Below are 105,553 nucleotides of genomic sequence, written 5' to 3' on the forward strand. Positions count from 1 at the left end.
TCTTCAGCAACTGTGTGACACTGTCAATACGGATCAAAATATCTGAGGAATGTTTCCAGCTCCTTGTTGAATCTTTGCCCCCCCCCAAATTAAAGCACTTCTGAAGGCAAAAAGGGGGTAAACTCAGTGGTAGAAAGGTGTACGTAAAAAAACTGCATATACCTATTAGTATGATTATATTTACACTAATACTTATAAAACACACAAGCTCGTTAGACAGGAACAAAGTGCCCACAGCAGATTAAAAATTCGTACCTTTTATGACAAATTTTGCTCAATAAATTGAACGTGGTAACATATTATGAATCATTGACAGATGAGTTTAATCTTTCTGTCACATGGGCTTATGTGCCTTTTTGAAATTAACTTCATAGAATCACTTCTATTTATCTGTGTCAAACACACGGTGGGAAAATAAAAACCAAGCACATTACACGGTCTGATGCCTGCAGGAGAAAAAAACGCAAACAAGGAACAAAGATGTAAGAAAAATTTATTGCAGTATTTATTCCATCAGAAGAGCAGGCGCTCACTCTTTTTTGTTCCTCTGTGCTCTATAACATCAAAAATCTATATTAAAAACAATAATGGCACAGATACTGCACTTGTCTGAACATAAATAAATTATATCAAAGATAGTCCATTATAGAATGAAGGTAATAAACAAAAATGTCTAAACAGGAGAAAAACGAAAGTTAGAAGTTGTGGAAGTTCAGGTCAAGTGAATAAATCCATCTGGTGCTAGTTTAAATTCAAAAACCACTTTATTAAGAACATCATCAATACACTAATTTCCAACATTCACTTTGTTTTTTTTTTTTTACAGAATTATGTTCAGATATAAACACGTTTTTTTAGTTCATCTATAATACAGTGGGAGTAAAAATCAAACAACCAAGTTGCTGCACAACAGCGAAGGAACTCCCACACAATGTTTTCCTAAACATTTCCTTCTTGTCTTTTTCTTGCCTTTGAACACGTGTGTATTTAGACAGACGTGTTTACAACACTCTTCCACCACCAGGACGTTAATCTAACTTCTGTGTATGTAACATATTGGATCCATAGTGTTGAGCTGTGCAAGATGTTTCACTAATCTCTTTGATTAACTCTTAGTCCCCTCCTTGGCAGCATACAGCGCCCGTAACGTCTGTGCCACTTTGTTCGTGAGCTTCTGTCCGCTTGTCAAAGAGATTTTCTTGCAAATAATGTCCGACTCCTTGATATTGTCAACCCAAGGCACCTTTTTGCGGCCGTCCCGTTTCTTTGCGACAGCCCAGGATCCAGAGTAAGATCCAGTCATCCAGTGTATACTGTAGCCATTTCTGGTCTTCTGGACGACCCTGGCAATCTGCGGTCTGTCTTTGTATTTGCGACAGTAGATGGCTACGATGTCCATTACCTCTACTGTCTCGTTCATGTTACCTGAATCCTCTGCACAGTCTCCACCTTTCCTTGGCTTTCGCTGTGAATGACAGGCAGTGTCAGAAACTCTTATTTATGTGGGGATAATACGTTAATGGATATGCTGTAGATACAATGCACTGTTAAACACTGAAAATCATTCTTCACGTCTGTTGTTTGTAAACATTAATATAAATGTACAGTACAACTTTGTAATATTGGCGGTGTTGAAGTAATCTACTGTAATTTATTTGGTTATGCTTTGCAGGGTTTAAGTACAGTGATCTGCCCTGTGGCTAAGTTCCTGCTGTATAAGTATGCTGCTAATCGAATGCACTTTAAAGCTGATCGTCAGCAAATTTGAGCACCTTTGTAAAAGCAGAGGTTTTAGCTGTTTTCTGCTCTAGAGCATTCAGATGTGTGTTAACATAGCGTCACATAGTGCCATGGACATTCCAGCAAAATCACCCCAAGGTCAGATTGTGCAATCCTTAAGAGAAACTGCAAAAAAATCCAAAAGCTACATCTCAGACTCTACAGGCCAGTAGAAAGTTAAATGTTAAAGTTCATTAGCCAAAAGACTAAACAAGTACTGCTTGTTTAGAAGGGTTCCCAGAAGAAAGCCTCATCTCTCTAAAAAGAACACGGCCGCAGGGCTTAGATTTGCAAAACTGCATCTGAACAAACCACAAGACTCCTGGAACAATGTCCTTTGGACAGATGATGCCAAAGTGGAGATATTTGTTCATAATGCACAGCACCATGTTTGATGAAAACTAAGTGAGGATTTAGGTTTTGCAGCTACAGGATCTGGACACCTTGCCGTCGACAATGAACTCTTCTTTATAACAAAGTATTCTAGAGTCAAATGTGAGGTTGTCTGTCTGGCAGCTGACAGCAGCTTGGCTCAAACTGGGTCATACAACAGGGCGATGATCCTGAGCACGTTAGTAGAAAAAGAATGAAAAAGAAAAGAATCGCGGTGCTGTAACGGTCCAGTCAAATTGCAGACCTCAGCCTGACTGAAATGCTGTGCCGGGACCTTAAAAGAGCTGCGTCTAAATGAATGCCTGCAAACCTCAATGAACTGAAGTAATGTTTGGGCCAAAACTCTTCCATAAAAATGTAAGAGGCTGATAAAATCACACAGAGTTATTGCTGTGTTATTGCTAAGTTATTGCTGCTAAAGGTGGTTCTACAAGGTGTTGAATCATGGGGTGTTTTTCACAGGACTCCAGTCTGCTGAAAGCCCTCTTTTACACATGATTTTTATATCTATAATATTTGTCTGACCTCTGTAGAAGTGCTCAAATCATAACACTGTACATACTAACATTACCATAAGCCCCTCTCTACAGAGGAAAATCCAATAAATGTTCAATGGTGTGGGCGTCTTTATGTGTATGCATGCAATAAAAGTCAGTTTGCTTCAATCTGTCATTTTCTGGCACTTTTAACCCAGCATAACAAACACCACCACATATTTCCAGCATTGTAGCAGATACCATGAGGAAAACAAATAAAGTTCTTACAGCAGGGGGATCTTCATCCTCGCTCTCCTCATCATCTGTCTCCACTGGAGCTGCATGATTACTGTGGTTGTGGTTTCGGGGTTTTGGACCCCTCAGCAGTGAAGTAATGGCTTTGTTTCTGGCATTGGCATTTGCTTCACCGTCCTCGTCCTCTTCATCCCGATCCAAATGATCCATTAGAACCTTGAACTAAGAAATTGAAGGCAGAAAAAATGTAATAATGATCATTTCTACCCTGCACGTGTTTTACAAACAAGGACAAACAGTTTCTCGGACAGAAAACCAATAAGACTTCCCGTCATTATTACATGCAGACTAACGGACACAGCTACTGCTTATGTTTCCAAACGGAGACACGAGTATATTGAAAGCTTACATCCAAATACTGTTTTGCAATGTTCTTCTTGGCCTCGTAGCTGAGATCTGTGTTGGCCAGATCACTCCTTAGGTAATCCAGTGTCTGACTAGGGTTGAAGTGCACCTTAGATTTCCTGTTCACTGTCTTGTCATATACTTTGGCAGACTCTGTCGGTGAATACTTCTGGATTTTGCTGTAACACAAACAAAATTGCTCAGTAAAGTGATTTGCATTGCTCACAAAGAGATAATAAAAGATTAACATTTTCTCCGAGGCCCACCTGTCCGAGAAGCCGTACAGATTCTTCAAATGCTGTTTGAGCACCAGCACCAGCAAAATGCCCTGTGACGCACTAGCAAACTCCAGCAGAGGTTTGGTGTTTTCAGGCAGACGGTCCATCACTGCGTCCTCATCGTCCAGGTCAGAGTCGGAATCGGAACCCTTTTTCCTCTGCACTACATCTTCCTCCTCGTCACTGCTGCTGGATGTGCTGCTGCTTTCATCATCCTTTTCATCATCGTCGTCGTCATCAGAGCTGTAGCTCTTCCTGCGAGAATGCTTCTTCTTTTTCTTTTTCTTATTCATCTTCATCTTCTTTTCATGCCTTATAGGCTCTTTCTGTAAACACTGCACAAATGACAAAAGAAAGGTCAGATATGCATCTTCTCTTGAGCACAGCGACCAAGTATAACAACTGATAAACAAAACTAGACAAAGCTTTGCACCTCTTTAAATGACTGGAGCAAGTTGCTACCAGAGACAGACAGGGTAATGTCTATATGATGCATGATGAAAAGAGGTTCCTCCTGGGTCTGATAAGGGAAGCAGGCCAAGTTATCTGCTATGAACAGCAGCATGTTCACCTCTGTTTTCTGCAGGAGACAAAGTCAAAAACGCACATTTTTAAATAACAAACAGGTGTAATTGCTCTTCTGAGGGCAAATACAGCAACCTAAATATCTCCTGACAAAGGCCAATCGTGCCAAAGTAAAGAGATGAACTTACAGAGCTGTCGTCAAACAGGTTGAGCAGGGAAATTAGAAAAGCCCGTCTATGTTGGCGGTTCCCACGGACCATGGTGTAGAGATGAGAGCAGAGAGCCGAGTCGGAGTCGTCGTGACGGAAACCACGAATGACAGCGTGTTTGGATCCATTTATGGCCTGTTGCACCTGATAAGACATCTTCAGCCCTGCGACAGCCTTCATCTGCAAACCCCCCCCCCAAAAAACAGTGAGATAACTCATTAGGTGGGCACGTTAAATGATGACATTTGAAATACAATTTATTTTTAAAGCCTGAGTTTTTTAAGTAAGGTGTGAGTTAAAAAAACAAAAACAAATTGCAGAATGTAATAATAATATAAAAGTATTAGATGTAAATACATTTATTACACAGAAAGTTCTATTTTCCCACCTTTTTTTACACTTTCACATTTTTCCAGTTGTCAAAAACCACAAGCCAACTCACATGAATAAAGCCTGAGTATTTTTTGTCGATCTCCACCAGCTGCTGATCGGCCTTGTTCTTCATTGTTGGCTCCGGGTCTGTTCCCATAGCGATCAAGTAGGGCACACACTGAAACAACAATTTACAATTTACGAGTATGCAAACTGCAAAACATAAAAAATAAATTTCAAAAACCCACCTAAAAAAATATTCAGAAAATGTAAATAAACCTTATCAGGCTATACTGATGTAAGACTGTGAACACACCTGTACAGGGTGAATGAGGCCCTGACTAAGAGTCAGGGTGATGACACTCAAGGCAAAGTGCCGAACTGTGGACTGCGAGTGGAAGAAGGACTCCAGAACCTGCTTTAAATAAATCTGCATTATGGAGCTGCTCATGCCCGATGAGATGTCCCCCATTTCCTTGAGATCCTCTTGCTTGGCTTTATTCTTCCCTGAAGAAGCAAAAACATCAGCCTGGTGAGTGCGCAGGTGTCACGTTAAGTGGCTGCCATGTTTCACTGCATGTGCATGGATAACAATGGACGTGAGCTGGAACTGTTAAACTCACATTCACGGTCAGCCTCCTGCATTCGAGAGTCCTCCTCCTGCAGGTATGTCTGCAGGTTTTTGAGGACCTGGATCTTCAAATTGACTGAACTGTTCTCGTCCGACAGGATGCTGTTATAAAGAACCTTCAACTCCTGCACAAACATGAGCTCTGGGTGCATGATGAACTGAAACCCTTGGAAGAGAGGAATTGATTTAAAATACAGATTTACAAAGAAAACAAAAGTCAAAGTTAAAAGAAAGCTGTAAACATTAAGTGACACTATAAACACATCTATACGAGCCTTTTCTGAGGTGTAGGATATATACCTAAACCTATGATTGCCTTGATCTGGACCTCCTCCTCTTCGTGAGTAGTAAAATACAGCAGAAGCTCCAACACTTTGTCCTTGATGACAATCTAAGAAACAAAGAGACCCAGCAATCAAAATAGCTCTTGCAGTCTTCATTCACATTCATTCATGCTGGGTACCCTTCATGCTGAAACTCTGCCTCCCAGTCTCAAAACAGGTCGATCTTTCATGAGTTAAGAGAATTTCTTAACAACAACTCCATGGAGCCACTACAACATTCAAGCGAAGGGCCAGGGTTTACCTTGTTAGCACCTTTGAACTCTTCTTGATCGAAATCAAAGTGTCGACACAGAGCCCCCACAGTGAAGAGCGAGCGCAGAAGAGTGGGTTTGTTAGCAGCCAGGGTGGAGCTGGTGGGATCCTCTTGGTGCTGTGTCTTGAGTTTTGCTAACGCTCCTATAAGATAACACAAACAGTCAAGTGAGCTTTAATGTGAAGTAATAAGTCGAACGACTGCATTTCCTTATATAGTTTAGGTTTTCACAGAGCTTTTCATTTCAGGAGAATTTTTATTATCCACCAATTTGTACCTTTTCTGCTTTATTTCACAGTAGAAATGCCTTTGAAACAAAAAACTCAAGCATTAAGTGACAGTTCAGCATAAAGTGGAACACATCACGGTGAGGTTCTCAGAGACAAAAACAAAGACATGAAACAAGTAGGCAACGATTCCTTAGTAACAGTTCACAGACTAGCAACAACCCTTTTAAACCTGTAAAAAGGAGCTCACAACTAACTAGCTTTTGAGAGGAGAAAAAAAATCATAATATCAGCCATCATCCTTTTTCTTTCTGGCTGCTTATGGATCCACAGCGACAGAGGAAAGGCTGTGATCTACTGACTGAAATCATAACATTGTGTTTTGTGCATCAGCTTGGCACAAACTCATAACTGGCTTAAAGTACTGGCTCTATTAATACCTGATATTGATAATTTGTCGATATTTTGTTACTAACATTTATAACAGCCGATGACTGACAATTTAAAAGCAAGCAGGAGAGAGAACAAACACATTTTAACCATGTTGATGTTGGATAGTTTGCCCACCAGAGGGCACTCTGCAACTTCCCTATTGGCAAAGGTTTTCTGAGTCACAAAGAAAACAACCAGCTCGTCTGAGAGTGTGTGTTTGTTTTTAAACTCCACTGTCATATTAGATTAGTAAGGACTCTTAAATAACTAAACACAACAAATGTTTGGGAAATGTGGTTGTGTTTTGTCTTAAAAAAAGAAAAAATCCTTACCATAGTACCGATTAAAACAAGCCCAAACAAACTTGTAGTTGTGTGTGACCTTGTTCACGATAGCACCAAGACAGCTCACACAGTGTTGCACAACCTGGGGAGCACAAAAGGATGTATCAGAACAACTGTCTCACACGCTGTTTGTGGTTTTTAAAGCTACCTCTGAAAGCAGCGAGCTGCAAACGAGACCTACCGTCATGCCGTATTTGATGATAAGCTTCATTAGGTCTTCTTCGATGGTAGTGAGGAAAGTCGCACTCGGGTGTTCCATCAGAGGCACGACCAGCTCCAGGATCTTAGCCACGTTGCATATCACCATGAAGTCGTTCTGACTCTGACAGATGACAGCACAAAAACACATGGCAGCTTCACTGTCCAGGTCCATGTTTAGCTTGCCTGTGAGTATCTCAAACATTCGAAAAATAAAAAAAAACTATCACAGTACTTACATTGCACTTGGTGGTCAGGTAGGGCTGCATAGTCATGGCATGCTTAACCATTAACTCTGCCCTGATTTTACTAAACAGGTAGAGAGTGGTGATGCACGCTACCAGACGACCTGAGCTGACCCCTTTGTCCTCACAATCTGAGACACAAACACAACAGGGTTATTATCTGTAATAAGACTTTTAGAAGCAAATACACACCTATGTTTGTTCTTTTTTTAGCAAAATACATTTACCCGCAAGAGACTCCTCATATTTTAGTATATGTTCCACTAGATTGTCCACTAGCTGAACACAAGCCTTCCCTGCAGGTTTGTACGAAGCATCCTCCTCTGATTTCAGCAGCTAAAAAGAAAAAAAGAAAAGAAAAATGACCCAACACAGTAATTAAAAAGAGTGCCAAATGAAAAAATGCAGACAAGCAGCTTCTGAGACAGCAACAAAGTCAACTAACATTTTGGAGAAGCTGCTCAAACCAGTCGTAGCCTGAGTCTTTACATGCCAACACCTGGAATAAAAAAAAACAAACAAAAAAAAACAAACACACAAGTTAGTTCATTTTACTTATTTAAATAAGATCACTTTTTGTTTTTTTGTTTCTCCCTTTTGTCCTGATAATACACACCACGTCTGTGATGTTCAGGATCTTTCTGGTCATGGCTTCTTTGTCGTGGCTCGGCGTCGGGGAGAACCAGAGTTTCTGGAATGTCTCATTCACCAGTTTCTGCAGAGGAAAAGATGTTTAGTTAGACACACTGTATATGAACGCTACTTCCAACAGTCGACTGTAAAAATGTACATTAAACAAAAACAACAACAAAAACACCAGCCTTGATCCCTTCCTCATCGTTGACCCTCCGGATCATCTTCACGCACATCTCGGTGATCTTGTGGAAGTCTGGCTGCTCTAGACAAATATCCCTCATGATCTTAATGACTCTTTTTCTCACACTGATGCCTGTGTCCTGACAAAGACGAAGGAACAACTGAACATTAGTTTCCTTTTGTTGTGACTTATGGAGTAAATCCAAAAGTATTACTTATCCTGTGTGTGTGTGTGTGTGTGTGTGTGTGTGTGTGTGTGTGTGTGTGTGTGTGTGTGTGTGTGTGTGTGTGTGTGTATGTATGTATGTATGTATGTATGTATGTATGTATGTGTATATATATATATATATATATATATATATATATATATATATATATATATATATATATATATATATATATAAAACACTGAAAATGATAGATAAATATAATGGCAAACAGGAAGAATAAGAGAAAATAATAACAGAAATATATTCCTGCAGTTCTTCACTTGATCTTTAGGTGGCACTGTAGGAAAAAAATGTTTTAAACTCTTATGAACTTTTGTATTTTGAATTAAACTTTCCAGGACAAATTTCTCTTTACAAACCCATAAAAGAACACATGTTGTGATTAAAGTAAATCTAGACTTTAGCACATCAATAGGTTAACACTCATGTAGTTAAAGGACTGGAGGAAAGAAGAAGAAGTTACCAGTATCCTTTCAATGAGCATGTCATAGTACTGCTCAATGAGCTCAGGTCGACTTAGCACAAAACGGCCGAGGAGCTCCACAGCAGCCTCTCGCACACTGGTGGAGTTGTCCATGAGGCGACAATGAACCCCACGTTGCATGTCCAGCTTAAAAAAATAAAGAAGGAAAATTAGTTTAGGACAGTGACAGGACAGAACTATAGCTATCAATCTCTGTGGCATCGAGCCATGAGCAGCACGTTAGCAAGGCAGCATTTACAGCTCTGGTGCTCAGTTGCGGACAAATCTGCACAGTCACAACAGCTGAAACACGTTCTGTGTCAGACAAGCTGCAAGAGCCAAGTAGCAGTCGATACTGAATGACCTACCCGTGCCAGGATACTTGGATCTACAGCCACTACTTCAGAGAGACACTTCATAGCTTTAGTTCTGACTGCAATAGCACTCTCTCCCAGCACTCTCAGGATCTAGTTTGAAGCCATAGAGAGAAAAAAATTAATGGCAGCTGACACAATATAAACAGTCACTGGTGTTTAAGCTAATTCAAGCTAATGATCATCTTACCTGTGATAAATAAATATCAAAGCTTTGTGCAAACGGCCTCATGGAGGCCAGATATCTAACAATCAGACAGGAGTCGTTGTAGTTTATTGTGTCAGAGTTCATCCTGAAAGAAAAGTCGAGAGGATCGTTTACTATAAGGATGAGAGGACAAACGAGCAATGTGGCGAAGTAGTGTCGTGAGTGAAGCACTATTTACCTCAGGGAACTGAAATGCGATGTTGACGTCTTGACGGCCTTGCGGAGGAATTTCTTCCTTGCCTCCGCCTTCTGCATGATCTCGGCGGTCGAGTCAACATCCCTGGAATGATGGTGACCTTTCAAGTCCTCGTCGTCCTCACTTTGAGACTTCATTGCCTTTTCTGCCTCACTTGTAATGTCCCTGAACCACTGGGCAATATAAAACTTCCTAGCAAACTGGATGAAACAAACACATAAATATATAAGGGCAGAGTATAATACATCTTTTTAAAACACGAAAGCAGTTCCGTAGATTTTAGTTCATGAAAAATCAAGTTAAAAACACACCACCAATGATGGATCCGTCTCAATGTTCTCATCTAGGTAGCCGAGCAAAGCCTTCTGTAGTTTTGGTATCTCGTTGCTGCCTTCAGTCTGTGAAAAAATGCCAAAAGCATTTTAAAAGCAGATCGACATCTTGGTTGGTTTTTTATCTGTTAAACAAATTCTGTTAGTCTACCTCTCTGAGGATGCGGTCAATAGCCTTTTGGTCCATCTTGCTAGTGACAGCATCTTTACGCAGACGGGAAGCGACAGTGCCAAGGTAGTCCAGCGATGCCACCCTAAGTGCCATTTCTGTCTGCTTGTTACTGAACTGGTGCACCTGGAACACAAGACAAGGAGGAGAAATGTCATAAGAAAACCAAACATCTGCAACTTTTTCCTAGTGGGCAGATGACGAGTGGTGACACTCACCAGCAACCGGCCCAGTAAACTCAGGAGCAGCTCAGCAGCAGGCCACTCAGGCTTGTTAACTGTAGACAGCAGGTCATGAACAAAGTTCTCAAACAGCGGCCTGTAATCCTCCTCTCCCTGTTTACTGCCACACCTGAAACATGCAGAGTACTTACAGAATAGCAACACATGCAGTGCAGCTTATTCCACAGAAAAAGATACAACATATAAGGAGTCACAGTCACACAGACATGACAGGTTATAGCAAGAGTAGGAACAATGACTTACTTCTTGAGGAACACAGATAAGAAGTTCTGAGCTGTCCTCATGGCAGTTTCATAAGAGTTTGTAATAAGAACATCTTTATCCACCTAGACAATAAATACCCAATAAAAAACAGTTTTAGCATTTCTTAAAATACATGTTTTGGGTATTTATTGAAGGCAAATATGGTTTTAAAAAATCTATTAAAACCTTAATGTCACCTTCTTATTGTGCTCATCCTCTGTCTCTTTCTCAGAGGGAAGGTGGACCACACACTGGATGAGCTGAAGAACAAGGGCTGTGACCATCTGGATATACAAAGGTTCTCCATCTGAGTCACTGCTGTTCAGCCTGGGGAGTATGAGACATCAGTGTCCTTATGTTACACTGGGGGCCTCAATAAACATCTGATATTGAGCAAATATTTACTCTGGTTGTAGTTACCTGAAATTCCTCAGGCTGCGTTTACTAGTCGGCAGTCTGGCCAGGGAGGTGAAAATCTCTTCAAGAATGAGCTGCCTGTGCTTCTTGTAATGAGAAAACACCTACACGAGAGTCAAACAAGAAACAACCGCATCAAAATACACCAGTCCAGACGTCACACTGAAGCATCCCATCAAAAACTTAATCCAAATCAATTTCAGAAGCACCTATAGTAATACTCACCGCAGTCACTAGTGTGATGGCACATAACTGCAGTTCACTAACATTCTCCACAAAAAATGGTGTAATGCCAAGGGTGGACACCTAAAAGATGGGCACAAAAGCAGTGAGATATGAGTTAACTCAACAGCCAAGGTGACATGGGGACACAAATCTGAGTGATGTGAAGGCAGATTCAAAACTGCACCTGCAGAATTGTGGTGTCAGTAAGCAGCTGGATTTCAAGGAGCTCAGAGATGCTGCTGATGATATCGCACACTTTGTTGTAGAGCAGGACTACCACCTTCTGTTTGTGGGTAGAACATTTGGCTCTCTTGGACTTTGAAGTATGCATGCCACCTGGGTGAGGAAGATCCGATAAATAAACAAGAATAAATTATTTAAACAAAAAACCCCAGAAGTAATATGTTAGAATTTCTCAGATATTCTGACACAATCTTTAGATTCAAATCCAGGGTCTTAACATCAGCTGATAAGAAATACTTGATGTTACAGCCCACAATGTACCATATGTTACATGGGAGGAACTTTGGTAAAGGTAAATGCATTAGTTTTAGATTTAAAATGATTTGTGGCCAAAAGGAGGACAAGAGAATTTGAAATGTATAAAAAAACTTCTATTAGTCACACCAAAAGTCACTGGCTTTATTATCAAGCACTACCAAAATACCGTAAGAAATTCAAGTAAGTAAAGTTTTAAAAACTCCTAAATGCTAAAATACACACATTTTTTTAATCTCTTGGAAATCATGATTATTGCTGTACGTGTTAAAACAGCTAAAAAGAACGGAATAAAACTGTGGCTGACCTCCGTGGGGATCCACTCTGTAGACTGGGTCATACTGAGGGTACAAAGAGTTTTGCAGATGGAACTTGGTGTACTGCAGCACCCTCTCAATCACATCTTCTATATAAACAGCCTTTGGCATGTGCGGAGACGTCATTATGTTGAGTGCAGTCAAACAAGCATCGGCCGACTTGGTCACTCGCTCCATGATGAGGTTGCGCCACAACCGCTCCTCATCCATGGAGTCATTACCCTATGATTCAGTTTTTTAAAAAAGGAAATAAATTTCACATTTTGTGCCTGAACAGCATAACTAAGATCAGGCTGAGAACTTACATGGTTCATTAGTGTAGAAAGTTTGACGCTGTCCTGAATGTTCCTCTCCAAAATATTCAAAAACTTCACCAGTTTACTAGAAGAAAACTGCAGAAAAAAATAATTGGTTACTTTAACCGTACAGTAGGTGTCATTTAAGGTTGTTTACAATGACAAAATGCTGTCACCATGAGTGTAACAATTTAACACTGCAAGAACATGTCCTTCTCACCTTGTTAGAGATGCCCATAGCTTTAATCTTAGCAGAATCGCTGCCCAGCTCACTCAGCTGCTGCTTTCCAAGTAAGAGCTCTTGAGGTATTTCATCATCATCTGGCACAGAGTTACAATGTCACTATTTTTTAATGTGACACTCGATAAATGTCAAAGAGTCTGAAAACAGCAGAGTAAATCATAACTACCTGCGGCAGTGAGGTCCACGTCTTCGAGATTCTCAAGAACGCTGTCAATATTCGATGCAAATCTCTTAAATGTGGAGGAGTCCATCATCTCTGTTAGATTAACGTCATTGAGAACTGATTAATACAAATACATTATGTTTTAATAAAATTAATTATGAATTAACTTTAAAAGAATTCAAAGTGCCAGGTCAATACCCTCTGATGTCAACTTGGAATCATAAATCTTCCTGTTTTTCAGTTTATCCTTTTTCTTCTGCTTTCTGGCAACTAAACACACACACACACAATAGTACCCAAATCAGCAGCAGCAACAACCAACCCTCAAGCCATCAACAGAGAAACAAATTGATGTTGTATTCTACACACCCCAGGAACTGGAATGACCAATTATTTTAAATAACGATAATCTGAATGACAGGACAGCTGTAATCTAATCAAAAAGTGAAAGCACGGGCTTCACTGGCCACCACATTATTTGATTATCCACTTATCCACTGGTAAGCGTATGCAAAAAAAATAAAAATAAAAATCTGACCATCACTCAGGCTCGGTGGGAGAGAGCCTTCATCTGAATCTTCATCTCTCCAGTCGCGCTGACGGCTACCAGACCCTCGGCGAGCGTTATGAAAACCTCCACTTCGACGGTGTTCTCCAGAACCTCTTCTCTCTTCATGCTTCCACGTCTTATCGTGGTCTTTCTTTTTCTTTTTCCTTGCATCTAAAAAAACAACAACAGAGAAGAGTACACGTTGAGACAGCATCTGCATTGTAAAGTTACTGCTTTACATGCAATTAGGGCTATAATTTATAATTAGGTCTAATTTTTAGGAAAAAGTTACATTTTTGTAATTTTGCTTTTGCACACCAACACTGGTGACTTTAACTCAAACAGTCAAGGTGTGACTGAAGTGCACACTTTGAGCTGTAATCCAAGAGGTTTTGTAAAAGTACTGCATTAACTCCATTGTTAGAGGGTCAAAAGTTATTGGACAAACTAATACAAATGTAAAAATAAGGATTGTTTTTAATACTTGAAAAGACTCTGCAGTCTAAAGGTTTTATTGTCATTCTGACAGGTTTTGTTTTGTTTTTCCCGCCTAATGATGGCGTCTTTCTCTCGTTACTCTTTGGACCTCATGCTAAGTTCCAATTAAAAGCTACCAAATTCAAGTTAAGTACTTGGGAGTTAGACATTTTATCTGATTCATCTGTCATTAAATAACAAGGGAACTGGCTTCTTCTGGCCACGAACCTGCTTTTATTTCAACTGTCCACTTGCTTTTGAGCCTCTGAAAATAGAGGACTATGTATAAAAATGGCCATAATTCCTAAAAAATTCATGTAATACTTTTGTTAAATACTGGTTTGACTTAAAATGCACAATAGTGGTGCACAAAGAAAACAAAAAAAATGCATCACTGTCAAAATACTGTAAATAAATAAAAGGAAATTCCATCAGAAGTAGAGACAGTAAAGCACTTTGGTAGATTTTACAGAATTCCCATGTGCTCTTCTAAAAACTTGCAATTTTTAAGGCCTAACATTATCACTAATTTAACTGTAATTGAGATTAAACATGCTTCAATAGTGGCCTGGACAAGTGGGCAGCAGACACTTTAACAATATTAAACAAAAACAGATAGAAAAGCAAGTGTAACACACTACAAAAGGATGAACACAATTGCCAGAACACATGCAATGCTCAAGGTCAAAACAGGAACAATTTCAATTAAATTTCTGTGCAACTTTAAGAGGAAGCACATCCACCAGGAGTAATATTTTCTCTTGAACTGAACCATAGCAACAGGTACTGACTATTTCAGGTCCTTATGCAGATCGTGGAAAAAATGAGCAGCATTTTTAGAAGCTACTGTGGGAGCAGAGGCGATACATGATTTCAGTTTTTACACGACTGAGAACATGAGATTATAAAAGGCAGCGATACTCACGCTCATTGTCAGAGTCTTCATCGTCATCCTTGTCTTGGTCATCATCCGAGGCCAACTCAGCATATTTGGATCTCTTGCTAATCATACTGTGGCTTCGCTTGTTTGTCCTCTCACAAAATGACCAGTTCCTGGATCTGGAGCCGTGCGCGTTCCTGCTTTCCTTAATGATCTTTTTCACCTCATCAACGCTGAGTTTTTTAACCACGACAACGGGTTTAGCTCCTTTGTTTAAGTTATCTACCAATGAGACTCTCTCCAGCCTTACTCGCGGTTCGCTCCAGCCTTCTACTAGTTTATTTGGGGGATCTTTATCTTTTCCATCTCGTTTCAATTTAGGAATCACAAAGTTCTTCAGGGTCCCTGACTTGCCACCCAGCAGGTACGAGGGGAATTCGCTCGGTTTGGCCTCAAAGGACTGACGTTTGTCTCCAGCTTGGCACTTAATGTTGCCGTCCTCGCTTGTCTTTTGGTCCTTATTTTGGGGATTTTTAAGGCTGGAATTGCCTGTCCTCTGTCGACTATTGGGGTCAGCTGATTTTTTGCTTCCATCGTGCTTTAGTCTGGTGCTGTCAGGTTTAGTATGCGGGTCAGCTAAGTTTCGACTGCAGTTTTCTCTTAACATCTTCTGTTTCCTGTCCCTGTCCTTGGCTTTGTCTCTCTCTTTCTCTTTTTCTATGTGTCTGTCTTTGTCCCTGTCTCGCTCTTTTTCTATGTTTTTTTCTTTGTCCCTGTCTCTCTCTTTTTCTATGTTTTTTTCTTTGTCCCTGTCTCTCTCTTTCTCTTTGTGTCTGTCTTTGTCCCTGTCTCTCTCCTTCTCTTTTTCTATGTTTCTCTCTTTGTCCCTGTCTCTTGCTCTATCTCTATCCTTGTGTCTTTCTCTGTCCTTATCCCTGTCTCTATCCCTGCCTTTGTCTTCTCCATGTCTCGAGCGCTCTGTCTTGCTCGTGTTTTTTGGGGTGTCGGGTCGGTTTTCAAGCATTCGGTGGCTGTTGTGATTCTTTTCCTCTTTGTGGCGTGACTTTGAATGCTTGTCAAGTTTCTGCCGTGAGGGGTCTGGCCTTCTGTCATCTGACGGTCCCTTGCTGCTGTCACTTTTGTCGTCATGTCTGTGTTTTGATTCACGCTGGCTTTCCTGCTTCTGTTTATACATTTCCGGTTGTCCATCTGAGCCAGACTTCTGGAGAGTGTCAGCATGCTGCTTGATGATCCCAGGTCTGTCATCACCAACCCTTTTGACCTTTCCATCGGGGTTTGACTTCAGACGACGTAGGTGATCCTCACACAGCGGCTGTGATTCCAAGACCACTACAGGCTGTCCTATTACTCTGCCAGCTTGCTGTAGATCGATACTGACCATCAAAGCAGGCCGACTGGCACCATTACTTGCAGCATTCGTCTTCTTGGGTGTCATCTTGCTGACACTGTTGCCCCCATGAATGGCAGCCCCATCATTTGACTCTGTCCCGGGTTCCTGGGGATAGGAGTCTTGTTTCCGTTTCTTCAGCGGCTTGTCTGAAAGAAAGAACACTACAACTTAGCACCTCTACACAAACAACCTAACAGATGAGAAAAACATGCTATGAAGCACAGGGGAAAAACAAACACAGATTTTCACCTTTGTCCTGAACTTCTTTAGACCATCGTTCTCGGTCACTGGCTGACTCGCGTTCTATCCTCTCAATCTCTGCAAGTGTGTCTATCTCTGTATCATCAAAGGAAACTCTGCCAGTGACACCAGTTTCAATGGTATTTGACCGCACAGCAGCCTGTTGACAGTTTGCTTGATCGTCAGCTCCTAACTTGTTTGGAACTTCCTGGGCAGGTTTTGATAACTGGTTATTATTATTATTATTGATCATAACTGTTTCATGGTCCAATTCCATATGTGCCTCAGGGGGAAGCTCCTCAGATTGATCCACGTCTTGAACCTTTACTCTGGACAGTTTTAAGGTCAGCTTGGTCGAGTCTTTTGGTGAACTAACTATATCGTACAAGGCATTTTTTTCCATCGGATCACTTTCTTCTTTACTCCTCTCCTTATGTTTCTTCTTGCGATCAGACGAGGTGAGGATTTGGTCAGGCGGTGCACCTTGTGGCACATCAGCTGGAGGCGACTGCATTATGAGGGAAGGCCTAGACCCTGCAGAAACACAAAGTATTTGATGGAATTGTGAAGACCACAGATTTAAGCCAAACGTGATTTCTGTAGCAGTGTATTAGGTTTTTTTGCGAAGACACAAAAATGAAGAATTAACTTGTTGCTAAGGCAGCATACTTTGTACAGTCTCTTCACTCCCAGCTGGAGAACATGCCGACTGTGGGGATCTCACTGAAAATGCAGCAGCCTTCATTGGAGAATCATGCTCCTATTGAAACACAAGACATTTCTTATTATTTTAACAGTCAGCTAGATGTAAGAGTCACCAGACACGATACAATATTTTTCTGATTTTTTATATTTTGGGATATCCCGAGTATTGCAATAACACATATTGTGATTTATCACCTTTTTCAACTGCAAATTACATCCTCAAAGTTAACCTTTGTCAATATCTGCTTTATCCAATAATTTACCTTACTTTAGTTGTGACAAAATTAGATTGTTAAGCACACACTGCCATAAATGTTGCCATAAGATGGGCTCAGTCTGCTTTCAGTCTGTGACTGAATGGGATCAAGTTAACTGTCCTGTTTTTACTCATTAGTTGACCCATTAGCTTGCTCTGAATTAGTCGGTAGCGTTGTCAAGCTAAATGTGTCTAGTGCTGGGTAGTTTTTTGGTTGAGCTGATTTAATCGAAGTTTGCTCAGCTAGCATCATCTCATCTGCATGAGACGAACCATTTTGTTTATAGTATTTCCAGAGTATTTTAATTTATTAAGTCAAATATCAATATTTGGTCTCCCTGTATTGATGTAATAATGCCATGTAAAATATCCCAACACTGTGCTCTATTTATTTTTTCACCCACGCCTAGTTTGAGCTGAGGTCCAGTTCATGATATCTTGAATTTCCACATTACCTCATTTCCCAGTCTGTGAGCCACGTTCATGTAGTCTTCATCTGAGCCCAGTCTTGCATTGTGATTCGATAAATCAGTTGATAGATGTCCAGAGACTTTGCTGTCATGGATATTTCTCAAGCCACTCGTAACTGAAACGAAAATGAAATTAAAATTCTAGTTAGATATTTGCTCATTTTCTCACCACTTAACGGTGTATATAAGTTAATAATGTTATTAGGGATCAGTTAAGTAATTTGCATACAACCAGCTAGGTCTATCCAAGTCACCATGTGCACTGTTACTGGTTGCTGAAGTACACAAATGCACATAAAACTTCAGTTTGCTATTTTCTGTCGTTACTAAAAGCAATTCGACATGCAGCTTATGTGATACTTTTCTCTTGACCAAACATTACACTCACCTTGCTGAGCGTGTTGGTGTTGGGAATAACTGGGTGGATTGTACTGCATGTAGTCCGCGGGACTCTGGGGTGTGTAGGGACTAGGTATAGGGCTGTTCTGCTGGGGTACAAAGCGTGGCCCTGAACCAGACTGCGGTGATGTAAAGCATCTGCAGATGAGGAAAGCAAAGGAAAAGAAGCCTTAGCTGAGGAATACATGCCTCTGATTTTCATCATCAGACAATACGGTGGCACTGCTTTACCCAGAGGGGCTCTGAGGGACAGTGGTTTGCTGATAGTTTGAGGCTGGACTCCCATGGACCTGATTCTGAGTAATCTTATACTGCTGCACTATTGGCTGCAGCATTACACCTATGAGATAAAGACAACAACAAAAATTAGACACATATCAAACAAGAAGCTCAGCATGTGCATTTCTCCAGCTAAACCAAGCCTGCCTACTGAGTAGGAATACTGGGTTCACTATATTATAATATAAAGCAGGTTATTTTTCTCATTCCAGGATATTAAGTCTATAATAAGTCTTAGCAAATAAGTATTTTATAAATTATCCTGATCCTGTTTAAACATAATAATATATATTTTCTCTACCACTGAGGCATGAGGAAGAAAGTTGCAACATTAAATATGCAGGATGAAAAACTGTGTTAAAGACAACATTTCAGATGCAAAATAAAGTGAACACTTAATACAACAGGTCTGCTACAATCTTGCCCATCCTTTTCCATTAACCATGCAGGAAAGGTGTCCATTCCAGTCTGCGATCATTTTGAGGGCATGTTTAGTGATGGTGGTTGCATTACACAAAACATGGTTTCACAGTCCTAACAGTGGGGTGATCGTCTCATAATGCAAGTTTGTTTGCAATGTCAGAGCGTTTGGTACTAAACTGCAGGAGCAGCATTATATTTTCAAGTAATGAAAATAAAATCTGACAAAGTGAATTTCAGAGTGACGAAGAAAGAGGTTAGTATGGCGAGAATAAACCAAAGCGGGAGGCTATGTACATTATCATCCATTAGCATTAAATGATGCTTGACTCCACATTTTTACGGGCTGTGAGTGTGGTCATTACCACAAACACTTGTTTACTTTTTCTTGTTTTCATTTTGCATTTGCCACTGTCCTCAATAATGATGCCTAAATGTTTGCTTTAATATTATTATAATATTATTAATAATTGCTACAATTACCACCTGTGACTGTGAGATATTGCGGCTGTTCCTATAATAATAAAACTTTCCCAAGCTAAAGCCAAAGCCAAATATGAAAATGTCTATGGCAATGAGCAATCTAGCCGATGACAACAAAACAAACAGAGCTAGGCTGTTTCTCTCGCTGGCTGTAAATTTTTTTGACAGATCCTATTTATTATTAATTCCAGAGACCCGAATTATATTAGGGTGAATAAACATCAACAGGTATTTTTTAACCTAATGAAGACATCAAAAAATAGTGTTCTGTTTTTGTTTGTTTTTTTAATTATCTGAGTTTATAACCAATATGAAGATAGATTTAAAGGGCTTTTTCACACAAGTCCCAACGAAGAGCTTAACCTCTAATGGGAAGCCAGATTTTGAGACATTTGTCTACCAGATTTATACAGCTACTGCAATCCACTAGAAACAAATGAAAAGATAAAAATTCCCTACTTTAAATAATCAACAGACCTGGATAGAAGAAACAGTCTCTGTAAAAAAAAAAAACGAATTAAAGGATGTGCTAAACAATAAAATTGTATAAAAGATATTTCTTTGGTCCTATAGCTTAGACCTTTAATGTAGTTTCACTTGACAAGCTAAAGATTCCTGGTTTGACCCCAGAAGGAGACACAAAACCCTTTGAGGTTTGCATCTGGCAAATAAAAACAATCAAAAAATTCTGCCAAATTAAACATCCGGAGCTACCCACTGTGGTGAGCCCTTGCAAATAAGGGAACATAGCTTCATTTAAAGACTAGGACTTTAAAGACTAAAGACTTTAAAGACTAGGAGATAAAAGAGCCAGGATCTGTCCAAACAACTAGGTGAAGATGCCTTGTGACTGCCGAAACTGATTTAAGACAATTATTTTATGCACGCTGTAGGCAATTGACTAGAAAGCTGGTCACCAAAACAAAGAATAGCCCTGTTTTTGTTGTTAGTTACGAGACAGCGCAAACCTGGCCATCCCACGACAAACACAAAACTTACTGGACCATTACTGTTGTTGATCAAGTGATTAAGATAACTTCCTCAAATTCCATACAGGGGCTGTTTTTCACTTTCTACAGGCTGATCTATCGGTGCAAAGGGCAAATACACAAGTATCTGTAGTTAACATTAGCATTTGTCCTCACCTTTTGTGCTGAAACAATGTAACCGCCAATGCTCACCCATTAAAACTAAACCTGCATTTATACAAAAACTCGGCAACACACTTGCCAGTGGTTTCCATATTTGTCTTGCCACTCCCTAGTATGTCTTACAAGGGGGGAAAAAACAAAACAAAAAACATCAATGACAGCTCAGTTCTTGTAATCAGCGCGATGCAATCCAGCAGTAACAGTGTGAATAGTTGCACTTTCCTGTAACAGGCTAAAATGCTTATTCTGTGTGGTGTGGTGATTCCAGAGTTTCCTCCTGTGGTGACAATGACTGCAGTGTGGGAATCACACAGGATGAAACAAGGCCTAAGTAGCACATCCAGCAAAAGATATGCTCAGGTGAATAATTAAGCTAAACTAAGGTACCCGCAGAGAGAAAGCATGCAGCAAGATCAACTGCAGAGTCAACAGCAATGTCTCAGTGTCTCCTCCTTACCACCCAGAACCTTGTGCTGGGTTTGCATACTTTTGTCCCTGAAGATTTTGGGATTCCTGGACAGCAAAGTTTGTAGGAGCATTGGCATGTCGCCCTCGGGTTCATCGTTGCCCAAGTTGTCCTTCAACTCTCTGGAAAATAAACATAAGAACAATCTATGTTACAGGTAAGAGCCACCTATTCCCAAAAGCCAGCTACTGTAATGTGCTCACTGGCATTAAATTGGCAATACCCGACTATAGTACTGAGCTAAACAGTCATTACTCTGAAATAACACACTGTCAGGGCAATAGTTTATGTGCAATTCAAAAATAATTTAAGAGTTAAAAAAACAAAAAAACAAAACAGTACTGCAGCGAGGTATGAAAGATCAGCGAGTGAAACTTACATGTGTTCGGTGGAAACCTGGTTAAGACTATGCGCCAGCTGAGTCACTAGACTCTCGTCTCGACACACCAGCAGGCTGCTGACCTCTTCTGAGATCCTTCCATTGTAGAGGAGGCTCTTAGCAGTGGTGGCAGGTAGGGGAGAAGGCAAAGGAAGCTGGTTCAACACTGAAAGGACAGTTAAAAGAAAATCATGGCATAAAACTGTACAGGGAAACGCCTGTAAGGACGCCCAACTTACATGCACTATGTAGAAGTAATGTAAAAGTAACACTTTGTTTGGCAATGCACTATTTAAATTTGCAGCAACATTCTAATCTGGATAAACAATCCAAAGGTTTCAGAATGTGTATTAAATGCAATGATGCACACAATATATTTTACATATGTTTCTTTTTTTCATTTCTGAAACTGATATAGGGCACATAAATCTATAACCTCTGAATTGACAATAACTAGTATTCAGGCGTTCTTATAACTACATGCCCAGTTAATTTCGGCCTGCTTGGCATTCAAGTAATCACTAGTCTTGCCTCATTTTAGTCTGAATTCTAGTGTTTAAGCTGTGATGATGTTGCACTTACAGTCTGTTAGGCTAGCAATTCCAGCAAGAGTAGTGATGGGAACATGAGGCATGTCACCATTCATGCTGAAGATGAGGTCAAGAGGTCGTGTCAATGCACAGGTTGGTCAATATCACCAATCGTCCTATATGTCACATCGCCAAAGTGCTGCAAAAGACAGAAAAAAAAGTGGCAACAAGACTGAATTAAGAAATGGCCCATTATTTTTACAGACAGCTATAGTGTACTTGCTCTGGGATGGGGATTAGAAATGGTATGAGTTCACGAGTGGGCATTATTACAGTGCCAGCATAACTGAATCTCTGAGGTACACGAGTCACACAGGCCCCACAACAAGCCTGGGCATGGCTTTATCAGTTATTGATTTAAGGCTCTGTTGGAAATGCTACCTTGCTCCCCGGTACAATTTCCCCTTATATATATACACAACTTGAGGATATGCAATCCAGTTGCGAAATTTCAACCTGCTCTAAATCGAAAATACAGTGAGAGCGGAAACACACCGGCAATCAACTACATTAGATCTCAAACGCACGTCGTGCACTGGCAAGTAGACTCGAGTGGTGACAGCTCTCATTTAATCACTCATTTAAAAAAACACAATAAAGTGACACCGATTGTGTTTCTGTGTGTTGTTTTTGTGTCTCTGGCATCTTGAGCTTGCTTGTCCGTGTTTATACTTTCAGTTTCGCCGACGGAACATACAAAACAAAATCCAAAGGCGATTTAAAAAGAAAAAGCCACTGTTAGCTAATTATGTCTCAAAATTCTTCTTTTGTTTCAGAGCCAGTTAAGATTCCCGGGACTGCCCGGAAACAAAACAGAGACATTAGCTCGTCTTGACAACACTTATAACTACATTAATACTCTGTTGTTATTATTTTTGTTGTTTCATACCCTTGCTATGAGGAAGAGCGGAGCGACGACGTCTGTGAAAGTGACAAAAATGAACTCGCGGTTAGCCGGCTAGCAACAACTGAAGATGTAGCTAATGTATGCTAACTGGCTAGGTGTAGCCTTATCTGTAACTTGCATTAGCTAGCATCACCGGGAGTGCATCAAACCCGGTTAGCCGTGTGCTGCTTATTCGATATAGCTCTTTTTACCGCACGGGTCGCGTATCGCTTTAGATTAGCACTTCGCACTTGCTGTGGCCTTCATCGTCGCATCTCCAGCTATGAAAGTGGACCTCGGACTTGCCTAAGGAAGCGTAACCCCGACCCGACGCCAAGGAGGCAGGGGTACAAAGCACAGACCCCCCATCACAAATCAGAATTACCCCCTCGGCTGATTTCTGTAACGGCTCCCGGTGGCTGTCTGACGGCGGAAAACGCGCAGGGAGGTAAACAATCTGCCCGAAAAGAGGCTGTAACAGTTGAACCTAGCTTATTTACCTCTGGATGTGATGAGAAAGAGAAGTGGTTCTGGTGGAGAGGAGGAGGAGGAGGAGGAGGGGGAGGAGCAGGAGTAGGATGGCAGCTGGAGCAGGAGAAGAGTCTCTAGCTCCCTCTCCGTCCCACTGTTCAAACAGCTCCCTCGGAACTGACACATAATCCCTGGCTGGCTTTTCTTTTTTTTTACCCCTTCTTTCTCACGGCGGACATATCTGCCGTGAGGGGAGAGGAGCTTGGTTAGAGGCGATGCTAACGAGTATCAGGTCATTTTTCAGGACAAAAAATAAAAAAGGCTGATGGAGGGGAAATCAACAATTTACCCCCTACAGAGTGACCCTTAAGAAAAAGCCTTGAACTAACGCACGGTGTAACCTGTGTTTCATTATTGCTATCACAGAGCTTGTTATAATAATAATAATGTCTAGAGTTTTTTTTAAGCTTTCCCCATTATGCTGCACTTGTTTAAATAAAATGATGTGCTTTTCTGATGACTTTTTATTTTATTTTATTTTATATATATATATATATATTAGGGGTGCAACGATATTCGTATCGATATTGAACCGTTCGATACAGTGCTTTCGGTTCGGTACGCATATGTATGAACAATACAACATTTGTAATTTATTTTATCAACTTTCCTTCCGACGATGCTGTCTGTGTTGAGCGCTCAGTGAATCTGCGTTCGACTACTCCGCCTAGGCTGCACTGTCAAGCGCAGATCCACTGAGCGCTCAACACAGACAGCATAGTCAGAAGGAAGAGCGCAGGGCAAGCTAGCAAGACACATGGACCTCCCCCACCCTCATTCAGATCTGGCGTTTGGAATTATTTTGGTTTTCATGTGACGTATGACCCTGAAGGTAAGCGAGTCATGGACTAAAGTAAAACAGTATGTTGGATGTGCCACGCAATGCTCAATTACATGGGTGGGAGCTAGTGTGTTAGCGCAGTTAGCTCGTTAACGTGTTGGCTGTCTAGCCCCACACACGGGGCGATCGGCGGTAGCTCGTTAACGGAGATTTGCCGTGTTGTGGCGTTAAGGTCATTTCAACGAGATTAACCTGAAAGCACTAGTGGGAACACAACGAATATGACTGCACATTTACACCGACATCATCCTAGTGCAAAGACCAAAACAACAAGCATGCTACTAACTTTAGCCGAGTCATTTAGACAGCTGTTAGCACATGATTCTCCTTATGCTGCTGAGAATATAGCCCAGAAGAAGCGGATAGTATAGCTTTTATTTTGGAAAGAGACATTTCTCTAATAAACTCTCTTTTCCAAAGATGAGTGATTCCTCAATCAGATACAGGGCTTGCAATATCGCTAGCCCGACGTCCTGGAGCTAGCGATTTTTTTCAGTCGGGCTACCAAAATCTATCTCTTCCCTGCCTGTCGGGCTATTGTAGGAAAAATATATGTCAATGCTTTTGCATTCTTTCAGAAATGTAGCTGGGTAATTATGTCATTGGCATCGGTGAGCCACTGTCAATATGTGACATATTGAAATCGCGTTTGAATTTGCGCTTGTTTTTTTGCTTTCACTTTGCAAGCACTGATCTGTGAGTGATGATAATTTGCGCACCAATTCCTCTGACATCGTCTTATTAATCGTTAGCTTACTATGCAAACATGACAAGTGAAATCTCCCACAGCAAGCTTAAACATGTGAGAGGTTGATTGCGCAGAGAATCGCTGAGCTTATGTGAGTGCGTGTGTAAAAGCAGCAGGATATATATATTTTAGTTCTGCTGAGCCAAATAAGACAGGTCAGGGTGAAGAAGTGACAGCCAAAGAAAAGCTTACCACAAAACGGAGAAGTTATGACAAATCAGACTATAAGGCAAAAAGAAGGTGCAGCTTTATGGTTTCATGGACAAAATAATTTCTGTGGCTGCAATATGACGAACTATATAACCAGGGCTGCACATAAGTGGTCCGCAGGTGCGCATTCGCTGTCAAAATAAAAAACACGCACAAGGGTTAGGGTTAAATTTAAAAACTGTACTTTTGAGTTAAAATATAAATTTATAATTTTAATAAATGACAAATTAAAAAGGCATGAACATTTTTTTTGTATCGAAAAAATATCGAACCGTGACACCAAAGTATCGAACCGAACCGAACCGTGAATTTTGTGTATCGTTGCACCCCTAATATATATATATATATATATATATATATATATATATATATATATATATATATATATATATATATATATATATATATATATATATATATCAGTCAATCAACTGACTGCCTCCCACTAAAAATTTAACCACAGCTTGCCCAGAGCTACAAAACTCACCGCCCCCTCTTTAAAATGTTCTCACATGACCCAAACTAATTAGGACTGTAGCGGTTTGGGGACACGTGAGTATATTAAAACATTTATTCACACTACATTACAACGCTACATAATAGGCCAGCAGTAAACCATTTAGCTTCGGTTTGAGACACATTAAGATTTCGTTTCATAAACAGGATTTGGTCTCCCTCTTGTGGAGGAAAAGTCAAGTTATCCCAGATTAAAACAAACAGCCTCCCCTGCGTCACTCCCCACAACCTCTCTGTCTCTCTCTAAAACTATCAAAGTTTCTGTTTTCATTTAGTGAGACAAAAAAAAAGATCCCTCCAGCAGCAGTTTGACTTATGAAAACAAACCCAAAACAGTAACAACTACTGTATAATTGAGAATGGGCCAGTGGAATGAGTCCTCTTTTATTTTCCATCTTCTTTTCTGTAAAAACAATAAGAAAAAAAAGAAGTTTTAAAATACATTTTATCATAATTACAAAGCAGGAAGAACATATTTACTATCCATCCATCTATTTATTCCACTCCAGGGACAAGTGTGCCAGTCAGACAACCATTCACACTCACATTTGCACCCATATGAGCAATTTAGGATCACCATTTAGCCTAACCCCACTTTGGACTGTGGGAGGAAGCCAGAATACCCAGAGAGAACTCACACAGACACAGAAAGAACGTAGAAAACACAGAAAGCGTTTAGCTCACATTTTACCTTTAATTATATATCTTTAAAAAAATTACTTTTTAGATTTAAACTGTGAAGGGTTTTTTTTTTAGCCAACCATCATTTCTTTATATTTTGTTAGGAAAATTTGATATATTTTCACCAGTTTATTGAAATATGCTAACATATATTAGGCAAAATTAATTCACCACTGGCCAAAATGCAGACCTAAACCATGACAGAGCATCCACTGTGTTTTACAGATGGCTGCAAACACTCACTATTGTACCTCTCTTCTAACCTTACATATTGATGACTATTTGAAACAAAGGTTTCACATTTGGATTCATCACTCCATGAGACCTGCTGTCACTGATTTTTCAGTCCTGTTCTTGTGTAATTTGGCATACTTCAGCCTTTTCTCCCTAGCTCACTTCTTGAATGCCTTCTTGACAGCCACCCTTCACCTGAGACCATTTCTGATGAGGTTTCAGTGAACAGTAGATGGGTCAACTGAAGGACCAGATGCATCATCAGGTCCTGTCTCAAGTCTTTGCTGGATTTTTCCCATTTCTCAAGGACATACCTTTCAAATACTGCTCATCTGCTGTAGATAGCTTTTCAGGCCGATCAATTCTTCATTTGTCCTGCACACCACACTGAGATGTGCCAAGCTTTTAGCTAAGAGCTCTTTGGGAGTCCCCTTTTTAATGCAAAAATGCTGTTTTGCGGCTGTCACACTGTGTTATCTTTGGTGTTTGTTTGGGGTTTTTTTTTTAGATTCATTTGTTTTTAGAAATGAGAACAAGTTATGTGCTTTTGTGACAGGCTGCAAGTAAAAAAGTGCACAAAAAGGTACAATTTAAAATTGGTTGTCTGTAACATGTCCACACAAAATTGGTTCATTGGCGTAGGTGCCTTTTTTACACTTGATGATTTGTAGGTTAAAGAAAAAAACATTCCTATTTAAATTGTTAGGTACAAAGACTAAACTAAAAATAAGTCAAAACACCTTCAGAAAACTGGAGAACTATTCTTTAAGAGTACTTCTTTGAAAATCGCAAGAAAGTCTGGAAGCAAAACATTAAAAAGAAAAAGAAAAGAGTAATAGCTCAAGACTTTTGCATAATATTGTATCTTTGCACTACAGCAGATGAAGAAATTACTTGAGCAGAAGTTTTGTTTTGTTTAGGAGCTGAGATAATCCAGGCAAATACTCCTCACAAATCTAAAACAGTGATACTGGGATCAGAAATGTTTCCTTTTGTTGTTTGTTTGTTTGTTAGACTTTATGACTGAAATTACTGTTTAGGTTTATAGTATTTATGAAATTCTTATATTACATTGTGGTAATTTGAAGGTATTTTATCTTTTATGATAAAGGCGTGATATCATTGAGATACTTAGCCTGGTATTGTATTGAATTTTTGTATTCCTTTCCTTATATCTATATAATTTCATTAGGATATTTATCAATAATAATGAAGTTGGTATACACACACAAACACACACACAGTCATATGAAAGGCCAGCAGCTGACGCCTGTAGTTTCACGAGTGGATAATAATGTTGCCGTAGGGTTTCACGGTAATTACTCCGCTTCAATGGGTTTAACCATGAGTCTCTAACCCGTGACGGTCATGAGGGGTTTTTGCCCCTCTCTGCTCTCCAGCACACTGAGTTAAGATATTTGAGGAGTGAAGAAACACAGCGCTCTGTGGACCCAATCTTTCTGAGAAGCCAAACCAACCAGAAGAGCTGCTTTCTGAATCCTTTCTCTCAAACTCGGTAAGGTAGCTGGTTTTTCTGTTTGTCTTACTTTTCTATAAAAAGAAGGCTTGTTAAAGGCATGTGGGGCATTGCGCTTTTATGAAAGGCTCAATTTGACATGACATTAATGTGAATTAAGGAAATGCTAATTAGGGTCTTCTTGATAAGGTTCATTTCACTGCACAGATGTAGGATGCTCAAAGACAACCTTAGTAGCAGTCGATTTCCATTGTATCTACATAATATATATGTGATTTGTATTGATGTGCACTTGAAGTCTGTAAGATAGCATCAGTCAACACAAAGACAGAGAGAATAGACAGATAGAAGAGATGCAGCTAAGTCCGGTGTATACACTGGACAGACACAGAGTGGAAAAAGTAAGTGGTCCAAAGCTTGGAACCCCTACACAGTTACACTTTTGTGTTATTTTAAAAGTTTTAATAATTGTATCAAGACATACTGGCTTTACATTACAGGCTATTAAAGAGTGAGGACTATCTGAACTTAATTTTACCTTATCAAGATTAGGTACAATATAATATTTTCACTTAAAAAATTTGCATGCGGGTAGATAATAATGATTTCACAGTGCAGAGCTAAGCTTTATGGCATTTAATTGTGTCCAGACTATTTGTTTGGCAGTTTATGGACCTCCCTCTGGGATAATATTAGACTACTGCAATTCATTGTATTATGGTCTAGATCAGGCCACCATCCATCGTCTTCAGATGGTTCAAACTGCAGCTGCTCGCCTGCTAACTGGTACCAAACGGAGAGAGCATATAACCCCAGTTTTAGCTTCTTTACACTGGCTTCCTGTCTCCTACAGGATCCAATTTAAACTTTTACTTTTTGTTTTTAAGTCACTTCATGCCCGAGCCCCTCCTTACCTGTCTGAGCTCCTCTCTGCCTATGCTCCAGGAAAAACCACGAGGTCTAGCTCAAAACTAATGTTGGCCATCCCACGGACTAATCTCAAATCCCGTGGTAATAGATCCTTCTCTGTGGCAGGTCCCAGACTTTGGAATAGTCTCCCCTTAAATATTAGATCTGCACAAACACTTGAGCAATTTAAATCATTACTAAAGACACATTTCTATGCCCTGGCTTTTAACACACTATGACCCAAGCATTTTGGTCTTATTTGAATTAGTTTAGTTATTGTTTTAATTCTTTTATTGTCCTATTATTGTTTTTTATTGTTATTATTGTATTACATTGTTGCTTTTTAATGCCATTTTTATATTGTTAAGCACTTTGTGCAGCATCGGCTGTTTGAAACGTGCTATATAAATAAATTTGACCTTGACCTTGACCTTAATATCAAAGCAGTACCTCACATCATAGTCCATTTTCAATTATTATATGGCTATATAGGCTACAATGGGTTTAAATAGTTAGTCATGTGAGCGTATTGTCTATTTGTTCCTTATAAAATTATCCCTTGTTGACTTTCAGCTTGATGTTGTGTAATCGTACACACGGCATGCCTCGTGGGGACTTCAACGTTTATTTTGCCAGCAGCAGGCGAGGAAACGTCAGAGCTGAGGAGTATGTGTCTATTGTCATCTTAAAATCATTGCTATTAAGCTACTGCTGTGCCCAAATTTGTATTGTTGTGAACACTTTAAAACCCATGTGCAAAGAAAAGTTTTTCTCAATTTGAATTGTGTTGTGGACCACAGGGCAGTGGGCATAGCTCTGCTGGTTGTCATCCTTGCAGCACTTCTCATCCTGGGCTGCTGGTACTTCAAGAAAAGGAGTGGCTACAAACTTATCAGAGTGAGACCATCACACTTTATAACTGATTTATGTTATTCTGATTTGTTGTTGGTGAACATCTGTAAAATGTCAAAATGAAAATTCAGTTCACCCTATTTCAAAGAGCATCATGTGTTCAGTTTGTACCCATCTTTTCCCAGCCTGTATCACTATGTTCTCATTTTGTTTCATCACAAACCCTCGTACACATTTCTGTAACTTGCAGAGCCCCAGATCAGGATCATCAGGTTATACAGGAAGCCAGTACTCGGAGGCAGGATCTCCAGCAGAAAACAAGATGGCTCTTACTGATTTTGGCAGCTTCCAATCTGTGGTGAGACAATTACTTCAGGAATAATAGCCACATATACAGGATATAGTAATGCCCCGCCCAAAAAAAAATCACAAATCAGTAGGTATTTCATTTAAATTTTGTGCAACCTGATATTCCACACAGAGCCTCAGAGCTTTGAAACATGATGTAGAGCACGTGAAAGCAAAAGCTGTGGATGCCTGAAGCACGGATTATGTCACCAGACTGGAGGGAGGTATAAAAATGTTTAGTTCCCAGAGATGATGTGTGTATGGTGGAAAAGTGAAAGGAGGATCAGAGCAGCAGTCTTTCAAATATCATGTGGAATCCCGTGTGTGAAAAATTGACATTTTGCATTTGTTGTTATGACACGTCCCTAGGGAAATAAACTTTGGCTTCACTTTTCAACGCTGCATAAACATGTTATTCACATATAACTGAACTGTAGCTTTCATTTTTGTTGTTGTTCCACTTCTCTACAGGTTCCTAATGCACCTCCAGCCTATGAGAAGATTTCCTCTGGGCCTTTGCCACCTCCGTATTCCCCCTGAAGCACTGTGGCTGAAGATGGAAGAGGCAAAGAAAGACAATGAAGAAGGAACTCCAAGCTCACCTTGCTGTTTGAAAATATATAATCTTATGTCCCTAGCAATATAGTGCATTGTAGCCAAATATAGGTGAAACTACTGTATCTCCCACTTAATAAAATTAAAAACGACAAAAATGAACACAGCTTTAATACTATAGCTTGTTTCAATAAACAGTAAAACACTATTATTGCACATTTCTGAGGATAAGAAAGCAGACACGCTTGTTTGGGACAGTTGCATTGTTTATTTCCATGCAGTATCGTCCAGAATTGTTCCATGAAAATGTACCTAGTAATTTTTTTTATTTTTTGGGGGGGAAAAAAATCTATATGGTAAAAATAAATAAATGTGACTTTAAAACATTTATATTGGCTCAAATATGTAGTACAAATTTCTCTAGTAGTTTATTTCTAAAAAGTAAAATGCCTCTTTCAAATAGTTACTAGTTGAAAATAAGGACATGACAGACTGGATGCTGATGGATTTTTCCTTTCTTTTCTTTCCAACCTGACAGACAAAAGTAGAGCAAGTTGTAATGATAAATCGTAAACAATACTGGGACTGAAATGCTAAACTGCTAAAGCTCAACTTGAAATCTATTTCATCTACCTTCCTGTTGTATCAATTGGTTATAACACTTGCAATTACTCAAGGAAGGGTCTACACATTTGAAATCAGGGCAACCTTAGTAGTGTCCCCCTCCAGAAACTCTTCACAGTATACATTTTTCACCATGTCTGACTGAGCAGGTTTACATGTAAGACAATTAAATCAGAGGATGAAACCTAATGTAGCATAAGTTTAAGTTAGGAGTCAAACTAAAGCTGAAAATGTAGTTCTTTAACCAGGATTAAAACAAGCAAAAATATGTGAACCCTGCTAAAACTAAGCACCTGAAAAGTGGTGTCTGAGCTTTCACACTCCACTTTAATTGGTTCACTTTGTGTCTGCCGTTGAAGGCTGTAAAGAGGAATCATGTGTTTGTAGTGCTCCAGTGGAACTGTTGGTACAAATCACCAGTGCATCCCGAGGTTCAGTCAGCTCTGCTGAACTGACCGGCCGCTGAACAGTGCTCAAAACAGCCCCATCGGGACTAATGAGCATCTTGGAAGCTACACTTGTATGCAGACCCAGGGCTGAGGTCTCCACAGAGTGTTTTCCAAGTGTCTGATTGGTCAGTACAACAGGTGGATGGATGGTGGTGTTCGTTTTACTCGATGGGATTGTTTGACCTGGAGTGATTATTACAGTTGTGCTGGATGAAGATGTGGTCTCCACAGTTGCTGTTTCAAATGTGTTGACAGTGCTTCCGATGGGTGGAACAGTAGCAACAGGCAGTGCCTGCATTCTAGAGACTCCACTGATGATTGGTGGAACAGCCACAGTTGGCAAAACCTGTGTCCGTGTGCCAGCAGGCACTGTTTGCACGAGTGGGGTCTGTTTTTTGATTGATGTGTTGCTCAGCCCTGAATGCATTAAAACCTGTGGTTGAGCGGTGGTCGGTGCTGCAAATCGGACAGCTGTCTGCTGAGGCTGTATGCCTAGGGTTGTCACTGCAATCACATGCTGGGTAGGAAGAGAACCATGCAAAGCTGGTGTGTCTGCTATTACTGGTGCTACTGGCGAAGAGAGGGGTGCAGGAACTGGTATAACAGGGCTGGGTAGGGTAACAGCTGATGGCCTGGGTACTACAGGCAATGACAGAGGTCCCGACAATCTGGCCAAGGGGGGTGCTACTACAGGTGAAATGGTTGATAAACATTTTGCTTGTGTAGTGGCAGCTAGTCTGACTGTGCCCTGTGCTGATCCAAGACAAGGGGCACTTGTTAACACTGGTACAGTTGGTACACTGTCTAACCTTGCTGTAGGGGAGACCAGAGTGGATGTACCTACTGGAGGTAACGCAAAGTTACCCACGTGTGCAGTTGGCAACCTAGGAAGTGCCGATACTACATTTGTTTTACTGGGTAACAAATTTGAGCCCAGGCCAGGTGTTCCTGTTAGTTTTAGTGACAAGACATTAGGAGTGGTTGCCAGCAACGGTGGAACGACAGCAGGGGTGCTTGCCACAAAGGGAGAACTTACAGCTGTGACACCAGGCAGCCTGGCTGGGGGTTGGGGTAAAACTGGCGCCCTGGGGGCTACCATGGCATGGCTTGCACCTTGAGAAGGTACTGATGGTCCAGTGCTTGTAGGACTGGCAGGAGGCACTTGTTGTGCAGGGCTAGAGATGATAAGGACGTGGCTGCCTGGAGCCAAACCCTGGGGAGGGACTACAAAGCGTGCATTGTTGAGGAGAATTTGTGTGCCAGCAGCAAGTGGCGTAGAGGTGTTAATGACTATTCTCTGCTGGATTGTGCTGGTTGCAGAGGTGGTGAATGGGGTACAGGTGGTTGTTGCAGAGGAGAGAGGGAGTTGGGTTTTATTGCGAGCAAACTGAGATGAAGAGAAGGAGGAGGAGGAAGTGGTTTCTTCACCGATACTCCTCTGACAATCAAGAGTGAGTGTGGAAGTTCGGTCTGGCCTACTCTCCACAGTAGTAGCTGTCTGAACAGGAGTGGTGATGGACACTACGCTTCCTGGGATATTAACATCATTCTTTATCATGTTTCCCTTTGGCTGAGCAGCAGCAGTGTTTATGGATGTATAACAGCCTGTTTGTGACATCAAGGAGGATGCTGGGATTCCCTGGAGGTGAGAGCTGGTGCTGACTGATCCATGAGAGACAAGCTGGGAAGAACTAGTGATGGCATTTAAACTTGTTGCTGGGACCAGTCCAGTGGTAGTGGTGAAGGTTGTTGGACCACATGCATTTGAAACAGACCCTGGTGTGAACTTGGAAGCAGACTGTGACAGGGCATAAGTAGTCTGTCCAGTAGTTGCTTTCCCTGGTAACTGGATTTGAACACCTGGTGAAACATAAAGATGAGAAAAATATTTATTAAATTTGTGGTGGAAAAGGTTTCTTTGATTCCAGCAAATCAAGCACTACAGCGAAGTAGTCAACAATGCGAGTCCAACACATCAGTCTTTTTTCCAAGCCAAACCAACTGTGAAGATGACATCATCATATAGCCATGCTGTCTCTCTCTCTCTCTCTCTCTCTCTCTCTCTCACTCACTCACTCACTCACTCACTCACTCACTCTGAGTAAGAAGGCAGCATGACCAAGACGTGTTGTCCTCAGTTGTTCTGCAAGATAATGCTTTCTACAGAAGACAAGAGCAGCACACATTCCTGTAATCACTATCAAAATCACAGGTAAGTCATTTATCAAACCATCTTCTCTTCTTCTTTTGCCTGCATCCTTTTAAGGCTGCCATAACGAATTATCTTCTTCCCATGCTTTCAAATCAACCCTCTCCGTGCCCTTCTTCACTGCATACATGAACCTTCTCTGTGGTCTTCCTTGTTTTCTCCTGTCCACATGGCAACTCAATCTTGAACATCCTTCGTCCAGTAAATCCACTATCCCTCCTTTGCACATGTCCAAACCATGACCTCAAGTTAATCTGTCTATCACCACTGCAACCAAGAAGGGGTTCAGAGCAGATCCCTGCTCACCAACTTCACTGCTTAAAAAGCTTCACCTGCTCTGCTACATTCGATTTACTTATATGCCAACATTGGATAGTGTGGCATTTCTCCCACTATGAGATACATGTTATACACATAAACTTTACAAAGTTTTCAAAATTGAGCCAACCCAAGACAAACAACAAATAATAATAATAATAAAAAAACAAAAACTCACCTTGGGGCAGGGTGATGTTTTTGCCCTTGGACAATGGCTCCAAGCTGATACTTCTAGCAGGTTTTCCTGGTTTTAATCCCACCTTCAGAGTCTGACTTGATAATGAAGTGGTTGCTCCCTGTCCACTTGCACACGTTGCCATCGCCGGTGCTGAAAGGCTTCCAATGACTGTGGCTGATGATGTCAATGCGGGCTGAGTGACAAACATGAGTCTTGAACTAGGACCTGGCTTCGGGGAGGAGGGTGTCCCTTTGGATGCAGCTACATTTGAGGATGAGGATGAAGATGGAGTAACCAGGATGAATTTGGTAACTTGGGATCCTTCATCTGTAGTGGTGCGTTTCATACCAGTCTTGCTGGTGGCTGCTTGGGAAAACCCTGAGCCACTTTGTAGTGGCACGGCAACACTGCTATTAGCTACTGAAGCTTGAAAATGAGAACCAGCAGCAGGTGTGTGGACTGGCTGAGAAATGTTTGTCACAACTGTAGAACCAGTTGAGCTACTGAGGCCCTGACTTACAGCAACAGCACTGGCTGTAGTTTGACTTTTTGGGCATGTTATACCACTACCAGTGGTTGCAGTGAGCATGGTATTTTTGAGAGAGGAAGGGGTTTTTAACACAGGATGGATCTGCTGCTGGGGTTGGGAAATTGTCATTGCTTGGACAACAGAAGGTGCGGTCTGAGTGGGAGCAGAAGTAGACTGTGTGGCCTTGGACAGAAGGAAGGCTTTAAACTGAGGCGAGATAGTGATGACTGGACTGGTATGTACAGAGCCAAGTGTGTTTTGGTCCGAGGATGTCTGGACCTTGACAATGCCCGTGTTGCCACATCTAGTTGTTACCAGGATTGACTGTGAGTCACGGATGCACACAGTCTTCAGCTCCTGTTTCGGGTCTGTAGGTTTCTCAGGCTCAGTACAAACTGCATTTGAAACTGCTGTGATGGAGGTTGTGTTTGGTGTGGTATCGTGTGAAGCACTAGCTTGGACACTGCATAACTGTGTCTCTTTAGATCCTGCTCTGTTTAGAGCCCCGTGTTGAAGACGAGGTGAAACCGAAGGAGAAGGGGTCTTCACTGTCCTGGCATCTTTTAGGGGCGCCACTTGTTGAACAGGAATTCTGTTTTCAGGAATCCTGAACCCAGGCACATCGGTAGACATACAAAAAGAGCTGGCCACTTTGGAAACTATTGCCTGAAAGCCTTTAGTCTGTTGTTGAGCTAAAGAGCAAGACTTTGCTTCAGTTTTATGAACGAGAAGGTTAGAAGGCAGAATCACTACTTGCTGGACAGTCTTTTCTCCAGTGTCTTGGCCCAGGACGGGCTGAACTGAGATCTTTATTGGGCTATTGTTGTCTTTCCTTACAAGGTGACCCAGTCCCTCAGGCACCTTGTACACCACTTGGACTGGATTTTTAAGTGCAGTCTGTGTTGGTTTGCCTTGTGGAGATTTAGGAAGAACTGCTGCCACAGTGGCCACTTCTGACTGCTCAGGGGCTTTTGTCTGCTGTGGTCCTCGTACCTCAATCTGTTGCTTGTTCTGTTGGGAACTGGATGGAGAACTTTGTGCTTTTGAAAGTTTGGTGTTAGCTACTGCAGTTGTAGGCAGCGAGACCAAAGACCTCTTGCTCGGTTCATCTTCACTGTTAACACCTGGGCAATCAGCAGGTCGATTCATTAAGGTCACTTTGTTTCCCACACTCTTAGCCAGCAGGGTGGGGATGGGCGTGTAGCCCTTAGGTAGTCCAATGGTTGGGTGAAGGATGGGGGATCTGGGAGGCGCTGAAGCATGGGCTGTTACCCTTTCTGCCCATGCTGAATCCCTGGATTTATTTGCTGGGTTCAGGTCAGATCTCGACTGTGACCTGGAGTCGGCATAAGCAATTATGCTGCTTACAGTCTGATCTTTTTGCCACAGACCAATTCCTTTCTCTGTACTGGCTTGAGGGTGTTTTAGGTGGTTTGGAGGTACACATGTCACCGTGTTTTCTCCAGTAGACTCAGCCTTAATGTCTCTAGTGCTTTCTGAGAAGAAAATAGAAAAGTCTATTAGAGATATATTGATTTATAAGCTTTACAATTGCCTATGAAGGTTCAATAGGCAGTGACTTTCATGTAGTACAGTCAAATAAGCTAAGAACAGTGTAAACTGACTGCACTACTGCCTACAGAATGAGGAAAATCTTACATTTCAGTAAACAAAACAACAACGTTAGATTCAAGCGCAATTACCTCCACTCCAGAGACCTCTGGGAACTCTGTTTTCCATGTCTTCCTCTTCTGATCTCCCATAATGATCTGACAGTGAAGGAACCTCCTTCCCTAAATCCCTTTCTTCATCATCATCAGATGATGATGATGATAAATTGCTCTCTTCGCGCTCAAAGTTACTGTACTCTGGGTGCTTCTTGAAATCATCAAATTCCTTCTTCAAACGAAGCCTGACAATAGAAAAACAATGAAAAAAATCAAGACTTCAGTAATGATGCTATATTACAATGAGCTGTTTAAATAAAGTTGTCATCACTATACTTTGTTCTGGACAGACGACCACCAAATGAGCAAACATACCATTAAGACCAGCAATACAAATTAAACAGAAGACAACACCAACAAAACTCAATCATGGTAAACCTTAAATTCAATTTGAATGTATTTGAATAAACACTCACTGGCCAATTTATTAATTGCAGTAGGTTAACTGCTTGTCATCATAAATGGCTAACAAGCCTATCACATGCTTCCAACTCAAAGCATTTAGGCACGTAGACTGAGACAAGATGACCTCTTGAAGTTCAAAAGGAGCATCAGCATAAAGATAAGTCAGGTAAGATTTTTCAGCACAACCCTCTCTAGGGCTTACAAAGAACAGACTAAAAAAGACAAGAGAAAATATCCAGTGAGCAGCAGCTTTCTGATTAATAATGCCTTGTTAATACCAGAAGTCAGAAAACAATTTCCAGATTACTTCAAGATGATAGAAAGGCAACAGTACCTCAAATGGCCATGCCTTACAGCCGAAGTATGAAAAAAAGCATATCTGACTGTAGGGTTTTGCGATATGACGAAATATATTCGACGACGAAATTAAAACATTTATCGTTTCATATTATACCCTACTGTTTGTTTCATGGTGTCGCAAAATACACTGTTTACAGCAATCTGTTTTCATCGTTTGGATGGTCACCGTGTGGATGCAGGCACAGAGAATACCAGCATGGCCAGTCAAGATGGGGCAGAACCAGGCAGCTCCAAACAGAAGGACCTCTGTAGCATGGACATGGTTTGGTTATGAAAAGTCTGACACGGACCAGAAAACTGTACTATTCAAATTATGCCCCACCACAGGCTCAAACACGACAAACCTCTTCTACCACCTACGCAAGAATCATGTGAAAGAGTACGGAGAGAGTTTACGGATGAGAAGCCTACAAATGATACAGGCTCACCAAAATCGACAATAGGTGATTGGAAAAACATTGCCTGATCTGACAATTATTGATTTCTGCTATAAAATATATTATTTCTTATATTATTTTCCTGACACACTTTGAGCCCCTCAGTATCAGTTGAGCATCATTTTAACACCACAGCCCACCTGAATATTATTGCAAACCATCCTTGTATGACCACAGTGATGGTGATGGTTGACAACTGCTTTCAGAAGAATAACACACCAACTACAGAATTCAAATAATCTAACACTGGTTTCCTGAACATGACAGTGAGTTCTCTCTGTACTCAAATGCTTCCACAGTCACCAGATCTCAATCCAACAGAGCACCTGTGGGATGTGGCGGAAAGCGAGATTCACACCATGGACGTGCAACCAACAAGTGTGCAGCAACCGTGTGATGCTATTTCGTCAAAACGCCCAAAATCTCTGAGCAATGTTTATAGCACCTTGTTGCCTTGTTGAAGCTGTGCGATGAAGAATTAAGGAAGCTCTAAAGACAAAAGGGGGTCAAACCTACCTACTGTTGTACCTAATAAAGTGTCCAGTGAGCTTGCATAAATATGAATGAAGAATAAATCCAATTATTGTGTAAGCGTCAAACCTGTTCCTTTGGTGTGCTTTGACAAGCTTGGGTTCCCAGGGTGAGAGCTCATTCAGTAGTCTGATTAGTGTGCTATGGAGGTCTTTCACTGCTTCTCTCCTATAGTACCACCGACCCTGCGAGTTCAAACGTGTAAAGGAAAACTTAAGTGAGTGGGCAACACTGAAATGTGAGGAAACAAACTTTTTTCCCTCTGCTTAATAAAAATGACTGTAACCTACCAATCTCTTTTTAGTGCTCTCCAGGTCATCAAGCTCATCTTCAGTCTTACCGATCAGCTCGCGTAATTCCTCGAGACTGGTGCAGACCAACTATACAAGAGGAAAAAAAGGGCACAGAAAACTGTCAAGGACTAAATCAGGTTTAAAATTAAAATAGGAAAAAACAGACTAACAAAGGAACAAGATCAGAGTGTACAGTGAATCTGACTACCTTGAATGAGGGCTCAGCTGAAAGTTCCTCTTTGATTTTCTTTGAACATTCAGGTTTTTTACCTGTCAGAAATAATTAATACACAAATGATTTTGATGTAATACTGACGGAAGCCACAGGAGCGACATCATTACCAATCTTTTTTCCCCTCACCTGTTTTATGTTTCTTTTTCTTGTCTTTTCTCTTGATTGTTGTGCCAACTTTCCGCAGTGTAGACTTGGCAGCCTCAGCTGGGGACAGCCTCATCCTGTCCACATGCGGTAGCTGCTTGTGCTCTCCTTTTACCCTCAGCAGCTGTTCCCTCCCTCGCTTTTTCTTCCGCTTTTTTTTTTTAGTCCATATTTTGTCATTCGCCCTCTCTTCAGTCGAGTTTTGAGTGCTCTCAGAAGACAGCTGTGTGGCCAGCTCTGATGGACCACAACAGAAGCCACACTCCTCAGATTTAACACTGCTAGTTTTCTTTTTACAACATTCAAAACACGAAGATCTTTGGTGTCCCTGAGTGGGACTTCCTCCCTCCATTTTGACTCCCAACGGTTTAGTTGGAGAGGCCAGATTCACAGATCGAGCTGGAGACCTGCCTGTGTAGCTGTGCTCCCCTACATTCAGACAAGGCTCTTGTGTTTCTGCTTTAATAGTGCGAACCGCACCCAGTGTCAAGCCCGGCTCCTGTTTTATTGTGATTCTCTTTGCTTGTTGCTCCACATCTAAAGTCTCTTGCTTTAAATGAATTCTTACACTACCTCCTTCACTGGGACTGATGTGTGTGTGGCGCAGTGAGTTTGTGTGTATTTTTAAGTCCAGTTTAGAGTCTTCACAAGAGTCTCCATCAGAGGACGCTAATTCAGAAATCTGCTCCAGCGACCACAACTTTAACTTTTTTTGATCTTCTTCTTTCTCGTTTTCCTTTTTGAAAACACTAAATGTCTCTCTTTTCCGTTTTCCCAAATTACCGGTCTCTACAGTGTCCATGGAGACTCCAAAACACCCCCTATCACTTTTATTGCCCTCATCCCGCATGCCATCTGACTCATCCTCCGTACCTGGCTTAAAATCAACTTTTTTCACCCATACCGAAGGAAATGGGAATGCTGGGGGTGTGCTGGGGCTCTGGCGATAGATCCTCAGGTCTGCGCCACAGAAATGTGGGAAATGTATATAGGTATTCTCCTTGCTGTCATAGCCCAAGATAGACTCCCTACATTCGTGGATGGGCTGGGCGAGCACAGCATCCTGTACATCCTTCTGTGTTTCATACACATGATCACATAGCCCCTTCAGAAGCCATACTCGCTGATAGAAGGGCAACAAGTGGAAGGGTTTCTCTTCTAAAGGGCTAACCTCCCCTAGGGTGCTAAAAAACTGGTGGCAAAGTCCCAGCTGTTCAGCGCGACCTGGCTGATCACGGGAGGCACCAATGGTTCGATACCAGCCTAAAACACGCTGCCTTAGCTCCGACTCCCATCGCCTGTAAGGCAACGTAGGCCGGCGGTGCAGTGTGGCCCTCCTCTGTGGAGGCGAGAGCAGGGAAGACATTATTTTGGAGAGGAGCAGGCTGCAACGGGGCATCAGCAAACAACGTTCCAGCTCAAAAAATATGATCTCAGGGAGGTTGAGGGCAGTCTGAGCTAGGCAGAGAAAGTGTCCTATAGCAGGGAGTTCCCAGAGGGTCTGCACAGTGTGGGGAAAAGCCAGTGAAAGCAAGCTCTGCTCCCACTCTTCCACCTCCTTAGCTGACATTTCTTCAGCCTCTTTCTTCTCAAGCTCACGTTGCCTGCAAATGCAAAGGTATAGTTGTGGTTTTAAACTCTGCTTTACTTTTGCACTAAATCATCACAAAACTCAACACGCAACGGAGACTTTTAGTCTTTCCTTTCAGCAATTCACTCACCTCTTCTCCTCCTTGGCCCTCTGTTGCTCCTCTAGCCGCAGGGTCTGCACCATGATCGACTCGTGCCCACCGACAGTGATCGTAGCAAGGCTACGAGGTGTGGATCGCCGCCGCGTGGAGGTGCCCCCCGTGCCCCGTTCCTCCTCTGCCCCAAAACGTCCTTTAGAAGTAACTGCCAAAGTTGTTTTCTCTCGCAGCGTTCTAGTTTGACAAATGGAGAAAGAAAAAAGGAAAACAAAAAGCCGGGTACACCAAAACGAATAAAGTTACTTTGTAAAACCAAATGAACATGGAGTATAATGACACTACTAATGTGATCAAACAGACAAATAATTATTTAAAATGGGATAACTGTAACATGCAAGTACATTTTGTTATTAATAAGCAAATAAATACTAAATAAGATGGTTGAGACATAATTTGCTGTCTCGTTACTTTATAAACATTACTTTTTATTATTATTATTAATTTTAGTTTAGTTTAGTTTAAAATAATATAAACATTACTATTATTATAAATTACTGACTGGAAACTTGTGAAACACCAACTTGTTGAGAATCCAAGTGACAGAAAACACCTTTGGTATGATCGTGATTGCAACTTTACAATACTTTGGACATTTCTCTCCGCAGCAATCTGTTCAAGAGTGTAGTTTCATTATCTTTACCTGGACAGCAGCGTCAGCTTCTGCTCCAGCATAATTTCCAGCTTTTGTGCCTGTTTGGAGATCCAGTGGTCCACACCATGGTAGCGATAACAGTTCTCCAACATCAGTCTGAAGTCCGCAACAAACTCTGTTATGGTCTCGTATTCCTGGCTGACAAACTTCTCCTCCATCCTCCGCAAGCACATCGACTGCCTGAGCTGTGACTGCACCCGACCCTTGACCCCTCCGATACCATGCTGGGCCTCCTGGTGGCCAATGGGATAGAGGAATGGGCTGGTGATCCCTTTGTGCTTATCCAAAAGAAAGCCAGTAAATATCCTATAAGCTTGCTGGACCTCATAGTTCATGTCCTCTTCGAAGGTATTGCTGTTGGTGGAAATGCAGACTTCAGGCAGTGAGAGGTCACTGTTGGAAAACTCTGACATACCATCATTGCTCAGAGCCAGGTGGTCACCTTCTGCAGTGAGATCTCCACTGTCACCAGGGCAGCACAACGCCACCACTGTATCAACGTCACAGGTGCCATTACTGAGCCCCTCTTCTGTTATAACCAAGCCGGTGTTTTCAGCGTTGCTGCGCACCCATTTTTGACTTTGTGAAGACATGACGATGTCAGAGGCGAGCTGCTGAGGTGCGGAGTCTCGGTCAGTCACATCTGCTGTGATTTCCTCGGTCATGTCCTCCTGATCCATAGCACTGACGCCTGAAGAGGGTGACAGGTGTCACCTATGGCGACTTCTTATTTTACAAATAACACTCAGTGATGAAAGAATAGACTTGGTCAAATATACAATGCATTTATACAGCCCCCAAAAACCGCAAAATGGGAAAACTGTAAATTAATTTGATGCCCAACATCGCTGAGCTAAGTTTGCTTTCATTTTAAGCGATGTCATGAACAGTGAACACATTATCAGAGACACATGATAAAACGCGGGGGTGTTTACCTCGTAGAATTAGCGGGGTGACTTATCTTACCCTAAATGCCCCATCTTTCAAAACTTTCCCTGCATCAGTGTCTAGCTAACTCGAAGTTAGCTGTTCACACGCTAGCGCAAAATCAAGTCAGAATAACGGTAAGCAAACAAAAGTTTGCTCTGCCTGTTCTTCAACAAAAACTAAAGGGCACCCCCTTATCGCTCCTCGCATCCTGACCACGTGCAAAATAACAACAAAACGAAGTGACCACAGACAGAATTTGGTTGGTTCAACGACATACCTCGCCGTTTTCAGCTCGGCTCCTCAGACGCACCAGGCAGGGCAAGCTTAGCAGCCACGAAGGCTTGCTAGTTCTGCTAGCTTTGCTATTGTTTCCAGCCTAGGGCCTGCAATTGCTGCGTTTGCTCTCCATGGTGAAAATGTTGCAGCGGTTACATGTCCAGGTAAAAAAAGTTAAGCGGGCGTATCATGTCGCCATCGCACGGAATGATGTCAGTGACAACTGGACGGCTAACGGAGCATTAGCCGATTGTTTCAAAACGCATAACGGTTCATTGTCACTAGCTACCCAGCTAACCAGCTAGGTTTTCAACTTGACAGCTACTTTATGGCGGGTAAAAATGTACACATTCACTTCAGAGTCAAATATACACCGTGTGGCAGGTATACTATGAACGCTGAGCGCTTACAAAAAGCTAGTAACTGACTCCTCTGGGTTGTTTGAAGACAACTGAAGTGTCCAGTTCGCTTCCACCCTGCGTGCCCTCGATGCAAATGTGCGCAGCTTGACGCAGCTAGCATGTTCCGTGTCACGCCGAACCGTTGTTTTGTTTTGTTTATTTCTTACGAGGGGGGGGAAAGGCGGGCACACACATACATTACACACACTCGATGCTGTATCATTGAGCTTTTTAAAAGTATGTCTCTTATCGTCGTGCAAAATGCGAACGCGCTGAGACACTTATCATTACACAAATTAATACACGCGTAAAAATCCACCAACTGATAAAGCCACAATGCACAGAATGACACTGTTTAAAGTTCATTTACACTTAAGGGCTTAAGCGCCTTAAAATAAGTTAGATGAGATATAAAAGAATGTTCGTGTACGACGTAAAGTTCTGCAACGCACACGTCTCACGTTTGGCCGGTAGATGTCGCTAGAGATCAATGTGCGGCAGATGAGCGTCACACGGCTGTGATTAGAGTAAATTTCCCTTCTTTTAATCTCTCAGGTCGTCCCTTAACCTCTTTATTAATTACCCCAAATCACATTGTGGCTATACTTGTAATTAGAGTGTGATTTAGCACAACATGTAATACAACTCATAGGTTTACATTAACAAAGCACGTGACATGGAGCCGCAGTAAAATGAGCAACTCTGACAACGAGGAGGTCTCCTGCTGGGACAACTGTTAATTAAGCAATTATGCCACCAGGGAACCGTGCTGCACAGAGACTTCAGCGCAGCTAAAAGGTGGGTTTTCAGTCCAGTATGGGCCCTCATTTTGGCGCAAAATAATGGATGATTATGAGTTATATGACACTTAAGAAATACATTAAGAAAATCCGACTAATATATAAAGCACAAAATACGAAAATATGTGTACTTTCTCCAGTAAATCGTAAAAGGGATATCCAGAAGGTTGGAAATACTGAAGATGGTCAAGAAATTGCTTCCATATGTCTGCAGCATAGTTGCGATACTATGACTGCATTTTAAGTGCCCCGCATGCTTTTGTAGAACATAATGCATGTATTTGATCCCATGTGTCATTAAGTGAAAATATAAATGAAAAAAGAAGAGCAATTGGTTTCCTTGCTGGAGCAAGAGCAGCATCTTTCTCAAAGTGATGCAGCTGTAGGCCTTCTTGTGAGAAGGTGGAAGGTTTGACTAAAATTCAATACTGTGAAAAACTCTTGAGTCACCCTTATTTCTTTATATTTTTAAGATGAAACTTAGAATAGGTGCCAAAGTTAACTGATACATATGCAAACATTAATGGAAATTCAGTATGCAAGACAAAAACAGTTGATACAATTCTAAAGAGCTTGAAAGTCAGTATTTTCGTATGACCACCTTTGTTCTTCAGCACAGCAAGAAGCTTTCTTGTCATTTCTTTAAATATTCTTCAGGAATAGTTCTCTAGATTTTTTGAAGACATCTAAAACTCCGTTCTGTCAAGATGGTCCCACTGCTTCAATAATGTTAAAGTCTGGCCTCTGGGGAGGCCAATCTATGACTGATATCGTACCACTGTTTGTTTTTCCAAATATGCTTTTACTGCATTGCTAGTCTGTTTGTTATGCTCTTGTCAGTCAGTCTTTCTAGACAATATTGTATTGTGGATCAAAATCTGATGGTACTTTTCTGGCTTAATAAATCCATATTAACAAGATCCCCCAAGACCACTGACTGAACTGTGGGCCCAAACACGATAGAACCTCTGCTGTGTTTTAGGTCTTTCCTAATATTGACAACAATTTAAACCACAAATGTCAAATTTGGATTCATCACTCCATGAAACCTGTTGCCACTGACTTTCAGTGCAGTTATTGTGTAATTTGGCATACCTCATCCTTTTCTCCCTGTTTTCCTTATGTAAGAATCATTTCTTGACAGCCACCCTTCCACTGAAATAATTTCTGATGAAACTTTGGGAAACATGGATCAATTGAAGAGCAAAATGTATACTGCACTGCACAAAGTCTGTGCAGGCCAGTCAAGTTCTTCCAGAACTCGCTCATCTCTGTCTTTATGGACCTTGCTTTGTGTGCAACACGAAGAGGCCATCTTCAAACTGTTCTGTCGGCATTGTTTTGGCACAATGCAGAGAGACAAGTACCGCTCTCCTGGCAACTGCCAAACCCAGACTTTTCCATCGGCATGCCAGATGAAGAACCAGGATTTGTCACCCCAGAACATACTGAACAAAAAGAACACACTGTTCTTGAGCCAATCTGAAGGCCATGTGAAGTTTGGAGCTCTGACTCTGCAGAAAGTTGTTGACCTCTGTGCACTATATGCCTCAACATGCACTGACCCCGCTCTGTGATTTTTCATGGCCTACCACGTCATGACTCAGTTGCTGTAGTTCCCAATTGCTTCCGCTTTGTTACATTACCACTAACAGTTGTCTGTGAAATATTCAGATAGAGGAAATTTCATGACTGGACTTGTTGCACAGGTGGCGTCCTATCACAGTGCCATGCTGGAATTCACTGAGCTCTTGAGAGCGACCCATTCTTTCACAAGAAACAGTAGAAGCAGTCTGCATGCCTACGTGCTTCATTATATACACCCGTGACCGTGGAAGTGATTGGAACACCTGAACTCAATGATTTGGATGAGTGAATACTTTTGGGAATTGAATGTATCTCTCAGGTCCTGTGTCAGGTCTTTGCTGGATTTTTTCCCGTTTTTATGGACATGACTTTCATATACTGCTTACCCGCTTTAGATAGTTTCTCACACCTGCTACATCTTCTTTTGTCCTGCACACCATGCTGAGATATGTCAAATTTTCAGCTAATAGCACTCTGGCAAACCCCTTGTTGGTGCAAAAATATAAATTTATGTCTGTCAAGCTGTGCTGTCTTTAGTATTTGTTAATACTTACTAAAAAAGTACAAACAAATGGTGTGTTTTTGTGATAGTCTCCTAGTAACAAAGTGCCTAAAAATTTAAAAAGGGTTCTTTGGTAAGTTGTCTGTTATGTGTAGACACAACACTGGTTCAGCCCTTAAACTAGGCTCAGTATATATAGGGCCTTGGTGGTCGGCACACTGAACGGCATCCAGAGGACGGTCTGTTTATTCAGCCTCACCTCTGGTGCCGGTGCCCACTTCTCAATTTTAAATCGCACATAGACATTGAGGGTTCCTGGGAGGGGCCGAGCTGTCACCAGCTGAAATCAAGAGAGGGTTGTTGGGACCGTGCCTCTCTTTTAAATGCACTCAAGAACAGCACCCATCAAGACCACACATGAGCGGAGTGAGGCATGGAGTCTTCTCACACCCACTTCTCTGTTTGCCGTCTGGGGCAGGGGGCTGGGAAGAGGAACTGGCCGTCTGGTTGGGGTCTGGGCTTCAGGTCTCTGGGCCTGGGTCTGCTCTGGCTTAGCCAGCTGCTGATGGAACCTGTGGGCTCATCACCGGCTGCTGAGTGACCCCCGTTCCAGGGCTCTCCTCACCTTTTTTCTAGGCGTTTGCCCCTGCAGTGGTCCTGCAGACACACGCAGGTGCACACACAATATTGTATGCTGCTCAATAAAATTTAATATTTCTTATTTACTGTTAGCAATGCATATGTTGGTTGTTGCTGTGGTTTCCAAACTGTGTTTTTGCTTGTTTTTTTCAGCAGGTGGTGAAGCAGATTTTCAGTGTTTTTTCTCTCTCTATCCCTCTTCTTCTCTATTTTCTCTCCCTTTCCTCTGTTAACTTTCTCCCCCCCACTTCTCTTTCTTCTTCTTTTTCTTTTCTGTCCCCCGGTCTTGTCTGGTCTGATTGTAAAAACTCAAAATAAAAACAAACAAACAATATATTTATTAAGCTTTATATTACAGAACAAGCAAACGATAATCGTACAGTTAACATAAGATTTACATTAAACAACATAGTCCCCAAAATAAACAAATATAGATAAAAATAAAATAAAATAAAACCAAATCAAGCATGGGTAAAACAAACAAAACAAGAGCAAATAATAAATACAAAAAAAATACAAAACAACTCAGCACCAAGTATCATTTTCTAAGTTAATTCCCTTCATAATGTCTCAGAAACTCAATTAAAGGTAACCATATTTCTTCAAATATACTCCCTTTGCTCTGACAATATGAGTAAGTCGTTCCAAATCAACACTTGATGCCATCTCCTTCACCCAATCTAATAAAAATCTAATAAAATATGACTATCAAATGGACCAGTATAGCAAAAGCTATAATGGTCCACTTGGAAATATAAATATGTTGGACATCAGTTGTGACTGCTAAAAAAGAAAGAAAAAGAAAACAAAATTAGGCTAAGTTTTTAATTTTTAGATTGGTGTTAAGTGGTTTACTGGGTCATTATAGTTAAATTAAAAAAAATAGAGAGGTAATATGCTAAAATTCTATTACAGCCTGCCCGATGTGGTATTGATGAGCATACTTCTTGAGACTTTGGCTGTCTAAAAATCTTTGAGTAAACTGTTTTCAAAAAGTTCAGTGTTTTTATGGTAATATCTGCACTGATTTGCCCAAATCTTTTCTCTGATATATGCCCTCCATACACCAAAAAAGAAAAAGATGAAAACAAACTATGAAACTAACTAAAACAAAACCTTTTGAATAAAAACTAAACTGAATTAAAAAAAAAAAAAAGTCAAAACAACCTACAAACACATCCCTATGAAAATGGTCAGGTACAAGGAGTGGACTGAAAATGAGTGGAAAAAGCACCGAGTGGCCTCAAGAAAGACCTCTAGACAGCCTGAAGAACTCTTTGCAGTATGGCTCATTGAAGTCTTCAGCGCTGTAGACTTCTTTATAGGACCCTGGTTTAGGCCGAGGAGCATACGTCACACATAGTAACATATAGCCCCCACGTGTTGTTGCTAAACATACCATAAGCTTGTTCGGTGGTCTGTACTTGTGTTATACTGCAAAGGGCCTTTTATGTCACTCCTAAGTCCCTGCTGCGTCATTACGTATTTAAGCCTTTCACGCAAACCCCGTAGTATTATTGTAAGACAGCCAACTTGACCTCGTAAGTACACAATAAGAAGTCAAATTCAAATGGTCCCCCCATTATTTTTAGACTAAAAGGGGGAGCTGTGCCTTTAAAACTGCACACTGTGCTTAACGTTACTTCGCGAGATTTGCTTGGCGCCGCGACCTCATGTGAGGCACCTCCTGCGCGAGCCAGTCAGACGTTACCTCTGCAGAGGAAAACGCAATGAAGCCCTAAAAAACACTGACCATTTAAAAAAAAATCTTTAACCCTGGGGCGGGGGAAAACAATTTGTTGCCCCGAATTACCGTTGTAACTTGTTTATCTGAGGCGTAAGACGGCGGCGCAACGATGTGGATCCAGGTTCGTACTATAGACGGGAAGGAGACACGAACCGTTGATGATCTTTCTAGATTGACAAAAATTGAGTCCTTACGCCTGAAAATACAAGACATCTTCAATGTAAGCCCGCAACAGCAGCGCCTCTTCTACCGAGGGAAACAGGTAAAGCCGTGTTTTTGTTTCACCCCGTCACGCAACAGTCAGTTTTTTGACGCTTGGCGAGAGGGTTACGGGTTGCTCGTTGGAGAGTGAGCGGTCCTCCTCTGAGTGTTGTAGCCGTTTCGGACCCTTGCGAGCTTCCTGTTTTGATAGGAATTCGCCAATAGTTCTTGCGCAAGAGAACCGGGGGTACACCGTGTGCAGCAGTCCTCTGGGACGGCACGGATGCGTGTGCCTCCCCATTTTTGTCCCCCCCTCCCCACATTGTTTAGGTTGGTGCTGTGGAGAGCTGCATGCAACAAATGTCCCACCACAGTAGACATGTTTGTTTACATTGCCGCGCGAGAGAATAGGGAAGCTCGCGCTCTGTATCCACATGTAGAACGAAAGTAGTGCTGTGCAAACAAAACAGCCCACATCCCTCACAGATGTGCACCCCATTAACAGTTTTTTTCTTCTTTCTTTCTTTTTTGTACATTTAAGTATCCTGAAAACACGCTCACGTATATCTGCACTGTATTTCTAACTTGGGTGAGTCGTTTTTTCAAGCTTTTATTGATCCTGTGTTGTGTTTGCGCTCGTGGTGGGTTTTAAGGAAGTACAACACGTGCCCTGACATCTAAAAGCAAGTGTAGTGTTTACAATGTGGCGTCACCACGGTACTCTCACTGTACAGTGAGGACAGTGAGGGCTGTCTACTGTAAACATGCCTGCCTGCCTGCCCTGTCTGCCTTGCCTGACACTGTTGTGCACACACTGCGCTCTGTAACATCCAGATTCACACGGAATACAGGCATGTTTTGCATTAGACACAGAACTGGGGTCCAGACTCTGAGCCTGTCCTCAATGCCATATGATTCTGCTTTGCAAGGCATTGATCCAGTATTTATTTAGCCGCTATAAAAGTCTAATACTTATATTATAAATGCACAGTTAATATGGTATATATAGAAATCTGTGTTGGAGTTCATATTAAACAAAGTCTCTTTTATGTGCCCCTTATTACTTCAGCAGTCCAGGCTCTAGAACAAGAGTTTATACCTAAGCTACTAAAATGTTATCTTTTATTATAATTGCACCATTACTTATTTATTACATTAAGACTTTGCTAAATGAATGATAGTAACTGTTTTCTGTAGCGCATGATATGTCAAATGTTAAAGAAAAGCATTAATGTGTATTCTTAAATATTCTCAGGTAAATAAATATGACTTTAACCTTTTAGTGTGTGCTTTTAAATACTATTACAAGTATTATGTAAACAATCTAACATTTACATTGTATGTAATTTAATCTGCCCGCATAGACCACTTTGGCCTTTTATATTGCTTTCATAAAAAAAGGCAAAATGTAACATTTTTTGAGATATAAGTGGAAGCATGGTAATGTAGTATGTCACACCTGATAGCAGCAGTGTTCAAGGGGAAGTGTTACAAAAATAAAGAGCTCAAGACTAATTTGAGATTAAGACAATATCTGATTGGTTTTCAGGCTAGAATATGGCAAGAATATGTGGTAATTGGCTTCGGCTTGCAAGATTTTAGTGCACAATTTATCTATCTTTCATATTAATGAAAAAAAAAGCTCATCATCATCATCACTAGCTTTCCATGAAGACGATCGTGAAAGCTGTAATCAGCTTCCATGAGACAGGCGTGCACATTTGTGTGTGTCATGGCGGACGGTCGCATGCAGCTAGCAGCCTCACAGCCTCACAGCCTGTGCTTATTTCTTTATTTTAATGCATGCTGGCGCATTTTACGATCTACCACACACGCATGCATGCAGACTTTTTGTAGCTGTTGAAGGAGTCTATGCAAAAAGCATTAGGAAAATCTATGACTATCACCTGCGTTTCAAGTCCTGCACGTTTGAGTTCAGGGTCTTAATTATTCTGTCTTGCTTCAAATATATGTGCATAAGACATGAAAGAATCCAAATATAACAGCGTGACCTGCGATATCTGAAGGTGTGTAATGCGTGAAAGATCACTGGCTGTAACTATCAGTAATAAGCAGAGGATGCTTGCTGCTGGCAGGACACTGGTGCCTTGATTTATACTGAGTTTTAGCATAACATTACAAAGCTGATATTAACACAGTGTGAGTCAGCCAGCCGAAAAAGCCCCGAGGAAGCAGGCAGCCTACATGATATGTTGATCTCACTTTGTTTACATTCGTTTTTGCTTCCTTCTTCACATGTGTCAGGCTGTATTATAGGCCGAGGCATTCCTCTGCAAAATGGTCCTCTGTAGTTTCAAGCGGGCCTAACTTTCTTCTTCTTTGTCTAATTAAATGATAACAGGCGCTCGATTCTGACTCATGCGTGTCACAATGGGTTGATTTTATTGTGTCTTTTTTTTGTTGCCGCATATACTGCACGACAGAGTGAAAGGAAACTTCGAGAACTGTAGGCAGATTTTTACAGCCTAGCTCGCCGTTGCGCACTCATTACGGCAGATCAAAGAAGAACAAACTGTTGTGATGGAAAGCGATGGTTGAGTAGTTGCTTTTACACCTCTGCGCCTCTCTGGCTAGTAAACTAATTTCAGTGCTCTTAGCACCTTTTTTCTTTATAAAATCCATAATAGCTACCAAGCACAAAGCAAACTGCTCCTCTTTAAACTGTTTGTGATTTAATCAGGGGTAGTAGATAAAGTATAGTAGTGCTATTTGCTCGATGAACAATTAATGAGCTGTTACATTGCAGTTGTTATGTACTGTCGTAGCTGTGGCTGCAAAAGCTAGGCCTGTGTATTAAATCTGATGCTATGCTTCCTTTATTTCACTGGAAAATAAGTGGAGAGCGTTGATTGGGGGATTTCCATGTGTTAAGTAATGCATGGAATGAGCCAGTGACACGCAACATGCACTGGCTAGTGCCCTTACACGCACAGTGGTGCCTGCGCTCTGTGTTAGGATTTAGACTTGTAGCAGAGCAACTCGGTCTAATTCTCTTTTCAAAATGGCGTCTTGTTTTTCCCTCCAGCTCAGTGCTCACGCTGCCTCACCAGTTCAGACTCAAGCTTGCCCTTGAGTCGGAAGGGTCTCAAGCCAGAAGCTGTGCAACTTTGCCACGGTGTTTTGATGTTTCTTTGTTTGTTTGCATTTTCGCCGAGCGGTCCTAGTGTCTCTGTTTCACTTTGAACGTCTCTAGTCAGTCACATTCGCGAGCAGGCTCACACACACCTTCCACTGGCCGTGCGGCCTTTCTGCTCAGCGCCTACACTCATTTTGCAGCAGGCTTCACATTTACTTAGAGGTTTGACTTTTTCCTCAAGTGGTTTCAAGCTCAGCTTGCATTGCACTTATTTGATTTAAGTATGAAGCTTGTTTTATTTTTTTTTTAAATTTAATACCAAAGCAGCAACATGTTTTATGCGCAAAGAGTCGGGATGTCTTCCACTGTTGCTCTTGCCCTGTTGTCGGGCTATGGTTATTGGCTTGCTCCCATTCACACAGGCGCTCGCCGTGACCTAGATATGGTTACTCTTTGATTACACATGGATTGATGTTTTGCCTGCTCACTTGATGGGTTTTCTTTTGTTATTATTAAGTTGTAGATTTCATAGAAAATTTCAAGGGAAGCTGAGTTTTCTGCAGCCTTGAGTGCACACAGTCACACCCTTCTCCAACTGATAGACTGGACAAAGGGCAAATACAAAGGGAGCCATTAAACTACAACCATAGGCTTTCATGTTTTCACAGCTCTACATCTCCACCTCATGGCACTAAAAAAAGCCTACCTGTTTAACGCTGCAATGCAAGCTCTGTTACTTTCAAATAGAGTAATACGTTATTTGAATATGTAGACTAATTTAAAGGCCATTAAACTCTTAACTATGCACAGATGCTTTCTGATAACCACAAAAGATTGTTTTAAAAATGTTTGAAAACACAGAAAAGGCAAAAAACCCCAACAACTTTTGAATTGTAATCAAAGGAGCAACAAGCAAAGAGATTTTCATGTTTATGCAAACTTGTTTAATTTGAATGAATGTGGCCAAAGAGGACTGGTCCTCTTTATAATTTAATGATTAAGTAATTGACCTGCTTTATATAAACGATGCAAAACAGCACAGTGTGACATCTGTTACCTTGCCGGCACACTTCTCGTTAAAACCCGCCGTGCGAGCAGTCACCAGGTTATGAAAAGAGCTGCAAGTGGAAGTAACCTTTGTCACCTTTCTAGGTAATTTGTGCTGGCGAGCAGGGGATTTTTGGTAAATAGATTGGATGACTGTGGGCGGGTTGAAGAATATAAAAGAGCCAAGATGGAAGCCTTTATGTTGCAGGGAAGCAGACACACCCCGTGTCATTGTTTTTGGTAATTTGACCTATTTTGCTCAACTCCTTGCCATCATGGGGCGTGGGTGAAGAAAAAGAAGAAATTGTGCCGGAGCAGGGTGGTCTGCCCGAGCAAGGAGGCTATTTTCTGCCTCATTCTCACCGTCACTTCAGACCTTCTGGTGCTGGTATTAAATGCGCTGCGTTGCTTTCTTGGTCTGTTTATTTGATTCCACCTTTTCATCGTTACACTAAGCAGGTTGCCTAGTTACTTTAATGGCAGAGTGATTCGTGTATTAAAAGCCTTTAAAGTCATACATTGTGATACTGTGTGACAGTACGCTGGTAGAAAAGCGAACGATGGAGTTACCAAATCACTCTCCACCACCACCCCCACACACACCCCGGTTTTTGCTCTTTTATAGGTATTATTGGGTGTATATTCAAAACAATATAAACAGATTAGTTTCACAATGGGAGGTCTGAAACAGAAAAGGGATTGTGGTTTAATATCTCAAGAGTAATGTGAAGAGTGTAGATGTTCAGCATGTTTTTACAGCAGCTACAGGTCTTTGTCTTATCTCGGTTTGATTTTTTCTTTCTTTCTGACATTATACTTTGTGTTTTCTTTGGTATGATAAGCCATTAGTCTTTTAAAGGGCTGTCGAAATTCAGCAGAGAATTTAGCCTTGTTCGTTCGTAGCTGTTAATTTTATTCCATTCGACATTGTGATACACTCACAGGCGAGGGCGCGCGCACGTACACACACACTCTCGTGCAACATCGCCATGCCAAGGATATTTATTATTTTCGACTCTTCGAGCCTTTTGAGAAATCTTCAAGTCAAATGTTTCGGGTTAATCTAAAGCTTTGCCGTGATGTGCGGTCGTGACTAAAGTCAGTCTCCCCCTGGAACAGTAAATGACATTTCAGTGAGTCACACAATGAAGATATCAGAAGCAAGTGTTTTTAAATACTGCCGCGGTTATTGTGGGGAATAAAATGTCATGTCCTTAGTCAACGTTAACGGCATGCTGTCAAATACATCTCGTCCTCCTTGAATGTATAAAGCCCTTTTTCTTTCACCCCCAACATTTGCTGGGTTAGTTGCTTGTTCTTTGTTTTGGGGATTATTCATGTGAGTATGACTGAAGTCAGGACTGTAACATCTCGCAGCGAGAGGCTGATCACACTAATAGTAATGAAGCCGCTGTGGAAAGCAGGTAGAAGCAGCCCAGATATCATTTGTGCGTTTGGTGCAGTGCAATTCTGCTGTATGTTGTTCTCCTTCTCTGTCTGTCTGTCTGTCTGGGTGATTTTCCATCTCTCTGCCCCGCACTTCTCAGCAGTGAGGCTGCCTCTTTGCAGGTTCTGCCTGCAGTCCTAATGCATATTTTTTGGGGGGAGGTTTTTCTGTTTGTTTTGTGTACTTTTCTTGGTTTAATGCAGTATCAAGTCGCAAAAGATGGACAGACAGACAGACAAGGCAGCGGACGATAGGCAATTACTGAGGCTAAATCGAAGACCGAGCTTAGGCAGGGAGACAGAGAAAATGCTGATATAGACTACCACAGAAAGATAGACAGGTAAGCATAACAACCACTGTATGGCTGTATTTGCACCACTGCTTCTCTGATCTAAATTTCATGAGACTATTAAAAAAAAAACCACACAAAAAAAAAAAAGCATGCACGGATGGGGAAATTGTGATTGCTCCCTCTACTGCTCGGCTGCTACACGTCCAAGCGTTCTCCACCTCATTGTCAAATAACGAAAACGAGAGAGCAAAGGAGAGAGAGAGTGGCGGCCATGCTTGTCTCCCCGGCACAATGGGCTTGTGGGGTTGAGCGCTGAAATGAATAGCTGATGTCTGCAATGAGTTGGCGTGTCCACCATAAGCTTCACTCCTAAGGCAGTGGCTGCACTGTATGCTTAACAGTAGATCGTATGTGGTAGAAGAGTGTATTTGGATTTGTAATGGGCCCTCATGTGTTTTTTTTTGTTACTTGTGTTTTTTTGTTACTTGTCCCCCCTCCCAGAGGGGAGGGAAAAACATTTGCTGAAGCTCATATGCCACATTGCCTGTTAGGGCCATGCTGGTGATGATGATGATGATGGTGGTGGCGCTAGTTGTAGGTTGGTTGACAGTGATTTTATATATGATTCAGAGTCATCGGGGTGGGGTGGGGTAGGGGGTGCTCTCTTTCGGTTGTCATGGCAACCCAGTCATTTCTTTCCCCCCAGCTACATCTGCTATCACTTTAATTCATGCACCCAGATCTCTTATTTATTTTTTCCTGAGAAAAACCGCTGCGGATGCTAGAGAGCGGCGCCCGCATTTCAGCACATATCCCATTGTCATCGTCAGCAGCGATAGGTGCTAATTGTTACAAATGTTTGTTTTTTTTCCTTTTCCTCTACGCTCAGAACAATCAGTGAAACACTTAACTTGTACGTGTAGCTAATTGCATTCAATCAGTAGCAGAAAATTTCCCAATTTAAGAACAGAGAGTAAATGTTGTTGCTGCGTCTTTGAGCACCGCGTGCTTTTTGAATTTAAAAGCACGTGAACGTATCGGAAGTGCCGCGTGTGTTTTAATTTCCTCTCTCGAGTGCCGTAACAGTGTGTGTTCTACTCACTGTGCTCAGTGTTGTATTCTGGTGTTGTTTGTCCTTGACAAGCAGCCTCTTGTATTTGTCTGAGGGCACTCTGCAGTGCAGCGGTGGTTATTTCATTTTACACAGATGTCCATTTAGAAAGAAATGTAGAACAAAAGTAAAAAAGTGATGGTTTGTTATGGATTTAAAATGAGCTACAGTATTGCTAATGCACAGTTTAGTAGTGGTTGGAATAATCCTATTTATAAAAGTTAAAATATGTTGGTAAACTATTATTATTTCAAATGTATTATTGTCTTAGCAACATTTTAATAGCTTGTGTTTATTTATAGGCAGTGAAAATGATTGATTGCAGTGTTGTATACAGCAGTGGTTTTCTGCGTCTGTACATCTTTGCCTGTTAATGTTAAAGAGTGAGATTTTCATTTGTATTCATTTAGATGGAGGATGGCCAGACACTGTTTGACTACAACGTGGGTCTCAATGACATTGTTCAGCTGCTGATTCGCTCACAGACCGACCATCCAGACAGCCCTGCCACCAAGGACTCCTCGGGTGTTGGATGTAGTTCCATTTCTCCCCCCGATTCTAAGTGTGAAAGCCACAACTCCTCGGCTCTCGTCTCCCCCGCTGCTATGGAAACCACCAGTATAGACAATGACAGCAGCTTCAGTACCAGCACTGTTAATGAAACCAAGCCAGACGCCAGCATTACCAGTAACGCAACCAAAAATGGGTTCAAGTCCTGCAGCCCTGCGCAGGACACTCAGTCACCCACGTCCAGCAGGAACACACTAGTCGATCCAGGAATTGGCATGTACAAGGTGAGGATGACGGATGTAAATATTTTGGAAATGTTTGCATGGTTTTGTATTTGAGTGGCTGTTCTGGCTCTAGGCCAGCTTACAGAGAGTTTAGTGCCCTATAAGCTAACTCACTGCCAGAGACACTTGGGCAGGTTCTCCTGTTTATGTGGTTGTCAAATCAAATTAGAGACTAAATGTGTCTCTGCTCTTTCACTGCTGCTGAAAACGTCAGATTGCATGGCAATGATGACGTCAGTGTCATTTTGAGCATTAAATGTTGGCCGGTTGCAGTCATGTAATTAAGCCTGCCTGATGAAAGTAACCTGAAGAAAAATGGGTAGAAACATTTGATTTAAGCACTCCTTTTTTCTTACCAGTCATCTTTTACATTCCCTATTGTCTTATGTATTAGCACATCTGCTTAGATATAATATTCCAGCCACAAATTACCCTAAACTTTCTCATATGTAACCATATTCTGGTGTGTTGACACTTAGTTTTTTCCTCGCTCTTCAAGTGTTTGTAGGTCTGATACCCTAATTGCTTTGGGTATAAGCTTCACGTCGCTTACCTTGTCAGGATAGCAACCACACATAAGAAACAGGTTTATACAACTGGGTCACTAACCAGCTTAAAAATTATAAATAGAAAGTCAAAGCCCATACTGGGTATGGATGAGTCTGGCTGAGAATTATATCTGTGGGACTGGACTCAGTTTGATGCGTACAGTCCCGTCCAGCATGCAGGAAAATCAATAATCAAGTAGATGAGCTGCAAATTGTGCTACTGACTTGACTGGATTTTAAGGCCACATGCATTCACAGTCTCTAAGCATTCAGCACAGACATGGTGTTGACAAATAAACACGAGTAGAATAAATTAATGAATACTTGTGAAATATTTCTGCACAAAAGCATTAAAAATAAACAAAATTAGCACGAACGTGACACACAGGTATAAGTGGTTTGCATGTTTAAACTCATTCAATATGGAAAATTTCAAATCTTTTGTCTTCTTGGACTGTTGTGCAATTTTAAGGTTTAATATGTGACATTTCCAGATTAAGATATCAAGTAATTACTAGACCAGAGTTTTTTCAATTCAACATAGTCAGGTTTTCTTTGTGTTAGCTGGCTTGACAGACCCTAAAACCCCAGTTTAATGGGTATCACAATGATAGTTATCAACTTTCTTTGTTAAACCAGGCTTTCTGCTTCAAGCTCCCATTTTTTTCAGTGTATTTGGATCAACTAAGCACTGCCTAGTCCAATCACAGATGTCATCAGAGGAATAGGTGATAGAGATCTATGAAGAATATAAAAAATATGACAGTAAAATGCAAGATTGGTGCTGTAACTGAGGCATGATGGTAGGCCTAATACTGCAGAAAATTGTTTATTTGATCATTACAAGCTTACATAGTGGTGAAATAAATATATTAATATATTCATTTTTCCACTCATGGAACTCATGAGTGCTGTTTATTTCTAACGTGACAGCTGCACATTAAACTGCAAACTAAGGTTGGGCGATTGGACGAATATATTGAATATCGATCGTTTTTACAAGCGCAGTTTATTTATTTATTTATCCATGGGTAAGTTTGCTAATGATGTCGGTTGAAGCTAACAGAAGCATTCAACAGAAATAATGTTTTAATGGCACCCTCCTTCAGCTGCGAGCAGATGCACACCTCAGAGTGCACCCAAATGCAGCAGCGATTCGTTTACTCAAACTCATAAGAAAAAGAAAGCACGGCAGTAGCCCATGTTCAGAAAAAAGAAAAGCATTTTATTTAAATAGAAAAACAGATTGGTGGGGAGAGAAACAAAGAGAAAATGGCTTCTTTTTTCCACTATAACCGTGTTTACAGGCTGTTCCAGTGTTTATCTGTCTTACATACTTGACCAAACAACATATAAGTTAAAAATCAAAATGTCTCTTCCAGTGAACAAAAAAACCCCTCAGACGTAAAGTTAAGTCTTTTGTGCGATTTGACGCATCTCAAATAAATAAATAAATACATGAATAATCTAAAAAGTAGCTATATTAATACTGAAATAAACAAGAAAAGAAGGTAAAATATTCCCTCCAAACAAAACTTATAAATTCTTTGACAGGAAAACAAGCATGTTTACTTTATCAGGTTTTAGCAGCGGTTAACAATATTACCAGCAGTGTTGAAGACAGTGCTTGTGGCTGGTATACACAGATATTTCCGTGTCATGTGTGATATCAATGGGAAACGTATTTCATGCATTTTCCACCAAGCCAGTGGATCGTCTTCGACTTCCTCGCTGAGGTAACAGTCCGTTATCTGCGCCTTCTCCTCCAGTGTGCAATTTGGCAATTAGCTTGTCCATGTTTGGACTTCTTCTGTGTTCTAAACGCGCAAATCAAAAAGTCTGCACATGCGCGAATATATCACCTATCGTTGGTTATTGAACTGACGATTGTTGGTTGGAAAATTTGTACATATCGTCCAACCTTACTGCTTACAATTAATAGTTACGTAGCGTAATGAAAAGGAGACATGGGAATTGCTTCATTTTTTCCTAGATAAAATAAATTTTATTTGACTGAAAGGCCACCAGTCAAATAAAATTGGAGATAAATAGCCTAAAAATATAATTAATCAACTCCAGTAGTGTTCTAAAAAAGCCAGACACAGTTTGTACCACTCTTAACTTTACTGCTGGACGTTATTCCATGGTGCTAAATGTGTGATACAGCCACTAGGAAAAATGTATATTCCCCCAACTGGTTGGTGAATGGTTGTTAGCGGTTGCTGGCTGTCGCCACACGAAATTCGTTGCAGAGGTTGCTGCATAAACAGCCTTCATCTGACTGCTTTAACTGCTTTGGCACTGTGAGGGACCAAGCAGCCAAGGCATAGAGGACACAGGCAAAAAATATCTTCAAAAAGGGTTTTCTTTAATTTAACCTAGAGCTGGGCGATATGAGATTTTTTCATATCACGATATGTTTTTTTCATTTCAGGCGATAACGATATCTATCACGATATAAGCCAAATAACTATATTTGTAAGATTTAAATGTGCCGTTGCTCACAAGTAAAATGTGAAATAATCAGCAGCTTGTTTTTATTTAAATATTTATTTCCCATAATAAGTTCAACAGGGTAGATGTACTTAAGGAACATGAGACTTTTTCAGATAAATAAAGGCAAATATTGCAAACTACACAAAAGGCAGCCGCTAAAGCGTTTAAGTTTCAAAATAGAACAAACGAAACAGACTAAATCGTCAATTCCACTTAGAAACAAAATATTAATTCTAAAAATAAATCTTAGTTTGTTTTACAGAAGAACAGACAAAACTGACTAACTTTTGTCAATATCAAATAAACTGAGAACTAAAAGGAAATTCTCAATCTCTCCTTGTTGTATAGCTTAGCTTTTCAAACAGTTTTAACAGTTACTTTAGTCTGACAAAAGCCGAATGACGAATTAGCGCTTCCAGTCAGAGACTGAGGCTACGTCCACACGTACACGGGTATTTTTGAAAACGGAGATTTTCCGTTTTCGTTTTAAAAAATAATCCCGTTCACACGTAAAGGCAGAAATGAAGGAAAACGCTGCTATGAACATGCCAAAGCAGCAGGTGGCGCTAGATTCCTAACCGTGCAGAAATGTTGGCCAATCAGAAGTCTAGAAGCCTCGGTGGGAAAAAGTAAACAAAGCTGCGGCATAGAAGCAGAACCGAGTCGTAAGTGTGGAGGGACAGTAACTGTGTGTATATGTAAGCATTTAAACACTGCAGAGAGTAGAATTAACAGTAACAGTATTGTAGAAATTCATTTCACCGAAACAATAACGTGGCGCACAGTGTGACGCATGCACCAGTTTATTGTATTTCCAGACTTGCTTTCGGCACAATTTACAGTGCACGCTACTCTGTTTTTTGTCAGACTTGAAATAGCCGAAATACCTTCACACTACGGAACTTCTATGGCTCTTCCGTTCGACAATCTCTCCGGCATTGGAACCATCATCGGTTTTCTCTTCGGTCACGCTCGGTTGATTTTTCTAGTCGGCACACTCATTTCCTCCATTATGCGCTGGCTCCATTACCCGCTGGCTGCTTCCCAAACAAACACACGTGCAGCTTGGCACTTGTTCTGTACTTAGCAAGTCACGCGACGTGACTGCGGCTGTGATTGGTTCAGCTCTGCGCTACTGAATTTGGATCGGCTGACCTTTTTTTATCTTTTTTTTTTTTTTTAAGAGGACAAGAGCGGCGAGGTCTATCGCGATAGCTTAATTTCTCTATCGAGTAAAAGTTATATCGCGATACATATCGTTATCGTTCTATCGCCCAGCTCTAATTTAACCCTCAAAAAAGTTAAAAAATGACAAAATTCAAAAACATAATTAGCAGGCCCATAAAAGAGGTCAACTAAATATAACTCCACGAAAAGTAATTTCCAGAAACTTAAACAAACAAAGTGAGACACAACTTAACTCGCAAACTGACCTAATTACAAAGACACATGAGGGTAGCTTTTATAATGGTTTGGCAAAACCATTTACACATAGTAGGGGGAAACAAAAACACACACTAATATTAACTAAGCACAGAATAACCTAACTAAACCTAAAACACCCCTACTCCTGGTAAGCCCATGGTTGGTCCTGCTGAGCAGGCATTTTGTTCCCGGAGTCCTCAGCCACGCCTTTTGCCCAGACAGGAAACAGCCACCGCCCAAACCCAGGGAACTCAAAGAAAGAGAAACATAATTAATATAACAAAACATTTTAGAAAAACCACACGATGCTACTATGTCCTCGTAATATCAGTGTTAGGTTTAACCAAATGATTAATGAATTATATTAATGAAGAAAACTGCAAAGCAAACTAATAAAGTGAACAAATGGACTAATCACAGGCACACAAGTAAACATCACATGGTAAGCAGCCAAGTGTCTGCATATCTCAATTGTAAGGTAAAGATCCCTACAATCTTAGAAGAACAACCCCACAGACTTGGCGACAGTGGGCAGGAAAAACTCCCTTTTATAGCTGGAAGAGATCGGAACTAGGCAGCAATCTGCCTCAGACAGTTGGGGAGTGAGGGGAAAGAGAAGAGAAAAAAGTGAGCTTAGAGATATATGACAAAAAAGAGACGTTGAAACAATCATGCAATCATTCAGTGTGGTTATACTTGTTTTAATGTAAATGTTTTGACAGCAAAGCTAGGCTAATCCAGAGTTGGATTTGCAATGAAGGAGTGGTTGAGTCTTATTACGTTTCATTTTCAGTTAATTAGCTTGGCATATATTAGCATTATGCTGTTTCTGGCTATTCTTTTAGCCTAAAAACTGTAAAAACATTTAAATTCAGCCCATGAAAACCTCAAAATACATTAGCAAACATGCATGTGCTTTTACAGAGGATATCCCAAAAGAGTCATCACTTTTGAAATATTTTTTTTCTTTCACTAAAAGCTACTTTCAGCTGCTTCTTTATTCATAAGGGATTTCCACAGTGGGTAGCTCCGTATGTTTGATTTGGCAGATTTTATTTATTTATTTATTTTTTACGCTGGATGCTCTTCCTGATGCAACCCCAAAAGGATTTGTGTCTTTTTTTGTCTTTCAATATATAATGTTATTCTTTCCAATCAAAGGTTTTGTTTTTTATCCGTTCCACTGAATAACATTCACTCTGTGATGGTTTGTTTTTTGTATTTACTAAGTGAAAAAGATAATAACAGGGTTATTGCTGTTTTAGAATTTTGACTCTGGCATGTGCTGTATTAGTCTTTGACACTGGATGTTATAATCCCCCTACACATCAGCTCCTCAAAAAAAAAAGACGATATTTGTGTGCGGGGTTCGAACAGGACCGGGTGTTAATTTAGTCATTTTCTCTCCTCAGATTAACGAGCTGGTGGACTGCAGAGACGTCAGCATCGGTGCCTGGTTTGAGGCCTGCATTGAAAATGTGACACGCGCTCCCAAAGGACAGATAACGCCCACAAAGGGCAAGGTGGGCCGGCCCCCAAAAAGGACTAATGGAAAACTGGAGGCCGAGCAGGGACAGGCCCACGGCCACGGTCAAAACACGGACAGTAACAGGACTAATGTTGTGTTAAACTCTGAGAGTAACGGAGCCTCCACCTCTCAGACAGACTCTACAGCAGCGTCGGAGAGCAAGGAGAGAGAAGAGGACGTAATTTACCACATTAAATATGAAGAGTAAGTAGTGGCCCATTCTACTGATGCAGCCTAGCAGTGATAACAAACGCGGCACATCGGTGCGGCGGCATTTTGTTCTGGTGAAAGAAAATCATTCTAGACGCTCAAATCCTGCCCGATCGAAATTTTTTAGCGCCAATGCAAAATGTTTGCCTTCCTCACAGCAGAAAGTACGGTTTCATATCCCAGGTATTAAAAACATTTTTGTTCATGCAGCCAGTGCGTTCACCACTAAACATAAATGTGCTGTGTGCTTCTTTATGGTACTGCTGGCTGCAAGCATCACTAACCGCTGGGAATAGCAGCCTGTTTTCTCCTGGCAGTCCGGGGGATGGAGAAAGGGGGTTTGTGTAGTTGATACTACAATTTGGACTCTATCTCGCGCATACCCCTTTTCCAGCAAATTCATTCAAAAGCCGATGTTTCCATGGCAACTCATGAGTTCTCAGGAGCATTACCTCTTTGCTTGCCTTCTTCAGCTTTGTCTGTAATTGCTGTGAACATGCCACCGGTGAGACATAGCCTCCTCGCCGTGTCTATCGTAGTGTGCATGTGTTTCTGTCAAGGGATGCTGCGCCAGAGAAATGGTATCGGGGGTTTGTTGAGCAGTCATTGCGTTTTCTTTTATGTGGGCTTCATTCCCATTTGGCATCCCCCAGTTTCCCAAATCTCCAGTATTCAGCTTTGATTCAGTTTTGTATCATTTGCAGCGGGATAAGAATGCTCCTGTAAGGGGAATTAACAAATCTACATCGTTTTTTCCCCCCTTTTCATTAAAACATATAAAATATCATTCTTATGAATCACATATGCTTCTGTTTATTTAGTTTGCTTTAGTCTCAGGTTCCTTATTTGGATTATTCCATTGTTGAAAGTCAGGAGAGACAGAAAAGGGAGAGAAAGGGAGAAACCAGTTAGAACAGCTTTAAACGCAGGATGTTACCATAATATTTGATTTGCATCTTTACCAGCCAAGAATATGATCGCAGTTAATGTTCTTCCCACTATCCGCAATTATTAGCTTTCGTTTTCAGTACGAGCTTATCCAGTATATTCTTTTGCCTCCTACTAAGTGCATATTTACCTCTCTGTCCTGAGCACCATTCCAGGTTTTTTCCATCATTTTGTTTGCCAGAGAAAATTCGAGGGTGGTTAAGATTCCTCTTCCTTCCCACGCACACGCACTCCCCCTCAAACACCTGCCTGTACAGTCTGAGAAAGACAACCAGCCCTACGAAATGAACCGCCATGTTTTTGCATGCAATGTTTGGGGCAGTATTGCGACAGAACATAATGAGCCGCAAAAATGGAAACGGGGCTAAATGTTGGGACAATCTCCTCTTGGCTGCTCTGAGGAACTGAGCGTGTGCGCTAGACTGTTACATTTTTGCTGAACCCGACATAAGTGTAAGATTCTCGTAATCATTAAGGACATCACAGGCAAATCTAAATTACAGTTGGAGGTTTTCTGCATTGACTACCCCCTAAATTTTGGGCTGATATTTATCTAAACTACAATTAGGCTATTCATAGGCAATTCATAGTAAGTGAACTTCTCCAAAACATGCCTGGAGAATTTAACCAATAAAAATCACTTATATAGTTTATTCAATCCTCTTCTTAAGAAGGATTGGATCTTCTTAAGAAGTGTGGACCACTTGAATTGAGCTTTGAATATAAATTAAACTTTTAATTCATCTTTCCTTTGACCTTAGAAGAAGCTGTATAGTTACGTGTTACATTAAAGACCCAGATGTTATTCAGTCCATTGTAAGATAAAGTTAATACAAATAGAGAAAAATTCAGGGGTCTTCCGAGGAGTAAGAGAATTCCCTACAAGTTGATAAAATCTTTGTTAGATGTCTAAAAGACTATAAGAAAAAATAAACATGAAAACTGAAGATTTATTTATAAGAATAGGAAAGCCACTTTCAAAAGATTTCAAAGCGACCAGTTAGGCTACGTCTACACTTAGCTGGATAAATTTGAAAACGGCGTTTTCGTCTAAAAACGCTCCGCGTCCACACTATTGTTTTCAAACTGTACGTTTCTGTACTGCACATGCATGAAATGTAAGACGATTCGACATGCGTCATTCCCATCTGCCGTTTATTTACTTTCCGGCTCTTTGAAACGTTGCAGCAAAGCGTCGACTTTTACAAGTTTTATCTGGAGCTATCTGGAGCACGTACAAACTGATATTAATCTTTAATAGGGCTGTCAAAATTGAGAGCAAACAAAACAACTGCTGGACAACGCCGTCCGCCATCTTAGTTGAATTGGCCACATGACTGCATAATATGACTAAAATGCGTTTTCGAAAGCCAGCGTTTTCACAGTCCACACTGTGACGCGAAAACGGCATTTTCCATTTTATCCACTTTGGAGAGCGTTTTCAAAAAGCTCAGTTTTCCTTGACCATAAGCGCCGTCTCAGTGTGGATGGAAGGCCAAAACGGAGAGAAAAAGATGTGTCTTCAAACCAAAATGTATTAGTGTGGACATGGCCTTAGATACTTGACAAAAGCCCAAAATAAAACCCTGCATACCAACATCCAGACCTCATGTGTAAAGCATGGTGGAGGTGGCATCATGATTTCAAGTTGCTTTGCTACACTATGGTCAGGTCATCCTAAATAACCCTGTAGAAAAGAACAAATTCAAAATTAGGGCTGTGCGATATGACCAAAATCTCATATCCCGCTATGAGACATTTATCGTCCTGACAACGATATATATCACAAAAATCTTCTGTAAATTCTGTGAATCTCGGGCATTTTTCAGGGCAGCCATTTTTTTGTGAGTATTTATTACACGGCGTGCTGCGGGGAAAAGCCTGTTCTAACGTTTGAGTTTAAGGTTTGTTTTGAGCACCTGACGGCTCTTCTTTTGCTTCTCGTCCCTAAACTCTCTCCATACTCTTTCATGTGATTCTTGCATAGGTGGTAGAAGAGGTTTGCCATGTTTGAGTCTGTGGTGGGGTTATTTTAAATATAAGAGAAAGAGAGAACTTTAAGAAATGAATAAACAGTTTATTTTGTAAAACCACGAAAACAAACGATAGCGTAATATGAAACGATAGACGTTTTCATATCGTCGTCCGATATATATTGTTATATCGAACAGCCCTATTCAAAATTGTGTCAGGAAACATTATAGGGGAATTTTGGGGCAGCAGTCCATGATCTGAACCTTGGGTCATGTAACAAGACAATGACACAAAATCCACAAATTGAAAACAGGTTTTAGGATGACCTGGACATAACTTGAAGTGGGGTGGTATGACATTTAAAGTGCTTTTCAGTCAGTATATCGACGTGTTATTAATGATTAATTATTATTCTTTGGTCTTTTAAGTGCCACAAGAAGCTACAGAAAATAGCTTAAGGAAATTTTGTTTAAAGAATAGCGATATATAACGATATTACAAGGAAATGTGGAATGGAGGCAACAGCATTCAATGCAAACAAAATCAAAGGCATTTTCCAGCCTTCTATTTCAATCAGCTACTCTCATTGGTGACACATACCTCATTCAAAGTGTGAATCAGTTGCCATAATGTGCCAGGAGTAATATTGTAGTGGAATAGTAGTGACACAGTGTAAGTAAAACATGAGCACAAAAGTAGCACAAATGTTGTTTTCTGCCCTGAAAGGCAATGGCTGTACTAAAACTATGATGTTTTATGATGTTTTTATTACAATGTGATGAGGTCAGCCTGTTAGGACGTCATTGTGACGTCATAGGGTGTCATATCGAAAAAAAATCCCAACATGTTTTTTCATATGATGATTACTTGATGTGGTTTCTTGACATTTTTTTCAACATCAACTTAATCAAAATTAAATCAGCTCGAGTTGTTTGTGCTATCTACTAGGGCTGCCACAAACGATTATTTTGATAGTCGACTAGTCACCGATTATTTTTGCGATTAGTTGACTAATCAGATCATCATCCATTGGACGTAAAACGTACAGCTTATTGCACCAGCATGAATCTGCTCTTATATAACTATCATTAGCTTACAGCTTTAAGTGTTTAAAGTATGTGCTAACTAAAAATAAAGACTAGATGGTAGTTTTTTAAATTTTAATGAAATTTGCAGATTGTTTCAGTGAAGTTTAATAAACTCCTTGCTATCTAAAATATAACAGGACACGGGAGTATATTCTCCAGCATCTCACACTTCTGATGATCAGTTGTCTGCTTGACGTTTATTCAGCTGTGTAAAAACTATAACCTTAATCTCAGCCAAACCGATTTACTCAGGAACAAATAAAATACTAAAAAAGCCAAACAATAACATTTTTAAGTTATCTAAGTGACTTATATATGTTTAACCTGAGTAGTGAAAGACAGCGGTGGGTTTGAAAACGATTTGCCGGGAGTCTGGGATTCTCACGGGCTCTAGTTAGCTTTGCCCCCGGCTAACTATCGAGCTAGTGGGGAACAGATATCGGAGCGCTTTTCAAAATATGTGGTGTCTTGATAAACTAAGCAGATATTTGAGGTTTACACATTCTCGCCTGAAAATATGTTAAACATTTATTTTGTGACCCAGAAAGAATAATAAGAGTAATATTAAAACTAACTAGCTGCCGCCATTGTTGGAAACTGAGCAGGGCTGCGCTATGAATTCTGGGACAAAGCTACTTCTTCGTCTTCGGGGTTTAACGGCAGCTGGCATCCTTGTACATGCAGTGCTGCCATCTTCTGTTTCAGTCCGTTATTACACTCTTAAATCCTACTACTTATTCTTGCGTCTTTTGTGATCTTACAAAGCTTCAAACGACGCATCGACTATTAAATCAGTCGTCGACGTAATCGTGACTAGTCGACGTAATCGTGACTAGGCGACAAATCGTGGCAGCCCTACTATCTATCATCAGGCAAAATTTGAAAAATATTTTGAAAACTGGCTGCTAGTCTGGTAACAAACAAACAGAACCAGTTACATACTCCCTCCCTTTGAAGGAGAGATATTTAATACTTTAGTTGAATAAAAAAGTAATTAAAGTAAATTGTAACTCTTCAGGAGCCTGCACACATAATAAAATAGGACTTGAAAAATATTTCCTGCCTGAGATGTTATGAGATGCTAGCTAACACTTGCATTTTTTGCAAAGTATTGTGCTTTTCTGGAGATCTGGCGTTTAGTAGGCAAGCCACTTCTTGCTATTGAATTATCTCCCTCTTTAGGTGTTAAATTGTCATCTGAGACTGACACGCTGCTTTCGCTTTCAGACATGCTTGGGCTTCTGTCATTATTATGCGAGCTGGGGAACATATACCTACGGTGTCACTGTGTCATTGATATTGTGAGAGAATACTTTTTATGATATGGCATAGGAGCTCAAAGAAGTGTTTTAATTTTAGTATCCTGTTATTTAGCATCCTGGCTCTCTTTTTTGTATTCTTTACTGGGGCACTTATTTATCATTGCAGATACTTTACCTGCAATGAGAAGTCAAAACTTCTGTTGTAAAAAGTTTCTGCTACTATCAGGAGTTCTGCACCTCATGTGTTTTTAATCCCACTCGATATTTACGTTTTTAAGCTAAAAGGGGTGTTTTTTTGGTCAGTTTAACTCAAAGTGAAGCTTTAGTGGGTCTCGTCTTCTAATTAACGTAGATCCATGTATGCTGAAGAGAAGGGCTTATTAATATCTAAAGTGCTGGCGGTTAGCCTGCCATTATCTGAGCACGAGAGTATCGCTAAGGAAGTTTTATCTCCTTTCATTCCTAGTTTAGTAAGTGCCAAGGAAATAAGGATGAAACAAAGTTTAGTTTCAGTTCTCTTTCTCACTCTTCACCCACTCTGTTTCCTTTTCTGCAACAGAGCCGTTATTGTTTAACTTTTGAGTTGCAGCACCATATTACTACATGGCTTTTATTGGCTTTGTACAGTTGTAGTGAGAATATCCACCGGCATTATGTAGCTTACTAAATTTAAGATCATGTTTAGTATGACCATGAGCTCTGACAGGCTGGTTTATGGCCTCTTTTCCTATTTTATATTACACACATATAAATTATAATCTAATTCAGTTTAGCTATGTCAGTTGTAGTGCCTGCATGCATGCTGTGGCTGTCCCATGGCTTAGTGGGATACCAGAGTAGGTCAAAACCATTACCATTACCATGTCTGTACCTTAGCATGCTACTCATTTGGTCAAATTATTCAATCACTGTAGTCACTATTTCAGTGTTTTTCTTTTAGAAGTTAAACAGTGTTGCTTTAACATTTTATAGTTGTCCAGACATTTGTGAGCCATGCAGGTAAAATGGGAGCATTAGAGTGGCTGCAAGACAGTACTCTGTTGGATTGTACTTGAAAGCAGAATCTAAAGAGAATAGCCTCCACCCATTAACCATGCCTGTTGTATGGAGTACTGATGTCTTTGCTGAATAGCTGCCAAAAAGTCTGGCAGCTGTTGTCGGTGCTTAAACGGTCCAACAAAACAATGCCTACGATTTTCTGTTCTTTGGGTCATTGTTCTGTATCCCCAAACAAAAATGATTGCTGTAAGTTTTAAGAGGTATTAGAAGATGTTTTGTTTGCAGCTGTAGCGGTGCAGTTTTAAAGAGTTTGTAATTGTACAGTGTGCACCAGTAATGGCAGCAGAACCTATGATTTCTGCAACTGTGAGGGTCAGTGTGACCCCCGTGCAGACGTCTGAGCAGCCTGAAATATGTAACTATGCGGTTACATCACAAATCACTCTGAGACCAAACTGAACAGAATCACACAAAAAATGAATTCATATATCTAAAAAAAATGCATCTGCTGTCCATATACAAATCTGGAGCTGTCTGCATTTGTGCACCATCTTCAGTCTGTGTGAATAAACTTAATAACCAATCCTGTCTGACCCCAGAAATAGAAAAAAAAACAAACAAACAAAAATAATAGCAAAGTCTTTCTGAAGCTTTTAACACAATGGAATGCAGAGACAGTGGCCTTGTTTTAATTCATCTGAGGCAGCGTGCAGTCATGTTTCCCATTAAATTAATTGTAGTGCACCCATGATGTAATTCTGCTACCGTTTACAAGCGTATGAAAATAACTGAATCGTATTAGACTGTTGACGTCACTGTTAATCAGATTGTCTGTCCTCAAAAGTTGTTGTTGTTTATATTTACATGCAGAGGACTGAGTTACAATTTATGGTACTTCTGCCTCTGCTTCCTGTTTAAACCCCATTGAGAGCCAAAGACGATATTCCTCTCTCACATGTGTGTTTGTAACGCATGTGCATGTTGATGTTTGTCTGGGGGTGGGTGTTATTGCTTGTATTCACCCCACTCTTTCTAAAACCACAGTAATCCCCTGGGCCTAAAAGAGGAAATCCCATAAATGAGCCTCAGCCTCCACTTCCTGGGAGCACACTAGCTGTGCCACAGCTTACATTTTGGTCTCTGTGGGCTCTCTCCAGTCAGTTTAAAATGCCTTCAAATAGGCCCCAAAGGCTTATCAATAGACAGTAAAGCAAGAAGTAAGTAAAGCAGCATAAAATCTTCCACAATAAATTTGTAATATGTTGGGTGTTCTTGGCATTTTTAGCTGAGCACAACGGGGCATTGTTGATTTCTGAGTCAGTGGTCAGTTTTAGGCTCAGCTTTCCAGAGAAACACACGCATGCACTGCTCGTTCATGCACACAATTCTCTACTTCTTCCAACATGAGCCCCCCCACACACACACAGTTTGTGAACGGACCGAGTCTGTGGGCCATTATGCCGTTAAACACATTGTTCATCTGTACGCATAATCCCAGCTATTGGCAAGCAAGCAAACAAGCTGTCAGTTTATCCTGAGTTAGGTCTGATCCTTACAGCTTGATGATGATTGGCATGCAGAGAACCTGCACAATTAACCTCCCTATAGTCACCGGGAGTTTGCTAGACAAGAAGCCATTTCTCACTTGTTTAAATCGCCATTTGGCAACAGAGGTAGATTTAAAATTATACAGGATGTGCTAATGTTTTTCCTCTTGGCCAAAAATGGTTTTCACCACAAGCACATCTGGAAAGAAATATATATATAATAAATATAAAACTGTTGTATTCGACTTAAGCGTTTTTTGTGTTCAGTCGTCCATTTTGAGGATTTTAAATGAACATTTAAACGCAACCCTAAAGAAAATATTTGATTAAGTTAATTTTAAATACTTTGTAAAGACTACTTTGCAGACAATGACCGTCTAAAATTCAAAGACGTCCATATTAAGTTAAATAATTAATCCAAGTATACAGCGAATAAAGCACTGATTACCTTAGCTTTCAAACTGTAAGGTGCACTTAAAATCTTTTAATTTTCTCAAAATCGACAGTGCGCCTTATGTATCAATTCTGGTTGTGCTTACTGATCTCGAACCGATTTCATGTGGTACACGGCGCTCAAAAATTTGTCAAAATGTGTTTGCGCGACTTTGGTAAGCTACGAACCCGCGCCGCTTGATGGATTGTTGGAGCATTACGGCTACCGTAGCCATAATGCCGTTCAGGAGCCTCGCGGAGTAACACGTACTGTGATTCAACATAAAGGTGTGTGGACCCCAAAATGGCACGTGTTAAGAGATATGCTTACGAAGCGAGTTTAAAACTCAAGGCTATCAGTCGCGCAATTCAACTTGGGAATAGAGCAGCTTCAAGAGAATTCCGAATTAATGAATCAATGGTACGGAAATGGAGGAAGCAAGAAGATGAACTGCGCCAAGTAGAGGAGACCAGACAGAGTTTCCGAGGGAACAAAGAGAGATGGCCACAATTAGAGGACACGATTGAACAGTGGGTTATTGAACAGAGAACAGCAGGTAGACACGTCTCTACAGCCTCTATTCGACAAAAGGCAACAGCAATAGCACGAGACATGAAGCTCGACGACTTTCAAGGAGGTCCTTCTTGGTGCTTCCGTTTTATGAAAAGGCGTAATTTCTCCATCTCCACAAATACTACTATCTCGCAGCAACTGCCAGAGGATCACGACGAACAGCGGGTCATTTCTCGCGTCTGCTGCAAGAATAAGATCACTGAAAAGAAGATCCAGAAGAATTTGGATTCGCGGAAGAGGAATGAACGGGAAAAGTGAGTGCATTGTTCTGTATTTTATGTGTTACAACTTTTGAGAGTTATTGTGAATGGGTTGAATAAAGTTTGACTTATCTATTTTGTTTCGCTTAATGCCCCTTCTAATCCGGTGCGCTTTATGTATAAAAATATACCCGTTCATTGAAAAATACAGAACGTATTAACTGGCCACTTCATTAGTACACATGTTCAGGGCAAATCTGGCAGCAAATTAGTGAATGTAGGTATGATCAAGGCAAATTGCTTGAGATCAAAATAAACATACACTGGGACTATGTGCACGTTAGCATATGCTACTTCCGGTGCGGGAACTCCTGTGGGGAGCTTTGTTTCCGGTGTCCTATTCGCGCCTTGTTTACGGTCCAAAACAAGTTAAGCAAATGAATGAATCAAGCAGCGATTTACATTTCTATAGATGTCTTGGGCATTTACCCAATATATCTGTAAATGATGTTCATCGACTTTTCGATATTTTTCCCCCGCCTCAGAGCAAAGGAGAAAAGGGATTCAAATGTTATAGTTCTCAGTATCTGTAAACAGTGGTCCCTCGTTTATCGCGGGTGTTATGTTCTAAAAATAACCAGCGATAGGTGAAATCAAGTAGCCAATTTTATTTTTTGACGGTGCAAAAGTTTCGTGGACATCATGGACATACAGTACTGCTCGTCAGAGTCACACTGCTAGCATCGATGCAGCGATTCCGTACTGTACAGGAGAGACGTCAGGGAGGAGATCGTCTGCAGCGATCAGGACGCAGGACACAATGTGACGTAAAAATAAGCATGCAAACTTGCACTACAAAATCCGCGAAAAAGCGAGGTGAAAGGTGAACCGCGTTATAGCGAGGGACCACTGTAATTTTGAAGGTAAGTCACAACATACCCTTCGTAAATACTAATGTATAGAAACCCTTATCAGCAATCATTAATTTTTTCTGTGGCTTTTTCCAGAGGTGGGACCAAGTCATTGTTTTGCAAGTCTCAAGTAAGTCTCAAGTCTTTATCCTCAAGTCTCAAGTAATGTCAGGCAAGTCAGAGTCGAGTCTCAAGTCACTGGTGTAAAAGTCCGAGTCAAGTCACAAGTCTGAAACTTTGAATTTCAAGTCCTTTCGAATCTTTAAAAAAAATATGAAAAAAGCATGTTGCAGTTATATGCTAAATGTAAATATTAGACCATGTAATTTTAAAATCTGTTTTTCTCAACACGTGACAAAATAGTGAACTTAGAAAATATACACAAATTGTGAAATTGCACCTCTTTAAAATGCAGCTCAATTAAACCTAGCTCCAAGAATAATTTTCACCGACAGTTCTGAGATAAGCTGCATGTTATTCTTGGATGCGGTTGTAGGACCGGCTTTAAAATCGCATGACAAAAATATCATACACATTAAAAAAAACTGTATCACCAACGTAGCCTGGACAACATTTGCTAGTTAGATGAAGTCAGCTATCTCATCGTAGCATATTTATATGCATATTTATAATTATACGGTTCTTGGAGTGAGTGCATACACTCATGAAGTTTAGTAACTTCAGGTCACTGCAACAAGCCCAGGTACAGTTTACCGCCGGATGGGTGCAGGACCTTGAAATGTACCGTGTAGAACGAAAGACCATCGTACCTATCATAAGTTTACCAGTCTCACAAATTGTCTTCATAAATACACATTCCTTAACCGTTTATTAATAGGACCTTTGAGCTCAACGGTAATTAATTAGTAGTGGAAATAATTTCTGGTACGCGTTACAGAAATGTAGCAGTGACAATAATACTGTATGCTGTAATCGTACTGGGCAATTAGTGATACAAAAAACCTGTTTTATCCTGTGAATAAAAGTATATGTTTTTGTCAATGTACCATGGTAATAACAGAAGCGAAACGCAATATTGTGTCAGGACAATTCACTATTTATGCACAATAAATAAAGGAGCATAGTGCAACAATTTCTGTTCAGCGCCAGACTTGCTTGTAACCTATATCACCAATTATGTTATGAAAATGACGTATTAACTACTAAAAAACACTGACCTTCGTGTAAATGCTTGGAGCAGACTAACCTGTGAGCTGGAGTGTTCTGGGACGTTATATTTGATCTTTGAATGGCTGCAATCCAGGCCACCCGTCGCCTCTTTGTTACTTCGGAAACATGGCTCGAACAATTTCTCTTCAACGACGTAATCCGATAACAACCGATCTCTTTACCTGTCGGCTTCCCGTGGCTGTCATGCGACCGGCTATTGCAGTTAATAATACAACAGCTTCTTGACATTTTTGTGTTTCTTTTTATCGCTGTGTGACTGATTTCAATTGAAAGCCTGCTTGCGCTAGTACCTCTTGCCACGAGTTCCCAGAATCCTTTGCGGTTTACCCCTGAATGACGTCACATTTTCAATCTCTATATAATATGCATGTTAAATTTTATATTTGGGGTGAAATATCAAGTCTTTTCAAGTAAACCGGTTCAAGTCCAATTCAAGTCCCAGGTCATTGGTGTAAAAGTCCAAGTCAAGTCACAAGTCTTAGAACATTTTTTCAAGTCAAGTCTAAAGTCATAAAATTAATGACTCGAGTCTGACTCGAGTCCAAGTCATGTGACTCGAGTCCACACCTCTGGCTTTTTCTCACGGTTTGTTAACATGCTGTGCGGGTCTGCACTTGACTAGCTGATATCGAGATAACGGGAAACATCTAGTTTGACTATTCTTCACCTGTAGTTTGAATGCTGAACATTTGCCTGTTTAAATCATAAGACCAGTTACTATACAGAGATGTGCTTCTGAATGTGGACGATGTGTCTTCTGCATGCAGTAATGCAGTTCTGCTTGTGTTGAGTGATGAAAAAAACTGATCAATCTAAACTCTTTAAACGTCAAAATTGATCATTAGATTTTTTTTATGACACAACAGTGGTGAGTGTTTCCACCTTCTGCTCTTCTGCTCTCGGTCTGATTGACCGCAAAGTAAAGCTACCGGAAATGTACAACCCCACATCCGGTCTCAAACCAGGAAGTTAGCATTTTCTCGTGCATGAGGTCTATTAGCTCAAGAGTAGTGTTTAGAGAGCTTCATGGAATGGTTTCAGTGGCTGAGCACTTGCGTTACCTTACATCCCCAAATGAGATGCAGTGGTTTAAAGTGTGCCGCCACTGGACTGCTGATTTGTCACTCTCTAGAGTGATGTATCACACTTCTTCAGCTGGCTAGCTGATGGACAGATTTGGTTTGGTAGTTGCCAGGTGAACGGTACTTGTCTGACTGCATTTCAGACAAGTGTAGTTTGGTGGAGGGGGAATATGGTGTAGGTTTCTTCTTCAAGAGTTGGCGTTTGAAGCAGGAACTCTCAATGTTTCAGCATACCGAGCAATTTTGGACAATTTCATTCTCCCAACTTTGTGGCAAGAGTTTGGGAATGGTGTCTTCCTGTTCCAACATGACTGCATACCAGTTTACAAACCAAGGTCCAAAATACATGGATGAGTAAGTTTTGTGTGGAAGAACTTGACTGGCCTGCACAGGGTCCTGAACTCAACGCGATAGAAGACCTTTGGGATGAATTAGAGCGGAGATTACGAGCCAGGCCTTCTCGCCCAACATCATTGTCTGACCTCACAATTGCGCTTCTGGAAGAATGGTCAAAAATCCCCATAAACACACTCCTACACCTTTGTACCAACTTGGATTGGTTGTGGTTGAGGCACCACAGCCTACAGGAGTATCAGTGCTGACCATCCCTTTATGACCACAGTATATCCGTCATCCTCCACCAATATAGCGCGCCATGTCATAAAATTCACATCATTTTAAACTGGTTTATTGATCATGACCATGAGTTTACAGTTGAAGTTGGCTGCATAAAATATTGCAGGGAAGTCAACCATCACGGTCCTGACGGACATGGGCATTCAAGGCAAGCTCAGTGGCAAGTTCTTAAAGCTCTGACTAGCACTGCAGAACAGGCTAGTCGTTGACTTTGAATCAACATTAGAGACACTATTTCAACTAAAGTAAAAGCGGTAACTGCAGCAATAAGGTAAATTAAGGGAGGTAATGCAGAGGGACACACACCCGAGATGGCAGATGTCGCTGGTAACACTTAGCTCCACATTCATACCATGAATGTGGCTAACAAATCTGCAGCATCTGTGTGACGCTATCATGTCAATACGGACCAAAATCTCTGAGGAATGTTTCCAGCCGCTTGTTGAAACTGTGCCATGAAGAATTAAAACAGTTCTGAAGGCAAAAGCAGTTCTAATCCAGCACAACTGAGATTTATCTAATGAAGTGGCTGATGAGAGTATGTCAAAGGGTAAAATCTGCAAAGTGCTTTGAGTGGTGAGTAGCAAAAGAAAAGTGCTATATAAATGCCAGTCTATTCCATCTCATGAATCAGTGTGTGCTTGTGTCTATTCCAAAAATGTGGTCCTGGAAACTTCTCGTACCTGGAACTAACACAAAGACGGGTTTAAGAATTTTGGTAGATGTTTATCACCTTGTGAGGTAGCTGGATTCTCCTCAGAATCGTGATAATGAGCAAACCTTTTTTGCCAAATTTCCAGCTTTGCGCTTGTAGCCCAACCACAGTTGGCTTGAAAAGGTCAGTGTCTTGCGAGGATCTATTGGACGTGTTTAAGATGCGACAAAGTGTTTATATTGCTTGGTAAAATAAATGTAGTTTAATAAAGTATTCTGATTCTGATTGATTCTGTTTTATTTAGCCTAATCCTGCCATAACTATGAATTTTGCTTTTGTCTGCTGTTGCTGACTGTAGCAAAAGGTGGAGTGCTTCCCAGAAACTGTGCTGTGTTGATAGATGACTAAAGCTCAGTCCAACCACACTAGTTTTCTTGTTTTGTTAAGTGTATGACTTGGTTAAATGAGCCCAGAGAATATAATAAAGCTGCTGTAGAGAGTAATGGACATTTTCTTTTCTGAAAACAACACGTCAAGTGGAGGTCTTCTGAAAATATCTGAAAAGTATAATGTGTAATTTGTCAGTCACACATGAGCTCTTGGAAATAAAACAGTCCAGTTGTTAAGTGGTAAGAGGTTATTCCAATTGCAGTTCCAAGGTTGCTGAATTGAATTGATTTTCTGTGCAGATGTGCCACGAGATCATGGTGGTAAGAATCTATTATGATCCTTCTCTCAAATCACCAGTCAGAAAGATGTTGTGGGCAAATGTCTCCTATAGAAATGCTTCTCTGAAAAGCTACAATATATGAATAGATTTGATTTTAAATTAGTAGACCTGTGGTGTCACAAGGACATCATAAATTACAAAAACTGCACAATTTGTGACTACTGTATTTTCTCCCTGGACACAAAGACGGTTAAATTCACATGTAAAGAAAAAAGTAGAATTAAGATTTTCTGCAACAAAAAAGAATGTGAATTGTGCAGTATTATCCGTATTTGACTTTCAGTATTCGGAGGTTCATGTAGACTTTAGATCTGCGCGTTCTTTCATAGGAATAGTTTTATTTGTTATCAGTGGAGCAGTCTGTGACTTAACCCATTGTGCTTTGAAATACTTGGAGTGCTTGTCCATCAGCTTGTACCAAAAACATGGCTGCATATTCCATCTTTTCTTTCCTCTGGGGATTCTACGTTTTTCTCAAAGGTACATCACAACTGTGATTATTTTAAGTTTAAGATTTCAAGTGAAGACCTTTTCTGTTTGTATAGAGAAGTTTCCCATTTTAATTTAACCTATGGGTTTATATTGTAGTTGTACGTTAACTGCTCACTTCACAAGCACTATATTCAGTATTTGTAGTAGCTTACATACAGCATTGAGACAAATTGGGTTATATAACTGTTACAAAGATTCCATGCTCTTAATCTGTCTCTCCTCAGCTACCCAGAGAATGGTGTGGTGGAAATGCGACCGGTGGATGTGCGACCACGTGCCAGGACACTGCTGCGGTGGGACCAGCTTGAGGTGGGCATGCATGTGATGGTCAACTACAACATGGAGACACCAGATGAAAGGGGCTTCTGGTTCGACGCAGAGATTGTGTCCCTCAAGCAAACCTCCCGCACTAATAAAGAGCTCAGAGTCAATATCCTCCTCGGGTGAGCATCTTCCTTCAAGATTTCAGGGTGATGCTTTCAGGTGTGAAGGCATTAGTGCTAGTTTTATTTTCTTTATCAGAATATCAGTTTGGCAAATCTTGTGTTTTTTCTCTCTCTCTCTCTTTTTTTTTTTTTTTTCCTTTCCATGTCACATGCTCTCCATTTAGGGGTCCTGGAGATGTGATTGGGGATTGTAAAATTCACTTTCTGGATGAAATCTACCAAGTTGAGAAACCAGGAGCTCGTGCACTATCGGCTGCAGACGGACAGTTTAAACGTATGAACGAGCTCAATCCTGAGCACTGAAAATAATACCAAACTTGCCGTTAATAGTTTGCGCACCAGTATTCAGAAGGCATACATTTGTTCCCAAAGTTAACAAATTAAAAAAAGCTGAGGAATTAGTTAGAAAAAAGAAGAAATAAAAACATTTTCTATAGTGGGTCTTTATTCTTAGTCAACATGTTTTGTTTTTTTTTCCTCACAACATGAAAAATGTTTGTAGAGCCACTGTATCACCAACAGTTATTAGTGTCAGTCAGAAGAAAAAAAGGAAGACTGATGTTAAATTATTGTTATTTTGCTAAAAAGCCTGAAAACCAACCAAGTTGTCAGCCACTGTTTTTTGAGTTTAGATGTGCTGTTGCTAGTTTCCTCAGGTCTAGAGATTGCCTACCAACCACCAGTCACCATGGAAGAGTATCCCCCAACTGGTTGCAAGTGGTTGTTAGGTGAAATCGGTCACAAAGAAGATTACAGTATGTCAATGAAAACATCTTTGCCATCGCTTTGATTGCCAGCAGTTTGCCACGGTTGCCTGTAATTTGTCTGGAATGCGCCAACTTGTCTGCAGACATTTGCCAACTACTCTGTAAGCAGTAGTGAAACTTTGAAGAGTGCAACACAGCTCAAAGTAAAAGTTGTGCCTTTTAGAACTCGGTTTCAGTGGTAATGAGCCATTTTTTACCTTGAAAGGGAACATTCTGTGTTCCTGGTTTGTTGCACTTTTTTTCAGGTTTCACGCACAGTGGTCAGTTAGCAAGTGTTTGCAGACAGCCTCTGTGCAGAAGCCTCTTTGTGACCGATTTCACCCACCGACAGTTAGTAAACTCTTACCAGCCAGCCAAGGAATACATACATATTTTTCGACCAGAGGTTGCCAGGTGGTTGCTGACTGTGTGATTGATGCCCAACTCGTCTTATAACAGTGCACCCCATCTTTCTTGTTTTCAGTCTGCTTCAATAGCACAGTTGGCATAAAAAAACGTCCCAGAAAACAAATTCTCGTTTGGGAAATGAGCAGATATCAAGCTGAAACACTAATAGCTGTTATTCAAAATAAATGAATGTATTATTGATTTGAACATGTGACAAATACACATTATAGATAGGTTACTTGAACAAAATGAAGTCTGACAACTTAAGAGTAAATTATGTCTGTGTGTGGATTGACCTAGCATTTGTAATATTAAATAAAAACAGTTGGGAATAAGTTGCCCTAATAACCATAATGCAGAAAATCATGTGTCTCATGCTTAACATGTCCCCTTGCAGTGCTCCTACAAAACCTACGCCTGCCAATCCTTTGTCGTTATGTAGTGCAGGAATACCATGATATTATCATTCTGTTCATACATGTGTTTGCATTTATGAATGCTGCAGGAAAGAGTGGTCCGGAGTGTAAGCACTGCAAGGCCGACCCTGACGCAGAGTGCCGTTTCTGCTCCTGCTGCGTGTGCGGGGGGAAGCAGGACGCTCACATGCAGCTGCTGTGTGATGAGTGCAACATGGCGTTCCACATCTACTGCCTCAACCCACCGCTGGCCACCATCCCAGATGACGAGGACTGGTGAGAGAGAGCGCCACTCGACATTTTGCTGCGAGATTTTGAGCCTCGCAGTCATTTAACCAGGAAAAAAGGCTGATGAGTGCTGTTTAAATGTGGGCTGAAATGTATTAGTGTAGTAATTAAGCGGTGATTGAGGGTAAAATCAATATATAGTAATGAAACCATGCGCTCACAGGTGGGAGTTAATCTAATCTTTGAAAGACTTTCTGCCAAACAGATCTCCACGCCTTCTTGGCATCATTTTCTAAAACGGCGCAAAGCTTCATTATCTTGCGTTCTGGGTTCTGTCTGTTTCTCCCACAGTATTGCAACGAAGTCAGAGAGATTATTGGAAAAACAGTTCAGGTACTGATTGTATCTGGTGCGGAGAGAAGATAATACTAATGGCTTTGAAAATAAACATTTTTAATTTTTTGTCAGTGTGGGAATTTAGAAAAAAGCTTAAGAAAGATTAAATCATGGAAATTCTTAATAATTAAGGTTTACAAAGAGCTCTGGTAAGGCATGCTTTGAGAACAGCTCGGCCTGCTTTTCTGTTGTTCTTTGTATAAGTAAACGACAATAAAACAAGACCCCTTCATCTATCGTTTTTAACTTTTTGATGCATTTTCGTAACGTCCACAAAAATTTCATTCTTTTACGTTATGTTTCCTAAACCTAAAAAAAACTTGTAGCTCAGGGATGTCAAACGCATTTTACATTATGGGCCACATACAGTTCACTTGGATGTTTGTAGGTCAGATCAGTGATTAGATCAGATCCCTGAGATACCACAATATAAGAAAGAAAAGTGCAATTTCAACAATATATCTGTTTTTATACATGATAAAGAAATGCTGCTTTAGTTAATGAAAGAAATGTCAGTACGACTCTTGTGCTTAAATTTTAAGAAATAAAATATGTAAATAATTTTATAACTGGAAAAAGATCTGGTAACCATTGCTTATTGACCGTCCTGTAGTTATGAAACATGAACTTTGTGTTAAATAACAGAAAATGTCCCCTTTTTTGTGTGTGTGGACCCATTGTTTAAAAACACAACAAAACAAAAAAATCAGAATTTTTTTCATTATTAGCACCTTTTTTTTTTTTTTTTTTTTAAATTTTACATGACTGTCAAATTCTGTTCATATAATTCAGGGCTCTCTCTCTCATTTTAGATCCCGGGGAGCATAAAGGCTAATTTGATCTTAAATTGGCTGGGCCACTAAATCTATGGGATTAAAGTCCTAAAAAAAACCCACCCCAATATTGTTGCTTTTTCTTTTAGTGTAAAACTGTTCAAGGAAATTTTGTTCGCATATCACGAACTACTTATGTCTGTTTTTTTTCTTCTCTACATTACAAAGCAGTGCTGCTGTTGTAAATCAAAGAAACCCATTAGTACTGCTTCTTGGGCTCACACTTTGAGAAATTAAGTGCTGGCAGCTCATTATCCAGACATTTTCTTATAATTAGAAAACAGAAATTATGTTGTTTTTATTTTTTCTGTAGGAGGAAGACATACTAACAGTACATTAAAAAAAAAACACCTTGTTTTAAGTCAGATAATCAGCCAATAGTAGCTATTTGTGGATATATTGGTATTAATATTTACAGCAGCTGATCAATTATAATTTTATAAGTAAAGAAGAGGCGGGACAGATATTCTTTAACTGTGTTGTAAGTGTTGATGATGCATACTTTCCTCATCAGAGGGCACAGTTTCCATGTTGGCAACACTTGTTGAAGCTGATCAAAGCAGAGTTGGGCAGAACGTGAATGTGTAAGCCACGCATATATCATAAAATAATATCAATGACAAATGTTATGAAAATCTAATTAAGTTTTGCGTGTCTGAAAGACAAAAATATCGGCGGATATATCACAATTTTAAAATCCCCAAATATTGGTGTTGCTATCAGTCTTAAAAATCCCATATATGTTAAGTTGTAACATTGTTGCTGCAGTTTTTTGATTTTACAAAGCCAGAGTAGAGGCATTTGTAGGCTGGCCTAAAATTTTAGGAAGCACTGACGGAAATTGTTTCCTTCTTATTTTGCCAGGTACTGTCCAACCTGTAAGAATGACACCAGTGAGGTTGTCAAGGCAGGCGAGAAGCTTAAAGCCAGCAAGAAGAAAGCCAAAATGCCTTCTGCAACCACCGAGAGTCAAAGAGACTGGGGAAAGGTGAGACCCAAGGGCACCCTAAAGCACACATACAGCAAAGGTGGACTGACAGCTGCTCTGTAAGAATGAAAGTGAATTTCAATAGAAAGCTGGAGGGAAGAGTTCATATTGTCCTGAAGAAGCAAAGGCCATGTAGACAAATACAAATAAAACAATAACAAAGCAGGGGGTTTTTTTCTCGAAGGGCTTTTCTCTGTTTTATTATCAAAACACTAAAAAGTGCTTCACTCCATCATATTGGCTATGAGAGACAGAAGAGGCGTTTTACATCTCAAAACCTGAATAACCAGATCACTGAAGGAACTAACTGTAGAGGCTAAGCCTACGCTTGAAGCCACTGAGGTGGTCGTTAACGGGGGTGACGCGATGTCACTGGTATGCATGAATTAAGTTCACAGTCCAATAAATCCAGCAGTATGTATCTTGTCCTTTTTGGTCTTTATTCTGTATCGACTTAGCATAACAGCGCAACGGTCACAAACTGTTTGCCTTCTCAATGACACACCTGACGCCGATTACGTGCGTCTACCTTAAATACCTTTACATTACATAATCAAAACAGAAAAAGGTGACCTCTAGTGACCACATAAGGTATTAACCCAAGAATGGCTCCTACACTAACGGTGAACATTTATGCTTCCAGTGTAGTACATTTTATAATGGAAACAGTATATTTACATAGAAATGTTCATAATGTTTTAACATGACTTACTTTACTTTAATGTTTGTTTCCTTACAGTTCATTTCTGTTGTGAGTTTGATAGTTTGTTTAGTCTTTGAAGTCTGAAAAAAAATTAGTTTTAGTTTAGTAGCTTCGGTGTTAGCTTAAATTTTTTATTCATTATTATAATAGCTGTGATCTTTGTCATAAGTGAGATAGAAGAAATTAACAAAGCAAAACACTTTAGACACTCTGAGTTTCTGTAAGCATGTGCATGAAAGTCTCACCAGACAGGCCATGAGGTCTGCGGCGCTCCAGACTAAAATTAAATATATTTACAGTATAGTTTTATGTTGTTTTACATAGTTTTGTGCAGTAGCTTTCACGTTTTTAAGGTGAAGGTTTTATTTTTGTTTTAGTGAGACACAATTGTTTTTTTTCTTCACACCGTTTCAGTTTACTCAATGACCTTACGACAAACTGCTATAAGAAGAAAGCTAAGGCCATGCAAGCAAACATCGTTGTATTTCATTCACTTAATCCAAGCTGCCTTTTCTTCAGTTTACTTTTTACATGTTTGCTGTCAGTTATTGTCTGTTGTGTATGTTGCATTATGTTTGATCAGAGACAAAGTAGCTTGTTTCAAATTAAGTTTTCACGTAACAGACATACTCCATTTATAAGGTTTTATTGAACGTCTCATACATGTGGCTCCATAGTGTTGTGGTTAACACAATCACCTTACACACCAAAGATTCCTGGTTTGAGACACACACATAGCCTCAGTGGGGCTCACAAGCTAGCTTACACAGTGCTGTTCCTACGCCCGGATAAATGGGAGCATTTCATCGGGAAGAACATCCGGTGTAAAACCTGTGCCAAATCAAACATGCAGATCCATCTGCTGGGGGAGACCCCTTGGGATAAAAGGGAGCAGCCAAAAGTAGCCTTTTAATAAGCAGTAGATATAATGTATTATAAGTTAAGCATTTATTAAGCTTTATGCCGCCATCCCAAAGTGACTTTATAAATTCAGTCTTTCAGTCACAATATACTGATTTTGTCTCTAATATTGAATTTAAAATTTATTGTCATGTCAAAAACAGGCAGATGATAATACTGTAAATGGCCAAGCGGTCTAAACAGACATGATTGGTTTCACTTGAAAGTTTATCACAGCTTTTTCACTATTAGCAACAACTACACTGCAGCGTGGTTACACACTTTACAGCTGAGAAAATAAAGGTTACTGCTGCTAAAGGCATTAATTTTTATGCTACTGTGGTTACTCCTCTCGTACACCAAAAGACTCGCATTCCACACCAAACCCGCTGAGTTGGGGTGAGTCACTGATGCAACAATAGTCACACTCTTCAAAGATGGGGACCGGGTCTGCCACCACTCACGGACGGTCAGCTACCGTCTTCAAAGCAACTTCGGTGCAAAGCAGCAATGAAACGACAATAACATGGTGTCAGGCAATTTTGAATGGGGTTAAATTGCACGCAATCTGTTTGTGGTAATGTGATTAGTAACTGAGAGAAACTGGTGAAAATTTCAAGTCTGTTACTGTCAACATACACAGAACTGTGCATTAAGCAGAAATTCACATTCATTATTTACAATCTGAGACTCTCAGACTGTGTGTTGGCAGTCTGTCTTTGTGTAGAAATGACAATTACTTGTAAACCTTCGCAGATCTGTGTGAGAGTGATTTTAGTCAATCCAACAGAATAGAAATTCAATCCAATCACGGAGCAGTCACTGACTTTTTAGTAGTGGCAAGGAGTAGAGCAGGGCGATATGGCCAAAAATATTTATCACGATATATATTTGAAAATTTGCGATAACGATATAACCGACGATATAATTGATGCGAGACAAAATACAACTCCACAACATTACTAGCGCAAAAAGACAACCTTCCATTTATTTTCACTTAAACAAGAAGCTGGTTTTTATGTACATTAAAGCTTTATAAAAATGTAACAGTGCAAATGCAAATTCCTTGCTGAAAGTTTAACCAAAAGGCATTTCCAGTAGAAATGGGCTGACATATCCTGAGCATAACCATGTATAATATCCACTGAAGTTAAAAAGAGGTGCTTTGCAACATTAAACTGTAGTGTGCAGTACTATTTTTCGGACCATAAGGTGCACGGGATTATAAGGCACATTAAGCGAAACAAAGCAGTCAGATAAATCAAACTTTATTAAACTCATTCTTCTTGCTTCCTCCACTTCTGTACCATTGATTCATTAATGTTGAATTCTCTGGCAGCTGCTCTATTCCCATGTTGTTGCAGTATATTAATGACTAACCTCGTATTGTGGATGGATTATCTCAGTTGTTCTCCTGACTGAAGTTTGGTCCGTTTACAGCATCCTGCCATGCGATTGCATTTGTTTCTAACCATGAAGAACCTTCACGTTAACTTTTATAAGTGGAAAAGTGTTAGTGTTCGTCCTCCAGCTTCACTGTTTATGTTATGCTAACATAGCTGTGTCGCTAGCAATCACGTAGCACATCATTATATACCAGCTAGCCCAACTTCAGTAACCCTACAAACGTCACTGCTGTTTAGTTTCCTGTCTTCATTTATGTTGGAAGTGATAGCAGAGCTGTACGTTTGAATTTTTTCAGAAATCTCTCAGTCAGAACATGCAATATCATGCTTGGGTAACTAGCGAAACTAGCGAGATAACTTCCGCTAGCTTCCTGCTAACTTCTAACTCCGTTAAATGTAATAACTTTTGTTTTCATGGATGCCTGGAAGTTAAACTTTATAATTACACCTGGTAAAGCAGCAATGCTGATCGTTTTATTAAAGATGAAAGAATTTAGACAGTTTTTAACTCTAAGTGATGCTGCAGTGTTGTTTGACCTGAAGTATACGGAGTTTAGGACCCAGATTACTCCCAGATTTAAGAGCATCTTAGTCCGACAAATACGACAATAACAACGGCCGCTTGCATGTTCTGCAAAAAAATGTGCTTTGTTGTGTATCTGACGGACAAACACCAAACCAGTTCCACATCACGGAAGTTGCACCATTTTTACAAACCAATTCTGGTTCATCTGTTTCACTCAACAATCGGCCATGTGTGTATGAAAACAAAGGCACTGCGCATGCGCGTTTTACTCCCATTCTATCGCGATATTTCATTTTCCTATCGTTGCCTAACATTATACCGGTATTACCGTGAACGGTATAATATGGCCCAGCCCTAGCAAGGAGGTCTTATTTCTACTCTGGTGTGACGGAGCACAGGTGCAGATACGCTGTGGTTACCTTACAGACGGTGAACTGTTGAACGTTTAATCCTCAATCCTAATCAACGATCTGTTTGTTTTTTGCCGCTGCTCCTCCACACTCTGTGATTTACCGGCGCTCTGAGCTAACGCTAGCTGTTGTTTGGCTGGTCTGATGAGTCACTGCAGTTTGGTGCACTGCATATATCAGCGACATTTGTTCATGTTTTTGTCTTTTTTTTTAATATTTGCCTATTAGTCAGTTGTTATTAGTCAATTATTAGTATTTTTGGATGCCTTAATGTCCTGGTTTATAATGCCACTTTGTCAAAGGTGTTGATTCACAAAACACTTCAATAAATAAAGTGAAGGATCTTTTTTTTTATTTTTTTTTTACAATATGGCCAATTGAGTTGTGTATATAGTCAACTTGCACATTAGTATATATGCACAAATTTGGCTTCATAGTCAGAAAATAATAATCTGCTTTACTATATTTTTGCTTTTTTTTTTTTTTTAGTGCAGTAAATTTGTATATGCAACCAGAACTACATATATAATATCTAAAATATATTAATTTATCATATGTCAGCTAAAACTAGCATTTTGATTAAAAGGTTTGCACATTCTGGTGCATTAACCATTACAGAAACATTAAAAATAAATTTTTTTTGGTAATTACCAGTAGGCCTACTGTTAAATTTAGGGCAGCTGTGGCACAAACCTTACACTATGTGAAGGTCTAATAAATTTGTTAAGTGCTGTGGATATATAAATATGTATGAGTAGAATATGTAATTATATATTCTGAGCAGCGTTTGGTAGCTGCGGCTCAAGTGAAGGACAAAAAGTTAGCAGTGATGCTCTGTGCTATAGATTTATTTTCCAAATCACACCGCTTTGCTTCACAATTTAATCTAAAACAACAGAAAAAAATGGCACCATTGTGTAAATGAGAGGTAAAAAAAAAAAGTGAATGAAGTGTCAGACATCATTTTCTCATCACAGGCTAGACGATCGCCTATTGATGTGTTATTGATTATGAAGGGTTTTGATTATTATAATGAGTGTGAACTTGCTCCATTCACTTTTTCAAGGCGTTAGAAGGTCGCATTTAAACTTCCTACTTGGCAAAGCAACAACTGCATCCTTGTATCTGCTGAAACAGAAAATGAGACAGGGAGACTTCTCCCGCTCACTTAGTTGCTTATTTAATTTGAATCTGATCTAAGCATGCTGTTAAATATTTTCCTCAAAATCCCTTCAGATTCTTCTCATGGCCTGTTTCCATCCTGGCCTTGCTGTCTCTCTGACGCTCTGCTCCGCGGTGTGTGTAATGTGAACAATGCCATTAAGCATGACTTAGCCACTTTCCTGGAACTGCCAGTGGAAAATAACTCCTTTCTTTACCAGAATGCTCCCTTTCTCGGTGGACTAATTGAAAACAGCCTGGCTTGTGTGTTTGGGCACATTTATGCGCCCTGAGTCATGCAGCATTTATACTTGACTTTTCTTATTAACACGATTTTAGAACCCTTAAAATAAAACGCTTTTCCTCGCAAAAGCTGTCTTGCATTCTGACTTTCAAGAACCGTATATGCCACCTAAATGGGATGCTGATCGCTGTTAAAATATAACTGCTGATTAAGCTACTGTACATTTGATATTTGCATGACCGCTGTGCTAAACGAATGCAATATAAAGGCATTTGTGCTCATTTTGGTATTTTTTTTGTGCACATCTTTGTTCTTTCTTCATATAATTGCAGGGTATGGCCTGTGTGGGGCGTACTAAAGAATGCACTATTGTTCCTTCAAACCACTATGGACCCATTCCTGGTGTTCCTGTTGGTACCACTTGGAAGTTTAGAGTTCAGGTTAGCTGGCGTTATTGTTTTTTTAACATTGCATGATAATCAGATATATTTTGAACATTTAAAGAAAAATCATGCCTCACTCTGCACTTCTGTTTCTCCTTCCGTGTATCCCCCTCAGGTGAGCGAGGCAGGGGTTCACAGGCCACATGTCGGCGGCATCCACGGGCGCAGTAACGATGGCTCCTATTCGCTGGTGCTGGCTGGAGGCTTTGAAGATGAAGTGGTGGGTCCTATAATGTTTCTCTCCCCGTGCTAGTTTATTGTGAATCTTGCACGTTTGCCTGCTGTTCGTGATGTTATGGTCACTGTGATCTGTGGTAGGACCGGGGAGACGAGTTCACCTACACGGGCAGCGGGGGTCGTGACCTCTCAGGAAACAAACGGATCGGAGAGCACTCTTTTGACCAGACGCTGACTCACATGAACAGGTGGGGCACTTGGTTGTTTCTGATGTCCATGCTTCTTAATATGAAAGCTGCCTCGCTTCAGGTTTATTTGCTTTAATCTCTTGATTTAAATAACAACATGAAGTATAGCCTTCACATTCATTGTCTCGATTTTTAATTAGTAAATAAATCCTTATTTCTGTACTGAAATAAGGATTTCTCAACCATTAAGCCATCATTTCTTGTAATTCTCACATGTAATAAAGATAATTCTGTTTTGCCCGACCCCTTCAGGGCACTGGCCTTAAACTGCGATGCACCTCTGAATGACAAAGACGGAGCAGAGTCCAGGAACTGGCGAGCAGGAAAACCTGTACGAGTGGTCCGCAGCTCCAAAGGTCGCCGCATTAGCAAATATGCTCCCGAAGAAGGAAACCGCTACGATGGCATTTACAAGGTATCGCCAAATCTTGTCCACCAGAAATACATCTGCTTACTGCAAGCAGCACTGCATAAAATAGTGTCGATATAGAGTGCAGGTTGTGTACAAACTTACAGAATGATTGAAGTTTTAAAAGCTGCCTTTCAAGCTATATGGGATCCTATTACAGCCGTGTTTCTATAACTAACACTGCGCTTCTAAATCTTCATCTTCTTCTGTCTTAGAAACCGTTTGTCACCAGTCTTAAGTCAGAGCTGCTTCAAAACTTCAGTTCACTTTTTTTTTTGAATGAAATTTGCTGTGGTTGATGGCGGCTCGTAGGTGGTAAAGTACTGGCCAGAGATCGGGAAGTGCGGTTACTTGGTGTGGAGGTACCTGCTGAGACGAGATGATCAGGAGCCAGCGCCTTGGACCCCTGAAGGTGTGGAGAGGATCAAGAAACTGGGCCTTGCTGTTCAGGTTAGATATGTGTCTTAAATCAGGCACGTGTGCCTTTGTTGGTGCACTTCATTTCTACTTTTCAAAATTAGGTTCAATCTTCTTTGTCTCTCCTTGTGCGTCTGCAGTACCCCCCAGGCTACTTGGCGGCCATGGCCAACAAATCAAAGAAGGAGGCTTGTGCTCGACCCGGTCGGGGCGGCCGCAGTAAGCACTATCCCGGGAGGGGGCGGCCACGGAGGCAACGCAAGATTAAGGAGAAAGAGGAGAGCGATGACAAGGAGGAGGAGGACGAGCATCCAGTGGCCAATGTGGAAGAGGAGTCTCCACAAAGTAATGGAGTGCAGAAGACAACAAGAGATAGTGGTGGGTGCTTTTAGAAGCTCAAAGCAGGTCAGACAAGGTATTGTGAGACGAGGACAGGTGAGACCAGTGTGATCACTGAAACAGTTTTGAAGATGGGAAATGAATATTTAAAAGCACAAACTCCACTAGGATATTTTTTTTACCTAGCCATACACCACTGTAAATATATATATATATATTTTTTTAGTCTCCGAGGATAGATCCTTCTGTTTCTGAAGTCTTAGTTTGTTTTCTCAGCAGAGTCAAAACCGGTGGAAGAGCCTCCTTCTAAACGGGTGAAGATAGAGGAAACCTTCCAGCTGTCAGAGCAGCAGCAGCAGTTGATCCAAGAGGACACAGCCAACAAGAAACTCTGGGATGAAGCCATGGAGCACCTTAAAGAGGGACCGGTATAAAATTTAGTATACCACAATACACATCTCTGGTTTATGTTTATAAAAAATGTTAAGTATCTCACAGCAACTCGCTCCATGTGCTCTAAATAATAAATCTTCTCGATGTAAGAAGATTTACTGACTGAGATTTACAGCCTGTCTGTTGCTGTTGATTTATAAGTAAAGCAGGTTAAAAAGGCAGCAACATCGCCATAATTCAAAATTGCTACAACTTTAGTGTGTTTGTTTCTTTCCCACCTTCATTCCTTTGACGTTTCTTTTTGAAGAATTTCCTTCGCAAGATGGAGCAGATCTTCATGTGTGTGTGCTGCCAGGAGTTGGCCTTCCAGCCCATCACCACTGTCTGCTCACACAATGTTTGCAAGGTATAGGATTTGTTTTCTAACTATTATGTGGACATGCTGCGGTTATTGTTTGTTGATTATTATTTCATTTTGACTTTTTGTTTCACTAGGTTTCCACATTAGGTGTGCTTGTTTCAGTTTAGCTTTTTATTGTTTGAAATGTTTAGTTTGTTTAAGTCTCAGTGTTTTAATCTTTTTAAGTATTATGCCAGAGGGAATGATTTTAGCAAGTACGTCAGTACAGGTATAAACATGTTGATCAAAGCTTCATCGGACTTCAAGTATTAAACAAATACTTAAAATAAGAAAATGTTACCTGTATTTTATATTGTATATTTTAGTTTTTTGTCCACATTCACAAAATCACATATTACTTTTAATATTTTTCAAGAATCTAGTTTATTACTTTATTATTTTTGTTAAAAAATTGTTTGGTTTTTTTTCACATTTTGTTTCAGTTTTTTGTTTGTGATGCCCATTATATGGTGTTTTAGGGTGTGTGAAAGCAAAAAAAAAAAAGTTAGTTTTAGCCTGTTGTTAGGTGGTTGCCAGGCAACTTGACAGCATAATATGTCACGCACAATTGAAGTCTTGCGAATATAAATTAGATTTTATTTTTGAGAAATAAAAATGTTTGATGCAGTGTTATAGGTGCATAATTTTAAAAAACAGTTTATTTAAGCCTGTTGCTCTGTGGTTGCTTGGCAACATGATCACATCAGAATATATGATGAGGATGAGAATAGGGGTGGGTTTTTATAATCGATTCATCGATTAAAATCGATTCTGGCTTGGATAACGTAAAATCGATTCATTAAAATCCTGAATCGATTTTTTAATATAAATTTATTTTGTCCGAAATGCCAGAATCTCTGGTGACATCTCACAAAATTTCAAGAACCACCAAACAGTAAATGAGAGCAGGTACAGGGATTCTGCACATAGACTTAAACACACAGCGCGACCCGCGGATCAGAATCAGTTAGATGTCGCCTTTCTCACAGTCGGGGCTGAAAGCCGACAGCTCGCTGATCCGGGTCCGCGCTTTGTGTTCACGCCCTTTATGCGCTGATTCTAAAGCTGTTAGTTTGATCTCTCTCCAAACAATATTGACCGAACCAGCAGCTAAAGAAGATCCAAACGCTTCACATAAACATCGTCATGAATTCACTCTTTTACTGTTTTGCTTCCATTGCGATGCACAGCTCTCTCTCTCTCCCTCTCTCCCTCCCCCCCCTCTCTCTCTCTCGAACAGTTTCGCTTTCTTCATTATTCGCTTGCTTGTTACGCACAAGTCTACCGCTGTTTACAGGCTGTCGGCCGCTGTTTTTTTCCCTTTTACATTCTTCCGAAAAGAAAACCTCATTTCTGCTGTTCAATACTGAACAAATTTAAACTTTTTAATATTATTCAAAATGCAAAATGCTTAGCCGTGTGTCTAATAAAACCGCTGTAACGTCAGAGGTAATGTTCATTAATTAATGGTTTTCTTTCGTTTTTGATGTACTGCAGAATATTTTTATAAAATCCCAGGCCAGGAAAATCACCTTCATGTTTTTCTGTGTTTTATCTTCAGCTACTTTGACACAAAGGCATCTGCTGTGATGCTCACACCTTGGATAAAGTCTTGCGAGTGTCAGCTTCCTTTTTATAGATACAAAAATATGTAAATGTTCTGATCTGAATTATACTTCTGACTGTCAAAATTTCCCAGATTTAAATCGAATCGAATCGTGGATCGAATCGATTTGGGACCTTGTGAATCGGAATTGAATCGATTCTAGAAATCAGTGACGATACCCAGCCCCAGATGAGAACCTTCAGGGGCTCAGGTGTACATGTGTACCAAGTTTGCTTAGTCAGCTCCTGATTGTGTAGGGGGAGAACAAACACACAGTCTTCATGTATTACAGTAACGTTCACCCTTCTCTTCACAGACCTGTCTCCAACGGTCGTTTCGGGCAAAGGTGTACACCTGCCCCGCCTGCCGCCACGACTTGGGCAAGGACTACGTTATGACCCAAAACAAGACGCTTCAGATGCTGCTCGACCAGTTCTTTCCCGGCTACAGCAAGGGCCGATGAGGTCGAAATCACGTTTATAAGTAGGATACACGCACATAAGCACCCATTCTGTGCACCCTCGTATACTGTCAAGTACCTAGAGCTCCACTTTAAAATGCATTGCACACTCATAATGTACTTACCCACGGGCTAATGTATATTGCATATACAGCCATTTATGTATACAATCATTCATACACAAACAACCTCAGTAGGGACTGACCTCATCTGTTGAACTTGGACTGTCTCCATCAGCATCACCAGCCTGAAAAATCAACCGAGGACATTTTTTTAAAACTTCCTGCCACACGAACGCACACGAAAACCAATGCACAAAAAAAAAAAAAAAGAGTCCCCAAACTCACGCTCACACTAGCCATCTCAACAGTTTTTCCCTTTCCACCGTGTTGTCCACCGGTTCAATTAATTGCGTTATGCCGTCAGAGTGCAAATTCTCCCCCGGCAACATCACAAGCGCAGCAGTTAAGAGTTTAGTTTCCTGCCACCCTGTTTGCATTTTGTGTACCATGCATGCAGCTTTACACCAAAGCACTGAGCCAATCGGAGCCGTTTCTGAGCTGGCTAATAAAAAGTGGCCGGTGCTAGGAGGCGGCGGAGGTGAGTAGGTCGTTTGACTGAGAGGGTGCCCACAGAGTTGATCTGTTGTTAACGTGCATTTATAATGAAGCACACTATGTCTTATTCCCATGAAGCACTTTATTACCGACATGTGGAGCAGGCTTGTTTTGTAGGTTAATCAGGAGCAAGTGCTAACATCCTGCTCCTCATGTCACTTGGAATAATGCCATTGCTTTGCCTTGAGCTAACGGGAATAGCAGATGTCTCACCAGGGGTAACTTTCCTTGTATTGGCAGGGAACACAAATTGGCAACTGCATCCAGTTTGTTTAGAGTGCTGGAAAATTTATGGTTCCAACAAAGCTGCAAATTTTACATACTGATGAGACGCACCAGTGAGTCCCCTCTTTACGTTTTACGTCGAGTCAGAAAAGCCATTTGCTTTAATAAAGACACAAGGCCACAGGGCCGATTATGGGCAAAGATTGCAGGAGTCTGCTTTTAAAAAGTAACCTCGGCTGGTGATTTGTGCCTGAACACGAGATAGAACAAACACACTGTTGAAACTTCTTCAGAAGCACCAAAAAGTCCAGCAGTGTCAGAAATGTGTTAAACGTCACACGCGGAGGATTATAAATATAGTTCTGGTTCACGGTTGTACTTATTAAGTCAGATGACATCGACAAAACTGTCCTGGTATGTCAGGTCCATATGTTCTGGTGTTTTTCAACGAATGCTTTGATGTTACAGGAATAAAAGACTAAAGAGTTTTTAGATGCACTTCTGTTTCAGTGACTGGTGTCCCTGCACTCAAGAAGGCCTTCACATAAAGCTGGCTGGTCTTTATTGTTCATCTGCTGCTGTTCTACCTGTTAGTTAATGGTCGGTGGAGAGCTCTGGAGGTGTCCAGCATGATGTTATTCTCCTCTATTTTGGAAAACTACTTTTTTAAAATGCTTTTTTTAAATAAAAAAAAAAAGTTTTTTTTTTTTTTTTTTAATATATATTTAGCGACCCATCCCTGATGTTAAACTAGACTACTAAAAGCACTTGGAGTGCACTGCATAAATCATTAGCTTCTTTGAGTTTGAGACACTATAACAATACCTAGTCCAGGATACTACTGACACTCAAAAATATTCTTACTTATAAGTTGTTTGGGTTTTTTCTTTCTTTCAATGTTTGACCATAAATCACATTAATCCCCAATTGTTATTGAACTTCTTGTTCTTTATTTGTATGTTTGGCTGCATAGTAACACGTGGTAACAGTCCTGTCATCACCTGTTGGACCCAAAAACAGCACATCCTCACCCCCATGTTCACTTACCTTGTGTTATTTTTTTCTGCTGTTGCCTTTCATCAGATATTTTGTTGACATTGAATTCAGAAGCCTCTGTGCCCTCTGACAGTATCATACTTTAAAAAGGTGTTGCTTTAATTGTGAGCGCAGGAGGCAGATTCGCACCTCTTTCCAGTGCTGATATGGTACTTTAAAATGTCCAGGGTTGGCAGGTCTGATAGCAGCTTTAACAAACGCCTCACGGAGAGCAGCAGCGGCGCAGTCTCGGACAGAGGTCACCTGGAGCGCTGACGTTCGGTTCATGCATCCGAGTCGGCTTTGTGGGAAAAATGTAGCCCTTAAGGTGCAAAGGCCTTCGAGGCACAGACGTGTTTTGCGTAAAGCTGAGACGAGGGCAGCCTCAGCTTTTTTCTTTTTTTAAAACTCTGCTGACATTCAGATCAGAGGTGAACGCTGTCTTCTTGTCTGACCCCTCCCCCTCGAACCCCCCCTTCATTGGCAGGCTGTTTGTATGTGGTGATGTCCTTGTTTCTGCTCAATCATTCAGGATTTTTTCTTTTTTTGTTGGGTTTTTTTTTTGTTTATTTTTTTCTCTTTTTTATTAACATGCAAGTACAGATGCTACTATGGTCTTTAAAGCTAACTGTGATGTGCATTACTTCCACTGTTGCTTAATATTGTTCAGATTTATTTCTTATTGCATTGACTGGCAAGCTGATACCCCTCCTTTCTTTCTCTGCCGTGACCTTTGCTTCCTCCTCCTCTCACTCCACTGTCTCCTGCCCTCCGTGAACCTACAGTACTAACAACTTTTAGACGTCTTGTGGACGCTTGGCTTCAGTGCTGTGTTTTTTTTGTTTCGTTTCTTTATTGCACTCTGTTGAAGAGAAAAAAAGTTTAAGAAGTCACATTTGATTTTCCTAGAATGCTTACTATTATCTGTGTCTGCACACCTTTTTTTTTTTTTTTTTTTTACTCAGCCATTTTAGTTGCTTCTGTTTTAATCATTAGTCATTTTTTTTATGTTGGCGACTTCAAACATTTGCAGCAAACGCCAGTCTGAGGAGTTTTATTGCTTCATATTGTGATCTGAAATTTTATACATGTCATGATATTACTTGATATGTACCTATTAAATATTTGGATTCAAGAAAGCAATGCTTTGTAATAGTATTTTTTTTTTTTGTATTAACGAGGTAGGATAAACACAGTGTAAACTTCATCCTATTCTTCTTCAAGCTCTGCTTTTTACTGCTTATAATGTATTTTGTTATTATAGTTAGATTTATATATTCAAAATAAAACAGTCAGTAAATCCATCTGACTGTTTTGCAGGTAAAACAAATATCCAATCAGTCTCCTTGTTGAGGTCAGAGGAAAATGGCCAGATTGCTTTGAGCTGAAGGCTCGAAGCTCAACAGTAACTCAAATAATTAGTCATTACAACCAAGGTAAGGAGACCAGCATCTCTGAATGCATGTCAAACCTTGAAGCAGATGAGCTACAGCAGCAGAAAAGTCACAGCAGGTGCCGTTCCTGTCAGGTAAGAACAGGAAACTGAGGGTACAGTTCACACATGCTCACCAAAATTGGGAAAATGTTGCAGGTCTGATGATTTTCTATCTCTGCTGCCACAGACAGTAGGGTCAGAAATTTTCAGTAACTAAATAAAAGTATGGATCTGTTCTGCTTTTGTGTAAACAGTTCAGGCTGGTGGTGATGATGTAATGAATTGGGGGATATTTTCTCAGCTTTGGGCCCCTTAGTATCAGCTCGATTCAGTTCAGTTTTGTTTTTATAACACCAAATCACAACAACAGTCGTCTCAAGGTGCTTTCTATATTATAAAGCAGAATCTCTATAATAATACAGAGAAAACTCCAAGAATCAGATGAACTCCTTTGAACAAGCACTTGGTGACAGCGGGAAAGAAAAACTCCCTTTTAACAGGAAGAAAGCTCCAGCAGAATCAGGCTCAGGGAGAGGCGGCTGTCTGGCGTGCCTGTTGGGGCTGAGGAGAGGAGGACTGGACAACAGACACACTGTGGAAGAGAGCCAGAGATTAATAACTAATGATTAAATGCAGAGTGGTGTGTAAACAGAAAAGCTGAGCCTCGTTTAAACCACAGCATTTCTGAGTACTCTTACTGGCCGTGCCCATCCCTTTATGACCACAGTGTACCCACTGTCTGATGGCTGCTCTCAGCAGGATCATAGTTTCTTAAACATTACAGTGAAATTTCCTCTACAGTCATAAGATCTCAATGCATATGAGCACCTTTGGGATGTGGAGGAATGGGAGATCTTTGCCACAGAGAATTAAAGCAGTTCTGAAGTCAAAGGGAGTCCATTTTAGTACATAATAAAGTGGCAAGTGAGTGTAAATCCCATGACACTATAGATGTCTTGACAACCGAATGTATTTAATTATTTAACAATGTAGGGCACCAATAGAGGAAATTACTGGTTTCCTGTCAAATTGAAGATTATACTAGAGTTCAAAAGCTCAGGAAGACTGGCCATCTGAATATTAGCACCTACTCCCATTTGAGCCATTTTTGCCACATTTCAGGGGTTAAAATGTAGTTTAGTCATTTCTGATTTTAGAAATGTTTGCTGTGATCACTTAATGGGTCTTCATCAAAATTGTGCTTGTCAGTTTATGGGCAATAATCCTGTAAATTGTGATTGATTGTCAGCTGGATGAGGTACTATGTCACCTGGTTATTTTTCTTTCTTTCTTTCTTCCAGAATAAAATCTGAAAAGGCAGTCTTCTCTTTGCCATATTGAAAAGGAATTATGTAACTTAAATCAACACTTTATCACCATTTTCTACTGTTAACAAGAAACAGGAAAAAGAGATGATTTAAGCTTTGTGTCTACAAATTTTTAGCACTAAATCTTTAAGTTTGCCTTTAAGTGATGGTTTGGTCCAGATCTGAGCCAGGGCATCACTGAGCTCCTGGACAGTCTAGAGGTGCAGCCTGGTGCGTCAGGTGGACCAAAACATAACCTCCCAGATGTGTTCTGTTGGGTTTAGGTCAGGTGAGTGTGGGGGGCCAGTCAATGGTATCTGTTCTTTTATCCTCTGGGAACTGCCTGCATAATCTCACCACATGAGAGCGGTCATTGTCGTGCATCAGGAGGAACCCAGGACACAATGCACTGGCAGGGACTGGCAGTGGGTAACGTTAACGTTTTCCACAACTTCTGCAGACAAGTTCACACTTATCACACGTGCTCAGGGTGAACCTGCACTCATCAGTGAAAAGCACATGGCACCAGTGATGGAACTGCCAATTCTGGTATTCTATGGCAAATCCCAATCAGACTCCGCGGTGCCGGGCAGTGAGCACAGGGCCCACTAGAGGACATCGTGAAGTCTGTTTCACACCAGTTGTGTGCTGGAGGTCATTTTATGGGGCTCTGGCTTTGCTTGTCCTGTTGTTCCTTGGATAAAGGGGCAGATAGCAGTACTGCTGATGGGTTCAGGGCCTTCTACAGCCCCATCTAGCTCTTTTAGAGTAACTGGCTGATTCCTGGAATCTGCTCCATGATCTTGAGACTGTGCTGGGAGACAGCAAACCTTCTGCCAATCTGCACATGTTATTGTGCCATCCTGGAGGAGTGCGACTATGTGCAACATCTGTAGGGTCCTGGTATCACCTCATGCCACCAGTAGTGATACTGACCCTAGTCAAATGCAAAATATGTGGGGAAAAAAACAAAAGGTGAAGAGTGTGAGTAGCTTCCACCTTTAAAATGATTCCTGTTTTGGAGGTTGTCTCATTGTTAGCCCTTTAGTGCACCTGTTGTTAACTTCATTAACCCTAAAGCAGCTGAATCTGATTAAGAACCAGCAGACCAGATCAATATCCTACAAGTTTAATTGACTTGATGCTGTACTCTGACTAAAACGTTTTTAATTTTTTAGCAGTATATATTTTACAATTTGCCATTTAAAAACAGATTACACCTTTGTAGAAATTTTATTCTATAGTACTGAAAGGATTTGTAAATGCAAACATTTACAAATTCCATTAGTTTGTCTCGTTCACGACTAAGGGTCATAAATGATACGTTTTTTTTTTATCCATACCTTTTATACATGCATTCAGAAAAACAATGGTAGGCCTGCAGGGTCCTGTTTTTGCACTCCAAGTAGAGTCACACAAATAAAAGAGAATTCAAGTGAAATATCCAACAATAAAATACATTACAGACCACAAACCTGAGATTACAGGTATGATAATGTTAATCAAGAGCAGTGCAATCACCTGTGGGTGTACCATGGGAGTCCATGGCCTTGAAGCTAATTTTAGTAAACCACACACTGTGAACACTTAACATGCAAATGGTTCCTCTGCAAGGTAACAGTACAGAGTACACACGTGTGAGTCAACCCAAGTTCATCACACCATCTTACTGAAATGAAGGTGTGACGGAAATAAAGGCGATAAGGACGTAACCTTCAGAAGGGTTTAGCAACTGCACGTCTCACACGTGCAATTGCTAAACTTTAAAATTACTGTTGACTAAGATTAAAACTCAGACGGAAAGTGCATCATTACAGGGTTACAGAAGAAATACACAATTCAGTATAATAATTGTCATAGGAAACTTACGCACATTAAAATCGGATACATAATAGAAACCCAACTTATGAAACGCAAACTACTTGAAGGCCGTTCTACAAAATTGTAAGGAAAACCTGGCTGATCTGTGGAGCCATCTAACGGGCTAAAAATCACATCGAGTGCCGTGGAGCCTCCTGGTGGTACAAGTGTATTTCACAGTCTCAATGTCTTCATCGCTGCATATATATTTGTGCGAGCAGCACAAATTGCATTATGATGTAGCCTAGTTTTAACATGACTAGGTCAAACAAAGGTATATGATATTTAAAATGTACAGAAACATTAAAGCATCTCCCACAATCATATTTGGCATAAAAATTAGCTACAAAATACAGCTGCTAAAAACTCAAGACACCACAGCTGAATTTAAAAGCATTGGATAAACAAATACAAAGGCCAATGATCAGTTTTGTTGTTTTATTATCACAGAAGCACAACAGGTACCACTATGCAGGTGAACAACAAATTCAATACTATCATGAAAATAAAGTAGTTAAAAAGGAATGCTTATCTGAGAAAAAGAAAAATCCAAACATTACATCCTTCAAAAACAAACTTTCACAATATTGTCAGATCTACATGGCAGAAAGAAGCAAAAGCACTTTGGATTATTCACTTTCCTTTTTGCGTTTTGTACCAATATGCTCCACAAGATGTTTAACTTGAAACTGAAGCACTTACATCAGACACATGCAGTAGCTTTCATCTTTTTTCGCTCCACTTCTACTTGAAATGGATTCATTATCCAGCTCTAAAGTACCAATTATCAGGAGTGTGGCTTAAAAGTTTCCAAATCCACAATATTACCAGAAGGATATTGGTGCTGCAAAATGAAACTGGTCCTGCTGAAAGGTGTTTTTTTTTTTCAAATCAATTCAGAGAGGGGGGGTGGACATAGAGATATGGGGAGAAGTTTAATGTATTTTTTTTTTTAGCCAATCAAAAGAAAGCTGGAGTACCCGAGTGTAAACCTGATGACTTTTTTTGTTGTACATTCAACAAAAGACTGCTCCAACTCAATTGTGAAAGGAAATAAAGACTTTAACCTAAAAGCCATGACAACTGCATTAAGTCAAAAAAGAAAATCCCTCCTTTTAAAACGACTAAATGGAAAACACTATGAAAAAACATAAAACAAAAAAACCCCTCAAAGGATAGATGCTGAAAACAGAAGACACACAGCTTACAATTTATTCCCTTAAACACAAAAAGCATGGGGAGGTGAGTACTTGCATACAGAGCTACAGCCCAGGGTTTAACACAGACAGTATGTGAGTAAGCTGCGACTGAATGGGGGAAACCATACAATAGTAAGGAAAACAAAAGACGTAAGCAGGGGAGGTTGTCCGGCGGGCTACTCCTCGTCTGAGGAGTCCCTGTCAAAGTTGTAGGCCATGAAGAAAACGTCGGGTCGAGGTGGGACGAGGGCATGGCCTGGTTTCACAATCTCAAAGCCCAGGAAACTGAAGGTACGCACCAGTTTAGCTGGAATGAGAAGGTGGACACATTAAAATGATTGAAAATACAAGTCCAAATTAACATTGTCTTACAGGGTGGACACAGAGTCAAATAGGTGAAGAAAAAGAAAAAACGCTGTTGGCACATACCACGATCATCTCTGTTCTTGTAAAAGCAGACAAACACGCTAACGACTTTCAGATGTTCTTCAGCATACTCCAAGAGAGCTGCGAAACTGCAGGGAGAAAATAGGGCAGCTTAGCTTAGAAAATGGAAAACAAGCCTGCAAGAAGCACGCTCAACCACAATTGACTTTCTCACTGAATCTGGAGCTTATCCTCAGAGGATTAGATGAGTTTTCCTGATTTCTGTATACGCTGTGCTTTTGGTTTCGCCTGCTATGTTTCATGGTCAGCAAAAATGTGATTTTACAACAGATCAAAGTTTAAAGCGTGCAAAGGCGCCAGGGTCCAATCATAATCATAAAATGCACACACCAATTATTCTAACTTTAATTGCTTGTGACTGCTCATGAGGCACCTCACATCTGCCAACCTGGAGATCTGCAGGTATTTTCTGCATATTGCTGCTAATCAGGCCTCACCTCTCCTTGCTGCCATCAGGAAGAGGGTCCAGAGGTATCTCCACGTAGAGTGCACTGCTGCTTAGGACAGCATCCCACTGTATTGTCTTGGTAACGGTAGGACGACTTTGGAAGTGGAGTATCCCAGGGCGACCGTTCCCTGGCGGTTCCTCCGTTACAGTCAACTTTCGATCCTGGAATTTAGAAACACCACACGTGAAAACAGCAGTCTGTGACATCACATTATTATATTAACCCCTGAAAACACTGCACAAAGTGGCATTTCTTCCAACTTACTGAGTAGAGCAGTCGAGCTGAAGGAGTGTGATCCCGTGTGCCATTCCCTCGCCCACCTGGGATCTTCAGGGGTGGGAGAGGGGCATCAGGAGCACCACAGAGGCCCCGGGCCGCGGGTACTACTACAGTGCAGGGAAAGGCTGCAGGCAGAGCAGACAAAGAAAATGTAGTCACACAAACTGCACCCTTACTTTGTGAGGGATCTTTCGTGCAAGTACAGGCACATACATGTCACAGGACTGCAGAAAAACACATACTCGGCCTGTGTGTTCAAAGAAGAGGAGCAGAAATTCATTTCCTGGAATTTTTTCTTTTTGAGGATTTTGTGAAGCATTTCACATTGTGCGCTACTGAAAACTACCTGCAGGCTCTTATTCCTACCAATGAATTATAGAGGATGTTTATGGCACACAGCGGAGCCAACAAAACCCCGATGGGTCACGTGCAACTGTTTTGTTTGAACTGTGAAGCAGCTGCTGTGTCTACACCTTAACACCCTAGGATACAGATAACCCAAACCACTGTTGCACTGGGCACACTCATCTCAAAGGAAGTTCTTGTTCTTACAGTGTTTGATCACACTGATATGCTGATTTTTTTTTTTTTTTTTTTTAAATATTGTGAAGTTTAATTATCTTAAAAACAAACACAAGATTAGAAATTATGCTTACCAAAAAGGTTTTGACAAACTAAACTAGCAAAGGCTACAAACAAACACCAGCAGGTCTGGTCTTTTAAATAATTTACAGTTTCAGTTCCCACAACAATGGCACTATGTTTACAAAGCATCTAAAGGAGCCAGCACACCAAAGCAGAAGGATGAAGTGGGAGGCAAACAGCCACAAGCGTTTGCTTTTAAAAGTGCAAACGTGGATTTGTACTCTCAAGCTCCAGTTTGAGTGTGGTTAATTCACCTAGTTTAAATTAACAGCTTAATACAGTCAAACGGCCAAATCCACAAACTAAACCTTTACGTGCTGTGATGCAAACTCATAGATTAACACCATCTTGTGGTGTGTTACACTGACAGGTCAAACTTCTTTGAGAACAAAGCATTGATCAAAGTAGGCCTTTTGTTATAGATGATTGTGTAACATGACTGCCTATCAATACAATAACTTAGTGATCACTAGTAAGCTGAGCCTGATTACTTTTCACAATATTGATTAAATCATCTGCTCCTTATTATTTGTTCCCCCCAATTAAATAGCACTTTTCTACCAACTTTGAACACAGTAAGGGCTTTCCTATAACAAGCATCTTTGTCTAGCTCACACTACAATACAGGCACCATGGGAAACTGGTGTTCGGGATCTTGCCCAAGGACACTTCAACATGTAAGACTAGAGGAGCAGAGGGCTGACCTCCTGACCTTGTGGCTAAACTTAAATCTGATGTTAGATAAAGCACTGCTTTATTCACACTCTACTCTGCTTAGTGTGAATACAAAAGTAGCATCACATCCACACAATTAAGGAGCAGGAACTGAAGAAAAACTAAGGAAATTCTGACTCTTTATTTTACTTAAAAAAAAAAAAAAGTAAAAGAACAATCTCAAATTGAGAGTGATTAGACAAAAAGGAACGATTTAATAAGAATTTTAAATATTTCAGAGATATTTCAGTAGTACGTACAGTAGCTGTGACATAAATTAATACTCTAATGACTACTTAATAGAACTTCTATCCTATATTTTGTCTGTCATTTAGAAATTTGACACCAAATGATAAAAACCACCCCAAAAAGTCTTTAGTATTGAGCGTCCTCTTCGGTTACAGTGTTATACGTGTGCGCATTTATAATGGTACGTCCATCATTGTGTACAGTAATCTTCTCACGTCACCTTCAGTAAAATGGCAGTTGCGTAATAATTTACCGAGTCAGCTCACGATGGCAAAGTCAGCAAAACGTGTTCACCTTTTTAAAATCAGTCTAGTGGTATCATACCTCTCGCTTCCGTCCTTTATTTATCTGGGGCCACCAAATGTTTACGGGAACAGCGGGACTAGCGTTGTTTCCCTGTTTCAATGCGCACAGCCCGATGAGGCGAGTTTTAAGCATTAACAATGTCACACGACAGCTGCCGTATAAAGATCTGCTTCATTCAAGAAGGATATCAGTTTACGTTGTCGGCACGTATTTCACAACATGATGTATTAAATTGCGTGTTTTCTTTTTACTTTCTTTGACAAAGCGATTAACTGTTAAATGCTGCCTACTTGCTAACTGCAGTGACGCAACTCAAGTTCAACGACGTCTGCGGCTAACGTTAACTAATGCTGGTTAAACTGCTTCTCGGGGTCACACAACAAGCCTACGTACTTTCAATATAAGAGTTTTTAAAAGAATATTAAAAACACAACAGACAAAAAAGTGTGACCTAAAGGGTATTTGATGATACTGCGTTCTACTTAAATGCTATTTACTTCCGCTTTTCTGGTGGGCCGCTAGCTTAGCTACCCCTCCCCCCACATCGCGATTAGCCGTTAGCTTAGGCGAGGTGATGGTACTTACTTCCCAATCATGTCACAAATACCGCTACTCAAATTCGCCATGATAGTAAGAGGCTGCGTTTTTCCTTCTTTCTCGCGAGCAAAGCAATGACTGTTTAGGATCCGCTGGAGGTTGGATTTTACCATCCGGCCTCGGGTAGAGACACGACGGGCTGACTGCTCTCTGCTGCGCTCCACTCGGTAGTGAACGTTCACGGAGCTGAGAGCTGGTTAAAAAAAAGAAAATCAAGCGACACAAAACGACACAAAACACCACTTCCTATTTTCAAAAGAGTTGTGAGGACGTTGCGTCTTATGCAACACATTATTTACACGATATTTTTCTTTTAGCATTTGGAAAAACACTTTATTACATGTTCTTCTTATTTACAAAATAAACTAAACTGATCTGGACTAAGATTACATTGCTGCCCGCAACAATGAGAAAGTCGAAACAGATTATTTTTAATATAACAAGAATTTAGTATTCTAGCAATACATCAATGATTTGTCTTAATAACTATATGTCATAAATTTACCTTATTCTCTGTATATTTTATTAATTTCAAATTAAAAATATTAACGGGGACTATTACTGTGAAAGAGGAAAACGCATTAAAACAGCTATGCCTATTTAGAGCTAACTTTACATTACTAAGCTAATGCTAACCGTGTTAAAAATGCTAACGGAAAAGATATTTTAGGGTGCTAATGTAAAATCTCACATTTACCAATATCTGAGAAAACTGACTCTCCCTGATATGTGACTGGAAAATAGTAAATGTGATCTATGACAATGTCTCCTCAAAGCATAGAAACATTTATTTAAAACTGCGATTTCTTCTGTTTATATTCTTTAGCTTGTTTTATGCTAGCACACACCAGTAGAGGGGGGGGGGCTGTGTTTACTGGGCCCGGAGGCACCTAGAGAGAAAAACTTAGAACAAAGGACTGTATATGAGGCCTATATGGTATCTGAACTCGTACATGAAAAATACCACCTTTAAACTTGTGCTTATACGTTTCTTGCTAGATTTAGATAGATGTTAGGTGGTTTGGTTTACAGCATTTTTTTATCTAAGTTTAATCAGATCTATGAAAATTACATCTAAGTTAATATAACAAAAAGAGTCAATTTTCATTGGAAAATGAACACATTCTGTGCTATAGCAATCACATGATGGCAAGAATGGCATTCAGTGACTTCGTGCGACGCTCCCTCTGTCCACCAGGTGGCGACAACATTCTAAAATTTCGTTTTAGTTCAATGATAATTGTTATAGGTTGAAATAAAAAAAAAAAAAGTTCATTGTAAGCTGCATGGAGAAGACCCCACTGATGTTGTAGTGGTAGTAGTAGTAGTAGGTGAGACAGCATAATCAAGTGTATCTTTTCAGATGAAAAAAATAAATTGTGTTTGTGAATCTTCTTTCAGTTCCATCTGCACTACAACACGCCTCATAACAGCCTCAAAAACACAGTGAAGCTATACTCCCAAAACACAAGAATGACCACACCTAATTTTCACACACTGAACTTAGTTATAAAACATATTTGCAGCACTTAGGAAATTTATTAGAACACCTGTTAAAAACATGAATTTTTATCATAATGTTGTGAACTTTCAACCACTAAAAACAAAGTTTTCTGTTCATGAAGTATACAACTTCAATTTATAATCTTAAAATTAGAAAATTCACGGGTGACAATCAAAATATTTTAGCAATAAAATAGAAATATTAATATTTAAATAGAGATCTAGTGCATACTTGTGTATTAACCATTACAGAAACATAAAATATGATTTTAGTGATTAGCAATACTGTTAATATTAGGGCAACTCTCACGTAAACTTTACTCTGGGTGGTATAGTCTAATAAATCTGTTAACCACTGTAGTTTATTGTAAGGGTAATCCCCTTACAATAAACTACAATGGTAAGAGAGACAATGTATTTAATTGACACTTTTTTATTTTCAGTATTTTATGGAATAATATTTTAGATTAAAAAACAGAAAACAACAACAATTAAACAGAAAAATGAACTGAAAATAAATCTGGTCTACGTCAGAGGTCTACGTCTACGTATCTATCTATCTGTCTATCTATTTTTTTTCTTCAGGAAATTATACTTAAATA

The 105,553-nt window shown here is 40.4% G+C and overlaps 5 protein-coding genes across 13 annotated transcripts; 2 read left to right on the top strand and 3 right to left on the bottom strand.

The window, feature by feature from the left end:
• Window positions 1-477: 477 nt before the first annotated feature.
• Window positions 478-23,494, bottom strand: LOC147325960 (nipped-B-like protein B). 4 transcript variants are annotated; one of them, XM_086300758.1, is made up of 46 exons: window positions 23,342-23,494; window positions 21,948-22,094; window positions 21,366-21,531; window positions 21,008-21,108; window positions 18,419-18,527; window positions 18,177-18,325; window positions 17,774-17,904; window positions 17,027-17,117; window positions 16,367-16,891; window positions 14,752-16,263; window positions 13,338-13,520; window positions 12,998-13,069; window positions 12,803-12,892; window positions 12,613-12,713; window positions 12,402-12,488; window positions 12,087-12,318; window positions 11,466-11,617; window positions 11,282-11,362; window positions 11,060-11,160; window positions 10,837-10,966; window positions 10,640-10,722; window positions 10,373-10,505; window positions 10,137-10,280; window positions 9,965-10,051; window positions 9,636-9,853; window positions 9,440-9,542; window positions 9,244-9,342; window positions 8,876-9,022; window positions 8,188-8,322; window positions 7,983-8,081; window positions 7,812-7,865; window positions 7,594-7,702; window positions 7,361-7,497; window positions 7,105-7,245; window positions 6,912-7,005; window positions 5,909-6,063; window positions 5,624-5,714; window positions 5,316-5,489; window positions 5,009-5,199; window positions 4,763-4,870; window positions 4,300-4,500; window positions 4,020-4,166; window positions 3,575-3,921; window positions 3,313-3,487; window positions 2,937-3,125; window positions 478-1,465 (listed from the first exon to the last, which is right to left on the bottom strand). In XM_086300758.1, the coding sequence occupies exons 2-46, from the start codon at window positions 22,009-22,011 to the stop codon at window positions 1,106-1,108; spliced, it is 7,998 nt and encodes a 2,665-aa protein (XP_086156884.1). In that variant the 5' UTR covers window positions 22,012-22,094; window positions 23,342-23,494; the 3' UTR covers window positions 478-1,105. The 4 variants fall into 4 exon arrangements, with proteins under 4 accessions (XP_086156884.1, XP_086156880.1, XP_086156882.1 ...); XM_086300754.1 differs by having other exon boundaries at window positions 20,978-21,108; XM_086300756.1 differs by having other exon boundaries at window positions 20,978-21,108; window positions 23,227-23,344.
• Window positions 23,495-24,081: 587 nt separating this feature from the next.
• Window positions 24,082-31,133, top strand: mlana (melan-A). The gene is made up of 6 exons (XM_086300767.1): window positions 24,082-24,204; window positions 28,003-28,118; window positions 29,562-29,654; window positions 29,789-29,885; window positions 30,091-30,198; window positions 30,660-31,133. The coding sequence occupies exons 1-6, from the start codon at window positions 24,193-24,195 to the stop codon at window positions 30,726-30,728; spliced, it is 495 nt and encodes a 164-aa protein (XP_086156893.1). The 5' UTR covers window positions 24,082-24,192; the 3' UTR covers window positions 30,729-31,133.
• On the bottom strand, window positions 30,989-43,308 carry brd10 (bromodomain containing 10). Of its 3 annotated transcripts, none has more exons than XM_086300759.1 (10): window positions 43,199-43,308; window positions 41,571-42,273; window positions 40,904-41,104; window positions 39,165-40,786; window positions 39,012-39,073; window positions 38,801-38,890; window positions 38,580-38,695; window positions 36,754-36,962; window positions 34,522-36,546; window positions 30,989-33,676 (listed from the first exon to the last, which is right to left on the bottom strand). In XM_086300759.1, exons 2-10 carry the CDS (start codon window positions 42,260-42,262, stop codon window positions 31,704-31,706), a joined length of 6,990 nt encoding a protein of 2,329 aa, XP_086156885.1. In that variant the 5' UTR covers window positions 42,263-42,273; window positions 43,199-43,308; the 3' UTR covers window positions 30,989-31,703. The 3 variants fall into 3 exon arrangements, with proteins under 3 accessions (XP_086156885.1, XP_086156886.1, XP_086156887.1); XM_086300760.1 differs by having other exon boundaries at window positions 42,790-43,300; XM_086300761.1 differs by having other exon boundaries at window positions 41,571-43,300.
• Window positions 43,309-43,739: 431 nt separating this feature from the next.
• On the top strand, window positions 43,740-95,104 carry uhrf2 (ubiquitin like with PHD and ring finger domains 2). 4 transcript variants are annotated; one of them, XM_086300764.1, is made up of 16 exons: window positions 43,740-43,987; window positions 56,070-56,453; window positions 62,335-62,654; window positions 77,606-77,824; window positions 77,992-78,101; window positions 79,487-79,673; window positions 81,719-81,842; window positions 87,525-87,632; window positions 87,751-87,855; window positions 87,954-88,060; window positions 88,313-88,475; window positions 88,782-88,919; window positions 89,027-89,264; window positions 89,502-89,653; window positions 89,926-90,024; window positions 91,941-95,104. In XM_086300764.1, exons 2-16 carry the CDS (start codon window positions 56,070-56,072, stop codon window positions 92,085-92,087), a joined length of 2,601 nt encoding a protein of 866 aa, XP_086156890.1. In that variant the 5' UTR covers window positions 43,740-43,987; the 3' UTR covers window positions 92,088-95,104. The 4 variants fall into 4 exon arrangements, with proteins under 4 accessions (XP_086156890.1, XP_086156889.1, XP_086156888.1 ...); XM_086300763.1 differs by lacking the exon at window positions 43,740-43,987 and adding an exon at window positions 48,379-48,726 and having other exon boundaries at window positions 89,505-89,653; XM_086300762.1 differs by lacking the exon at window positions 43,740-43,987 and adding an exon at window positions 48,380-48,726.
• Window positions 95,105-98,987: 3,883 nt separating this feature from the next.
• Window positions 98,988-103,639, bottom strand: oaz1b (ornithine decarboxylase antizyme 1b). The gene is given in 6 exon segments (XM_086300768.1): window positions 98,988-100,069; window positions 100,192-100,277; window positions 100,647-100,819; window positions 100,923-101,009; window positions 101,011-101,062; window positions 103,437-103,639. Coding segments are annotated over 6 exon segments (654 nt in total). The 5' UTR covers window positions 103,562-103,639; the 3' UTR covers window positions 98,988-99,938.
• Between the last annotated feature and the right edge of the window lie 1,914 nt (window positions 103,640-105,553).

Source organism: Aulonocara sp. 'chitande type north' Nkhata Bay, linkage group LG7 (genome assembly GCF_057382095.1).
Source record: "Aulonocara sp. 'chitande type north' Nkhata Bay isolate Kocher_YH1m ecotype deep benthic linkage group LG7, A_spYH_male_GT1.1, whole genome shotgun sequence".
Taxonomy (NCBI): domain Eukaryota; kingdom Metazoa; phylum Chordata; class Actinopteri; order Cichliformes; family Cichlidae; genus Aulonocara; species Aulonocara sp. 'chitande type north' Nkhata Bay.

What these genes read in the sequence shown, in the direction of transcription:
- uhrf2 (XM_086300762.1), top strand. Translation starts at nt 48,574, where the DNA reads ATGTGGATCCAGGTTCGTACTATAGACGGGAAGGAGACACGAACCGTT. An exon ending in CTTGGAAGTTTAGAGTTCAG is followed by an intron (nt 87,633 to 87,750) that starts GTTAGCTGGCGT and finishes TATCCCCCTCAG; the next exon opens with GTGAGCGAGGCAGGGGTTCA. An exon ending in ACGCTGACTCACATGAACAG is followed by an intron (nt 88,061 to 88,312) that starts GTGGGGCACTTG and finishes CGACCCCTTCAG; the next exon opens with GGCACTGGCCTTAAACTGCG.
- mlana (XM_086300767.1), top strand. An exon ending in AATCCTTTCTCTCAAACTCG is followed by an intron (nt 28,119 to 29,561) that starts GTAAGGTAGCTG and finishes GTTGACTTTCAG; the next exon opens with CTTGATGTTGTGTAATCGTA. An exon ending in GGAAACGTCAGAGCTGAGGA is followed by an intron (nt 29,655 to 29,788) that starts GTATGTGTCTAT and finishes TGTGGACCACAG; the next exon opens with GGCAGTGGGCATAGCTCTGC.
- brd10 (XM_086300759.1), bottom strand. Translation starts at nt 42,262, where the DNA reads ATGGATCAGGAGGACATGACCGAGGAAATCACAGCAGATGTGACTGAC. An exon ending in AGGGCCAAGGAGGAGAAGAG is followed by an intron (nt 40,787 to 40,903) that starts GTGAGTGAATTG and finishes TTGCATTTGCAG; the next exon opens with GCAACGTGAGCTTGAGAAGA. An exon ending in AGAGCACTAAAAAGAGATTG is followed by an intron (nt 38,696 to 38,800) that starts GTAGGTTACAGT and finishes TTGAACTCGCAG; the next exon opens with GGTCGGTGGTACTATAGGAG.
- LOC147325960 (XM_086300754.1), bottom strand. Translation starts at nt 22,011, where the DNA reads ATGAATGGTGACATGCCTCATGTTCCCATCACTACTCTTGCTGGAATT. An exon ending in CCAGCACAAGGTTCTGGGTG is followed by an intron (nt 18,528 to 20,977) that starts GTAAGGAGGAGA and finishes TTTATCTCATAG; the next exon opens with GTGTAATGCTGCAGCCAATA. An exon ending in TTTCTACACTAATGAACCAT is followed by an intron (nt 12,319 to 12,401) that starts GTAAGTTCTCAG and finishes ACTGAATCATAG; the next exon opens with GGTAATGACTCCATGGATGA.